The following is a 114,488-nucleotide window of genomic DNA, read 5'->3' as shown; positions in this document are numbered from 1 at the left end:
TACATAACCAAACTCCAATACTCCATCTATATAAACATAATCATAATGTTATAAAGAGAAATAACACATGTTTGATTTGAATAAAATTAATAACACATGTTTGATTTGAATAAAATAAAAAAATAATTCGGTTTTTCGGTTCGGTTTTTCGGTTCAGCTAAGTGAACCGAATACCGAACCGACATTTCGATTTTTTTTACAAACGGTATATTCGGTTTTTTAAAAAAATAAAAACCGAACCGAATTAGAAAAAACCGTCGGTTTGGTTCGGTTTTTTTAACACTACGGTTTTTTTACCCACCCCTATTTGTGTAATTGTTGGATGCAAAAGAAATTAGTTTAATACAAAGTTAAAAGAAGGTAATATTTAGCACTTTGTTTATTTAAAAAAATTTCCATTATCTATTTATTTTATAGCAAAAATTTCAAATTTGTTAATAATTAGAAATTTTTTTAAAAAGAACCAAACCGATCTAAGGAGAACCGAACTAAACCGCAACATCGTTTTATCCGGTCCATTTCAAAACCTGACCCATCGGTCTCCATCTTCTCATAAACCTCTCTAAAACTCTCTTCATTTCTGCAAGCTTTTGCTCTGAGTTTGAAGCTTGAGCCATCCTCTTAAAAAACCTTCTCCAAAATTCCAAAATGACCCCTCGCATTCTCCTCACATTTTCACCCACACTCCTCGCTTAATTCCACCCATGGACGCCATTTCCATTTCTTCTTCACTAACCACCCCATTCACTTCCCAATTCCCTTCCCCATACAAACTCCCCACATTTTTCCGATTTACGAAAACACCCCACACCAAAATCCGAATATTATCTTCAAGATCACCTTCCAAATTCCTCCCACTATCACGTCATCTCTTCAATTTCAGCTCCCCAGCAGCCTCTACAGCCTCACAATGTCGTTCGGAAGAAAAGAATTCACTTCCAGAAGTTTCTGGAACCTTGAAAGGAAAAACAGAATCAGCTATTTCAGTTACGAAGACTTTAGTGTATGCTGTCTTTTGTATTGCTGTTAGTTTCTCTCCATTTAAAGTGCCCGCAATTGCAGCGACGGTGGCAAGTGAAGTAAAATTAGACAACAAAGGGAGAGAAATTAAAACTGAGGTGGTATTTAAAGAAAAAGATCACGAGTATGCTGATTATACACGAAGGTTATTAGAGACAGTGTCTAATTTGTTGAAGATCGTTGAGGAGGTTAGGGGAGGAAATGGTGACGTGAAAAGGGCAAAATTGGCCCTGAAGGAGGTGAAAATGAGGAAAGAGGAGTTACAAGATGAGATAATGAGTGGGATGTATACAGAATTGAGGGAATTGAGGCTCGAGAAAGAGAAGTTAGTGAAGCGAGTGGGGAAGATAATCGATGAGGTATTGATGGTTCAAACAGAGATTGAGAGTCTGAAAGGGGAGAAGGTGGGGGTAGAGGAGCTGTTAGATATGATCGGGACAATGGAGAGGGAGTATGATGAATTGTGGGAGAGAGTTGGGGAGATAGATGATAAGATGTTGAGGAGAGAGACAGTGGCGATGAGTATTGGGGTGAGGGAGCTTTGTTTTATAGAGAGAGAATGTGAGGAGTTGGTCAAGAGGTTTAGTCGTGAAATGAGAAGGAGAAGCATTGAAAGGTGAATGATTTGATGATATTTAGTTGCTTGCATTGCATTGATGTGTTTTTGCTTTTGATTAAAAAGTAACTGGTTTGGATTGTGCCAGTCAAATTCAAATGGAATATGCATTATGGTATTGAGATGTTCAATAAGGTTTCTATTCTTATGATAGTTATATTTTTATCTATGCCATGTTGTGGAAGAGGGACTAGGAGGTGTAAATTCAACCAGCACTTGTTCTTTCAGTTGACACAGTTTCATGTGCCCTGTACCTTTGCATTTATGGCATGCTTTATGGTGCATCTTGCATCAACAATTTTATGGATTTTTTTTCTGTAGAGTCAGAGTAGGATACTGGAAATGATGGCATGCGTGTTATGTAGCTGATGCAAGTTATTTTTTACCCGATTGTTTGGCTTTGACAATTTTGAGTTGGTATGAATATAGAAGTCCTTGTTCAGTGTAATTCATTGATTAATTCTATGAATGTACAAGTATTCAAGTGATTTATTTCTCGGAATAAAATTACTTTATGTGGTTGCAGTTCACAGGAAAACTCGGTTACAAAGCTTTCAAGGTCCGATATTCGGGAAGAATTGGAGTCTGCTCAAAGAAAACATTTGGAACAGATGATTTTGCCTAGCATTGTGGAAGTTGAAGATCTTGGTCCTCTGTTTTATCAAGACTCTTTGGATTTTGCTCTTCGTATAAAACAATGCCTTAAAGATTCAAGGGAATTGCAGCGGAATCTGGAAGCTCGTATAAGAAAAAACATGAAGAAATTAGGCAATGAAAAGCGTTTTGTTGTAAGAACACCAGAAGATGAGGTTGTGAAGGGATTTCCAGAAGTTGAGCTGAAGTGGATGTTTGGAGATAAGGAGGTTGTGGTTCCTAAAGCTATTGGTCTTCATTTGTACCATGGTTGGAAGGCGTGGCGTGAAGAGGCTAAGGCATACCTAAAAAGGAGGTTGATAGAAGATGTTGACTTTGGTAAACAGTATGTCGCCCAAAGACAGGTAGGGTTTCCATTACCCATCTGTTATTTATAATATGAGCTATTATCAAACTTCACTTCTATTTATTCAAAGATTATGTTCCATTGTTCCATGCTTTTTGGGTACCACGTAGGCCAATGTCATGTTAAGGAAATAATAAGTTTTCATATGATACATGACCATAGGGAAGAGATGACATACAATTGAACAGACAACTAAACCCATGTTTATGTTTCGTGTTCACAGTTCTATTTATATATATATATTTTTGAGAAGAGTTGTTCACGGTTCTATTAGCTATTCTGTGTAGAATATTATAAGATATGTAACTGCCTCGGCTTCTTTGGATGCAATTAGTTAGGGATGTTGTTCTTCTTATAGTTTCGAGCTGGTTATCGTTGTAATAGCTTATTGTACTTCCTATTTTATAGACCTATTTAAGTTTCTTTCTATTCATTATATCTTATATTTGTATTTATATAATTTCTCATCAACAAGTAGTAACATATGTACATTTCTATGTGTGCATTCTTTTTTGTTTGTTACTCCTTCTTAATTACCTGTATCTGGTGTTCATCAATTGTGTGCAGTAAATAATCAGCTCTCCAGTGATATCACTGTTGAGAAGCTTGTGGATTTTTGAAAGTGCAATGGCTGCAGTTGGCCTGTGCTTTCACTTTGACTTTATTAAGAATGTTTTCTAATTATTGATTCTTCGTCGCAGGAATGTATTCTTCTGGATCGAGATAGAGTGGTCTCAAAGACATGGTACAATGAAGATAAAAGTAGGTGGGAAATGGATCCAGTGGCTGTACCTTATGCCGTGTCCAATAAGATAGTAGAGAGTGCTCGAATCAGGCATGATTGGGGTGCCATGTATCTCTCTCTTAAGGGGGATGACAAGGAATTTTATGTTGACATCAAGGTTATATATCTTCTTCATATCTCTTTAGGTTCTATCATTGCCATGATTCTAATCTTGAGGTTCTTGCTTCAGGAATTTGAAGTGCTATTCGAGGATTTTGGGGGTTTCGATGAGCTGTACATGAAAATGCTTGCCTGTGGTATTCCAACCGCTGTTCATGTAATGCGGATTCCTTTCTCGGAGTTGGATTTTTATCAACAGTTCTTGTTGATTGTAAGGCTGGCATATCTATCCTTGAATGGACTGTGGAAAACAGGAACTGTATCATTTTGGAGAGATTTGATTCTTGAGAACGTTAGAAATACAAATGATGACATTATGATGATGATTGTATTTCCTCTCCTTGACTGTATTATTCCTTACTCGGTATTAATTCTTTCTGTTCATGATCCTTCACTTGCTCATTTAGATGCTTGCTTCCGGTCTTTTTTGTTTTTTGTTTTACTTTTTTCTGATTGTAATTATCATTAAAGTACAGGTGAGGATGAAGTTGGGGATGGCATGGCCACAGTATATGGATCAAAGTGTTGGCTCAACATGGTACTTGGGCTGGCAATCTGAAGTGGAAATGAGTTTTAACTCTAGAAAGACGGATGATTTAAACTGGTCTATATGGTTCCTTATCAGAACAGCAGTGTATGGATATGTTTTATTTCATATTCTTCGATTCATGAAGAGAAAAATTCCAAGGCTTCTTGGTTTTGGACCAATGCGCAGAGATCCAAACTTTCGGAAATTGCGTAGAGTGGTAATAGTTTGATTCTTTTAATATTCTTTTATTCTCTAAAAACCATATCTATTGTTGACTCGTTAATCTGTTACTTATGCCAGTGTCAACGTGATCCATAAGCCATTAAGATTGAACCGTCAGTTCTTCCCAAATTTCATCTTGATTTTCATTGTTAGCTTATTTCACCATAGTGCATTTGCTATTGATTAGTCTCTTCTTGGTTCGGCTGACTGTATAAGATCTCATTTCTATGCTGCAGAAAGCCTATTTTAATTATAGGGTGCGGAGAATTAAACGCAAGAAAAAGGCTGGCATTGATCCCATAAAAAATGCTTTTGAACGAATGAAGGTTCGTAATTAACACTTAAACGTTCTTCTGGATGTTATATTAATCATTTGTTGAAGCAAATTTATGATCTGTTTCTCATATGCAGAGGGTGAAGAATCCACCGATTCCGCTTAAGGACTTTGCTAGTGTTGAGTCTATGAGAGAGGAAATCAATGAAGTTGTGGCATTTCTACAGAATCCTAGTGCATTCCAAGAAATGGGAGCACGAGCACCTCGGGTATGCTGTTCTGAAGATAATATGTTGACATATATGTTTGTATTTGGTTTACCTTATCATATATAGGAATAACTTGTTTTCTTAATTTATAATTTCTGTCCTAGCAACTTGTATATTTTCCGTTGCTCATTAACATGCCGAACAGGATTTTAATCTGTGTAGTCTAATGCAATTGATTTGCACAATTTTTGTTCTAGTGCCAGTTCAGCATACAGCTTCAGTTGTACACATCATGCATGTTTTGGAATAATTTATGGTACCGAGCATTAGATACTTGTATCTTTTGTGGTACTGTTATTTTTAAGGTAGCGTTTTCTATATTGCAGGGAGTTCTTATTGTAGGTGAGAGAGGAACTGGAAAGACATCTCTAGCACTGGCAATAGCTGCAGAAGCTCGAGTGCCTGTTGTCAATGTGGAAGCCCAAGAGTTGGAAGCTGGATTATGGGTTGGCCAAAGTGCATCGAATGTTAGGGAACTGTTTCAAACGGCAAGGGATTTGGTATGTATCAGCTTTACTCTTTATTTGCATTGATATTCTATTCCAGCTGAATTTCAAAATTGAAAATTAAAACATTTACATTATCTCTTCTGCTTAAAACCAAGATATCTGGCACCAAACTGATTTGTTCTTTAAAAGATAAATGAAATAGGTAAAATTATGTGTGTGTATAAATAAAAATTTGAATCTACGTGGATAAGTTTCTTGAAATAGCAAGGAAATACAAATTTGCTGACCTTTGTAAGGCTATTCACAGGCACCTGTAATTATATTCGTCGAGGATTTTGATCTCTTTGCTGGTGTCCGCGGTCAATTTATTCACACTAAACAGCAGGATCATGAATCCTTTATTAATCAGCTTCTTGTGGAGCTTGATGGGTAATCCTCGTATTCCAATTTGTTTGCTGACCTACACAAGAACCCCTTTACAAAATCGTTTAGCATGCTCTGATGTTATATATTAATGGAGATTAAGACCCTTCAACAAATTACTGAAATATTTTTAGGTTTTCAGATTTCATGCTGTTGTCTATGTTTTTACTTTCTTACGAGTGCACTCACACTTAGGTCATGCTTTTGTGCATATTAGGTGCTGATCTTCTTTCATTTGATATGATAAATAAATGTTTATTTTTGTCTAATTCCACACTGTTAGCTGACCTGAATCGAACACTATGAATTCGGAATTGTGATTATAACTTGTTTATTGTTAGTGGTCACCAGTAACAACTAACAAGTTTGTTATTACTAATAACTGCATCATGCAGTGACTGTATCTTAAACAGTTATTCTGTTTTCCTCGCATCCAAGGTTGTGTGCCAATCTGCCTCTGCACATTTCTTGTAGATGTTTCCAACATGCTCCTTGTTTTTCTTCCCCCACAAGTTTTAGGAACTGATTACACATATGTTGTTTTATTTCTCCATATTAATGGAATCCACTCTTGTCGTTCCTTCCAGTTACTGTAATTTTCACTAAATACTTATTGCTATGACTGTGATTCCTACATATTAATGAAGTTCCGAAATTGTTACTTATGTTTCCCAATGTTTTTGGCACTTTCAAGCTGTGAGTGACTTTGAAAACTTTTTGCATATTGAGGTGATGACAGCGGAGTTGGTTATTTCTTGGATTTAACAACTTTTTCTTAAACTTGGGTTTAACTTTCACCTTGTGCAAAATGGATATTGAATGCATAGCTTTTCCATTAGTTATATAATTTATCTATTAATGCTTTACTTCACCTTTTACAGCTGATATCTCTTCTTCTGATCTTGAATGCTGGCCTTATTTAACCAATTTCATAACTAAGCATTAAATATGTATTAATAATGGTGAAGTAATCACTATCCTATTCCCTCCAAATTCATAGTAGGCTGTTTGCAGGTTTGAGAAACAAGATGGGGTTGTTTTGATGGCTACTACCAGAAATATCAAGCAAATTGATGAGGCATTGCAGCGGCCTGGTCGAATGGATAGAATATTTAATCTTCAAAAGCCAACACAATCTGAAAGGGAGAAGATATTGCGGATTGCTGCTCAAGAAACCATGGATGAGGAGCTCATTGATTTGGTGGACTGGAGAAAGGTAATTCCTCCTCAGTTTGTAATAGAAACTTTTGGCCCCAGTGGTTGTCCTCTTGAGCTACTGTGAAATATTTTTACATAACTACAATGCTTTTTCCTATAACTGACAAAAGAAAATTTTTATTTGCTTGTTGATCGTTTGATTGTCCGTTTAATCATGTTTCTCAAATGGCCGGTCATGGAGGGTTTAAACACTATGTGTCATTGATCCCTTTTCTATGCATGTGGTTTTTTGATTGCCTTGAACCATAGAAGCCATGTTCATTACTAGTTATCATTCTGTTACTCATTTAGAACAATATGTAAGTTTACCACCGCAATTCCTTTTACTAATCCTATAAAGCAGTTTATTTTATATCATATTCCTTATTATTATTGTACACCAGCCTACTCCTGCTCATCGTTCTCTCTCTCTCGTTTTCTTTTTTACTTTTAAATTACTTCGTAGTTTAATTTCAGTGGGTACTAATATTGTCTTGGTGCATTGACCTCCTGTGCCTTCAGGTTGCAGAGAAGACTGCACTTTTACGGCCCATAGAACTAAAACTTGTTCCTGTGGCTTTGGAAGGCAGTGCTTTCAGGAGCAAATTTCTTGATACGGATGAACTTATGAGTTATTGTGGTTGGTTTGCGGTAAGAAAGTGGAGAAACCAATGTTTTATGGTCATTTAATACCAAGGTTCACTATTTGGTTGAACGTACTGGTGTAAACCAGGTATAGGAAATGAAGTGTGAATTTAAACCAGGTATAGGAAATGAAGTGTGAATTTAAAGAATTTTAGTAATAACAAAGAGAGAGCAAATAGGCTGGCACTAAGTTTCATAGGAGTCATTGTGATTTTAGGATTCTAATCCTAGAGTTTGATGCATTGGACATTTAAACATTATGGCATCCGACTAGTCAAATATAAATCTGAATCAACTCTCATACAAATGTAATGTGATAAATATACATAGCCCACCTTGTGAGGTTATTTGTTTTCCTAATAATTTTTGGTGCTCTTAACTTTGCTTTTGTCATTGAATGCCAGTGCCAGAAGTTATATTATATAAAATAATTAAGATTTTCGCATTTTTCTCATTTAGCATTTATTATTTATCTGTAGACATTCAGTGGTGTTGTCCCCAAATGGTTTCGGAAAACCAAAATTGTTAAGAAGATAAGCAGAATGCTAGTGGATCATCTTGGATTGACATTGACTAAAGAGGATCTGCAAAATGTGGTTGACCTGATGGAACCATATGGTCAGATAAGCAATGGAATAGAGCTTCTAACTCCTCCACTTGATGTAAGATGCTATTTTTTATGGCAGAGTTATAAATAGATGGCTATATTGTTGCTAAAATGCTTCTTTAATCTGGTCCCATTAAGTTTCTGTTTAATTTTTCCTTTTTCCTTTTTCCTTTTCTTGATTTGTAAACTTCATTGCTATTGTAAATTTTTAACGAACCTATATTCTGATAATTACTACTAGACTTTTGGACAAATTTTTTGAGACATCAACTTGTGGTCCATCAATTCTTTGCTGTATTTTCGTTTTCCTTCTTAATAGAAACTTTTGAGACCTACCTTTTCAATTTCATATGTAAGTGAGAAGAGATTTATATTTTTGTTTGCGCCAGTAACTTTTCTGTTAGTATGAAAATGCTGCCATTTCCATACAAAATAATAACTGTGTTGCTACAGAAATCTGACTTGATAGAAGTTCTGTTTTCCAGTGGACAAGGGAGACAAAATTACCACATGCTGTTTGGGCAGCTGGTCGTGGGCTTATTGCACTTCTCTTGCCAAATTTTGATACAGTAGATAATCTATGGCTTGAGCCATGTGCTTGGGAGGTTAGTCATCTTCATATCTTGGGATCATATTTCTCCAACACATCTTTTGTCTATTATTTTCAAAAATATTTATAGAGGTATTCAAACAACTCTGACAGAGCAAGTTGCTACTCCAATGCTTTTGCTTAGTTTAATGGTTAGTGTAGGCCTTTTTCTGGTCTGGGAAGGACTGGTGGGGTTGGGTGTACGGTATTTAGCAGACATGGGCTGGGAATGCTTGTAGTGGTAATATTTTTGACATACTACCCTTCTCTTTTTGGACATTAAACTAAAACAATATCTTTAGACCGGTTTGAAACCTTGATGGCACGATTTGTTGTATCATTTTACAATACAATCGTTCAGATTTACTGCATACCTAACTTTTATGTTATTGACTAAATACTTCATATCTGTCACTTGGCTTTTTCGCAAGTATTGTCATTGACTCATTGCTATGGTTAGTAATAAAAGATAGCAGAGGGGAGACCCAAATTACATTAGGTGTACAGGTGTCCATATAAGCCAGATGATAAGTAGCCTTAGATTTAAGTTGATTGTGAGGAGTAAAATCTCATATCAATTTCTTGTTACGAAAATGTTTTCTAATGAAGGCCATAGCATTGATAATATGCTACATAGAGATTTGTAAACCAGTGAAATTCCAAGGCAGAGGCCTTAGCTTGCTGGATTGCGTCTCTTTTATTTAATTTTTTGTTGACAACGCTGTTCAAATTACTGCCTAGCAAAATGGCACCAAGGCTTATACTAAATGTATTCAGGGTCATTGGACAACGGCACTCAAATACATGCCAGTTACTTTGATTTTGCTCCTAGGAAATAATGATACTCATAAAAACTTTCCAATTATTGGTTTCATGGAGACATAGGTCAATCAAATTACTTTGGAAGTTTTTACACAGGTGAAAAAATTAATGAACTTTCCCCCTTTACAGGGAATTGGATGCACTAAAATTACGAAGGTCGAAAAGGAAGGTTCGATGAGTGGGAATCCAGAATCAAGATCATATCTTGAGAAGAAGCTTGTATTTTGCTTTGGTTCATATGTGGCAGCCCAACTGCTGCTTCCTTTTGGTGAAGAAAATCTTCTTTCTTCTTCAGAAATAAAGCAGGCTCAGGAGGTTGGTATTACCCCGCTCACTGCGAAGGAGACTTCTAAATTTTGATTTGAGCGGATTGCATTATTACTAATTTACAAGTCATTGCAGATAGCCACAAGGATGGTGCTTCAATATGGGTGGGGGCCTGATGACAGTCCTGCAATTTACTATAGCAGTAATGCGGTATTGCTCTATTTTTTTTTTTTTATGAAACCATTGGACAAACAGTTGGAGTCATTTGCCTAGACTAAAATTTCTCGGCGACTAAATGCACACGTGTATTTGTTCTTTTGTTTGAATGATTATTTACACTTATTGTTAACTATTTGTACAAGCTGTTAAATACAATCACTTTCTCTCTACTAAGCTTAAAAGTTTCTAAGAAAAAGTTTCCCATCTCATGCAAAGGCTTAAACATGACTGGTTATGTTAAATCTTTTTGTTCTTTGACATAGGCTGCAGCTATGAGCATGGGGAATAACCATGAGTATGAGATGGCCACTAAAGTTGAAAAGGTATGTCTATTGTTGACACAGTATATGTGTATTGCAGTTCCTTAAATAACTCGTAGCTCTGGTAAATGAACTAAATACTAGTGATTGGATGATCATAACTTATTATCAATTTGGCATGGGATTGGCTCATGAATATTTTGTAATTGGTGCTTTTATTTTTGTAGGTGTATGATTTAGCTTATTATAAAGCAAAGGAAATGCTTCAGAAAAATCGTAAAGTTCTTGAAAAGGTTGTTGAGGAATTACTGGAGTATGAAATCTTGACGGGGAAGGTAACAGCTCCGACCTTAGAACTATTTAGCTTATTGGTGTATTAACGACACTAAGATGGACCGTCGTTGTAAATCATCAGTATCTTATGATCTGCCATGTATGTTTTCTTGACTGGTGAATTTATGTAATATGGAGGTGTATCCGGATGGCTTGTTTAGTGTGTTTCTTTTGATAGATTGACTGACTGTTACTTGGTAGGCATCATTATTGATTGATTCATTCTCTGCCTTGCCAGGATTTGGAAAGGTTAATGGACAGTAATGGTGGTATTCGGGAGAAAGAACCATTTTTTCTTTCAAAAGTTGATTACCAAGAGGTATTTTCTTGCCACTTATGTATTTTCATTTAGTACCCTAGATTTAAATTCTTTAATCAAAATTAAAGTAAAAGATGAATAGTGATTTATGACTAGAATGCTTCATGGTCTCAATGGTTGTTTTTCTTGGCCACGTCCTTCTTGGGGTGTATGCTTGCCTTATGCCTTTGACTTGATTAGCTCTAACAAAAAGGATCAAAAAAGAAGAGAGCATATATTTTTAGAGTAAATTGTCTTAATTAGCACATAGATGATAGAGGTTGCAAAAACTAAAATCTTGCTCTGGTTCATTCATTCCCTTTTCAAGAGCAGCTAAATCCAAAGAACAAGAAAAAATTTTAAAAAATTAGGAAAGAATTGTTGATGGTTATTATGAAAAGCAAAGCATTTTAGTTTGCTATTGATTCTGTAGTTGGCACTCAGAAGGATTTTGTATGTTTGCACTACTCTAAATATACTCCGTATTTGTAAATAAGCTGTTAATTTCAGATAATAAACACACCTAAGTTAGAAATTAAGTTTAAATATTCTTTCCATATCACTATGCTGTTTACATGTGCAAAAATAAAATGATTACTTGTTTAAAATTGGTCATCCTTTTCATTTATTAGCTAGTTGTAAACTTTTACAAATAAATCAAATTTATTGACTGGCCTCTTTCTCTACAAATGAATTTTTCAGCCATTCTCAAGTAGCTTTCTCGATAATGGGAGCACTTCTGGAACTCCTTTTCTAAATGCAGCAACTTAGGATCAAAGGCACATGCAGCTCAGACTCTAAGACCCTTTGTCAGAGTAGAAGACGAAGCCCTTGCTACTCCTATGTTGCAACCAATTACAGTTTTAAGAGTTCTCTCCTTCTGAGCATAGCAAAATCAAATGCAATGTTGTAAACTAGTTGTACAGGGAGTGGTTCTGGCTTTAGAAGAGGCTTGATTTTTTCCTTCTCAAGTCTTAACCATTATTTATAAATCTTTCTAGGGTTAGTAGACATCATCAAATTAATGAAACATGCTGTAAACTTCTGTTCTTTTGTCCATGTACTTCCACAGATTGAATTAATAATACGAGCGAAAGTGTATCAGAAGCTTGTGCCTCCAATAACTTTGCTTTTAGTTTAAATTTATATATATATTTTTAACCATCCGATATATATAGAGATGTTGCAGGAAAAAACAACAAACAATCTCTGATATCTAACTCTTGCAGGGCTCCATAAGGAACTAATGTCATAGCTCAGATAGTCAATAGCTTGTTTGGAAGCTAGAGAAGCAACAGCTCAGATTCAAAATGACAACAGCCACGATTCTAACTGGGTTAAATTACAAATGTGATGAAAACAGAAACTATAGCTTTATGTTCTGACGAATCAATATCTATACGAACAACTATTCCCTTGAAATCTGCAACTGAACCAACGGTGCAAGCTAGTTGCAGGAAAAGATTTACAAAAACCGTACAGCAGCCTTGAGAAATCGTTCTTACAGAAGTCCTAGAACAGGTGAGTTGCCAAAGATTGGCCTCTCTTTGCTAAGATTATGTCCTTCATTTTGACAGATGCTTTTCCTTCTCGGCTTAGCCTCTCCAAGCATTGTAATTACATCCCTCATAGTCGGTCTACCCTTGGGGAGTTTTGCAGTGCAAAGAACAGCAATTCGAAGGACAAGAAGCATCTCTTCTTGTACATGTTTGCATTGACCTGCTATGCTTGGATCTAGTGCTTCGTCTTGAGCTTTGTTGCTCTTGATCATGCTCAGTACCCATTCAACAATATCTTTAGATCCTCCAAATGCAGGATCTAGAGGCATTTTCCCAGTCAGAAGCTCCAAAAGTACAACACCAAAGCTATATATATCACTCTTCTCATCAACCTTTAGAGTGTATCCATATTCTGTCAAAATAGATTCATGATTAGAATAAGATTATTTGTTTCACATTAATGCAGCTAAAACAAACCATCATTCTGACAAAAGTTTGTTTGTGGCTTACCAGGTGCAATATATCCATAAGATCCGGCCACCATTGAAACGGTCTCATTCTTATGAAGCATCATTCTTGCCAACCCGAAATCTGCTATCCTTGCCTCCAGATTTGCATCAAGCAGAATGTTGTTAGACTTGATATCACGGTGGATGACAGGCGGTTGACAGTCGTGGTGGAGGTAATTCAGACCTTGTGCAATGCCAACCGCTATGTTATACCGTGAAACCCAGTCAACCAACAACTTTCCGGCTTCTTTACCATGCAAGGCTTCTCCTAGACTGCCATTTGGCATGTAGTCATATACCATAATTACATTGGTTTCGTTGTGAAGATATCCTAGTAGCCGGACAATATTTCTATGTCGAAGCCTCCCCAGCAGACTCACCTCTCTGAACAAATCATCACCACTTTCGATGTCGTTGTCTGATCTCCATAGCTTTTTGACTGCAACAACCATATGTGGCCGATGAAATTCAGCCTTGTAAACAATCCCATTTCCACCCATGCCAATAATGTTGGACTCCTTGACACAAGCAAGAATTTCACTACTAGTGAAATTCAGCCTCTGGAATGCAATCAGCCTCCAAGGCCATTCTTTGCAGCTCTTCTTGAACAAATCATCAAAGAAACTGTTATACAAGTACCATCTTCTATATGCCCATTTTCCGGCAAAAAACACAATACCAAGAGATACTATTACCAAAGTTCCAATGATAAATCCAAAAATGATATGATTGATATGCATTTTCCTCGTCTGCCCAGGTTTTGCTGTCAAATTTTGAGAACATGGCGGGAGAACGCTGCCACAAAGACCAGCATTGCCAATGAGTTCATTAGGATTTATATTCATCAGTATACCATTTGAGGGAACTGGACCCTCAAGCTTGTTGTAAGACAAATTAAGCATTTCCAGCGCGGGAGAGGCTCCAAAATTCTCCGGGATCCTACCAAAAAGGGAATTGTTTGACATGTCAAGAATTGCTAGTGTAGGCATTGTTGCAACTGCTTTTGGGATTTCGCCACTGAACCGGTTGTTTCTAAGGTTTAGAGACACCAACTTCTCACATGAAGCAATGCTCGCCGGGATTTCTCCGGAGAGACTGTTGCTAGAAAGATCAAGCACTGAGAGTGACGGGCAGGCCTGAAGCTCATTTGGGATCTTTGCTTGCAAGTTGTTGTGGGAAGCCATGAAGGTTTGAAGACTTGGAATGGACAGAATGCTGGATGGGAGATATGATTCAAGATGGTTCCAAGAAATATCAACGAAAGAAAGTGAGGTAGACAAAGAAATATCATCAGGAATTTGGCCTGTAAGATTGTTGTTTGCCATTTCCAGCCTTTGAAGTGATGGCAGATTTCCCAAACCAACTGGAATTGTCCCAGAAATAAGATTATTTTGGACTCGAACCCGGACTAATGACTTACATGTTGATAAACTCACTGGAAATGTACCAGAGAAGGAATTGTTGAAGAGAATGAGCTTGGTAAGATTGCCAGAATCACACAAACCTGTTGGAATCTCACCCGACAACAAGTTAGACGATGCATCTAACCGTCGCAAGGGTGAGCTCTGCCCAAGTCTCATCGGCAAAGAACCTATCAAAGAGTTCTTCCAGAGTTCAAGCACCTCTAATTTAGTCAGCTCACCAAGCTTGTCAGGAATGAGTCCAGTCAGTTGATTGCACATCAAATTCAAAAGCTGCAAGTTCTTGAGTTCAGCTAACTTCACCGGTATTTCCCCTGATATCTGATTATCAGAAAGATCCAAAAACGCTAGAGACGTAATGCTGCCAAGTTCTGGTGGAATCTTTCCTGTAAAATTGTTCTTATACAAGTAAACTGTTGTTAGTTTCTTTAGCCTACCCAATGCGGGAGGAATCTGACCGCTGAGGCTGCCAACCGCCAGGTCAAGATACCGAAGGTTGGTGAGATTGCCAAATTCTGCTGGGATTTCACCTTCAAATGCATTATATCCGAGAATTATAGTTTCTAAAGAAGAAAGCTGGCCAAGCTCTGGTGGGATCTTTCCAGTCAGATTATTTCCTGAGAGGCCAAGAAACTTCAGTTTCTGCAAATTCCTGAAAGAGGTAGGCACCGAACCTTCAAAAAAGCTCCCTCTAAAATCCAGGCTCTCCAGTGACGTTGCATTGCCAAGATCCTCGGGGAGAAATCCTGAGAAGTTGTTGCTTGACGCGTTAACTGAAGTCAATCCTGAGACCTTTCCAAGCCCGGTTGGGAAGCTGCCAATGAAGTTGTTTTGACTCAGATCAATGCTCTTCAGTGCAGTAAGGTTAGCCAATGATTTTGGCAATGATGATGCAAACTCATTACAGCAAATGTTGAGAGAAGAGAGACTCCGCAACCCACGAATGTTCTCCGATACACTGCCATTGAGACTCATGTTGGAGAGATCAAGCTTCTCAACGAATCCTCTGGAGTTGCACCAAACTCCAGTCCAGTTACAATGCAATAGCCCGTTCTCCGCCGCATTGCTTGGCATTTTCCAATCTTCAAGCATGTTCAGTGGATCAATAAGACCAGCTTTTATCGACAGCAAGGTTGATAATTCGTCATCTGCATTGCTTTCAACTCCTTCACCAAAAGCAACAATAGAGAGACCAATGTAACAGTAGAGGAACAGCAAGTGGGTTTGCATTTTGCTATTCTAAGATTGTTAGTTTCTTCCTCAGTTGAATCTCATTTTTTGGTTCTGTGGAACAAAGGAACTTGAATGTGACAACAAACTTAATAAATGAAAGAAATTGGAGAAGTAATAGCAATTAGGATTTGTTTAAGATAAAAAGAGTTCGTGGCATCTTGGAATCTGCACCAGCTAATGATCTGCACTTAATGACTGTCAAGCCTTGGACTTGTTATAAATCTCCCAGACACTGAAACATGGAGAGAATGTGTTTTAATTGATTGCTGATTGTGCTTTGTCCATATAAATTATTAATCATAGTCAACCCAAACGAGTGATATGGACAAATAATTCCTATTACTTTATTATTTGTGTCTCCTATTACTCTTTCTAATTTCAAAGCATTACAAGGAAACAGAAGTTTTACATATTCTGATTTTTTTTTAATTCGAAATTATATACATGCTGTGTGTTAAGATCAAAATAATGACTTTCTTCTTCCAGTTTGATCTGACAGATATTATTGTTACAATTAACATTGTAAAAAACTTACCCTTCAGTTATTTGATTTGCTGTGGATTTTAAATTAAAACTGTTTCTTTTTGTGCATAACCTCTAAAAGTAATTAATGGTAGCCTTGCAGATAAAGCATCATTTGGTAATATCATTATTATCATCATTCACTCAATTATGGAAGCTTAATAATGCACAAAAAGAACCCATTTGTAGCATAACATGCGCAATCAAATAATAATTAACAAGATGGCATGCATAAATTAGATTCCTATGGTCATCTTGGAGTAGTGCGATCATGAATTAGTGTTGGAATGAACTATTGTGAACTATAATAAGTAAGGATTACATCACACTAAGTACTAAAAAATTTTCTATGTAATTTTGTTGGAACTGTTATTTTGAACGATTAATTATAGGCTGAATATAAATTTTATGGGTCAAATAATTCCACATCCATCTCAATTATGAGATATATCAACTTAAAATTTTAAATCAGATGGATCGGTAAGAATTCTAGTTTTATTCTCATGGCATTCATCAATCAAACATAAACTTAATTCCAAAACAGTGAAAAGCTTGTAATTTTAAATCTGAAATGTTCACATAAGAACATGATTGATTTGGCAGAACAGAATCTCTGCATGTTACGGGGATGAGCAAAGATAAAAGAAAAATAATAGACAACTTGGAACTTTCTATGCATGAAATAAGCAGGGCCCCATTGATGAAACATATAATGCTAATGATAACTTCAATTAATCATTTGTCTGTGCCCACCAAACTCCAATTAATTCCCATAAAAATAATATATAAAAGATTAGCAGCATATTTACAAGTACCCACATGCAAACACATCTGGCTTCTTGCAATTATTTAATTCTTAGTTTAAATAACAAAACACAAGAAAGGAGGAAAAAAAAAGAAGAAAAAAGAAGCCCCCAATACAAATATGCAAGAAGATATAACTCTTTTAAGATTATGAAAATGTAATAATTGAATCCATAAATGGAGGTGGAGGGGCTGGAGGCCATGTGCATAAGAGCTAGCTTATTATTCTTCGAAATAAATAAAGAACTCAAAAGTTTTGATAATTGGCAGCATGCTGCAGCTGAGAAATTTTCACATTAATTAGGAAGTTGCTCAAGTACATGAATATCTTTTGCCATATATTTTGTGGTTACCCCACATGGCTGTAGGCCAAAGCCAGCACCTTCATCAATCATTTCATCATTAGTAAAAGAAAGAATTGGAGAGATCGAAGTGTGGGAGCCATATGAAAGAAAATTAAACCATTTTAATTAGGCTGTGGTTCTAATGTGGGTTCACTTTTTTTCTTTTTTCTTGTTTTTTTTTTTTCTATCGAATATCACTTTTGTTAAAAATAAGCTGTGGTGTTGTCATTGGATAAATTATAATGAAAAAGGAAATTAATGAATCCTTTGTAGAGTTTTATCCAAAGTCAGTTCAATTATCCAAATTAATTGACATGTGACATGGGTATACCATATAGAATATAGTTTTTTTCTTTTAATTTTCTCCAAAAATACAAATTTTAGTTAGTACTTTTTATTTTAATTTCATGGTTTACTTTCTCCAAAATTGATTGGGATTGAAATCAGAAATGCCATTGAATTAACTGATATGCAACTACTGATGCATATTTTACCAATAACATTGCCAAGAAACTACTTTGCTCCAAAATGAAATTAAGTAAGCCATATCGAGTATTTATTTATCTATTTCATTTTCTCTTTCTTATTTTAAGGAACCATAATCGTAGTTTAACAGATAATACACAACTTTTGTTTAATTTCATGGTTTAGAAGTTAATGTTAATGATTAAGTACTAAAATCGAATAATCGTTTAGAGTAGATTTTCACATTTAAATTTGATTAGTTATTTCTTAAAAATCAACAAAATATTATATGATACAGAAATAAGCGACTACATTCTATTCATAATTTTCATGAGATTTTACAAATGAACAACATTAATTCTTTAACATTTCGGTGGTCTTTTTTTTTTTGGGATCTGAAATATGAATAGGCGTGAATTAGTATGAATTATAAATAGAGTCGAATGTCTGAATATGAATTATATGTTTGTTTTTTTTTGTCTGAATCACTGAAAATAAATATTAAATTTTAAAAAAAAACTTAAAAAGTCTAAAAACTAATATTTTTACATTTATATCCTTACAAATTATAAATGTTAAATAAATAATAAACATCTCAAAGAATATAAATAAGATAATATATTATCATAACATAAATCATATTCGATTGAATACAACTCTTTAATATTCTATATTATATTTGTTAATCAATTTTATTATAGTTTATGATGTTTTTAAATGAAAAATATTCATAAAAAATTATAAAGATAAATAATGCCAATTTGAAGAAAATAAAAAGATAAAAAAAAAAGTCTGCCACTATATATTATCACAACTTATATAGAGATGAGTAATAATGCTAATTATTAAATTTTATTTAGGTAATGATGAAAATTAATTAATTAGATTAGAATATTTTGGAGAATATCTTTTAATGATATCATTCAGACTTTTTAGATTAAGTAAAAAGTTAAAAAAAATTAGCTTAATAACTTAATGGCTGAAAATTTTTATTAAGTTAAAAAAAAAGATTTAATGATTTAATTGATTAAAATTAAGTCAATTAAGTCATTAAAAAAAATGCCCCATATTTATAATCAAATGGAAAACATGATGAGCCATTCCTTAATTATAGAAATTAACTTGAACTAAATCCAAAGAGATTATTATTATTACCGATTATATATTAAGATAACAAGAAATTAATAATATAAATTATTTATTTTAGTTATCAATTATTATATATACACAATAAAAAATATTTTATATACATGTTTTTAAATGTGTAAATAATTTTTATTCAACATTATGTCCAATTTAATTATTTACATTCTTATATCAGTTTAACAGTAAGATTTATTAAATATATATGATTATTTTTTAAAGTCAGTACTTTTAGAAATAAAAATTTACCAAACATTTGACTGACTCTCTTCATGATTAATTATTTTTATAACATAGTTAACAATAATTATTTTAAAAACTACAACATTACTAAATTGGCCCTTAGACTATATAGTAGAGCCTATATAAATTAATAGGGTTGGGACCATATAAAATCTATTAATTAAAAGAGAAATTAAATAATCGATAAAATAATAATTTATTAATTTATAGAATTATTTATAATTCAATTAACATACATCAATAATACTTCATCATTTCTTATTTTAATTTGAGAAGTCAATCCCACAGGTTTTAGATGCAATAAGAAAAATAAGAGATGTGATCTAACTATATTTAAATTTTAATAAAAAAGTAATAATAAAGTCATATTTTATGTAAATAAATAACAATAAAGTCATATTTCATGTATTTAAAATATTATAGTTAACTACATTTGTAATTTTAGCAAATTATTAATTTATCATTTGAATGGGACTACAAAGTTATGTAAGATTTTTTTTAGAAAAAATAGTATCTTATTATTTTATCAAAATTATTAATATAGTCCGTTAGCCCAAGTCGGGACCGTAAAAATTTATTATATAATAGAGATTATTAATTTATCAAGTATTAATTTATAAAGATTCTACTGTTTATATTTATGTATTATTTGAAAGTTAAAAAAATACTAGCTTTTGATAATAGACAATTACTTCATAATTCAACTAATAACAATAAGAAAAATTCTATAATGCCATGACTAAAATTACGACATCAATGTTGTGATAAATAAAAATTTTATAAATTACACATAAAACTAGTAAATAGAAGGTAAAACAAGTAAATTAATATAAAATGGTAAATTACTGTTTTAGAATTGCAAACAAAACAAACACTTGTAGAAAGAATATAAAACCTATAAATCAATATCAAACTTTCATTAAAAAAAAAAAAGCTTTATCTAATGTTAAAAGTTTGCTTTTCACTTGTATTCAAAGATCATTTGAGATTATTGCCGAGGAGGTTTAAAGTGATATAAATTAACTTATCTACAAACAACTTTTAACAACTTTGAAAACATAAAAGGAATAGTTTTTCAAAATCTTATTATGAGAATAAGTTATTATTATTATAGGAGTAGTAAAGCTATCATCACTATTATAATTAGTTTTTTAATTTTATATTTGTAAGTTTTTACTTTTTTCAATAATTCTTATATTAATTTACTGCATTTATTTTCTATTAATGAGTTTTATGTTTCATTTACATAATTATATTTTATTTTACACTTAATGATGCTTTACAATTTTTATGTTATATTTATAAGTTTTTATTTTATTTACTAATAATACTCCAGTTTACCACTCTTATGTTAATTTACTTATTTTACCTTATATTTATAAGTCTTATGTTTCATTTACTTAATTGATGTTTTATTTTTCACTTATTGTTAATTTACAAGTTTTATATTATATTTGTAAGTTTTTGTTTTGTTTGCTAATAATACACCAATTTACCACTTTTATATTAACTTACTATTTTACATTTTATTTACAAGTCTTATATTTCATTTACATAATTTATATTTTATTTTATACTTAATGTTTATTTCAAGCTTTATGTTATATTTGATTTTTTTTTGTTTACAAATAATACACTATTTTATCACTTTTATGTTAATTTATTTTTTTAATCTTTCATTTACAAGTCTTATATTCCAATTACACAATTTATGCTTTATATTTACACTTAATGTTGATTTACGAGTTTTATATTATTTTTGTAATATTTTGTTTTATTTACTAATAATACACCAATTTACCACTCCTATGTCAATTTACTTTACCCTCCAATTTACAAATATTATGTTTCCTTTACATAATTTATTTTTTATTTTACACTTAACATTGATATACAAGTTTTATATTTCATTTATAAGTTTTTGTTTTGTTTTCTAGTAATATACTAATTTATCATTCTTATGTTAATTTATATGTTTTACCTCTTATTGATAAGTCCTATGCTTCGTTTACTTAATTTATGTTTTATTTGACATTTATTTTTTACTTATAAGTTTACATTATATTTATAAGTTTTTGTTTTGTTTATCGTTGATACACCAATTTAAGAATCCTATGTTAATTTACTTATTTTACTTTCTATTCATAAGTTTTATACTTCATCTACTTAATATATTTTTTATTTTATACATATTATTGATATATAAGTATACATCTTATATTTCATTTACATTATTTATGTTTAAATATAATATTAAAATCATGGCATCATAAAATGACCCATTAGAAACAACTTATATTCCAACCAAGTATAAGTGCCGTAAAAATCTAAGAGTCATCAACATGAGTACAGTTAATTTCATTATATATTAAAAAGGTTGAGATTCTTAAACTGATTGAATCCCTCTTGAATAGGAACTTGGGAATAATAACATGCGAATATATAACCTTTTTTTTTAATTCTCAATTTCAGACATTATTTATTGTCATTCATTTTAAGTTTAGAACTCAGATCGATAAAAAAAATAATAATAAATAAAACATGTTATTGATTGTGCAACTCTGTGTGTATAAAAGTTGAGCAAACTTCAATCTACAAAATTTTAGGTCCAAACAAGAAAAGTAACAACTATATTCATGCATGTTCTAATCTACAGAGGATTAAGAGAATTGTATAAATGAATTTAATAATGAAAATAACATCAATTAATCCTCAATTTCTAGTAAATCATTAAAGAAATTTGCCAAGAGACTATGATCTATAATCAATTCATCGAGGTTTGGTATTAGTCCCAGAATCTAAAAATTCTTCAACCAAGATGATTAACAATTTTTTAACAACAATGGTGATGAAGATGTAGTAGATTTCTCACGATCTCTTTGTTTAGTTCTTCTTTTCTTATAATGCCAATGTGCCAAAACTTCAGCAGCTACTTCAAAACCTAAGAGATGTTTAGGATTATGTTTTATAATAAGTGTTTGCAGGTTCTTAGTTTTTGACTCATTCTTTGGTGCTCTTCCTCGACCACATTAATTGTTATCGCAACTTTGCTTGACATGATCTAAGAAACAAATTTTTTTTAAAAAAAAAAATTATAGAATAAAGAGCACCAAAGTTATCGAAATACTTCTTGGTTTCCAATTTTTCTCAAACATAAGTTATAAGAAAGAGTTTTGAGTTTATATTATGTAGTTTGATAATTAATCCTATATATGAGCTTATAATAATGACAATTCCACTCCCACTTGATTTGGTTTTCTTTAAGAATATAAATAAATAAAAGAATATATTGTATATTCTTAGTGCTATAAGGAAAACCATTATGTTTTGGATAAATAATTTCTTGATTTTTAGAAACTTATGTTCATTAAGAGGAGTTAAGATTACTAATTTTCCGAAAGAAAATCAAAAGTATATATAATGTTTTTCCTTTCAATATTTGGATTTAGAAATTTGAATTAGAATTCTCTCGCTCTCCTCAACTCAAGTTTGAACTTGTAAAATGATAGTAGCTAATTTATCATTATAAATAAAATACTTAAATTTTTCTACAACTAGTTTTAGTTATTTAATATTCTGCACCTATTAACTTATTAATTCTTCCTAATGTAAGCAAAAAAAAATATATATAGTAATTTATTTAAATAACGGAATGAGTTTTAGTAAAAATTCTTAAATTCTACACGAATTCAATAGCCTCTAAAAAGTAAACAGTTTAATTAATTTTGTTATTGCTTACTTACAATCCAATGGTACAACACTGTATGTTAAGCTTGCTGGCAAAACTGAAATAGGTATTGACTCTACAAATATGTATGCACTGAAAGAGAAAGTAAAAAATTACACGAGTAAAATCAATTAATAAATTGATTATGGAGTTTGCCAGGTTGAGGCTAATCTTGCTCTTCTCCCTTGCCACCTCCATTCACGGCCTTTGGCGAATATCATTGATTTTGATGATGTGTGGTGGCAGCGAGCTGAAGAAGCCATAAACACCACCATTCAGGCCTATGATCTTATTCCTAAAGCTATCATCAATGTTCTAATTTGTATCAGCAGTAAGCTGGATATCATTCTAATCTATCAACATTACACGGTAACAAAACAATACCAAAGTTCACAAATTTCTTAGAAAATGAGATGTTTTTAATTTTTTATTCTTTTACCTCTATTAGTTATCAATTAGCACAACATTACCCATATGTTTGTCTTTTCTCAAAACTGAATCTTAAAGTAAAAGTTTTGACACCTTGACCCATCTTAGTTTATATTTATGACAATATAGCTCTTATATTAAAGAGCCTAGTTTGTTTTGGAGCGCCATACATGGTGCCGAAAAGACTCAGCCACTGCTGACTTAAAAGAAAATTGAATTTATTTTTGTTTTATTTATCTACTTATCGGTAAGAATCATTATTAACGTTAAATGTGAGCCACGTGTTTGAATGAAATTTTATAATTTTGATACTTTTAAAAAAAAATAAATTAAATTAAATTTCTATGTTTATATTGCAATTGTTAAATGAACTTGGTTCTCCTTTTTCTACGCAGCAATTAAAACTTAGAGCCATAATTTTTTTTTTGAAAACCAGTATATAAACACACGATCAACATCTCATCAAATCACAAGCAAAAGGTTCAATCCTACAGATCTTGAACTTTTGTACATTAGAATAAAACATTTGAAAAGAAAATAAAAATGGAGCTAGCTGGGCTAAGATTAATCTTTCTCTTCTCCTTTGCCACTTTAATGCCCTGCTTATCAGCTCATATCGCTGAGGTCAACGAGGTATGGAGGCGACGAGCTGAAGAAGCCATGCAGACCACCGAGCAATATTATGATCCAAACCCCGTAGCTGTTGCCAACCACCTAAACATGAAAGTTCAAGAGTACGTGAATAACACTACTAATACTAAAAGCTCTTACCTATAGGCATTAGCACGTTTCAAAATATAGATTTTAGACTAAATTGTTCCATTTAATTTTAATTCAAAAATGTGACAGATTATATTAATATTTTAACATTAGATAAATATGGATACGAAGTTGATATAAATTTTTTATGGGTTGCAGTTTGTCAAAGCAAGCTATTGCCAAGCGGGGCTTGTTGAATGCAGAATCAGGGCAATGCGAGGCAACAAACCCAATTGACAAATGCTGGCGTTGTAAAGAGAACTGGGCAGAAGATCGACAGGCGCTAGCAGGTTGTGCACTTGGTTTCGGCAGCAAAGCCACCGGAGGAAAAGGTGGAAAAATTTATGAGGTGACTGATCCTTCTGATAATGATATGGAGAACCCTAAGGTTGGGACTCTACGCCATGCAGTGATCCAAAAAGAACCTTTGTGGATCATCTTTGCCAAAGATATGAACATCAAGTTGCAACAAGAATTGATTGTCCAGGGTAGCAAGACTATAGATGGGCGTGGAGCCAAAGTGCACATTGCCAATGGAGCTGGAATTATGCTACAGTTTGTGAAAAATGTGATTATTCATGGGATTCATATTCATAACATTTCTCCTTGTAGTGGTGGTATGATTAGGGATTCTGTGGATCATGTAGGAAAGAGGGGTCAAAGTGATGGGGATGCTGTTTCAATATTTGGTTCGTCAAATATTTGGCTTGATCATCTTACATTATCTCAAGCCCATGATGGGCTCATCGATGCCATTCAAGCATCCACGGCCATCACTATTTCAAATTGCCATTTGTCCAACCATGATAAGGTGACTATAATTTAATTAAATTTTAACTCGGGACGTATGCTACATGCTCTTTAATATATCATGATAGCTCAGGTCAGCATCAAATCCAAATTCAAACTTTTGATTGTTGAAAAGATTATTCTAAATTGTTGTGTGCTATATAATTTTATAGGCAATTCTGTTAGGTGCAAGCGATACTTTCACAGAAGATAAAAAGATGCAAGTGACTGTAGCATTCAACCGTTTTGACAAAGGACTCGTTCAGAGAATGCCATGCGTTAGATTTGGTTTCGCACATGTTGTGAATAATGATTACAATCAATGGGAAATGTATGCAATTGGTGGTCTCCAAGGCCCCACCATTCTTAGCCAGGGTAATAGATTCTTTGCCTCGAATAACCAGAATACTAAAGAGGTAATGTATTTTCTACAGAGAACAATATCCTCTATTGTTCAGAGTTCACTTAAACAATTTTTTTGCCATGCAAGTAAAAAAGACCTAAAATTCATATCATAAGAGAATTTAGGTCATACGTGTAATGAATTAATCCTAATTATCTATTTACATGTAGGTGACCAAGAGAATGAATTGCAGCCCTGAAGAAGGAAAGAGTTGGATATGGAGATCGGAGGGAGATGTATTCTTGAATGGAGCTTACTTTAATTCATCTGGTGACCCAAAAAAGCAAATCCAATACCAAATGGATAATGTAATTAAACCAGAGTCAGGAACAGAAGTTGAGAGGATCACAAAATTTGCCGGGGCACTTGTCTGCAAGCCAGGCCAGGAATGTTAATTTGCAAGATTTTTTTGGATTGATAGAGAAACAATGGCTTAGTCAAAGGATAAGGCTAGCTCATTGGTGTTGGTTAAAATAATGGCCAAAATATTAGAGAGAATACCATGATGGAAAATGAGAAGAGGACCTCTCATTTAGTCCAAATTTTTTCATTGATTTTGTTGGTTTCTATAACTAGATCCAACATTAAGTTTTTTTTTTCTAATTGAATGCAATCAATCAACATGATTGATGTGTTTATTTGTAATTGTAACGGTGTTTCTTTATTAGAAATATCAAATCAATAACAATTTTCATTATTTAATAGTTAATCATGAGCATTGATACTTGATTTGTTTGTTTAATTAATTATTTTGTAGGTGTTACTTCTTTTCATTAGGTTAAATTTTATGAAGCCGTGATTAAAATTATGGCATAAATATCGTGATAAATATAAATTTTGTAAATTACACATAATACTAGTAAATAGAAGATAAAATAAGTAAATTAATATAAAAGTAGTAAACTGACATTTTAAAATGACAAACAAAACAAATACTTGTAAAAAATAATGTAAAACTTGTAAGTCAATATTAACTTTCATTAAATAAAAAATAGTTTATTCATTTAATTTGATTAAACAAGGGAAAAAGTCATTCATCAATTAAAAACAAAAAAATTGTATTGAAAACAATTAGAATAAATTTTATTGAATTTATTTAACCATGAATTTTGTATTCATTTTAGACATTCATAATTTTTTTTTCATTTTATATGATATTATTGTTTACTACAAAGGTTAATTAAGTAAAATTATTTTTCTTAATGTGGATCAAGCTAAAACAAAAAAAAAGAAGATATTCTTATATCACTAGAAATATGTGATATATTAATAAAATTTGATCTAATTTTATATTTTGTACATGCTTCAAGTAATTTTAAACTTTTCTTTTTACATACACTTAAAAATTATTTGGGATTACTATCGAGCACGTTTAGAAAGAAATAAAATACCTTATCTTACAAACAACTTTTTTTTTTAAAACTTATCTTACAAGCAACTTTGAAAACATAAAAAGAATCATTTTCCAAGATCCTATTTTGAGAATGCTGGATGGGTAGGTCGCCCATGAAGGGCCGACTCGACCCGACCTATACTTGGTAACTACAAAGCAATTACCATGTGTGGTTTGGAAGTTAAGAAGAAAGTTGATATAATATCAACTTCCCACTTTAGCAATAACTTCCAGTAAAAACTAATAACGTAGTAAAAGTGTGTGCGGCGAGAGAATCTTCATCTTTTTTTCTTCTTCATCAAAATTAAATAACAACATTGAACAACTCATTAAATAAAGAGGGCATTTATATTGTGATTAGATGATGATTTTCAATTGTGATTTCTTTCCGACCATTGACGTGATCTAACAATTAATTATTTTGCTCATTAGAAAAAGGTATGGCTTCTTAAATCCCTTTTATTTTTTTCATCAATGGTATCAAAGCCATCTATTGTGTTGGATTCATGCGAATGATTGAGTTTATTTCATAAAAAAGCATGAATTTCATATGTAATTATTTTTCATGAAATATAGAATTTGATGGCTGTTATATTTTCTGGAGTACTAGAATCACTGTAAAAATTTTGGAATTGAAAGACATAAAAATGGCCTAGGGTTTAGGTTGCATTAGCCCTAAGAAATCATAAAACCCGAAACTTCATTTTCTTATATATTTTAATCTAGGCATCCTGACATTATGTATAATATATCACTGCAAAGATTTTTTTGAAAGCTTTCCAATGATATGTGATTTGTTAAAAACAGACTTCAAACAAGAAAGTTATAACCACAATAAGAATCTGGTGGGATAAGGATTACATAAGTTCAGAAAACCCTAATTTTGGAGAAGATGATGAATTGTACCAGAATGGGTTTCTCAACGATTTCTGCTTATTCTGACCTCCGACTGAAAATTCAAGGCCACCGTTGGATTCAGGACAAAAAATTGAGTTGGATGGAGCTGGAACCAATGTCATTGGAGCCAAGAAAGGCAGCGCGTGGGTCCCAATCTCCGACTATGCGTGTAGGGGCGCGCACGATACTATAGCGCACTATAGTGAAACTGTAGCGCATACTGTAGTGTACTGTAGCGCACGTGAATAGAACATGCCTACCTTTGCACGTGGGGAAGTGAATCCAAATTACAGTTTTCTAAGTATCTTGTTATCCAAGACTCCAATTTGAGCGTCGCTTACGCCATTTTATCCAAAATTTAATTTTCTATTTAGTTTTAACATAAAATTGGAATTTTTAGTTATTTTTTAATAAAAGTTTAGATCGAATATATATAGTCTCATGGATGAGCATTATATGTTAATAAATATTTCGCTAAAAAAGGAGCTCGAAAAATTTTTTTCATGGAAATTGGCTGAAATTGGATTGTTTCTGATGTTTAGTCATTTATTAACGATCACTAATATGAACTTTATGCTATTTGTCCTAGATGTTTCCCGTTAGAAAATTATAAAATAAGGAAGGCAGATTAACTACAGATAGAGCTTCGGTTGCACCTATTAATTTACTTCAGATTAATGATAATTTATCTCATGAAGAACTTATGAAGCAAATGGAGAACTATACAATAGACTTAGACCGTTCTATGTGTATAACTATAGAAGATATATATGCGTCTTTAGCAGACTAAAATATGAAAAATCAAACTCCAAGTATGCAGACTGGGATTACTATCAACGAGTTCTCATAAATTCTTACCCAATGATGATAATTTGCTTGTCTTTGAGGCTCACACATTAGAGCAAGTTCAGAACACTACATATTATATGCTAATAACTCTATGAAATGAGAGTTATTATGACAATTCTAGACTTAAATCAAGATCACTTAGAGAGTAAATGATGTGTTTTTATTGCATTTTTGTTACATTTTGCATAAACATTCATTTTAGTTTAGTCTTAATAAGTTTTGCTTGATTTAAAGTAATTCATGCTCAAATCAAGTGCATAATTGTAGGTTTCCAGAAGCTTATAATTCATGGAAGGGATACTGATGCAGTATGCTGGCAAAAAGGAGGAAGAATATGGCCACAAAAGAAGTGAAACAAAATCTGGAGCAGTGTAGTGCTATAGCTGTTGCTGGAGCAACCATTGCTGTAGTAATCCTAGAACAACTATAGAGAAAACTTAGAGTGGGATATCTGCAGAATTGTGATATGCAAAATTGTGATATGCAGTTTCCTAATTTGACTCATGCGTGCTCTATGCTTTTGTTTATCCTAGTTTTCATATATAAAAAAAGCACGCATCACATGAAAAGTGGCGGAAAAAATTAACATTGGAGAGATCGAGAGGAAAAGAAGGGGAGAATCAGAATTCAAAGGAAACAAGTCTGCACCAGTGAAGAATTCAGCAGAATTACTTGGATTCAATTTGTCCTCATTCTTTACTTGTTCCCTTTCTTACTCTTTAATTGAATCGATGTATTTCATGATCAATAGTTTGCTGTTTGTTTTTCTTTTTCAAAGTATGAATTAAATTTGATTGTAGTTGAGTGACAAACAATCAAAATATATTTTTGACTGTTCTTATGAGTTGCTATATGATTGTTGTAGCATTTTACTCTAGTAGCTATTATTATAATCGTTATTTCGGTTGACCATTATTTAATGATTCAAGTTAAGATAGAGCCGCAAAAAGTCCTGTCTTAGTGGATATTATTAGAGTAATACTTGATCTGAATTTAAGTTTCCTGGATTAAGTTTTTCTTGAGTCCCAAAAGGGTCATACTTTAAGCTAAGATTTGTGAAGAACTAGACATAGAAATTCACCTTGTAGGGTAGAAAGAGTAGATGTTCATATTGTCATACCTTAGGTAGAATAGCAACTGGTCATTGTTAGGGTACTTAAGGGTATGAGAAATCCAACACGCGACAGCTGAGGATGTAAAATAATTTTGCCCAGTGCTGTAGGAATTGTTGTAGCAATTGGTGTTAATTTGATGAAAAACAGTCAACCCATGAAGATAGTTTGATCATTCAGCTACTGCATTCTCATTTGATTCTTTTACGCAACTTATCTAATTTATTTCATTACTGCAATTATTTTTTTTTATTTTCTTACAGTTTCGGTGGTAATCAACTTTAACTAGGTTTATCTTGAAATAAATGTAGACTGCACTATTGTGATTGTTGTAGTATTTCTAGTAACATCAGTCCCTGTGGAGACGATCTAGAATATTCATCACTTTATTACTTGTTGTGTACACTTGCACATTGGCATCAATAGCAATTGAGTAAAAATTAACCAAACACATTTTTGGCGCCGTTGGCGGGAACTGATTGTTTATTTTCGAAGTGTGAAGTAAATCTTGATAGTGCCAACTTGATCTAATTTGTTCTATTTATTGACAGATCAACACTTGCATGTGCAAAGACAGATATGTTGTATTTCAATTTGATCTTGAGATTGAAAGGACTATAAGGAGACTGCGAAGAGAACAAATAAATTTAAAAACTGTTCAGACATGGATAATCTGCAGGATGTGGGAAACTTGGATCCTCACGGGCCATTACAACCTGTCAATGTTCAAGAGGGACAAAATGAGCACATTAATCAGAGACAACCAGGCAACAACAATATCATTTACATGTCAGATGACAGAGATAGGGCTATCAGAAATTATACTGTGTTAACTCCTCAAGTTGTACATCTTAGAATAGTTAGACCTGAAGTGGAAGCCGCTAATTTTGAACTTAAATCAGTGATGTTTCAAATGCTGCAAACAGTGGGCCAATTTAATGGACTGTCATATGAAGATCCTTATCTCCATCTTAAGTTATTTTTGAAAGTAAGTGGTGCTTTTAAAATTACTGGAGCTATACAAGATGCTTTAAGACTAAGACTTTTTCCTTATTCCTTAAGAGATCGAGCTAGAGCATGGTTGAATTCATTACCATCTGATTCCATTACTACATGGAATGACTTGACTGATAAATTCTTAATGAAATATTTTCCACCAACCAAGAATGCAAAATTACGGAATGAGATCACTTCTTTTCATCAACTTGAAGATGAAAGTTTGTATGAAGTTTGAGAGATATTTAAAGAGTTGCTCAAAAGGTGTCCTCATCATGGCATTCCTTGTTGCATACAGTTGGAAACCTTCTACAATGCATTGAATCTAAGTACGAGATTGATGGTTGATGTTTAAATCTTACACTGAAGCTTATGAAATTTTGGAGAGAATTGCCAACAATAATTATCAGTGGCCATCAACTAGACAGACGGCAACAAGAGGAGCAACAAGGGTACATAATATACATGCAATTAAGGTATTATCAGCACAAGTAACCTCGTTGACTAACATGGTGAAAGCCATGACTTCTGCTCCAGCAACAGTAAAGCAAGTTGCTAAACTGTCTTGCGTGTATTGTGGTGACGAACATGTATTTGACAACTGTCCTGGAAATCCAACATCAGTAAACTATGTGGGTAATTTCAACCGACAACCTCAAAACAACCCGTACTTAAATACTTACAACCTTGGATGGAAGCAACACCCAAATTTCTTATGGAGCAATCAGAGTCAAAATACTCCAGCACTGAGTGGACAAAATAGAAATACTCAACCACTTGGTTTTTATCAGCAAAATCAAAGGAAAAAACATACTAGTCATGATCCACTTACTTAATTAGAAACACTGATTAAGGAATACATTGCGAAGAATGAAGCAATCGTACAAAGTCAAGCTGTATCTCTAAGAAACTTGAAAAACTAAATTGGACAGCTTGCCACAGCAATGAGTAACAGATCTCAGGGAAGCTTACTCAGCAACACAGAAGATCCAAGAAGAGAGAGAAATGAACACTGTAAAGTAATCAACTTAAGATCTGGAAAGAATGTTGATATCCTTGTCGATGTGACTAAAAAAATGTTGGAACTTAACTCCTCACAAGAACCACCTCAAGATGAGAGCATGTTACAGTAACCCAGCCATCAAGATACTGATGTTAGTGGTCAAGCTACAGCAACTATGGAAGGGAATCAACCAATAAATACTGAAGAAGAAGTTGCAACACCAGTGGTAACAACTTACAATAAATCAAATGAGTAGAGATTGGTACCTCCTGAGGCTGCCCAGTAATTTAGGCATCCACCTCTTTTCCCACAGAGATTCCAGAAATAAAAACAAAACAAGCAGTTTAGTAAATTCTTGGAAGTGCTGAAACAATTACACATCAATATACCTTTTGTGGAAGCATTGGAGCAAATGCCTAATTATGTGAAATTTCTAAAAGACATCTTGGCAAGAAAAAGAAGGTTGGGAGAATTTAAAATTGTTGCTTTAACACAGGAAAACAGTCACATGCTCCAAAGTAAGATCCCTCAAAAACTGAAGAATCAAATAAGCTTCACAATACCATGTTCCATTGGAACTAGGTACAATGGCAGAGCACTCTGTGATTTGGGAGTCAGTATTAATCTGATGCCATTATCTGTATTTAAGTAGTTGGGAGTAGGAGAATGCAAGTCAACAACGGTCACTCTACAATTAGCTAACATATCTCATGTATATCCTGAAGGAAAGATTGAGGATGTACTAGTGAAGGTTGACAAATTTCATTGTATTAGACTTTGAGGCTGATAAAGAGGTACCCATTATACTTGGAAGACCTTTCCTAGCACCGAGAAGACTCTGATAGATGTGCAAAAAGGAGAGCTAACAATGAGGGTGAATGACCAACAAGTCACATTAAATGTATTAGAGGCTATGAAGAATCATGATGAGGCAGAAGATTGCAATTTCCTAACTGTTGTAGATTTTATTGTAGCAGACAAAGTCAACAGATGTTGCAGTAATGAGATCATCAAAGTTGCCACCTTTGAGAGCTTTGAAGAAGAAGATGTTACAGCAAACCAGATAGATTGGATGGGATGAAGGTGTTGTGTAAATTTTATTGAACTCGCAAGTGCACGAATCTATTGTAGAATAAATCAATGGTGACGAGTGTCGATCCCACGAGGAGGTGGATTTTAATTGTGTGTAGAATTAATTTTCTAAATGGGTGGTTGGATTTGTGGTGAAAGTGACTTTAGATTATCCTAAAATTGGATTTTATATACCGAGAATAAATTAAATAGAAATTTATTAAATTGACGTACTTGGGTATCTGGATCCGTATCATAATTGAACTAGGGGTAAAATGAGAATTTATTAAAATATATAGAAAATACAAGATGGAGAAGGAATTACAGAAAATGGAGCCCAAAAATAGATTCAGAGCTATCAAATTAGGCGGGGAAGGCCCCCTTTTTATAGATACATTGAGTAAATCGTAGCCATCGAATTAAAAACAGTTTGGACGCTCAGGATTGCGCCACGTCATCAGTCAACAGTACGCGGTTTGACCACGCATGTGAACAATAGCACGGTTTGACCCGGGTTAAACAGTGACGTGGTTTGGTTGAAAATAATCCTGTGTAATGGATGTACCGTACACCAGATTTTTAATCCACTGATATGCTGCCACGTCATCGATCAACAATGCATAAGAATTTTGGTCCAACATGATCGTGACAGCTCATCAGTCAATGCCACATCATCGGTCAATGCCACATCATCGGTCAATGCCACATCATCGATCCGTCTATGTGAACAGTGTCGTGAACAGTAACGTAGACAGTACCGTACATGTGAACAGTACCGTAAATGTGAACAATGCCATTTTTTCTTTTATGCTCCTCCTAAGGTTTACGACCGTCCTGAGTTCAAAAGTGATGTTCGTTTTTTCGTATGATCTCTCGTTCATTGTGAAATGACTATGATGCCCCTAAAATATATAAAATACTTAATTAAAATAAAATACACATAATTAAATTACAAGAAGCTTAAATACATAAAAGTAAGGGTTGTTAGTAAGGCTTGAAACGTAAAATGACAATTTTCTCCTTTATAAATATACATTTTCTAACACTCAACACACCCCCCAACCAGCTTATTGCTAGTCCCTAACAAATAAAGCGAAAACAAAATTCAAACACAAAACATATATATATATATATATATATATATATATATATATATTATAGCTCTTCTTCCGGGAAGACTAGTGAGTCAAAGCATGTTGTGAGTTAAGAAGAATTCGTTATTGAGAACTTTGATAGCAATTGATTGTTGGGAACTTCCAAAAATTTCCAAAGAAAAGATTTACAAAACAAAAATGATTGATCTTCTAAAGCATGATTATATTATAAAGATTGAAGAACGTGATATAACTCTTTCAGAGCCTTTTGAAACAATTTATTTGTTTTCGGAAAAATCTTTAAAGAAATTAAAAGAAAAGAATTTCAAATATATTCACATTGGTTTAATCCAAGTAGGAATAAAACCTTTGACCAAAGAAGGCTTGGATACTTCTATCCTTGCTGTCCTTAGAGATGGACGATTAATCTCTTTTGATGATTCTTTACTAAGTAGTATCGAATCTAGTCTATGTAAAGGTCCCATATCTTTTGATTATTATCCAAATATAACAATTTCTCTTAAAGACAAAAATATTTTAAAAAGCATGATTTTACAAATCAAAACCCATAATTATCATATGATTAAGGGATCCATCCCAGTTGCATTAATTTTTAAAATTTCTTACAAAGCTATGATTTCTGCATTTAGCACACAGCATAAGTACCAGTCGAAAAGAGATGAGACCCTTCTCTTGCAGACTGATTTGTCCAAAGCAAACACGGTCATTCCTAAACCAATCCAATGGAAGGATGTAAATCTTCCAGAGGAATGGATCCTTGAAGGAGCCGCTCCACCAGCGATTCCGAAACAACTTGAGCCCAATACAGAGTTGCAAAATGTGACTCAGTATTCCGATGGTAAGGTCAAACTGTCATTCAGGAGATCTACCTCATCCAGATTTTCTGATAGAGCATCGTGCTCAAGCATTCCTTCATTGGAAAGGAAATTTACAAAAGTACCCTCTGTTATAAATCTCCCTTTTCAGTCGATAAAAAGTCAACCTAGGTTTTCTACTTCAGATATACCTAGTACCTCCATTCGATCAGTTGATTACACCACTAGTGTTCCTCATCCGATCTACACTAGTAATCAACATGTACAAAGTCAGGAAGAGAAGGAACCTTCTCCTCCAACATCTGCTACGTTTTCTGCTGTTACAGAAAATATTATTAATGTCATTGAAAAAGAATTTGAATTAGATAAAACTTTTCTGCATAATGATTTTTATTCTGATTTAAACAAAGAAAAAAGACTTTGGTTTTTCAAACATTTTTTAAACCAAAGAAAAGAAGTCCAACAAACTTATTATGAATTTGTGAATCTTCATAAAGTTCATATATTGTTTTTTGATTGGTTCGAAATATATTCTTCTGATAACAACGTCTCTTATCCTTTTAAAGAGTCAAACCCTATTACTATTACAAAGAAAGTTTCTGAATGGAAGCTTCTTGATAGTGATAGAACTATAGAATCTGAACACCCACCTCTTCGGAGTGTAACCGTTGATCACGGTGAACCTCCTGTCCAAATTCGAGCTTCACCTTACAAAATTCCAAAACCAAATGATTCTGAAGTAAATTTAAGTAGTATTATCCAACATAATAATTTCTGTAATACTAACTTAAATACAATCGGAAAGCAGTTGACTAGGATAGAAAACCAAATCCAGAAGTCAACCATTACTGTTCCATCAATTTCACCTATTCCAACAAAATCGGATTCTGACAAAAAGCTATATGTCATAAATCGTGCCATATCAGAAATCTTCACTTTGTGTAGCATCGATCTGGTTTAACAACGCCACGTACCAATTAGTTATTAAAAATTTGACCAACCTCGTTCAAATTTGTTTGATCACTGTATGATCCAAAGAACTCCATAACCAAACTCGGTAAAACTTATTTAAAATAAACCAACCACGATCCAATTATTTTATCAAAAGTAAACAATAAAGAGTTTTTACGATAACACATCCATCCTTCGATCCTATTTTCTTCTGGTATCAGAGCCAGGGAGAGGAAAGTGTTTTATTGTTTAGAGTTTCGTGTTTAAAGATCTTGTGTTTTATTTTGAAGTTTTGTTTTGTGGTGAATTTTTACTGGTTGTAAGTCCCGTTTTAGGATAAGGATTCCGCTGAGGGCTGTAAATCCATACATGTAGCTATATTGACCAAACCAAAAATTGACCATAAGGTCTTGACCATGGATCCTCCAATCTGTAGAACATCGTCCTTTTCTAGCTCTTCTTCCGGGAAGACTAGTGAGTCAAAGCATGTTGTGAGTTCAGAAGAATTCGTTATTGAGAACTTTGATAAAGCAATTGATTGTTGGGAACTTCCAAAAATTTCCAAAGAAAAGATTTACAAAACAAAAATGCTTGATCTTCTAAAGCATGATTATATTATAAAGACTGAAGAACGTGATATAACTCTTTCAGAGCCTTTTGAAACAATTTATTTGTTTTCGGAAAAATCTTTAAAGAAATTAAAAGAAAAGAATTTCAAATATATTCACATTGGTTTAATCCAAGTAGGAATAAAACCTTTGACCAAAGAAGGCTTGGATACTTCTATCCTTGCCGTCCTTAGAGATGGGCGATTAATCTCTTTTGATGATTCTTTACTAAGTAGTATCGAATCTAGTCTATGTAAAGGTCCCATATCTTTTGATTGTTATCCAAATATAACAATTTCTCTTAAAGACAAAAATATTTTAAAAAGCATGATTTTACAAATCAAAACCCATAATTATCATATGATTAAGGGATCCATCCCAGTTGCATTAATTTTTAAAATTTCTTACAAAGCTATGATTTCTGCATTTAGCACACAGCATAAGTACCAGTCGAAAAGAGATGAGACCCTTCTCTTGCAGACTGATTTGTCCAAAGCAAACACGGTCATTCCTAAACCAATCCAATGGAAGGATGTAAATCTTCCAGAGGAATGGATCCTTGAAGGAGCCGCTCCACCAGCGATTCCGAAACAACTTGAGCCCAATACAGAGTTGCAAAATGTGACTCAGTATTCCGATGGTAAGGTCAAACTGTCATTCAGGAGATCTACCTCATCCAGATTTTCTGATAGAGCATCGTGCTCAAGCATTCCTTCATTGGAAAGGAAATTTACAAAAGTACCCTCTGTTATAAATCTCCCTTTTCAGTCGATAAAAAGTCAACCTAGGTTTTCTACTTCAGATATACCTAGTACCTCCATTCGATCAGTTGATTACACCACTAGTGTTCCTCATCCGATCTACACTAGTAATCAACATGTACAAAGTCAGGAAGAGAAGGAACCTTCTCCTCCAACATCTGCTACGTTTTCTGCTGTTACAGAAAATATTATTAATGTCATTGAAAAAGAATTTGAATTAGATAAAACTTTTCTGCATGATGATTTTTATTCTGATTTAAACAAAGAAAAAAGACTTTGGTTTTTCAAACATTTTTTAAACCAAAGAAAAGAAGTCCAACAAACTTATTATGAATTTGTGAATCTTCATAAAGTTCATATATTGTTTTTTGATTGGTTCGAAATATATTCTTCTGATAACAACGTTTCTTATCCTTTTAAAGAGTCAAACCATATTACTATTACAAAGAAAGTTTCTGAATGGAAGCTTCTTGATAGTGATAGAACTATAGAATCTGAACACCCACCTCTTCGGAGTGTAACCGTTGATCAGATCATGACCAACTTTCTTACACGAGCAGTCGCCTCAGTTGCTCTAGGAGCAAGCTGAGATGAGACAAGTAGAATAATGAAACAATATGTCTATTTAAGAGCCAAATAAAAGAGGTTATTATACAAATTTTATTGTCTTAATTAGAATCAAGATAAGGTCTTAAACAATATTTCTCGTAAATTAATTATGATGTACCCACCATCATAGAGACCTGATAGCAGCCAAATATGAGATCTTTTTTTGGCGCTAAATGAGAGTGTTCATTTTAAGAATTCAAGTCAGACGTAGTAGAAGTGCTACTGGACTAAAATCTGTACAGTGAATTGAATTAATGAGACATACCCCCTAAAATAGAAGATTCATTGTAACGTGTGTATCATACCACGCGTGCTTGGTGACCAAAATAGAAAATGAAAGAATATCTCTTCTTCCTCATTGTGTAAGTTCTACACGACTTTCTATAAGTGGACCTTGGTATCCTTATAACTATCAACTATATTTTTTAGATCTAAATTAATGTTTGCTACTTTATCATGTTATCTATAACCTTAACATGATTCGGTCTATAAAACTTGATTAGGAAAGCGATTATTCTGGATTGATGAACATGAGTGTGATAAGAAGATTTAATTTTTTTTTTCCTTTTATGTGATTCAGTGGTCAACTAATTGTATAATACATGTGGTATATTATAATTGTGAATACATAAAAAGATTGCGCAATTTTGACATATCGAAGAGATTTAGTATGCTTGAATATTAAAATAAATTAAATATGAGATACAATAAACATATATTAAAATTCTCTTGCATACGATTGCAATTGAGACATCTCTTGCCTAAGTTAGCAATTGAGATATGTTTTTGGCTCCCCGGATGGGTCCTTAGATATGTTCATGGTCACATGGTATATCTGCCTATATGATTTAAGATATGTGGTTGTTCATTACTTCTTTATTCATTGTTTTGCTACTTCAACGTCGTTTCATCATATGAGCGAGTGAGAGATGTTAAATGGGTGGGTCGCCCATGATGGGCCGACCTAACCCAACCCGTTCTTGGTAACTGCTTTGTAGTTTGGAAGTTAAGCTTCCCACTTTGGCAATAAGTTCCAGGAAAAGAAAAATAACGCAGAAAAAGTGTGTGGCGAGAGAATCTTTATCTTATTCTCTTCTTCATCAAAATCAAATAAGAACATTGAAAACTCATTAAATAAATAGGGCATTTAAACTGTGATTAGCGGAAGATTTCTAATTGTGATTTCTTTCCAACCATTGACATGATCCAACACTTAATTATTTTGCTCATTAGAAAAAGGTATGGTTCTTGAATTCCTTTTATTTTTTCTATCTGAGAATAAGTTTTATCCTTAATAAAACTTCATATATATCATCACATGCTTTTTATAAACCCAAAACTATCATTATTCAATTTAGAAATGATATCAGAAAATTTATAAGGTAATCATTATTATAATGAGTGTTTATTTTATATTTGTAAGTTTTTATTTTTTTAATAATTCTTATATTAATTTACTTATTTTACTTTCCATTTACAAGTTTTATATTCTATTTACATAATTTATATTTTATTTTACACCTAATGATGATTTACAAACTTTATATTGCATTTATAAGTTTTTATTTTGTTTACCAATAATACTCTAATTTATCATTACTATATTAATTTACTTATTTTACCTTCCATTTACAAGTCTTATGTTTTATTTAATGAATTGATATTTTGTTTTACACTTATTTTGTTGATTTACAAGTTTATATTATATTTATAAGTTTTTGTTTTATTTACCAATGATACACCAATTTACCACTCTTATGTTAATTTACTTATTTTTACCTTCTATTTAAAAGTCTTATGTTTTATTTTATTATTAATATTGATTACAAATTTTATGTTATACATGTAAGTTTTTGCTTTGTTTACAAATAATACACCATTTTACAACTCTTATATTAATTTACTTCTTTTACCTTCCATTTATAAGTCTTATGTTCCAATTACATAAATTATATTTTATTTTACATCTATTGTTGATTTGCAAGTTTTATGTTACATTAAAAAGTTTTTATTTTGTTTACCAATAATACACTAATTTACCACTCCTATGTCAATTTACTTATTTTACTCTCCATTTACAAGTATTATATTTCATTTGTATAATTTATATTTTATTTTACACTTAATGTATGCAAGTTTAATATTACATTCATAAGTTTTTATTTTTTTTTCGTTTACTTAATTTATGTTTTATCTAACACTTATTGTTAATTTATAAGTTTTATACTATAGTTATAAATTTTTATTTTATTTACTATTGATACACTAGTTTATCACTCCTATGTAAATTTATTTATTTCACATTCTATTTATAAGTTTTATAATTAAGTCGGTCTTGATAACTTGTCAACATTTAGCGGTTCGGCCCATAGTTTCTAGGTACAACCGGCCGCAGGAGATTCAAAAGATTTGAATCAAAACTCAAAACGGCGACTAACGAAAGGTAGTCAAAATGCAAAAACGCTAACGAAGTTTGAACAAGAAAGAGAAAATTCAAAAGCTTCAAATGCTTTTCAACTCTATAAATTGAATTTTTTTAAAAAATAAATAAAATATATCAATCCCAGTCTCTTGATAATTTCTCGAGAAACTTTTATTCATTTTCTCGGGAAAATCGTTTTTTAAAATGAAATTGATTCCGAAGCTTCTCACTTTCGTGCTCATCGCATTGCTTTCGATTCAATCTCGAGCTGCAATTGGATCGCAATCGACGGACCAGGCTTACGTCACGCTCTTGTACGGCGATGAGTTTCTATTGGGAGTTAGGGTTTTGGGCAAATCGATACGCGATACTGGATCCAATAAAGACATGGTCGTTTTGGTCTCTGATGGCGTCTCTGATTACTCCAAAAAGCTTCTCAAGGTAACAAGCACGTATAAGAATTTAGTGTTTTTCGCTTTTTGCAGGGAATTGAATTGGAAGTTTAATCTTATTCCCTTTTTGTATGGAATTGGATTGGAAGTTTGACTTTTTAAATTTGTAAAAAAAGTCACCGCTAATAAGGAAAGTTATTGAGTTCATTCTTTAGTTTATTGGAATTCTTTTGGTTGCTTTTCTTTTTTTTTTTTAATTTTTCTCCTCTTTCTATCTTTTATAATTCTATTAATTGAATTTCTTGATGGTGGCAATCTTGTATTCTTTTATCCCCATTTGAAAGTTTTATTGGGTTTCTCATGGTGTTTTGTTATGAGTGACAGCATTGAATGTTTGTGCAAAGCTTTTGGCCGACTAAAAGTTGAAACATTTGTTATGAGAAACATTTCAATTTGTTTTTATACTCTTTGTTTCCTTTTTTTTTTAATTTTTTTGGTGGCTGAGAATTGTGCAGGCAGATGGGTGGATAGTGGAGAAGATAAGCTTATTGGCAAATCCAAATCAAGTGCGTCCAAAGAGGTTTTGGGGTGTCTACACCAAGCTGAAGATTTTCAATATGACTAACTATAAGAAAGGTATTGTTGTTTATAGAGGTTCTTATGGTCTTTATTATGCATTTGATTGCTCACAAGTCTGTTTGATAAATTTAATAATGAGTATCAAGTTGCAGCATTTACAATTATTCAGCAGCAAAATTGAGGTTTATAACTTAAGCAATTTGTGTATTAGATAGTTCTCTCTCTTCCTCTCAGAATAAATAATATTTGTGTCTAATGCAGTTGTATATCTTGATGCGGACACTATTGTGATCAAGAACATTGAGGATCTTTTCAAATGTAGAAAATTCTGTGCTAACTTGAAGCATTCGGAGAGGCTAAATTCAGGAGTCATGGTGGTGGAACCATCAGCTGCAGTCTTCAATGACATGATGACCAAAGTGAATACGTTGGGTTCTTACACTGGAGGTAAAGCATTCATTGTGCTTGACTGTAGTTAGAATATGGTGTCTATTATTTCCGCACTCAATTGTGATGTATGGAAAACCATGAAGTCCGAATCCAATTAATAATAAATGAAAATCTGAGTCAACCGTATGTAGTGACAGCATCAATGGAGCTGGTGCCAGATAGTTTTCTGCCTAGATTGTCTTATAACATACCTGTGTCAATATGCTTGCTTGACAAACTGATGTTAGTTTTGAATACCCTTTGCTATTTGAGGATGACTAGCTCTCTTTTAAGTAGGTCACAAAAAGGCTTAGAATTTTGCAGTCAGAATTTCAACTGCCATCTGAAGATTCAAAGTTTGCATTTCCCTTCATCATGCTTCCTACAACTGGAAGATAGCTTATGTTTTAAATAATTTTAAATTCAACAATCCTCTGTGTGTGCATGTGTCTGCCTTTCTTCCTGATTTTTCTTTTATTTTGCAGGAGATCAGGGTTTTTTAAATTCATATTACTCTGACTTTCCCAATGCACACGTTTTTGAGCCAAATTTACCATTGGAGGTGGTGAATACTAGACCTGTTCCCAATATGGAGCGTCTATCTACCCTGTATAATGCAGATGTTGGTCTTTATATGCTCGCAAATAAGGTACCAGAATTAAAATTAATGAGATAATTTCTTTTTTGACAATAATTGAGGTTTTTTAACGCCGCCAACAAATTATTCTAATCTCTCATACTTCCCTATTCATTTGTAAAAGCAATTTAAGAGGTAAATTACAATATCAGAAATGTTGACAAGTTGTTATCTTGTAGTTTCCTTCAACAATATGTGCTTCTGCTGCATGTCTTGGTTCTAAATAATAAGTAAAGGTGCAAGGTTTAGGATGGCAAGACTACACTTTTGTCTTTGTGGAAGGCTACATACACTTATGTTATCCATAATTGAGGACCAAAATAATGAAATAATTCCTGTTTAAATGATGACTCAGCCCACTGATCTCTGTTGCAAATGAAGTTTCCAATTTTCAGATTGTGAAGGCTTTCACTATCTTCATTTTCTAGGTTGTGATTGCCTTCTGTTATATCCAACAGAGCATAGATCAAGAAATATTTTGCAAATTCGTTCTGTATATTTACATTATTTTCTGCATGTACTCTTGTGGAAGGTTCTTATCTTTCTATGCCTTGTATTTGTAGTGGATGGTAGATGAGAGTGAGCTACATGTTATTCACTATACGCTTGGCCCCCTTAAGCCTTGGGACTGGTGGACATCTTGGCTATTAAAACCTGTTGATGTCTGGCAGGTACTGTCTATTCCTTAAAATTTATGCATGCAATCTTCTGAGATTCATCTTCCCTGAGTAACTTGATCCTTTTTATTTTTTATTTTTTTCCGTTTCTTTTCTTTATGTGTGTATTGTACAGTTGATTTCTCCTGTGATAGAGAGTGGTTAGTCAAAGCATTCTTGTCCAATTATAAGATTTCACATTTTTTTCTTGATGTTGTAGGACATTAGAGTAAAGCTTGAGGAATCTCTTCCTGGAACTGGAGGGGGCACAAATCCTAAAGATGAATTTGCAGTCAAAGTCCTTTTCCTATTACCACTCTGTGCTCTGCTCTTTTGTTGCTACCATTCTTTTCTTCAGGTTAGCACTGACTGTCTTTTTCGCTGCTCAGACATGCTAGGCTAAGCAAGTATAGATAATTGCCATTTGGATCTTAAAGCATATTGTTTGTGTTTGCATACTAAAGGGTTTTTTCTTTTCCAGTTATTAAATCATGTAATTTTCGATGCAGACACGGGATCACTTTGGCTCATTTTGCAGAACCTCTTTAGGTGATCATATCAGACACCTTTACTTCAAAGTTAGATCTGTTGGATCGGTTGCTTATACCGGTGTTTCTTCATCATCCACCATCAATTCCAACCACCAAGTTAGTTACTATTCCTTAAGTGATTTTATCCTTCTCGGTGCTCCAAGGTTAAATTCTTTCATTTTTTATTAGACGATTGTTATCCTCTTGAAATATCCAGTTTCTGCACTGGAGTCCTATATGCTTGAGCCCTACTTCTATATGGTTGCTGATAATCTTGTGGTGATTCTTAATTCTTATTCAAAAATGTCTTTGTTGTGATGTACAGTTTTCTAACAGTGCACAGTTGAAGGTTCCTGCCTATCTTGGGGGAAGTTCGATTGTTGTTTGTTTCATGGTGGCTTTGGTTGCCTTTGGGATTTCTTTTTCAATTGTTCCTCGACAAGTGATGCCATGGACCGGTTTGCTCTTGGTGTATGAGTGGACTTTCACAATGTTCTTTCTTTTATTTGGAGGTTTCCTCCATTTGATTTATAAATGGGGAAAGGCAACAGCATTTCAAGCAGGATCCTTCTCTTCTGATGTGGAATCTTCAGATTATGACTCTGGAAAAGGTGAGTTGACTTGATTTATATCAGTTTATTGTGCTTAACGTGCTTTCCATGCATGAGATGTTTAGTATGCTTGATTTTAGGTTATAATTAAAATATGCTGATAGTTCTTGTATTTCTTTCAGGTCATCAGCGACAGGCTTCAGCTTGTGATTTTGTTACATGGTATTATGGAATGGGGATGGCACTTTTGGCTGTCATTGCCCCATCGCTGCCAGCTATGTTTGGGGTCACAGCTCTGTTTTTGAGGTAATTTTGCTTTGATGATTGTAATGTGATGTTATCTCTGTTTCTTCATAGCTTTCTTTCTTACCCTATCATAGTTGAACCAATATCTGTTGCTTCCGTTCAATAACAATGATATGCTTTTGTATGCTTCGGCAGTTGTGCAAAATTTCTTCATCCTAACGAGCTGTACATTTCAGGGTGTTTTGCAAAAAATTACGTGAATGCCATTTGTTATTCTAAGATGTGTAAATGTAAAATAGAGCGAGACATATACCTTAGTTCCACAGTTGACTGCATGTCATGTAATTTATTCCTCCAATTTGCTTTTTAATTAGCTGTAAGATAATTAACAATTCGTATTGGAAGAGATTATTTGTTTTCACATAGTTGCATGAAAGTAGATCATATCATAAAATGGTTTGTTGTCTTTTTTCCAATAACTCCTCTCCCCGCTCATGCTCTATTTGAAGGCACATCTAGAACCCTGTCAATTTTTTGAGTATGTTGTGTTATTGTTTTGGTCATGAAACTGAGTGTGTGTAATTGAACAGGCTAGGGTTGATGGTTGCGGGAGGTATTGTTTTGGCTTCTTTCATGACGTACGCTTCTGAGCACCTTGCGATTAGATCATACTTGAGAGGCCTTGAAGACAGGGACACCACCACACGGCTCAGAAGTGCATGTTTCTTATGTTGATAGAGAGCTTCAAGTAATCACGTAGGTTACATGCAAATGTATCTTTCTTTGTAATTTGTTTAATACTTAAATCTGATATCACATACTTGTAAATTTCCAATCTTTCATCAGCTTAGTAATGCTTTTCTATCCGAGAATGTTTGTTGTAATATTCTTTTTAGATGAAAAATTTTGCCAATTTCAATGTTGCCACACGCAATTTAACAATTTTGAATATCCTAATCAATGAAATGTAGCTGAAATTATATTATCCTGTGAAAAATTATCTACTATCGATGTTCCTCGATTATTCCAAATTCAAAGTTCTATAGAAGCAAACAATACATGAAATCATTTGAGTTCTATGTGCGGCCTGATCTCGTAAAAGTTCTATGTGAGCGAACATGGCCATCGTAGTCAGATGCTGGATGCTCACTCCTTGAGATGCCCAATAAATGATCCAATCTTTGGGGGCTGCTTTTAAGCTAATAAGGTATTTCTTTTAACTATAAGTGGTAAAATTATAAAAAATATAGTTAATCCACAATCTTTTCTGTGAGTTTCTAGTTTCCACCGTCACTGTGCCTTTGCATAATATATTATCCAACATTAGCTATTGGGCTAGATTTGCTGAATTTGCCTAGTATCCAGCCCGGAAGTTGCCAACAAGCAACTTAGGAATATGTAGCCCAGTACTTCTCATGTCGCCGAAAAGTCATTATATAAAAAAAAATTTATTTGAGCAAATTTTATTAATATGATTGGTAGTTAATAAATTAAAAAAAATAGTTAAATCGTAATCATCTACTAATACTAAAACGTAGATAGCACAAAATCTGTAAAAAATTAAGAATGCTTAGATCATGTAGCACAAAATCTCTAACAGTCAAATGTCATCTTTGCATCAAAAGGAGTTTCTTTTGGATTTTTCTTAAACACGTCCTTTTTTTCTTTATCTCTCTCTTCATCTTCCAATTTTTTTTCCCCCTTAATGCCGCAACGCAAGTAGACTATGTAGAGACAGAACTGAAAAAAATTACTTCGAATGCTGCTGTGTTGCTGCCTTGCTGGTGATAATTATTAAACGTTTCCCCAAAATCAGCAATAAGACCAGGCAAGCATCACCTGCAGTACCGGTGGCGTTTAAAGTGTAAATGAAATACCCCACGTTCAAATGTGGTCTTGTATCCTTATGAGAACGCTCCCATTACCCGTTAACAATTCAGAATGCCTGTCATTTGAAAGACAAGCGTGTGAGTAATTAAACCCGATACAAAATACATACCAAAGTACTCTTCCGGATCAAGTCAACGTACTACGTCCTCATAGGGAGGCTCAGCATGAAACTTAATGATGCATTTCTCTCCATTGATTCTATCCGGGACAACATCGTATCTCGGAGTTTGTATCTTGTCAACAAGGTGTGTGTAAAAGATATTAAATTTATATCCTTGCACAAACTTTGGAGGCGGGTTGTCGTGGTCATAAGTGAGTCTGATTATATCTGTTCCACTCGTATCCAGTGTGCACACAGTTGAAGTACTACGGTCCTTGGACAATATTTATCTTGCCAACAATACACCCGAGTCCCACAAGATGGTTTAGGAGAGATTATAAAAAACTTTAAGATTGACTTATAAAGTATTTAGGTTGGATTTTTCTGAAAAGTACAGAAGTATAGTCAACCACAATCTACTCAAAACTTATTGTTGTCGAGCTGACCACGTAAGTACAATCTGGAGCCTATGTTGGCGACCTGATTTATAAGTACGACCTGAGATTTATGTGAATGACTTGATTTAAGAATACAACTTTAAACCTATATGAGTGACCAGGAAATTCACCGGTCCAACCTGGAAGTGAAGAAATCCGACCTCGAAATTTATTTGTCTGACCCGAGAATTAGTTTAACATAGAAAGCTATTGGTTAAGATAATGTAGCCTAATTTCTAGAAAAGTTGTGTGCCACGATCTATTTAAACCTTCTCCAACTGATGACCACGTGCAACTGCCGAAGAAAGTGGACAAAAGTTAAAGGTGGTAACCACCCACGACCAAGGGCCTATTTAAGCCGAAAATAGCAACTGAGGAAGGGGTTAGCAAAAATCAACCAAAAACTCTACAAGTGACCTATATAAGAGTCTTAACATTCTCGACTAGATTTTTAGTTTCTCTATCGGAAAATTCATTTATTTTAACTCATTTACAATTCTTCCCTCTCATTTTTATCTCTTTATACACAATTTCTGACTTAAGCATCGGAGGGTCTGCGCTGGAACCCCACCGGTGTAACCTAATTGTGCTTTCTGGTTGACAGATACAAAAAATTGCGGTCATATTAGCGTTTGAGCTTGGGTTTGCGCTGTAATTTCCCAAAAAAAAAAAAAAATTCAGCTATTGAGGTCAGTTTTCAGCATCAACACAAAGGATATGGGGAAAATGGTTTCATTAGATGGACACGAAAAAGAACCTGTCAGTCTAGGTTCACTTCTGCACCAGAACCAAATACTGCAACTCCTCCTCCCATGGCTCCCACAGCTTTCATGGCTTTCAGTTCAAAGTTATCTTCTGATGAACTTGCCTTTGGTGCTTCTTGTCCTTGCCTCTCTTCTGACACTGCTATTCGTTTATGCTCCTGTTAAATGATAGGGTCAAATAAGAAAACAGCCTTCTAACTCGTCAGTTACTCAAATAGACAAAGAAGTAAAAAATTAAAATCATAACAAACAAATTACCGGCAAAATCCTGTCTTGTTCAGGGTCAATCGATCCATAATTTTCATGACTGTAATGTAGTACTGGTGAAAATGATCCAGCCTCCTCTTCTCTGTTTAGTCTCTACCTTTAATACAGGTTATCGAGAAGATTTCCAACAGCTACATGTCAAATAAATATCAGCCAATAGCTATAGAGGCAATATAAAAAAGAGAATCCAGACGTTTTCCACAAATCACAAAGGTACAAATACCATTGTCATCATACTCAATATCCTGTTCTTCAGGCCTAAGTCCGCAATTATTTTCGAATTCTTCGCCCTCCAAATATTGTCCAAGTTGTTGAAGATGCTTACGTAACATTTCAGCTTGCATTTCATTCAAATACGCCAATAATTGCAAAAACTAACTAGTGAACTCCAGAACAAGTAAGACATTACATTAAAGACATTGAAGAAATGTTGAGAGATAAGCATCATTGTTCTGTAAATGTGAAGTCCTTTAAGAACAGCTTCCTAAAACTCAATCACTCTTGCGGTGCCACAAGCATTATTGACTCAATATTGGTTTGTAATGCCTCAAGCTCCTTCTGAGTCTTCCCTTGAAAAAGGTTCTTAACATCTGCTTCAACACAATGCAGCCCTCTTTCGAATGCCAGCAACTCAGCAAGAGATTCATCCCCATGCAGTCGAGCTTGATCTAGTGCATTCTTCTTTCGTGCTTCAGCTAGCTCCCAATCAAAAAACCGCCATAAGTGTCTGTTGAATTACGCGTCAACGCCCTGTCCGGTGGACAACTGGACATTCAACTCTTAATATAACAATAACAACGCTTACTTTTTAGCCAACACCATAACCTGATAAATAGAGTTTCTTTGCTCATAAACTTCTGACAGAAACCATGAGAGCTAGTTTACTAGCAATCATTTGAACAAGAATTGCAGTTTTTATGAGATACCAACCTTCTAAACGAAGAAAATACATACATTCATAAAACAGAACACACACACACATTGCCAAGAGATTGAGAAGGAGAGCAAAAGGCAAAAGTATGATATTTCGGAAGGATGGTCCAAACCTTATTTGAAGTGATTATGGGGTCAACAACACATATCCAATTCTATTGTTTCCTCATTGTAGAGATAACACTCTATTTAATAAGGCTTAGGCAGACTGTGAAGAGGTAACAGAAATGCCATAGTGCAATTCCTAGATGTATGGGTCAGAATATACAACTCTCAATAAAGGATAACTTAACATCTGTGTTTCCAAATTACAAATAAATATTTGTTAATTTAACAGATCATGAGTGTTATAGACAGTGTAATAAAATATTCAAAAAATAAAATAAAATAAAATATTAGTTTTCATACTTTTTTATATTTAGAAGAAAACACACACAAATTCAGGTATTTGGATTAATAAACATATTACTGATTTGTCTTTAAAAAGAAAAAGGGGAAGATAGAAAGAAAGAAGGTTAAGGAGAAATTCAAATCATTTAACATTTAAATGCATTTAATTTTGTCTTTCAAAAAAAAAAGAAAAGAATTTAATTTTGAGAAAAAATGAAAAAAAAATTCTTAAATTTTATTTTCTCTCATTGAAAACATGGGCCACAACGTCGGGCATAACAGTAACGGCCTGCACTTGCAGAGATTCTCTCTTGGGCAATGCTTTCTACACCCTCTAGTATCCTTATAAAACCCCATCCTACATCACGGTCACATAATTAGAGAAAATTGCATAGAATGGCAATTATGAACTTAATTGAACTTTAGTTTCTTTACAAATCATGAACCCTAACAATTTAAGTCCTAATATATGATGTAATTGATTTTTTTAATATAAAATCAAAATAATTTTGAATTAATTAATAAATAAGCTGCTTAGTGATTAATAATAAGAATTTTGTTTAAAACATAATTTTTGTGATTTAGTTAATTTACTCTAGATGATAGTGAAATTAATTAAAACTGTATTATAATATTTTTATCCTTTTCTGTAATTTCATAAAAAAGAGTTAATAAATATGAAAATGGGGTTTCACAAGAGTTTTTAAGTGGTGTTCGAAACTCAACTCTTTTATTTTCTTTGCCCCAATACTTTGTAACCTATTTGGGTCTTCAGACATAAATATCATCCAAAGTCCCAACCTATGTCCATCGTGGCATAATCCTCAAATGAAAAATGTTGATGTGGACTAGTGCTAGTAGTAAATAAATTTTAATTTTTAGGGTTCCTAGTCCATCCCTCACATTATTAGTTTCTTAATAATCTATTGCACCACATCATTTTGTAAATTGATATCTTATTGTTTTTAATCTACTTTTCTTTAATAATCATTTTCAAAACATTAATTATGTCGACATACTCTAATAGCGAATTCTATGACTACGAATTGAAAACTTATCAAAAAAGTGTTGTTCCTACTTCTACATCTTTTTTTTTTTTGTTATTCAAGATGATAAAAGGACTAAAGTAGATCAATTGAACTTTTTGAAATTCTTTGTGGTCCTAACTTTTCAAGAAGGCTTATCTTCAATAGTATGATTGATTTAGGCATTCATATTCTAGTGAATGATGATAAGATTATCTTACAGTCGTTGTATTAGTATATTGTGATATCTCTATAGTTAGTAATTTAAAACGTATACGTAAAATTTGCAAATGTCATCTCACGATATACAATTATTATAAGAATTTGAATCAACTGTTGAACTGAGTTGTGCTCATCTTTTCATAATTTTCTTATACATATGCATTCATAATAATTTAAAATTAAAATTTCACTATTTATATATTCTTATCTAATAATTATCAACTAGATTCTTTTGAAAGGTCACACAATTTAATGCAACACTGAATCTTTTCGTTACTATAAGGTTATGTATCTTCACATAGCCGCCGCACTAGTTTATAGTCAATAGATTATGGATATAGATGTTTGTTGTTAACAAATAGAAAACTGGGGCAGGTGCTTCTGCCATTTTGCATCACAAATCAATAGAGAGAGAAAAAAAAAAAAAAGCAAAAAAGAGCAGCCCTTCTCCAACACTTTTAAACAAGACCGCATACTATTAGATTTCAAGTGTGGTCATAAATATGAAAATAATTCAAAAAATCAAAAGGCAAAAGGTATAATCAACCTTACCACTTGTACTAAGTTGCCAAGTCATTAAAAAAAAAAAAATTGTTAGTGGAGCAACAAACAAAATCTTAATTCATATTGGAAGGTGTGGTATCTCCCATTTCTTATTATTATTAGCTAGTATTATTTATTATTATTATTGCTTTTGTATAATATATATCTGAATCTTCTTCTCCATTAGTGAACTGTCAATGAACTAATCCACCATCTTACTTTTAAAAATAAAAGTAATAATTATATAAACTTAATTGTCTTTGATGAGTCAGGAACCAATAGAATAATGATAATTGATGCTGGCTCTTTTCTTTATATAATTAAAACTTTTTTTTTCCCCCAATAAACAAAGACACATGTCAACTAACTAAAATTCAATAGTGAAAGAAAAGGAGATGGTGAAAGGTGGACTTTAATAATTTAGTGAATCATCATCCTTATCCTAAGGCCGTATAAGTTTGATGACAAATAACTATTGAGTTGCCCTGAGTTTCCATAAAGCTTTGCAGAAAGCTACAAAATTTTTTCCTGTATTTTTGGCTTTTCAATTTTGAAAAAAGAAAAGAGATTCCATTTATCGAATGGGAGAGGGACATGGGTATCTCCCTGGTATATTTAGCTGGCCAAGACTGTATTAATATTTTCAATTTTATATAGTCACTTAAAAAAAAAACCTAAACCATAGAACTAATACAGAAATTACCCATTAAAAAAAGAAAATTATTAATGATGTTGGTCATAAATATTTTAATTTCTTGGTTCTTTATCGGCGAGATTTGAGATGGAAAATCATCAGTGGATGATAAATTTGAGTACCCTTTTTGAAGATGGATAAGATAATGAGCTTATTCCACGAGTGCTGCCGCAGTAAGCCTAATTAAAGATTCGAACTATGATAAAGGATTGGTGGTACATTATCCACAAGATTTTCTTTCCCAACTCTTTGGAATCTGGGCATTTTTATGTTGCTTTGAGAGCAAGATTCTTGAATCTTAAGCTGATGTAATTCCGATCAGGATCAAACTACATAGATCTCTGATTTTGATGTGTGAACATGCACAATGTTTGCCGTCACGTTAATTAACAAGCGTTAAGAAGAATTAAACTAAACTAAATTATAACTTTTAAAATAAATGGAGAGTTTTTGGCTTTAGAAGCTTGAAATGGAAATTACAGAACCTTAAAAAGAGTCGGAATTGATTTCAGAACCTGCATTTTTCACTGTTCTTATTCTTCAAATATGAATTAACAGAAAGCCTAAGCACCTTGCATTTGTTGTTAATTAAAGTCTATGCAATTCTTTTGTGTGTGTGTGTGTGTGTGTGTATATATATATATGTGAGACTTATATAAAGAAATGAAGCTGCAGATATATATCTCTTGAATAATAAAGAATCCATACTATCTTTTGAAAATTCTACAGATTCAATCATAATGAATATTAAATGAACAAGGAAGGAATTAAAAACACGAGCTAATTTGTGTTTTACAGAGATATTCTGTGGTTGCAATATATGAGAAGCAATCACAAGAACAAAAACAGACAAAAAGAAAATTAATTTGTTTAATTATGCATGGTTATTGCTGCCCACAAAAGACAGTAATATGGCAACAATTAAAGAAAGAGAAACCCTGAAAATCTTTTGATAAAAGATTAATTCAAGATTTCCTATACGTTATTCATATTATCCTCCATTTTCTTGTTGGCACACAAACAAACTAGAAAATTAAATCTAAGAAACAAAAGGAAAGAGAAAAATAGGAAACAAAGAAAATGGAGGATAATTTAAAAAAAAAGCCAAGCATTAGACTTGCCTAGAGGTTAACCCTTCCTCATAGTTATGGTTGCAACATCAAATAATATTGTTTAGGCCATGGATCCCAAGACAAATTCTTGATTAAAACTTGTACTTGGCCTTCAGTTCTTCCTCCAGTTTCTGAATTTGCCATCATCATCTCCTCTCCCTTCAACTTCAAGAATTTGCGAAAACACCCATAAAACAAAGGGAAGAGTTAAGAATTCGAAACCAGAAGAAAAAGAAGAAGAGAGGAAGAAGGTGAGAAATGAATAATGAGTTGCTGGTCACATATAGATTTATATAAATAACGTAATGAGCTTTTACATTTGCTTAGTTCTTGTGGTTTTGTTAGCGGATGATACAAAGGGGTTATATAAAAAATAATTATTATTATATAGTGTACGTACAAGCATTAAGGGCCTACTTCACATGTTTTTTTTTAATGTTATGTGTTATATGTTAGTGAAAGAATTAATATCTAATGAAGAAAATATAGTGGGAATCTAAGATGAACCATCTTATAGTAGGGACCATTTAGCAAATAAATTAATTAATGAAATAAATAAATTGTATTAATGAAAAGAAAAGTGATGATCGTAGGTTATTAATTTAGAGTATGTGATTTATTAACACGACACGTGGTTGAAGATCGTGAGTGAGTACTGACGCAACCTTACTCCGTCTTGATGACTTATCTGTTATATGTAGATGATCGATTAGGTTTGCTGTTAACTTTTTTTCTTCGTTTTTGATCTGTGATTTAACGAGTTAATTACGTAATATCTGACGCATAATTTAACGCGTATTAACTCGTTTGTTCATATGTAGTTATCAATTACGTCGATTTCCTAAATTTTCTTTTCAATTTGTAATTTAACTGGTTGGTTATATAATTTCGAGTGAAAACGTAAGATTAGAATCAAACTTTGAAAAGGTATAACCGAATAAAAGAAAAAGATAGGGACAAGAAAAAGAAGAAGAAAGCTCTACATATGAACTTTCCAAGGACATTGAATAATGAATGCTAGATTGCTTCAGTTGATGGGAAAAAGAGATTACTGTCACTTGTAGTTAAGCAGTTGAAATAAATTATGAGAATTACGCTTGAATTTAATTTTGATTAATTGTTGTCGCTTGTCATCATGTTGTAATTTTAACAAGTTGTTATCACGTTGTAGTTTTACCAAGTGTTACATTTTTATGAATCTAATATCAAAAGGCCAGTATTCCAACCATAAATCTTTTGTATCACTTCAAAATCCACCAATTGAACTAGTCATTATTAATTCAATATAAATATAATTTTGACATCAAAATAGTGAAGGAATATTACAAAAAAGCTTTTGAAGGTGAATGATAAAATTAAAAAATATAGGGAAAAAAGTGTCAACCTCCCAATTGTAGTCCAAAATGGGAGGCTTATTGCAAATAAAATAAACCCACACGTGAATTCCCAATTAAAAGAAAAGAAAGTAAAGATAAAGCTTTTGCACTTACAATTAAAAAAAAAAAAAAGAGATTAATTAGTCAGAAAGCCCAAAATCTGATGAATTACTTTTGGGTTTTTTTTTTTAATTATAACATGGCAACATGGGAAAACAAACAATTAAAAAAAATGTTATTGCAAGAAACAGAAAGTGGGGAAGGTCTAGTGGATGAAGATAGTGAGTTCGAATCAAGCTTGCAAGTCAATATTACACTGATTGGATGGCTAATTTAGATTGATTTAAATTTTTGTAATTAAGTGCAGATTCTTTTTATAATTTAGGTTTGATTCGCATGTCCCACAGTCCCAGTGCTAATCTGACTAGTTAAGTTTACCAATGTGTCAAGGTCATCATTCAATTTTCCCCGTCCCAAATCAATTTTGTGAAAAAAAAAATAAAAAAAAACATAGTGGTCGGTTTTTCTTGGACATTTAAGCATAAATTAAAATTAATTACTTTAGAGTTTCGATTTTTTTTTTTTAATTTTTAAGGCTGAAGTATGTTGTGTTGTTAAATTGTCAACAAAATAAAACGTTTCTTGTACTAATCTCAAGTATGTTTTTAGTTGACTGATATTTTTGATCATACCAAAGTAATTTCAACTGTATTTTTATTATTTTTGATGATTAAATCCCATTCAAAATTGTTATATTGCCAATTCACACATTGTAGAGAGTGAATTGAGATAATCATTAGATCAACCAAATGTACAAACAGCATTACTGCTAGGAGTCAATATTAATGAATGTATCATCTAACTCATGATGCCTTTGGGTACAAAAATTAAAGGATTTCTTAATTCTGAATTCTAGTCCTGCTATAATTTATACACTGGCTGTTTAGTGTGACGCGTGTGCAAACATATTGACATCAAAAAGCAAAACCCCATTTGCAAAAATTAAAAAAAAAATACAAAAAAGAAAAAAAATTATCTGAGTGCTCATAATTATTTGAATAATCAATCACATCATTGATTGTAATAATAATTTACTCCAAAAAAAGAAAAAAAAAAAAAGAAACTATTGAAAAACACGATTCTCATACAAGTCGACATAGGTCCCCCACCAGATCATGGCTACCACCAAACAAGATTTTCCTAGACACCTAACACTTAGAAAAAAAAAAATTAATTTTATATCTAATTTTGTTGGAAGCCAAAAATCCAAAAGTGCTTTTTCCCTCCAGCTAAGCATCATAATCATAAAAGTTTCAAGAAAGCAGAAAACGGTTGTTGTTATTATTATTTAGGGATGGCAAAAATCCCCACGGGGATGGGTACCCTCGGGGATTTTCCCCATTCGGGGAGGGTACGAGGATAATTTTATACCCAATTTTTTTTTTGGGGAGGGGACGGGGAAAATTTTTTACCCAACTTTTTATTCGGGGAGGGGACGGGGATGAGGTAGAATCCCCATCCCCTACCCATTTCCCCATTTTAATTTTTAATTTTATTTTTATTTTTAAAATTACTAATAAATAAATAACAAAATTATAAATATTGTTAAAAATAATAAATATCAAAATAGTTGTATGTTGGGAAAGTGGTCACCCTTTGCCGGGAATTAGTTGAAGAGTATTAATTGAAGTTTTCACCAACTGTTTATTGCTTTAATTATACTGGTAGTAGTTCTTCTACTAGATCTACAGGGGATTCTTATAAGAAAGCAACCAAATGGATGACAGGTTTTGATGATTATGTAAACAATGGAGATTGTGCAGTTGTTGCAGATGAATTAGATTCATATTTGGATGAGAAAGTTATATCTCGGATGGAAGATTTTAATATTTTGAGTTGGTGGAAGACAAATGCTAATAGGTATCCTACATTAGCTCGAATTGCTAGAGATATTTTGGCAATTTCAATTACAACGGTTGCTTCTGAATCAGCTTTTAACACTAGTGGTAGAGTTGTGAGCTCATACCATAACAAACTTCATCCAAGCACATTGGAGGCCTTAATGTGCTGTCAAAGTTGGTTACGAGCTTACAATAGCGGTATGAGTTTATTTTAATATGATTAATTTAAAATCGAAAATAAAAAAATGTATTAAACTATTAATTATTCGGGGACCGGGGACCCTCGGGGATCCCCTGTTATTATTCGGGGAGGGGATGGGGATTCTCTCAAGCAATTTTGACGGGGACGGGGAGGGGACGGGGACATATGCAAAACATCGGGGATGGGTATGGGGAGATTGGTCCCCTCCCCTCCCCTCCCCATTGCCATCCCTATTATTATTATTACTATTATTGATTTTAAAAAAAAAAATTATACACACACACACACACTTATAATAATGACATAATGTGGGAAAGACAGTGAAGGTTTTCTTTGTTTGAGTAGTCAAATTTGGCTTCTCATTTTCAGCATTCATTAAAAGTTTTCCAATTCGAGTTCAAGTACGATGGACAATAAACAAATGTTGAAAATACTTTTACGAATGGATTTTATAAGGTATTATCAAATTTGATACACGCTTCAATCTTCATTCTTTAGGCGGATGTTACATTTTGTTAAGCTATTTTGTTTATATGTGATTTTTAATCCACAGCTATCAAGTAAGAACGGGACATAAAAGGTACAATATAACTTTACCAAGCTCTTTAACTACCATAATTTTAAGTTTAAGATAAGAAAATAAAGGATAAAAATCTACTCTCCTGAAGTTTTGAACCTTTTATCTACTATGACTTTTAAGTTTGAAAATAAGCAATAGAAGATAAATATCTTCTCTATTGAACTTTTGAACTTCTAAAAATCTTGTATCTTTATGTACAATGCTGTCCGGATTTATTCGCTTGTACTTCCCGCCAAGTTTTGCCCTGTCAAATCTCAGTCTTCGGACTGATTCAGATTACTGAACTGAATAATTTTAGATGCATGCATAGGTGGGTATTAGGTAGATCCTCAATCTTAATACAAAAACAAACATGAATAAATACACTTGGCATATTTAGTGGAAAGGGATTGGCGGCAAATTTATAGAATAATCAAATCAATCATTGGAAAAAAGGGTGAATCCAATTTATCCATTACAGGGAGCTGCCTGATCAAACATTATAGCCGGCAGCAGCCTAGAGCTTTCATGGATCCAACTAAAGATCCATTTCTTTTTTTCTTTTTTCTTCTCAAAATTGCAATTCCAGCCAAGTATCAAACATCAATAGCCTATTAAAAGTACAAATACATCACTTGATCTGACAATTATATGGACAGATTTAATAGAACTCCCTCTTACAATTCATAGCTGCTTGAAACCGCTAAAGAATCCTGGAAAAAAAAAGTTGGGGAAAAAAACAAAGTATACTTCTGTCAGAACAACGGTAAGCAGAAAGCGTATGATTAATGAGAATCAATGGAGATAACTACCTGTTTTCAGCATTGTCCTGATAACAGTGCAATATTACGCCTCTGAAAGTAAAGACCCTGTAGAAAAAACAGAGAGGGAAGACAGCAGATGTGGCCACTAATAAAATCAGCCACCAACTTGTATCTTTGTGATCCATTATATAATATTAATGCTTCCTTCATTTGTCCTAACTAACATGAAGATGATGGAACGAGGAAAAATAATAATAAAATAATAATTCTACCACCCCAAGATAAAGGCATGTACTTCAGCCCAACTTGAGACTGTGTAAAGTATGCCAGATTTCTCCTTCCAGTTAGAAGAGCTTCCTTCAGTGTACTCCTTCTGTTTCTTAACCAAGCCAGGGTACAACGGGATAAATGTAACACCAAATTGAGATCCCACTCTCCTTAAGCTTGAGCTAGACCCGATTACAATGCCTATATCAGCCTCAAGCAGACAAAGCAAGTCACCCACAGAGTCTCCAATGTAAACACTCAAGTTCTTTCTGTCAGTTCCGTATTTCTCTAAAGTATTGTTGAAAGCTTGAACTTTGTCAATGGGGGACTCCACTTTCTCAATAATTTCACCCGTTGAAATAGATTCTTTGAATGAGAACTCATTCGCATGTACATTCAGTGCATTTAAACCTGCTGCTCAGTGAAAACAAAGATATTGTAGACAAGTTAATAAAGAAAATGAAGTGTGTTTTATCAGCCTTTGACAGCAATAGTCATGATGTTATGTTAACTTCTTTTTAAAAAGAGAGATATATGTTGTTAATTCAAAAGAAAAACCTTCAAGATACACCTGATTTAATAAGGGAAAAGAAAAAGAGAAGAGAAAATGACGACGACCCAGATAAACAGAAAGAAATTAATCAATAAGCTGCAGAATTCAACTTAGAAAGAGCAGACAGACTCAGCTAACAACAAAAGAAGTTGACTAATTAACACTGGCATCATTACATGGGAAAGATATTTTGCAAATACTTTGACCAGGAAAATGGAACATGGACAAAATGACAAATGATGTTGAATCCTACAAATGGACTGCTAACCCGGACAGTTTACTTTTGAGGCTAAAAAATTTATCAAGCTGCTTTTAACCAAAGAAAGAAATAAGTAAAGAGTTTCTCCAATAAGATTGCATAGTTTTTGTGTGAGTAGGATATGTGTGCACGTATGCAACATGTGTGTGTCTATAACCAGAGGAAGTATCAAACTATAGGTTTATTGCACATAAGGGAGGAAAAAAATTCCCACATAGAAGACTAAAGAAACAAAATAATGGGCCAAAAAACAAGAGGGAGCATGCGTCTATAACCAGGGAAAGTATCAGACCATAGCTTTTTTGCATGTAATAGGAAAAAAAATTCCCACATGGAAGAGTAAAGAAATAAAATATTGGGCTAAAAAAACAATACGGTACAACCAAACCCCAAACCCACAGCCCCCACCATCCCCCCCCCCCCAAAAAAAAAAACCCAAAAGCAAAGTCAGTATGTTTATATCTACCAAACAAATAAAGCTATTAATAAACTAGGACAACTAAAACAAGGATATTTCAGCAGGAATGAGTAAGGTTCAAAAGGAAAAGCAAGTTAATCAATTATCATGCTAATATATCGAAATAATGGGTCATTGTATGTTTCATGACCTCAGTTTTCCACAATTGAATATGGATACCTGAAGAAAAAGATGCTCTGATGAGATCACCACACCAACAGTATGAAAGCACATGGACATTAGCATTCAAATTTTCATTCTTTACAACTTTCTGAAAGAAGGTAGTGCAACCATCTTGAAGACTCAGGCGTTCACCAGCTTTTTTAATATCTTCAAGATTTATACCCTTGAGAACTCCAGATTCGATCACTCTAGAATTTGCCCTCTTCTCAAAGTGTGAGAGTTGCTCAAGTGCTTTATGCAAAGTTTCATAGTTGAAATTCTCCACTGAAAACCCAGAAAGTTGAAGCCAAATATATTAAAGCCATTAACATCATCCAATTTCTTCCACAAAGACTTTCCAATAAATTATCAAGCAAGATACCTTTCTCAGAGGGCATGAAGCTTTCAATGCATTGTTCGTACTCCTCTGTGTACTGTTTGGAAAGAAGACCCCATGTGTTCCTCAGCTCACCTGATGACATCCGACCAAGTTGATTTTCAGGTTGATTCTGGTCAGATTTTGGTGCTGTCACTATTGCGATCTCTGCCAAAATGGCAGAGGAATCAACAATGGTGCAAGTCAAATCGAAATCAGAAAATATAATTAGACGGTCTCCTGCAGGATTATGCCCTTTAATCAGAGGAACTACAGTGGGCTGAGCAAGTGGCTGAGCACAGAAGAACTCTACTTCAAGTTTCATGGCTTGGTGATAGAGCTTTTCTATTATGTCTAGTTCTTCGCCTGTCAAAGAGACACTAAGTTTATCCAGCAAGTCCTCATTTTGCAGAGCTGAGGCCTAAATTGAAAGAATACAATAGTTGAGCAGACAAAGTAGAAAAGGCCATTTATGTAAAGAATCTTCCCCAAAAACTGCAATTAACAAAGTAAAATCAAATTTACCATTCAAGAAAAATGAGTTTACCACTCAAATAAACATGTACCTGAAAACTTTCAGAAGAATAATTGTCAATCCACTTCTTGTAAGGATGATTGCCTTCATTAGCATTTAGGAGGCCATGGAATTCCTTTCCAAGGAAAGCATAGAGCCTCATACAAGGTGACATGGCACCCAATGTGTAAGCGGCAACTTTAGTTTTCTCAAATGGGGTTGCAAGTTTTCCAGGACCTTTAACACCTTCGACCTTCCCGGAAGCTGTTGCCAACAAGAACTCTGTATACTTTACAGTTGCAGAGTTAACAGTAGCCATTTTAGCAAGATCTGTACCCCACTCCTGCATGACTCAAACATTCAGGCCATGAGAATACTCTGTTACATGATAGGACTGAAATTTATTTGCATATAAGTATACAACTTGTTAGAAACCACGAGTATACGGAGCAAGATTGTGATCTACTTAGCATGTGAAGATTCCATCTTCAAATAGAAAATCCAAATCTCTTCTTTAATAAATAACTAAACAAAAATAAAAGGCTCCCATTGGGTCAGCTAAACTGCCACAAAAATCAGAATAGCCCATTTCTTTTGAAGTAAACTATAACGGTTAAAAGATTAGCAATCCAATATAAGCAACATCCTGTGCTCTGATCATGGTTTTAGAATCTGCAATCAACATGCAAATGGCATCACTTTCTGAGAAGACGTTGAACATTATAACTATTTATTAAAGCCAACCTACTCTATAACTTTAACTATGTGGCTATTTAAAATTCATAGATTCACAAGCAAAAGCCAGGAAAAGTATAATCTAGTAGATTCAACTCTATTAATCACCAAAATTTTCCTTATTATTTGTTTATATGTGTTATTTCATATTACCTTCACAAAGGAATCATGCATTTTTAACTCCTCAAGTACACCCTTCCTCAATTCAGAGATAGATAACTTTGCATCATCATCATCAGCACATTCTTCCGCCAGTTCATACCTAAAAATAACAACAAAACAGAGAATATATAACACCAGTACAGGGTGAGAAAAACAAATATTTCTCTTGATACTTATGTATATCCTAATTTACGCTTTAGAAACCGAAACTCATCCAAATAAATCAACTAAGTGGATTATGCCCCACAAAAGTTCAGTTTAGCTTTCATAGTCCCAAGTAATGAGAAATTTTGAAAAAATTTTTCCTCTTACCAACTTTCTTTGAGTATAAGGGACAAAAAATTTTTATATGTTGATCCTACCATGGCAAAAAAATCCTAACAAACAACCATGTAAAAAGTAGAACGCCCATAAAACATATTAACAACCTTGCTTTCCTATCATTTTACCAAAAGTTTGTTGGAAACCCCTCAGACTTCCAAGAGCAAACTTATTTCCGTAATCCTTCTTGGATGGACAAGCATCATTTCCTAGGACAGCCGGTTCAGCATCTCACAAAATTTTTTCCTTCAATATATTCACAGTTCATTTTCTCACGAATCATTTATATTAAAATCAGTGTGCTATAAAAAGTGCAAAGCAATAAAAATCCAAGTATCAAGCACAAAAACCCTCTAATAATAAGTATCTAGCATGATATTTTTTCACAATTTTATAGTCCTTCACTAGAATTTATCAGCTACACATTCTCAATCTTAAACTCATAATTTTTACTTGTTTTACTAATAAAATAATCCTTACTAATAATAAAATCTCCAGTAAAAATCATATTTTATTTGGTATTTGCTACATTTTCTCAGCTATGGAAAAATCTCTTATAAAATATATATATATATATATATATCATGATGCCTAATTTATTTCTTTTAATAGAACTTCCAAGCTCCCAAACCCGCAATCTAAACAGAAAATTCTCAAAATTTTCCCGCACTTTCCCGCATTTTCTCAGCAACCAAACAAGCCTTGAACCAAACAAAACCAAGGAATTCCAAGAACCCACTTACGCTTGGGCGAAAGCTTTGAGAAAATGAAAATCTTGGGCGATGTAATGCCTGAAGGTTTCAAGCTTTAGGTTCCCAGAAGCCAAACAAACCGTAAACGGGGAGTACATGGCAAACACAGATTCTCTCTTAAACTTGATCCACAACCTCCTCGCGAGTCCCTCCTCCTCAGGGCTCGGCGATTTTGGGGGAATCGCCGCCATCGAAAGTGACGATCTTTGAGTTGTCAAAGAAGAAGGTGAGTTGACTCGGACTGAGTCAAGAAGGCCGAGTCGGGGCGAGTTGGGACAATGGAAAAGAATAGAAGAGAGTAATGGGGTTTTGATTGGGTTTGTGAAAAGGAAGCGCATCAAAAGAGATGGGGGGAAGAAAAGAAAGCGCTGTCGAGTTTGTGCGTGCGTAATGCGTTTGTGTAATTGGGAAGTATTTTCCTTTGTTTTCTTTATTTGTATTATTATTATTTTTATTTAATTTTTTTTTTGTTTTTCTTGTTTCTGTTTCTAGGTTATCGTTGGTAGGGATGGCAATGGGCACCGCCCGCAGTGGGTTTGCCATTACCAAATCCAAACCCGCTCAAAATTTAAATTACCAAACCCACTCGCAACCCGCAGCAAGTTTTAATTTTTTTACAAAAACCCACCCGCAGCGGGTTTTAACAATTACCAAACCCGCAATGGTATCCGGCGGATTTTTTGTGGGTTTCCGTATTTAAAATCACAAATGTTTAATATATAAATTTATAATAATAACCTCAAATTTCATATAATATACTCAATTTTATATTTAAATAATGTAAATGAAAAATTAAAATTTCCACATCAATTCAACACAAATTCTCAAATTTAAGTATAAATTACACAAATCCATTTAAAAACACACAAACTAGTATATAAAAATAATAATTACATTTCATATTATCATTTAAAACAAGCTCCAAGAGAAGATATTCATTTCATTCACCACCATAAGCACCCATCCAACACAATACCCATAATAATAATTAAGATTAATATTTTCAAATACTAATTCGAAGGAAAATGCCTTTAGTTTTCTTTAGATTATGACTTTAGAATAGGATATAGGCCACATACACACATACACAACTTTGAGCCTTTGGCTATTTGGTAATTTAATTAATGATATTATTTTCTTTATACATTTTTAGATTAAAATTAAATTAAAAATATTTGAAAAAAATATTGCGGGTTTGGTGGATATCCATGCGGGTATCCACCGGATATAAGGTTAATACCAAACCCACCCGCATCCATGTGCGGGTTTTAATTTATAATATTAAACCCGCCCGCAACGAGTAAAATTATCCACAATGGACGGATTTTGACGGATGGATTTGGGCGGTTTTGCGGGTTTGCGGGTACAATTGCCATCCCTAGTCGTTGGATGTGAAAATGCGAGGGAAGGTTTCATCAAGTGGGCTTTTTGCCTTTTTATGGGTTCTACATCTGGGTCTTACTTTTGGGCTTAGCTTCATTATCTATAGACACAAATGTTCACTCTTATAAAATCCCAGTTTATGCATTTACCATTTTATCCTTACTAGAATAGAAATCAGTTCACAAATAGAAAATATGTACTGTATACTTGTGTTCTACCTATAACCTATGTAATGTTTGAACGATGAAAGAATGTAAAACCTATAAAGCAAACTCACGAGTCACGAAGGTGGCCAAATTGATACATTTGGTTTTGAAGGCACAAGCAAATTCACTAAACCCAGAACAGAATCACTTTTTTTTAATCAAAATAACATGAAATCAATATCTTGAACCGAACAATTGATTGCTAGAAGATACGAATTAAGAAACAGTATAGTGGAGGTGGGATTTAAAACTTTCTTTTTGTCTCTTTTTCTTCTTAAAGAGAAAATGGTACGTAGATGCATTCATAATGAATGTGTAATATATTACGTTAATGAGTACTTTATTAATAAATTCGAATATCTACTAATTAATATATTAATTGATTAACAAGATCTAAATAAAATTAATATCTTCTGAAAACACAGAGCTGCAGCATGGTTCCATCTCGAAGAGCATTCTCGGCGTTGCCCACAACTCCTTTACGCCAAGTTTCAATGAGATTATAAGTACAACAAGCCCTGGTCATACGCCACATCTTCAGTCTCACATAGGCCACCTTACTTGCCCATGGCTAAATCAACTTAACATTCTCCATTAGCTGGCTTCTATCAAGACAAATCTCATCCTCCTCCGGAGAATCGATTGCGTCAATTATTTCTGAATGGCTAGCTTGCACAATATTTGAATCACCCATCTCCTCGATCTTGTTAAGCTTTCCGGCATCTCCTTTACCACCGCTTGTGCTGCCACCATCGTCATTGACGACATAGAGCCAGGAAAATCAAACCGAAATATTAATTTGCAGGAAAGCTACTGTTTGTAAATTGTGATTAGAGAATAATGCAGTTGTTGTGTAGCAATCTTTTTTGTGGCTGCTGTTTATACGTATAAAATTATAATCCTAGTCCTGAGCGAATTCGGTTTATACTTGAAAACTTAATTTATCAACTAGCTTTCTAAATTCTAATTCTAAGGAGAATCTAAAGATTTTAGGAAACCTTTTTTAACACAATCAAGGCGTTATATTTTAACAATGACTTCTCACGGCACTCAACCCACAAAACTTGCCAACAAGCAAGGTTTAATTTCATTCAACTTAGCCGGATGATATTATTTGCTGTTGAATATGGATTCAGATGTGTTGAATTTATTGTTATATGGAGCACTAGATTTCATCAATCAGTCATAGATTTTACCGACTAAAAATAAAACCATTATCGAGGATAATGGTGCATTTAGGTACTCGTAATCATAATGACTTGCAATCAGATTGGATTATAATGGAATGGTGAATCTGAACAGCATAAACAATCAATTTTAAATTAAAAAAAAAGTAATAGTTTTAATTTTAATTGGCGAAAACTTATAATAGTAAACTTACAAGGTGGCCTAATTTGAGATATTAAAAAAAAAGATTATTCTTTCTAAAACAAATAAAACCGAACACTATTAATTTTGTGAAAAAGTGAAAACTATATACATATATAATTTTTCCCTTTCTTTTTCACCGAAGCTCGGAGTTACTATTCACGGCTAAAACTACAAGCAGCACACTGGGGGCAGTTGCCTAGTTCTGAGACAGAAAAAATCCATAACCCTATCTCAAGCATTTTATCAAACATCTCGTGTTCATTGCCGCCTGTAGCTACTGCTAACAATGGCGGGGCTCCCGACGGATATAAACATTGACATACTAAGCCGGCTATCTGTTAAGTGTCTGCTGCGTTTCAAGTGGGTGTCGAAGTCGTTTTGTAGCTTGATCGACAGCCAAGAATTCATAAAGATCCATCTCAAACGCTCTATTGAAACTAATTCCAATCTCAGCCTCATTCTTTCAGGTACACCAGCTCCTATTTCAGCCTCATCACGTTACTGGGGCGGCAAAATCTTCTCTGCAGGCTTGGATTCTTTGAATCTTGGTGTAGAACTTGATCACCCTTTTAAGAATTGCAAAGGGAGGACTCCAATTGTCGATTCTTGCAATGGATTGATTGCTCTAAAAAATGATGAAAATGACATAGCTTTGTGGAATCCATCAACCGAGGAACATCTAATACTACCCAAGTATTGGGGTGATTTGAAAGATTTTACGGTCGTTGATGGGTTTGGTTATGATGCTGTTAATGATGACTACAAAGTTGTCAGACTTGTACAATTGGTTATAGGAAATGTTGGATATACTGAAATTGCTGTTTATAGTTTGAGAACTAATTCTTGGAGACGGATCAGAGTCGACTTCCCTTACTATATTCTTCACGGTTGGGATGGTACATTTGCGGATGGTCATGTACACTGGTTGGTAACGAACAATCCTGAAGATTATATTGAAAATCTGATCGTCGCATTTAATCTAAAAAGTGAGGAATTTCACGAAGTGCCACTGCCTCATCTAGAGAATAGAAACGACGTACTTGTTATGTTTGTGGGCAATTTCAGTGGATGTCTCTATTTCAGTTGCCTTTGTAATTATCCACAGCCTGTCGATATATGGGTATTGAAGGGGTGCTGGACTAAAGCTTTTTCTTTTCCCCGAAGTGTTGGTGACTATGTGAAAGCATTGGCTTATTCACAGAGCGGAGGCAAAGTTTTAGTGGATAAGTTTGAGTATGGTGAAGATGAAGATATAAATAGATGGGAACTTTTTTGGTATGACCTACAAAACCAGGGAGCTGCTGCGGATCAAGTGACGATTCATGGTGTGCCGCAAGGTTGTCGTGATACAATTGTTTGTGTAGATAGTCTTGTTTCACTAGCTGCTTGTGCAGGAAGAGGTGTGGCAGGCAGAGAAGGAAGAATGAGTTAGAAAAGGTAAAACAGCGTGAAGTTATGATATTTTTGCTCGAGCAAGTACAATACTTAATCGCTTGAATGCTAGTCCCTTTAGTTTTCATAATTATGGATTCACTCTATCTCGCAGCATAATCTAGGCTAAGGTTGTTTACTTTTGTTTTTATCACTATTGAAGCAGGATAGATAAATGACTTTCTCATGTGGTCTCTACTATAGAGCCCTTCTGAATCCTAGAGAGATAAGTATTGTCTTGACTAGGCTGATTATGATTTGTCCCCGTGCATTCTTCACAGCACTTACGTATAGCCTGATGGTTAATATTGCTTCAAATTGGAATAAGAGACCATGAAACAGAGTGAATGATTGTTCAATCTTAACTCACGTAGGACATTTTGGGGAGTTAAAATAATCTGATTTTTTTTTTATATATTCTGAGATTATATGTATTTGTCTGGTGTTTTTCGTTTTTTTCAGGTTTAGGATGGCTATTGGATTGGGAAGCTTGTGGTTATGATGGACAATGCAAAGGTTTCATTAACACTTTTTTGTGGCACACATCAAAGTTATGCTCGTTGAAAGCCAGATTCTGTCGTATTATCTCTTTGCTGCGTAGATAGTTTTAGAAGCTTTTACTTGCAAACAGAGTTGTGAAAGTACTTTTGAAAAACGCTTGTTATTTTCTTAGATTGACATGCTTGTATGACTCTTTATTTCTTTCTGTCCACTGTGGATTACTACTGATTCACTGAAGGATTTAAAAAGGAAGGTTACCTTTCAGGTTAAATTTTGCTCAACCCCCTTTTAAATCAACATTCGTCAAATTTCTCTCAGAATTTTGGAAACTCATTACGGAATCCCATTCCGTTAGTTTGACTTATAAGTTGATGGTTGACCATAGTTAACGGATGAATATTCCTGATTGCAGTACCTAAAAGGCAAAAGTGCCTTAAGGTTATATATATATATATATATATAGAATTTGAAGCTGGTGAATCAAAACCACACTAGTGAAATCAAATAACTTGAGAGAATTTCATTCATGAAAAGGTAATAATTTATATATAATAGAATGAAACTTAATTAGTTAATCTGAATATCCACTAATTAAGATCTAAATTAACAAGAACAAAACAAAGCTGACTATTATTGTTCTGAATAATTTATTATTGCGCCATGGTTCCATCTTGAAGAGCATTCTCAGCGTCGCCTACAACTTGTTTATGCCAAGTACCAGTGAGATTGTAAGTTGCCACTTCTTCAATGTCACATTCGTCAGTCACCTTACTCACACATGGGTGGATCAATCTGACATTATGCATTGGTTGGTTTGTATCAACAAGTAACTCCGCCTCCGCCTCAAGAAAATCACTCATTATTTGTCCTTCTGGTATGGAGATTCGATGTATTGGCCTCTTGTATCACTTTTGGTCAATCGTTTCTGAATGACTAGCACAACGTTTGAACAACCCATCTCCTCAATCCTGTTCTTGAAACTAGCTGGCATCTCCGGAATCACTACTTGTGCTGCTACTGCTGCGGCACCGTTTTGATTGTCGACCATCGTCATTGTATGATTAATAGACAAGCGATACGAAAGAAATCAAACAAAGATGTTCACGAAAGCTTTACGGTTAATGCTGTGGCTATCCCGCTTATGAAGTGTATATAGAATAAATTAATCGAAATATTGTCCTGATACAATTAGAACTTGGCAACTGTACTTACTCCACTAAATACTTCGTAACAAAAGAAAATAATAATAGTAGTAATAATTTAAGGTAAAATAACTATATTATAAACGCTAAAATCGTTAGGTGAAGGGCTCGTATTTTTCCAACATTCTTTGGGTGACAAAGTGAACAGATTTCCGAATAATTAATGTGAGAACTAATTAGACTGATTACTTGGCGGCTAAAACGTTATTTCATGATCAAGGGCGTTTTAGAATAATTAGGAAACAAATTTCAAGTGCCCTTAGCCTAGCCTTGCCTTATAGTTCTCTTAGTTAAACAGGAATTAATTCATTTAATTTCCTCAAGTTTCTTGGATACCCACTTCACTTAGGATTAAGAAGAATCAAAGAGTTACACATTTGTTTGTGGAAATTGGTCATTTTTAAGGAATGTTAAAAATAAAAAACAAAAAATCGTGCAATTACGAACGAGGGAATAAAAATCGTGCAAGCACTTGTGTTGCTGCCATCATCACTGACGACACAGAAGGAAATCATACTAACATGATTGCTGTAAAGCTACAATTTATATTGTGATCAAAGAATAATGCTTCATGACTCGCCCTAACTTATATGTTGGATCCGAGACGAATCACGCGGTCTAGTAACAAAACTCGTGGCACAAACTTAATTTATATGTATATATATGGGGCTTTTATTGTAGACACATAATAATCTCCGTGCCTCCTTTGAAAATATATATGCATTCAAAACTTGCACAATTCACGTCTCATTATACATACTTCCATTACAATTATATATACATAAAAATAACATAAGCAACATGAAAATGTTCAAAATGCAAGACATGCAGCAACGCGTCTCGTGACCCAACCTCAATTGAATAAAACTGATCTGCACAAAATCCTGCAGAATCTTGGGAAAATAAGAGATAAATAGGAAAATAATGAACTTGCGGCTCAGTGAGTGGATATAATTTTTATATAGAAAAATAAAGTAGCGTATGAGGGTATATACATAATCATGTGACATAACTCCATACTAAATGTAATGCATAAGTAAATATGAAAATCATACATACATGACAAAACTGCACCAAGTAGTACCTAGGGGGGTCAAGATCATTATCGCACGAGTAGAACGGGGGAAAACCTCTCAATACTCAGCGGAATTTAATTACATCGCACATGTAGAGTAACCTAACTCCCAATATGCATGTGCATAACTTATGGAAATGGTACACATATGGTGATTGACAATCACATCTCATAACTCAATCAAACATGTAATATCTGTACATGTAATCATAACATGATATTAAATAATACTATAAAAAATAAATGCTTCATGGAATATATAATAGTAATAATAGTATCTACTCACAGATCATGTTTTACTCCGAGGTTCGTTGGGGCTCTTATGAGTTATGGATTCTCGAATTCCTCCTAAAATACGAGATTCAAAAATTAACTATTAAAACTTATATAAAAATTTATACGTATCATGAAAACTGTAACATAACTGTTCAAATTTCACACATCTATTACCCACTAATTCATTGGATATTAATCTAACTGTTCAATTTCATTTCTTGCAACATTCCCTCTCAATTCATCTTTTAAACTTCTTTTCCCACTCTCAGCTTCCTCCTTTCTTTTATTTCTTTTCTTCTTTTTCTTTTATTTCCGCTTCTCTTTTTCTCTCGGGTTTTATTCTTTTTTTTTTCTCTGTCTCAATTCGAAAATTGATGCAAAATGAGAGCTGCTTTCAATTCCTTCAAATTATATATGGCCACCGACTCAAGCACGCCAGTAAAGCATGCAAGTGAAGCAAGCACGTGCCTTGCATGAAGGTGGTAGCTTGTTGTTGCTTTGATAATTAACCACGTTTGGCTTATAAAGAAGCAGGTGAAGCATGCACGTGCATTGCAAATGCAGTTGTCGTGTATCCATTTTTGGCAGAGGCGGAGCCAGCATCGGACTAGGTGGGGCACATGCCCCAGCTGGCTTTCAAAATTTTTTTTGATGGTTTTCTTAAAAAAATATATTTTATTTATTATTTATCAAAATGCCCCACGTAAATTTTAAAACTCTGAAAGTGCCCACACAATTTTAAAAATATTTCACGTTGCCCCTAACTTAAATGTCTAATTCTAAATAATTTGATTAACTATTATAATATCATAAAAATCAATAAAGACAAATGAGAGAACCTTTATCAAATGAAATTCATTAAAAAATTAATTAAAATAAGTAAAATCTTAGCTTTCCGCTTTCTCTCGTCTCTTCCATAGTTCCATGAAATAAAGTGTGGTGGGTGGACTCCATAGCAGATTAGGCGATTTGCAGTGCTCCCTGATCGTCACCATGCGCGTGATGTTTTTTAATTCTAATTTTTTATTTCATTATTTTTTCTATTTTAAAATTGCTAATTTTATTATATAGCTTAAATTTGAAGTTCATGCAAACATTTGATTTTGTGTTTACTTTATACTTGATGAAAAATATTCTTGGTTTTGCAAATGATTTGTCACAAGCATTACAAAGGAAAGATCAAGATTTTGTGAATTCCATGAAATTAGTTAGTATTTGCAAACTAGGTCTACAAAGGATGAGGGAACATGGATGGAATTCTTTGCTTAGTCAAGTTTCTTCATTTTGTGAGAAGCATTTTATTATTGTTCCTGTCATGGAAAATATGTTTCTAACCCCTGGAAGATCAAGGCATAGAGCACAAGAGATCACAAATATGCATCATTATCGCATTGACCTATTTTGTACTATTTTGGATATGCAACTTCAAGAGTTAAACAGTCGTTTTAATGAGGTAAACACTAAATTACTTATGTGCTTGGCTTGTTTATGTCCAAAAGATTTATTTGCAGCTTTCAATAAAGAAACGTTATTGCGCCTTGCTCAATTTTATCTAAAAGATTTTTCTCCAATTGATCTCATGGCACTAGATACTTAACTTGATGTTTACATAATGGATATGCAGTCTAGTGTTGAGTTTTCAGGATTAAATAGGATTTGTGATCTTGCACAAAAAATGGTTGAGACTAATAAGCACAAGGTGTTTTCATTGGTCTATTTATTAGTCACATTAGCATTAGTTTTACCAGTTGCCACTACCACTGTTGAAAGAGTTTTTTCAGCTATGAATTATGTGAAGAATCGACTACGAAGTTGAATGGAAGATGAATGGTTGAATGATAATCTGGTTGTGTACATTGAAAAAGATGTATTTGATTGTATTGATAATGAAATTATTTTACAGCATTTTCAACTCATGAAATCTCGTTGGGGAATTCTTGATTAGAACAATTGTAATAAGTAAATTTATTATTAATTTATATTATAGTTGCAATTCTATGTATTGTTATCTAAATTTTCAAAATTTATTATCAATTTATATTATATTGCGATTCTATGTGTTGTAATATAAATTTTCAAAATTATACTACATTTTTAGTGCGCCCCAGATCAATTTAATTCCTGGCTACGTCCCTGATTTTTGGGCGAATATGTTTTGTTAACTTGGGATTTGTTAGAACAGCATCTACTGTATGTGCAATTAATTATTAGTATGACCATAAAACCTTGTAAAGTTGTTTTGCAATTATCACGTACTAAATTGCTTGAAGCTTTCGCAGCTCGAAGCTTTGTTATATTGAAATCATTTTAGCCTCGAGGCCTGACTTAAAAACGTTGATTGATAAATGGGACACATGATCCGCATAGATAACTTCTCGAGCCGCTTAAAACTTGCCAACAAGCAAGATTTGATTTCTCCCAATTTTGCCCGAATGATAATATTTGCAATTGTTCTGAATTTAGAAGATGTGTTGAGTTTTATGCTACATAAAGCATAATATTTGTCAGTTACGTAATTGTAGTCAGAATATTTTGTTAACGAAATGATGAATGAGGATAAATAATAATAATAATAATAATTCTCAGAAAGTTTTTAAATCTTGTTAATTTAAAATAAAAAATTTAAGTAAATGATTTTATTTTTAATTATAATTATTGAAAACTTATGATAGAAACTTATGGAAAGGCCCTGATTTGAGATATAAATGAAAAAAAAAAGGTTAATTTTCTTGATGCAAATATAAAACCAAACACTATTAATAACTGAAAAAAAAAACTATATATATTATAAGATATATGGAAAAAGAAGAGGAAACACAATTTCACGGAAGCTGAAAGTTCATCTCATTCACGGCTAATTCTGAGAGAGCGAAAAGCCAAAAACCCACAACCCTTTGTTAAGCATTTTATCAAACATCTTGTGTTCATTGCTGCCTGTAACTACGGCTAACAATGGCGAGGCTCCCGACGGATATAAACATTGACATACTAAGCCGGCTACCTGTTAAGTCTCTGCTGCGTTTCAAGTGCGTGTCGAAGTCGTTTTGTAGCTTAATCGACAGCCAAGAATTCATAAAGATCCATCTCAAACGCTCCATTGAAACCAACTCCAATCTCAGCCTCATTCTTTCAGGTACACCAGCTCCTATCTTAGACTCATCACGCTACTGGAACGGTAAAATCTTCTCCGCAAGCTTGGATTCTTTGAATCTTGGTGTAGAACTTGATCACCCTTTTAAGAATTGCAAAGGGAGGACTCCAATTATTGATTCTTGCAATGGATTGATTGCTCTCAAAAATGATGAAAATGGCATAGCTTTTTGGAATCTATCAACCAAGGAACATCTAATACTACCCAAGTTTTGGGGTGATTTGAAAGATAAGGTTTACATGGTTGTTGATGGGTTTGGTTATGATGCTGTTAATGATGACTACAAAGTTGTCAGACTTGTACACTTTGTTAGAGAAAATGTCGAGTATACTGAAGTTTCTGTTTATAGTTTGAGAACTAATTCTTGGAGACGGATCAGAGTCGACTTCCCTTACTCTATTCTTCACGGTTGGGATGGTAAATTTGCGGATGGTCATGTACATTGGTTGGTAACGAAAAATCCTGAAGATTATATTGAAAATCTGATCATCGCATTTAATCTAAAAAGTGAGGAATTTCACGAGGTGCCACTGCCTCATCTAGGGAATAAAAACGACGTCCTTGTTATGTTTGTGGGCAATTTCAGTGGATGTCTCTATTTCAGTTGCCTTTGTAATTATCCACAACCTGTCGATATATGGGTATTGAAGGGGTGTTGGACTAAGGCTTTTTCTTTTCACCGAAGTGTTGGTGATTATGTGAAAGCATTGGCTTATTCAAAGAGTGAAGACAAAGTTCTAGTGGATAAGTTTAAGTATGGTGAAGATGAAGATATAAATAGATGGGAACTTTGTTGGTATGACCCACAAAATCAGAGAGCTGCTGATCAAGTGACGATTCATGGTGGTGTCCCGCAAGGTTGTCGTGATACAATTGTTTGTATGGATAGTCTTGTTTCACTAGCTGCTTATGCAGGAAGTGGCGTGGCAGGCAGAGAAGGAAGAATGAGTTACAAGAGGTAAAGTAACATGAAGTTATAACATTTTTGCGCAAGCAATTACAATACTTGATCACTTGAATACTAATCACTTTAGTGTTCATGATAATGGATTTACTCTATCTCGCAACATAATCTAGGCTAGCTTTTATTTTTCTCTCGATTGAAGCAGATGAATGACTTTCTCAAATGATCTATACTATAGAGCCCTTCTGATTCCTAGAGAGATAAATATTGTCTTGAGAAGACTGATTATGATTTGTCCCTATCCATCACTAACATGTTGCCAGATGGTTAATATTGCTTCAAACTGGAATAAGACCACTAAACAGTGTGGATAATTGCTCAATCTAATGCACATAGAACATCTTGAGGGGTTAAAATAATCTGATTTTTTTTTTTTTTGCTAATTAATCTTTTCTATATTCTGAAATTATTTGTATTTGTCCAATTTTTTTCGTCTTTTTTAGGTTTAGGGCGACTATTGGACTGGGGAAGCTTGGTTAGTCATTGAAAGTCTGGTGGTTATGATGGACATCAAAAGGTCTGACCATGAATACTTTTTGTAGCACACATCAGAGTTGTGCTTGTTGAAGGCCAGATTCTGTCATATTATCTCTTTGATGTGTAGATAGTTTAAGAAGCTTTTTACTTGCAAATAGATTTGTGAAAATACTTTTGACCGATGCTTGAATTGACTACAGTGAAGCCGTTGTTTCAGTCCACTTATTCTGATTTGAGGTGAATTAAGTAACCTTTTTTATTTTTTATTTTTAAAGGGATTGGCAGTAATTTTGATTCTCAAGATACTGAGTTGTTTGACATTTTTGTCTGAAAGTAATCTACTTGCTATTGGTTAAAAGATATTTCAGAAATTCACTTCCTCAACAGTCTACATTTTTCAGAACCATAACCATGGCAAAGAGTTGTAATCTGGGTTCCCCATAGCATCTGTCACATTATGAAGGTTGGTAAGCTGTATCAAAATCCCTGGTCTCTGGGCTCATAAGATCTTAAGATTTATGTAGGGTTGGGTAGGCTTGACACAACCAATTATTTGTGTTGTGATCAAATAATAGGGCAGTTGTCTTTTTTTTTTTTTCTTTTTCTAGATAGTTTTTACAAGTGTAGAATTACAATCCTAGTCCTGAGTGAATTGGATTGATTACTTCAAATTAATGAACTAACGAGCCTCCTAATTCTACGGAGGATCTAAATATTTTAGCGCACAAAATTGATGGGTGCCTAGATTATTAAGGCTATTCCAAGTAATCTAATTAATACTGAGAATATTAAGAAACCTTGTCATGATACAATTAGGACGTTGGTTCAAATTACTTGGGAAATTTACAAAAATAGCCATAAAAATTTTGGCTTTTTCCATCTTAACCCCCCAAACAAACTTCTATCAACATTAGCCATAAAAAAGCCTTTGAGACTAAAATACCCCTCTCTCTCATCTCTCCCCCAACACTCCTTCCCGTAGCCGGCCGATATCATGCAGTCGGCGATGGCTTTTAAATCAGCCATGGCAGCAGTAGAAACACGCTCCATTTCGGAGTTATATGCTGAATGTCTTTAACATTTATGTTGAGAAAGAAGAAAAGAAGATAGAATGAGAAGAAAATATACACACAGCATTCAAGCATAATTCTCTAATCTGAGTTATTACAATAATCGGTCGGAATCCACACTGAATGGATAGAGGTCAGCTCCAGACGTGGAAGAACGTGTAGGTGGCCCATAAATTTACGACGTGCTAATATCTCCTCATTGCTTCTGACTTGGTTTCATCAACTTATGAGATACTTGAATCTGGAACTAAATCTGGAACATCAACACCGCATTCGAGCATGCTTAAGACCGAAGACATTGAAGGCCTATTTGTAGGAGAAGCACTGGCACACAGCAGGGCTACATTGATCATCACCATCAATTGTTCTTTGTCAAAATTTGAACCAAGATCTATATCAACTAGCTCCATTAAATTTCCTTGCTCTTTCAATACAAGCGCCTGATTGAAAAGAAGTTGAAACAACATATATTTGGTTGGTGATAAATTCAAGATCAAACAATGCAAAACAAGAGATTGTAGGACCCTAAATGTTACCCAATCTAGAAGATAAATTTTATCCTCCTTTGTCCTGGAAAAAACGTTGCTTCTACCGCTGACAATTTCTAAGGCAACAATTCCGAAACTATAGACATCCGCTTTCTCTGTTAAATGGCCCCGTGTTGCATATTCTGGTGCCATATATCCACTACAAGGTCGTGAATTTGAATATTAAATTCATATATAATGTATGAGAAGGAAAGTGGAAAACATTGATGAGAAATTAGTATGCAGCGACTCACATTGTTCCGGCAACTCGGGTGCTTATGTGGGTGTCATCTTCTTCATCCAGCTTGGCTTGGCACTTGGTGCGACAGGTGCCTGTCGCACCAAGTTTTGGTGTGACAGACGCCTGTCGCACCAAGCAAGGCTTGGTACTTGGTGCGATAGGTGCCTGTCGCACCAAGTTTTGACGAAAGTTGTTTTGGTTTGTAAAGAAGGGTAATTTGGGAAGAAAAGCGTGTGTTTGGCTAATGTTGATAGAAAAAAGTTGAGAGGGTTAATTGTGAAAATAACAAAAATTTTATGGTTATTTTTGTAAATTTCCCAAATTACTTTGGTTTTATCTTGAGCACACATATACAGTGAGTCATGGTCAGTTGCGGCACAAAATTTTGTGCAGATGCATACAAAATATTTTACAGCACTTTAAAATATATTTTAAGAGACTGTCAACGTGAACATAGGCAAGAATAAAATCTATCTTTCTGCCGGGCAATTGTCTATATCTTGATATGGTAACTACTCTATGTGCAGTTACCAGTATCACCATGAATACTTGACAAGTTGTTTTGCAATTACAGTAAAACTTTGATAAATAAATGTTCAATAAATTAATAACCTTAATTAAATTTAAAAAAAAAAATCTTTTGGTCTCACTAAATAAATAAATAATAACTTAAGTTGAACTATTAGACCCTTTCAAAATCCTCTTAGAAGCCTTTTTTTCATTATATTCCACCTAATGTCGGAAATACATTTTTTTTTCTATGGCATTCAATCTTATATTATGAGTATAAAAGACTTTGAGAACAAACTATCTATCTGTTGACAAATTTTTTTCCGAGTTGAAATAAGTATCTATCAGGTGACAAAATTCCCAAATGATGAAAAGAAAATATGTAACTTTGCAATGCTTGTGCAACAGCCAGATTTTTTTTTTCTTATTGAATCCTCGAATTGATTTCACTAATTTGAGTAGTTGGGACTGTTGTATGACTTGTTCTTAAATAAAAATTATTTTCATTGTTAAATTTTTTATATCTTTCAATTTTCAATGACTTTATCACTCTTATAATTCTTCTACAATCTCCATATCGAAAGCAATTTAGATTTATTGCAAATAGATGTAGACAGTTAAAACCCTAAAATTAACAATTTAATTAATTTTTAAAAATACTGTTTACTAAAATTGTTCAGAGTTACTACTCACGCTCACTGTTTGCAGTTACTGTTCACTATTATTGTTCATCCGCATTAAAAATATTATTTTTTCAAAATAAAATAAATTGTAGAAATTAAACAACACGGATATTTTTACATGGTTTGGACTAATCCATCCTACATTTATGAGGTCACGCCCCGATATAAAGCAATTCACTAAGTTGAGATGTTACAACCTATGAATTTACCAAACTTAAGACTCTCACTTACAATTTATCACCATACAGCTTACTCAACTATAGTCTAAATCTGTTTTTCTTGAATAATTGCTACTTCTCTTGATCCACGATCCTCAAGGCACTTCGCAAAGTGATTAATAACAATTTTTTAATTCTTTAATGTCTAGTGATCTAAGATCCACATAGATGAAAAGAAATAGTTTCATTACAAGACTTTGAATGAAGAAGATAGGAAAACAAATCAACACAACGTTATGCACTAAATCCGGATTCTCTAAGGAGGAGGCCGAATTTTGCTTCCCTGCTTTATGCTTTGTGTTGTACTCGTTCAATTATTAAATACCTCTCTTTATATAAGCACTAGAGTTTCACAAAAATTGCAAGTCTTAAAAAACTTGGATTCTTTCCAAATAAGAGTTTATTTTCTCTTATAATTCCTATGAATCTGAATAGGAATAAATATGATATTCTTGCCTTGCTTGTCTCCCAAGAAATATCTAGAGCATTTAATAAACTTATTGTTTGAACCAGCTTCTTACTTTAAATAAATCTTAAACGCTAATTATAGAATTCCGTTATTAATTGACTTGCTAAATTTGACATCTAATAAAACTAGGAAACAAATAATCATAATAAATTAGAATATCATTTAATTAGGGAATTAATTTAATTAATTGCTATTACAAGATATGCAATAAATAAAATCCTAATTTAACTAGACTTGCTATAAGATACCAATTCCATAAATAATGGACTTAATGCATATCTCTATCATTCTCTTCAAACTTTGTTACTCCACGAAACTCAAGAACACTAGCTAGCGTCCCAAAAATAACAATAATCAATAATGTGAAAAAAAGTTAGATTTAGGAATGAAAAACTTTAAAGTTAAATATATTTATGATTAAAATTTTTATGTTATTTTTTTGATTAAAATAAAAAATATAAATAATTAAAATAGAGAATGTGGGTTGGTGGATACCCGCGCTGGTACCCAACAAATTTTTTCTTAATACCAAATCAATCCGTAACCCGCAGTGGATTTAAGTTGAAATACCAAACTTATCCGCAACCCACAAAATTACCTGCAGCGGGAGGGTTTTTGCTGGTGGGTTTGGGTAGGTTTGTGGGTAATTTTGCTATCCCTAAACAAGGTAGAGATTTTATGAAATTAATAAATGGGCGTCAACAGTCTGACTCTTATGATATTCTTTTGAATCCTTGAGGACCCAATGAAAATATAAATTAATAAGTACTCAAATATAAAATTATTAATTTATTTAATATATAAAATTCATATTATTAAGAAGTTTTTTTATTGACAACCTCAATTTTTTTAATTAAACTATTTTCCAAAGTATGCATCTAATGATTTGATACTAAAAATCGATGTATTAATGGGTTTATGTTCAATAACTTTATACAGCTGAAATATTTTATCTTCTAGGCTATTGAATTTTAAAAGTATGTGCGTCAATTTTATGTCTACATATAATGTACTTACGTTAATTTTTTAGGTTACTATGTAGATGTTCTAACATTTATTAATATCTTTTGGATATACATGACAACTTTTGAAATTCATACATAAATCTTGGTTAAAGGAGCAGTACACATACTAAGATGACACAAGTAATTTAAATATAAAACTCTTCATAAATTAGCAAACATTTATTTTCTGATAAATTAATAAATTATTTATTTATGGATAAACAAATATTCTCGCTAAGATAATCTTTTTTCTTTTACATTCCAACAATTTTATTTTATAGAGGTTTTCTGTATCATGCGTTTAATTGCTTAACGGTTCGAAAACTTGATAATGTTGAAACTCATTTTACCTAGAGGCCTGATTTAAACATTTATTTCTCATAGAACTCAACCGACATGATAATTTCTGTGACACACGATCCATTTCGATAATTCCTCAAGTTGCGGCACTCAACCCGCAGCTTGCTAACAAGCAAGGTTTGATTTCTCTCAAGTTAGCTCACATGATGATATTTGCTGTTGAATCTGAGTTCAGAAGACGTGTTGAATTGCTCGTTATATCAAGCGCTAGATTTCAGTTATCAGTCTAACAATGGCGAAGCTTCCGACGGATATAAACATGGACATATTAAGCCGACTATCTGTTAAGTGTCTGCTGCGCTTCAAGTGCGTGTCGAAGTCATTCTGTAGCTTAATCGACAGCCAGGAGTTCATTAAGATCCATCTCAAACGCTCCATTGAAACCAACTCCAATCTCAGCCTCATTCTTTCAGGTACACCAGCTTCTATCTTACCCTCATCATGTTACTGGGACGGTAAAATCTTCTCCGCAAGCTTGGATTGTTTGAATCTTGGTCTAGAACTTGATCACCCTTTTAAGAATTGCAAAGGAGAGACTCTAATGATTGATTCTTGCAATGGATTAATTGCTCTGCAAAATGATGAAAATGACATAGCTTTGTGGAATCCAGCAACCAAGGAACATGTAATGTTACCCGAGTTTTGGAGTGATTTGAAAGATAATGTTTATGTGGTTTTTGATGGGTTTGGTTATGATGCTGTTAATGATGACTACAAAGTTGTTAGACTTATACAATTTGGTAGAGAATGTTAGGAAATTGGTGGGTGAAGCAGACACGCAGCTAAAATAAAATTGGAAGAAAATAAAGAACAAGCACACTAGAGGATACCAGAAATTACGTGGTTTGGCTTTTAGCCTACATCCACGGGCGAAGACAGAAGGAAAATATTTTACTAGTGAAAAGGAGTTACAAGTATTGTAGTATTTTAGCTCACTTCCCAAAAACCCCAATACACCCAAACTCTCTCAATCACTATAACAAGAGCTTATAAATGCAAGCTCTTGAACTCTCCCTCAACTCCCTAAATTGCTCTCTAAAAATGGAATGAATAAGCTCTTCATTTGCACTTGTATTTATAGCAAAATGATGGCCAAGAAAGTCAAAGCCGTGGGTATCAAAATCTTCTTCAAAACCGTGTTCATCAAAGCTTGGTGGGTGAAAACCGTGTTCCATCTTCAAAGCCATGTGCCACCATTCTTTGTTTATGTAAAGCTTCTAGATGCAGCTTCTAGATGCAACCGATATTGACATTCTCCCACTTGGAGATTAGATTGAGAATCAATCAATCTCCACACCATCCTTTCTGCTTCGCCATAATCATGTTGCTTACGTTTCTGCTAGGCCACAAAAGAATCTACTCCAGACAAACTTATCAGTATTTATCAGCTTGGTCAAAACATCTGCTAAGTTCTCTTTGGTATGGATTTTCTGCAAATCCACACTTCCATCTTCCATTACTTCACGAACGAAGTGATACTGAACTCCTATGTGCTTTGTCTTGGAATGAAAAGCTGGATTCCTTGCAATGTGCAAGGCACTCTGACTGTCACAAAATACAGGAATTTTCTGTTGTTTGTGCCCGAGCTCCTCCAATAATCTTTGTATCCAAATAGCTTCCTTGCAAGCTTGTGTAGCTGCCATGTATTCTGCTTCTGTTGTAGATAATGCCACAACGGTCTGCAGTTTCGAAACCCAGCTTACAGCTGCTCCCGCAAGTGCAAACACATAACCAGTAGTTGATTTCCTTTTATCAAGGTCTCCTGCAAAATCTAAATCCACATAGTCCCTGACAGTAAACTCTGATCCTCCATAACATAATGCAACATCTGAGGTTCCTCTGATGTATCTCAGAATCCTCTTCACAGCTATCCAATACTCTCCACCAGGATTCACCGTGTATCGACTGACTGTTCCCACTGCTTGTGCAATGTCCGGTCTTGTACATATCATAGCGAACATTAAACTTCCCACTGCTGATGCATACGGTACTCGAGACATCTCCTTCCTCTCCGCTTCATTGCTAGGACACATACTTGAGGATAATTTGAAATTAACAGGAAGTGGGGTAGAAATTGACTTACAATCTTGCATGTTGAAGCGTCGCAAGATTTTCTTCAAGTAATTCTTCTGCGAAAGCCAAATCTTCTTATTATTCTGTCTCGGTGAATTTGCATCCCTAGAATCTTATTTGCTGGTCCCAAGCCCTTTATTTCAAACTCCCTAGCCAATTGTGCTTTCAATTCTTGGATTCGATCTTTGTTGGGACCTGCTACCAACATGTCATCCACATACAACAGCAAAATGATGAAATCATTATCTTCAAACTTCTTGTAATATGCACAATGGTCTGAACTGAGCCTATTGTATCCAAGGCTCATAATGAAAGAATCAAATCTCTTATACCAACACCTCGGCGCCTGTTTGAAATCGTATAGAGATTTGTTCAACTTGCAAACCAAGTTCTCCTTTTCTGTTTCTGCAAAACCTTCTAGTTGGAGCATATATATTTTTTCTTCAAGTTTTCCATGAAGAAATGTGGTTTTCACATCTAACTGCTCTAGATGTAGGTCAAATGTAGCACACATTGTCAAGACTATTCTGACTGTTGTGAGTCGAACCACGGGCGAAAATATCTCGTTGAAGTCAATGCTTTCTTTCTGAGCATATCCTTTCACCACCAATCTTGCATGATACCGCTTCACTTGGTCATTGCCATCACGCTTGATCTTGTAGACCCATTTGTTTCCAATGGCTTTTCTTCTACGTGGTAGTGGTACAAGTTCCCATGTCTTGTTCTTGTGTAGAGCTTCAATTTCTTCCTGCATTGCTGTCATCCACAAAGCAATATCTGAGCTTTCTAAAGCTTCATGGAAAGTTAATGGCTCTCCATCCTCCATTAGAAGATAGTATGCAACGTTGATCTTTGTGACATACTCTGAGTGCCATGTTGGTGGCCGTCTCTTACGAGTTGACCGACGAACTTCTGTAGCCTCGGACTTGATTGGTTCTTGTTCCTCGTTCTCTGGTGTTGCTTCAGAAGAATCTGAATCTTCTAGATTATTTTCCACATATACTGGCACGATCTCTGACTTTTCTTTTGTAGTGCCATCATCCTCATCTCTCCTTTGCAGTTGATCTTCTACAAAGATAACATCCCTGTTGATGACGATCTTATGGGCAGTGGGGTCCCACAGACGATACCCCTTTACTCCATCAGCATACCCCAAGAAGATACATCTTCTAGATTTTGGATCCAGCTTTGTTCTTTCTTGGGCATTGTACATCATGTACACAGGACATCCAAATGCATGTAGGTAGGAATAATCAGCTGGCATTCCAGTCAACATCTCTGCTGGTGACAATCTTGTGGGCAGTGGGGTCCCACAGACGATACCTCTTTACTCTATCAGCATACCCCAAGAAGATACGTTTTCTAGATTTTGGATCCATTTTTGTTCTTTCTTGGGCATTGTACATCACGTACACAGGACATCCAAATGCATGTAGGTAGGAATAATCAGCTGGCATTCCAGTCCACATCTTCATTGCTGTCTTTAGCCCAATAGCTGTAGATGGCGATCGATTTACTATATAACAGGCAGTTTTGACTGCTTCTGCCCAGAATGAATTGGGTAGGCCAGCAGTTCTCAACATAGCTCTTATTCTTTCTGTAAGAGTTCTGTTCATCCGCTCTGCCACTCTATTTTATTGAGGAGTGTATGCCACCGTGAACTGCCTCTGAATACCTTCTTGTTTACAGAAAGCAAGAAACTTACTGTTTGTATATTCTCCACCATTGTCTGTCCTCAAGCACTTGATCTTTTTACCAGATTCAAGTTCCACTTGCGCTTTGTATTCTTTAAACACAAGAAATACATCTGACTTTTTCTTAATTGGATACACCCAACATTTTCTGGAATAATCATCAATGAAAGTCATCGTGTACTTTGCACCTCCCATGGATATATCCGGCGATTCCCAAACATCAGAATGAATCAAGTCTAGAATGCATTTACTTCTATCAATAAATCTACTGAATTTTAATCTATGCTGCTTACTTGTAACACAATGCTCGCAAAATGGTAAACTTACCGATTTGAGCCCCGGAAACAATTTTCGTTCAGAGAGAATCTTCAAACCTTGTTCTGACATGTGACCAAGTTTGAGATGCCACATCATCCTTAACTCTTCTCCATTTGATACGACACACGCATCAGCCTCTTGTAGTGTTTCTCTTTTAAGCATGTATAAATTAGCACTGATCTTTTTTGCCTTCATCAATACAAGCGTGCCTTTAACAATCTTCATAATTCCATTCTCCACAGGAGTTTTGTACCCATGACTATCCATTTGTCCCAAAGACAATAGATTTTTCTTCAGGCCGTTGACATGTCGTACTTCCCCAATTGTGCGAATTGTACCATCAAACATTTTTATTTTGATAGTACCAATACCAGCGATCTCTAAGGCATGATCATTACCCATATATACATATCCTCCTGAGATAGGTTCATATGTGTGGAACCATTCTCTTCGAGAGGTCATGTGCCATGTAGCTCCTGAGTCTATAAGCCAGACATCAGACAATCGTTTTCTGCCTTCTGAAACAGTTGTTGCCTCGCTGTAGAGTATTTCGCCATCATCCGAGGTACTTGCTACACATCCCTGAGCATTTGATGACTCAGGTTCTTTGCCCTCTCTTTTCTTTTGGTTACTCCAACACTCTTTCTTGACGTGCCATTTCTTGCCACAGTTGTAGCATTTAACATTCTTCTTACTTCTGGATTTTGATCTACTATGATTTTGACTCCCACTGGGGCCACGTTCCATTGATCTCCCTCTTGTCACCGATAGCGCTTCTGCTTGCTGCGAACTTGCTTGTCTGTTTTCCTTATTTTTCCGCCTGCTCTCCTCATTTAATACGGAGGCTGCAACATCGTTGAAAACTAGACTCTCCACTGGATTGTTGTTCGTCAGGTTGATGATGAGTTGATCATACGAATCTGGTAGACTTTGAAGTAGAAGCTCTGCACGTTCATTTTCCCCTATATTATGACCCAACGTTGTGAGTTGTGAAAATAGAGTCTTCAATGTGTTGATGTGGTCGGTCACCATTGTAGATTCCGCCATTCGAAGAGTATAGAGTTTTCTCTTCAATAAGATTTTGTTGTGTAGTGACTTGGCCTCATACAATTTTGTGAGAGTATCTCATATTTCCTTCGCCGTATTTTTCTCTGCCACACTAGATAATACTCCATCCGCAAGTGCCAAGTGTAGATCAGAAACGGCGTTGCCGTCTACCTTGTTCCATTTGTCATCAGTTATCTCCATGGGCCTTTCTCCAATTGCTGCCAAACAATTATTTTTCCTCAATATAGCTTTCATCTTCATTTTCCACAATGAAAAATTATTTCCGTTAAACTTCTCAATTTCATACTTTGCCGCCATTTTGTTGATAAATACTGCACACAAGCTAGTATATCACCTTGAATAGTTGTGAGTATGTGTGAGAATGCACACCAGGAAAGTTCCCATGAAAGATTGGAGGGGTCACAATGGTCTCACTTAAAACCCAGACTCTTTAAGCTCTTATCGCCTTTGTGACAGAACTTTCCTAGACATGTACAAAACTACAGTTGCTTTATTCACACCACTATTCCCTGTTTTGCACCGCCAAATTCTTGGATCGCTTCCACCGTTTCACGTGAATAGTACCGTATACGTGAATAGTACCGTATATGTGAATAATACCGTATATGTGAATAATACCGTATACGTGAATAGTACCGTCTATGTGATCAAAATCGTATACGTGAACAGTACCGTATACGTGAATAGTACCCCTTACGTGAACAATTCAAATTATTTCCGTTAAACTTCTCAATTTCATACTTTGCCGCCATTTTGTTGATAAATACTGCACACAAGCTAGTATACCACCTTGAATAGTTGTGAGTATGTGTGAGAATGCACACTAGGAAAGTTCCTAGGAAAGACTGGAGGGGTCACAATGGTCCCACTTAAAACCCAGACTCCTTAAGCTCTTATCGCCTTTGTGACAGAACTTTCCTAGACATGTACAAAACCACAGTTGCTTTACTCACACCATTATTCCCTGCTTTGCACCGCCAAATTCTTGGATCGCTTCCACCGTTTCACGTGAATAGTACCGTATACGTGAATAGTACCATATATGGGAATAATATCGTATACGTGAATAGTACCGTCTATGTGATTAAAACTATATACGTGAACAGTACCGTATACGTGAATAGTATCGTATACGTGTACAGTGCCGTATACGTGAATAGTACCCCTTACGTGAACAGTTCCTGACTCTAAAAAATACAACCAATAGCTCTGATACCACTGTTAGGAAATTGGTGGGTGAAGCAGACATGCAGCTAAAATAAAATTGGAAGAAAATAAAGAACAAGCACACTAGAGGACACCAGAAATTACGTGGTTCGGCTTTTAGCCTACATCCACGGGCGAAGACAGAAGGAAAATATTTTACTAGTGAAAAGAAGTTACAAGTATTGTAGTATTTTAGCTCACTTTCTAAAAATCCCAATACACCCAAACTCTCTCAATCACTATAACAAGAGCTTATAAATGCAAGCTCTTGAACTCTCCCTCAACTCCCTAAATTGCTCTCTAAAAATGGAATGAATAAGCTCTTCATTTGCACTAGTATTTATAGCAAAATGATGGCCAAGAAAGTCAAAGCCGTGGGTATCAAAATCTTCTTCAAAACCGTGTTCATCAAAGCTTGGTGGGTGAAAACCGTGTTCCATCTTCAAAGCCATGTGCCACCATTCTTTGTTTATGTAAAGCTTCTAGATGCAGCTTCTAGATGCAGCCGATATTGACAGAGAAAGTGTCGAATATACTGAAGTTGATGTTTATAGTTTGAGATCTAATTCTTCGAGACGGATCAGAGTCGACGCCCTTGGAATGGTACATTTGCGGATGGTCATGTGCATTGGTTGGTCACGAACAATCCTGAAGATGATATTGCAAATCTGATTGTCGCGTTTGATCTAAAAAGTGAGGAATTTCACGAAGTGCCACTGCCTCATCTAGAGAATAGAAACGAAGTACTTGTTATGTTTGTGGGTACTCTTAGTGGACGTCTCTATTTCTGTTGCTTGTATGATCATTCACGACCTGTCAATGTGTGGGTAATGAAGGAATCTTGGACAGAAGCTTTTTCTGTTCCCCGGAGAGTTGGCGATTATGTGAAACCATTGGCTTATTCAAAGAGCGGAGGCAAAATTTTAATGGATAATTGTGAATATGCTGAAGATGAAGATGATATAGATATATGGGAACTTTTTTGGTATGACCTACAAAATCAGAGAGCTGCTGCGGATCAAGTGACGATTCACGGTGTGCCGCAAGGTTGTCGTGATACAATTGTTTGTGTAGATAGTCCTGTTTCACTAGCTGCTTATGCAGGAAGCGGCGTGGCAGGCAGAGAAGGAAGAATGAGTTAGAAGAGGTAAAACAACGTGAAGCTATAATATTTTTGTTGAAGCAAGTACAATACTTAATCGCTTGAATGCTAGTCCCTTTAGTTTTCATGATTATGGCTTCACTCTATCTCGCAACATAATCTAGGCTAAGGTTGTTTAACTTTTATTTTTCTCACTATTGAAGCGGATACTTAAATGACTTTCTCATATGGTCTATACTATTGAGCCCTTCTGAAATCATAGAGAGATAAGTATTGTCTTGAGTAGACTGATTATGATTTGTCCCTGTACATACTACATTCTTTGCAGCGCTTACTTATAGACTGATGGTTAATATTGCTTCAAAATGGAATAAGACCATAAAACATAGTGAATAATTGTTCAATCTAACACACGTAGGACATCTTGTGGAGTTAAAATAATCTGATTTTTTTTCTAATACTTTTATATATTCTGAGGTTATATGTATTTGTCTGACGTTTTTCGGTTTTTCAGGTTTAGGATGGCTATTGGATTGGGAAACTTGGCTAGTCGTTGGAAAGTCTGGTGGTTATGATGGCCATTGAAAATGTTTCATCAATACTTTTTGTGGCACACATCAAAGTTATGCTCGTTGAAAGCTAGATTCTGTCATATCATCTCTTCGTTGCGTAGATAGTTTTAAAAGCTTTTGCTTGCAAACAGAGTTGTGAAAGTACTATTGAAAGACGCTTGTTATTTTCTTGGATTGACATGCTTGTATGATTCACTGTGGACTACTACTGATTCAGTGATGAATTTAAAAAGGTTATCTTTCAGGTAAAATTTTGCTCAACCCCCATTTAAATCGTCGTTCATCAAATTCCCCTCAGAATTTTGGGAAGTCATTATGGAACCCCATTCGGTTAGTTTGACCTTCAAGTTGATGGTTGACCATAGTTAACTGATGAATATTCCTGTTTGCTTCTGATGTAATCTAACAGTACTTAAAAGGCAAAAGTGCCTTCAACTTCTGTGTGTGTGTGCATATATGTGCATAGCTATATATATATATTTATAGGATTTGAAGCTGGTGAACCGAAACCACACTAGTGAAATCAAATAACTTGAGAGAATTTCATTCATGAAAAGGTAATAATGTATATATAATAGAATAAAACTTCATTAATTAATCTGAACTTCTACTAATTGAAAAGATCTAAATTAACAAGAGCAAAACAAAGCTCATTAATATTTTTGTGACGTCTTCTGAAAGCATAGAGTTGCACCATGGTTCCATCTTGAAGAGCATTCTCAGAGTCGCCCACAACTTGTTTATGCCAAGTTCCACGCCATGTTCCACTGAGATTATAAGTGGAGGCGTTGTTCATGTGCCCCTTCCTTAATGTCACATTCGTCACCTTACTCACGCATGGGTGGATCAATCTAACCTTGTGTATCGGTTGGTTCCTATCAACAAGTAACTCCTCCTCCTCCGCCTCAAGAAAATCATTCATTATCTGTCCTTCTGGCATAGAGAATCGATCGTATTGGCTTCCTGTATCACTTTGTGTCAATTTTTTCTGAATGACCAGCACAACGTTTGACCCACCCATTCCCCTTATCCTGTTCCTGAAACTTGCCGGCAATTCAGGAACCACTATTTGTGCTGCTGCTGAGGCACCGTTTTGATTGTCGACCATCACCATTCTATGATTAATAGACACAAACGATTCGAGGAAATCAAACAAAGATATTCAAGAAAGCTTTACCGTTAATGTTATGGCCATCCCTTTTTTGAAGTATATATAGAGTTAGTTAATCCTAGGCCTTATGAGAAAAGGATTAACTAATATCGTAGTCCTTGTAGGATATTAGTTAATCCTCGTATTTCCGATAGTGTAGAGATTTCCGAGCAATTAATCCGAGAATTAGTTTGATTGATTAGCTGGCCGCCTAAAACTTTAGTTCCTGTAGGGCTTTTTAGAATAATTAGGAAACTAATTTGAAGTACCCACGTAAAACAAGAATTAATTAATTAATTTATTTATTTATTTATTTAGTTTTCTCAAGTTTTTGGATGCCCACCTCACTTAGGATTAAGAAGAATCAAAGAATTATGCGTAAACTTGTTGAAATTGGTCATTTTTAAGGAATATTAAAAATAAAAATAAAAATAAAACTCCTACAAGAACGAGAGAATAAAAATCAGTGAGAAACGTGTTAACTTATTAAAGAACGAGAGAATAAAATTCCTACAAGAGCGAGAGAATAAATGTCAGTGAGAAAGACGTTAGCTTACTAAAGATCGTTATCCGTAATACATTGGTCTGTTATCTTTTATAATCTCTTGTTCTGCTTCTCTTCTTGGTCTACGTTAGCTCCTTTTCAGATACTAATGAAGTGAAGTTGGGTCTGTACTACGAGTCTTTGCTTCGATTTAGTGCAATTCCATTATCAATTACTTGGTTAAAATCTTTGAAGATGAAGCTCTATAACTTATTTATTATCCACCGTTGAACTTCATCTTTCCCCCTGGGGTACAAGCAGAGAATTCTATGCAACGCCGTAAAGACGGTATAGAGTTAATCAGATCCTCACAAATAGTAACAATGTGCTGCACACAGACAGATAACGTAGCTAGTAAGGTTCTACGAACTTAATTATAGGCGAAGTTGCAAGGATCTGTAAAATCATATACAACGCGTCGTGAATGATCATAGACGACAAACGACCGGTCATCCTATCTATTATTGTAACTGGCATGAGTAAATAGTATGCAATGGCGCATACCATTTACGGCTCATCGTTTATATGTTGAGGGAAAATGACGCATTGTTGGCCAAAGGCCAACTAGATGCAAGATTTGGCCAACTAGATGCAAGAGGACGTGACGTCCTATTGGTTTCTTGCCAAACAAAGCGTCATTCGCAGCATTGAATCCAAATGATTTTAGTGAATGTAAGCGATTGTTTGTTTCTTTAGCAGTTACGTGGAACAATAATCATTACAATTGTAATTGTTTAAAAAGACAAAGAAAAGTACACGCACACACAAAAAAAGGGGAGTCATCATGATGTTTGTGTTCCAATTTGAGTCCTGACTATTGTGGGAAGATGATCTATTAGGTTACTAGTTATATAACTATTAAAATCATTTATTTGCCATCCAATAGATGATTTACACAATTGCAATTATAATAACAATTCAAATTACAACTATAGCTGGTAATTACACAATAACTATGTTTATATGTTTACAGTAAAATAACAAGATAACAAACTTCAATGATAGAAATACATCATTGCACCATAAAAAAACTTTTTCTTCTTCATATTCGTTGCGAATGAAAGGTTGTGTTGCCATTAGTGTACTTACTTTGTTTAGGAACTAACACGGGCTGTTACAAATTGCCAAAATGACATTAGTTATTTATCATCCTTAGTATTATTATTATCCGTTATAATAGTAACAATAAAAATGAAAAAAATAATAATTATTATTATAATAAAATAAAAATAATCATAACAACAAGAGTTATACTGATGCTTATGAAAATAACAATAGTAGTGATAATCAATATTGAAAATATTTTAAGCGGCATAAACATGTTGGACGATTTCTCGTTTATGGTTTCATACTAAAACGACCTATCACGAAGAAGCGGAGTAAAAACATGACCGGTCATCCTGTATATTATTGCAACCGACATGTGTAAATAGTATGCATTGGTGCATACTATTTACAACTCGTCGTTTATGTTTTTGAAGTGAAACAACCAATCATTTCACTTACTAGATGAAGACGACACGACATCATCTCGGTTTATTTTTCAGACGATGCATCATCTGCAGTGTTGAATTCCCACTTCACTTAGTGAAAACAAGAATTAATTTATTTATTTAGTTTTGTCAAGTTTTTTGGACACCCAATTTACCTAGGATTAAGAAGAATCAAAGACTTATGCGTAACTTAGTCGAAATGGTCCATTTTCAAAAGAAAAATGAATATGTTTCTCGAAATTGGTCATTTTAAGGAGTATTAAAAATAATAATAAAATTAAAACCCCTACAAGAACGATAGAATAAAAATCAATGAGAAAGATATTAACTTCTTATTGACTAATAATATGAATTTCTACTTATTAATTAGGGAAATTATCATTCATATACCCTATAGATACTCTGTTATCAAAAATACTACAACACTTTAAAGGTATATCAATTGTCTACCCTAAGTTAAGAAAATGTATCTGCCGTCCACCAAACCGTTACTTGCCATTTAAATAGGATAACGCCAGAGGGGTAATTTGATTTTTTCATAAGATACAAGTGATAATAAAAGAATTTAAGGGTATACAAGTGATAATTTTTAAGGGTAAAATCATCAATTCACTATCATTCCGTTAACTTTCAAACGGCAGTTAACGGTTTGGTGGTCGACATATAACTTTTGTCAATTTAGGGTGGACGATTGATACACCCTCAAAGTATTGTAGTATTTTTGATAACATAGCATCTATAGGGTATAAGAATGATAATATCCCTATTAATTAACAAAATCTATATTGATGAGAGGAAAACAAAGCTCAATATATATTATTATTCTGAAGTCTTCTAAAGGCATAGAGCTGCACCATGGTTCCATATTGAAGAGCATTTTCAGGGTCCTCCACTACTTAATTATGTCGCGTTTTAATGAGATTAAGATTTTATTTGAGATTGAGATTTTATTTGAGATTGAGGTGTTGTACCTCTTAAGATATAGCTATTGAAAAGTCAGTCCACCAAAGCTGATTTTTCCATACAATTTGGCTTGACAAATTGGAGGTTGGTGCACAAATATTTGACAAATTGAAGCCATGCATGCATGAAGATTTTGGTGCCCACCAAAGTTGATTTTTCATTCTAAATTCAATTTGTCAAACTAGCAAATTGTAGCCAAATTGGAAAGCTATAGGTAAGCATTGCTTCCCTATAAATAGAGAGGAGAGGAAGAGCTTTAAATCCATCCCAGAATTGTGAGAGTTGAGACTTGAGAGCAATTGTAAGTAAAGCAATTTGAGAGATTTAAGAGAACTTTTACTTGAGTGCTCTAGTGAGGATCTATTTTGGTGTATTGGGTATTGGGTTTCAATTTTGTAAATTTTCATTTATTAGTAAAATTATCTTCTAGTATTTGCCCGTAGATGTACGCTATAGTCGAGCCACGTAAATTATTGTGTCCTATTTTTTCTTTATATTTATTTGTCACATTTATATTTTTCTAGAAGTAGCAGTCACCATAATATTAGTAATTGCTCAACTTGCGCTTACGCAACAACAGCTGTTGTCGAAAAAAGGTATAACTATGAAACAAATGTAAATAGTATGTAGTAAATGTAATTTTTAAATAATTATTTTGATAAAACTATTAAAGATATAATATATTTTTCATCATACAAGTAAAAAATTATATCAACATAACTTTTTAGCTGCAGCTACCCAACCTCAATCCCAAACAAAGCCTAAAAATATAGGTGTTGTCTATGTTTCATGATATGGTCCCAATCAGATGCTTGCTAACAATTGCAAGTAATATAGTTGTTCTGCTTTTGGTGAGAACGACCACAAACAAATATTTAAGATAATTTCTGCATGACTTTTATTTCAGTACTAGAGCTTATTTATAACAGTAAGCATAACAATACTTTGCTTTGTAACCGAGATTTTTGGCTCAAATCTAGTAAATAAAATTAAGGATAATATCGCCTAGCTATAAACTCGCAGCAGAATTCAAATCAAATGTAACAACCAAGATTTGATTCCCTGCTAAATCTGCAATGATCACTTGACGTGGTAATCCAACTGTTATTGCTCCGGTAAGCATCCACACACAAACTTCACGTGATACATGTCTTGAATGTGCCATGCAAGGCTTGCATGGGTTACGTAGCTCAAGCATAACCCTTATACTTGTAGTTAGGCTTGGGTACTTTCATTGATCTTTTTGGTTCTTTATCATTTCATTTCTTCAATGTCATGTTCGTCACCTTATTCTTCTATGGCTAAATCAATTTACTATTTTCTATTGGTTCCTTTCTATCAACAAATATCTCCTCCTATTCAGCCTCTAGAAAAATATCTACTGAGTGAATGCAGTTTATTACTTGAATTAATTAACTACTTTTCAAATTCTAAGGAGGATTAAAGGTTTTAGCTTGCAATGAAGAGTACGTAGACATTATTAACATGTTCCAATGAGATTAATCAATCTAATTAATATTGAGATAAATCTTGTCCTGATACAATAAGGCGTTGTTCTGAGCGAAAATGGTTTATTAACTTGGATTTGTTAGTACAGCATCTACCGTATGCGAAATTAATTATTAGTATGACCATAAAACCTTGTAAAGTTGCTTTGCAATTATCACGTACTTAAGTGCTCGAAGGTTGGTTATATTGAAATTATTTTAACCTCGAGGCCTGACTTAGAAACATTGATTGATAAATGGGACACATGATCCGCATAGATAACTTCTGGAGCCGCTTAAAACTTGCCAACAAGCAAGATTTGATTTGTCTCAATTTATCCCGAATGATAATATTTGCGATTGTTCTGAATTTAGAAGATGTGTTGAGTTTGTCGGTGTGTCAAGCACTAGCTTTCATTTAATCATTTGTCAGTTACGTAATTGTAGTCAGAATAGTTTGTTAGCGAAATGATGAATGAGGATAAAAAATAATAATAATAATTCTCTGAAAGTTTTTAAATTTTGTTAATTTAAAATAAAAAATTTAAGTAAATGATTTTATTTTTAATTATAATTATTGAAAACTTATGATAGAAACTTATGGAAAGGCCCTGATTTGAGATATAAATGAAAAAAAAAAACTATATATATTATAAGATATATGGAAAAAAAAAAAAAAAAAAGAGGAAACATAATTTCACGGAAGCTGAAAGTTCATCTCATTCACGGCTAAATTTGAGAGAGCGAAAAGCCAAAAGCCCACAACCCTTTCTCAAGCATTTTATCAAACATCTCGTGTTCATAACTGCCTGTAACTACGGCTGACAATGGCGGGGCTCCCGACGGATATAAACATTGACATACTAAGCCGGCTATCCATTAAGTGTCTGCTGCGTTTCAAGTGCGCGTCGAAGTCGTTTTGTAGCTTAATCGACAGTCAAGAATTCATAAAGATCCATCTCAAACGCTCCATTGAAACCAACACCAATCTCAGCCTCATTCTTTCAGGTACACCAGCTCCTATCTTAGACTCATCACGCTACTGGAACGGTAAAATCTTCTCCGCAAGCTTGGATTCTTTGAATCTTGGTGTAGAACTTGATCACCCTTTTAAGAATTGCAAAGGGAGGACTCCAATTATTGATTCTTGCAATGGATTGATTGCTCTCAAAAATGATGAAAATGGCATAGCTTTTTGGAATCCATCAACCAAGGAACATCTAATACTACCCAAGTTTTGGGGTGATTTGAAAGATAAGGTTCACAGGGTTGTTGATGGGTTTGGTTATGATGCTGTTAATGATGACTACAAAGTTTTCAGACTTGTACAATTTGTTAGAGAAAATGTCGAGTATACTGAAGTTTCTGTTTATAGTTTGAGAAGTAATTCTTGGAGACGGATCAGAGTCGACTTCCCTTACTATATTCTTCACGGTTGGGATGGTACATTTGCGGATGGTCATGTACATTGGTTGGTAACGAACAATCCTAAAGATGATATTGAAAATCTGATTGTCGCATTTAATCTAGAAAGTGAGGAATTTCAAGAAGTGCCACTGCCTCATCTAGAGGATAAAAAGAATGTACTTGTTATGTTTGTGGGCAATTTCAGTGGATGTCTCTATTTCAGTTGCCTTTGTAATTACCCACAACCTGTCGATATATGGGTATTGAAGGGGTGTTGGACTAAAGCGTTTTCTTTTCACCGAAGTGTTGGCGATTATGTGAAAGCATTGGCTTATTCAAAGAGTGAAGACAAAGTTCTAGTGGATAAGTTTAAGTATGGTGAAGAAGATGATGATATAAATAGATGGGAACTTTATTGGTATGACCCACAAAGTCAGAAAGCTGCTGATCAGGTGACGATTCATGGTGTCCCGCAAGGTTGTCGTGATACACTTGTTTGTGTAGATAGTCTTGTTTCACTAGCTGCTTATGCAGGAAGAGGTGTGGCAGGCAGAGAAGGAAGAATGAGTTAGAAAAGGTAAAATAACATGAAGTTATAATATTTTTGCTCGAGCAAGTACAATACTTCATTACTTGAATACTAGTCACTTTAGTTTTAGTGATAACGGATTTACTCTTATCTCGCAACATAATCTAGGTTAAGGTTGTTTAAGGTTTATTTTTCTCACTATTGAGGCAGGATAGATAAATGACTTTCTCATATGGTCTATAGTATAGAGCCCTTGTGAATCACAGAGAGATAAATATTTGTCCTGAGTAGACTGATTATGATTTGTCCCCGTGCATTCTTCGCAGCACTTACGTATGGCCTGATGGTGAATATTGCTTCAAATTGGAATAAGACCATGAAACAGAGTGAATAATTATTCAATCTAATGCACATCGGACATCTTTGGGAGTTAAAATAATCTGATTTTTTTTATCCTATTCTTTTCTATATTCTGAGATTATATTTGTTCGTCTGATGTTTTTCATTTTTTCAGGTTTAGGGTGGCTATTCGATTGGGAAGCTTGGCTAGTCTTTGGAAAGTCTGGTGGTTACAATGGCCATTACAAAGGTTTCATTAATACTTTTTGTAGCACACATCAAAGTTATGCTTGTTGAAAGTCAGGTTCTGTCATATTATCTCTTTATTGCGCGGATAGTTTTAGAAGCTTTTACATGCAAACAGAGTTGTGAAAGCACTTTTGACAGACGCTTGTTATTCCTTAGATTGACATGCTTGTATGATTCACTGCGGAACTACTAATTCAGTGATGAATTTAAAATGATTGTCTTTCAGGTTAAATTTTGCTTAGCCCCCACTTAAATCAACATTCATCAAATTTCCCTCAGAATTTTGGAAAGTCATTCCGTTAGTTTGACTTTTAAGTTGATGGTTGACCATTGTTAACTGATCAATATTCATGTTTGCTCCTACTGTAATCTAACAGTACCTAAAAGGCAAAAGTGCCTGAAAACTTTTTGTGTGTGTGTGTGTATATATATAGTCCTATTTTAGTGCGGATGCCCTCATTTTTTCTTTTTTTATGCAGACATTCTTTTAAGTCATGGGATTTAAGAGAGTGTCCGCATTAAAAAAAATGAGTGCCCTGAACCTAAGAATGATTATATATATATATATATATAGAATTTGAAGCTAATGAACCAAAACCACAATATGAAATCAAATAATTTGAGAGAATTTCATTCATGAAAAGATAATAATGTATATATAATAGAATAAAACTTAATTAGTTTATCTGGATATCTACTAATTGAGAAGATCTAAATTAACAAGAGCAAAACAAAGCTCATTATTATTATCCTGAAGTCTTCTGAAAGCATAGAGTTGCACCATGGTTCCATCCTGAAGAGCATTCTCAGCGTCGCCCACAACTTGTTCATGCCAAGATCCTCTGAGATTATAATTACAGGCATTGGTCATGTGCCACTTCTTTAATGTCACATTCGTCACCTTACTCACACATGGGTGGATCAATCTTACATTATGCATTGGTTGGTTTCTATCAACAAGTAACTCTTCCTCCTCCGCCTCAAGAAAATCATTCATTATCTGTCCTTCTGGTATGGAGAATCGAGGATTGGCTTCTTGTATCACTTTGTGTCAACTTTTTGCTGAATGACCAGCACAACTTTTGAACCGCCCATCTCCTCAATCTTGTTCTTGCAGCTTGCCGGCATCTCCGGTACCACCGCTTGTGCTGCTGCTGCAGCACCGTTTTGATTGTCGACCATCATCATTGTATGATTAACAGACACAAACGATACAAAAGAAATTGAACACAGATATTCAAGAAAGCTTTACAGTTAATGTTGTGGCCATCCTATTTATGAAGTATATGTAGAATTAAGTAATCCTAGTCCGTATGAACAAAGGATTTTAGCGCCAAATCTAATTCTCAGATTATTCGAAATATTTGTGTCCTGATACAATTAGAACTTGGCAACATCATCAAATTATCACCGCTAGGGGGTCTTGGCGCCAAAATTGGTCTTTAGGGTGAAGGGCTCTTTCCGACAGTGTAGAGATTTCCGAATAATTAATCTGAGAATTAATTAGTTTGATTACTTGGCCGCCTAAAACTTTGGTTCATGAAGGGCGTTTTGGAATAATTAGGAAACTCATTTTAAGTGCCCCCAAGACTAGCCTAGCCTAGTATTAGTTCTCTTAGTTAATTTATGTAGTTTTCTCAAGTTTTTTGGATGCCCACTTCAGTTAAGATTAAGAAGAATCAAAGACTACCAAATGGTTGTGGATCAGTTGGCAGCGCAGGCTGAGTTTGTGGGAAGAGCTCTCGGGTTCGATCCCCACTAAACACGTCATTTGTGAGGGGTAAAGAGCCTTAACTGTGAATGGTATAACAATTAATGATGCGGATTTAAACCATATACCATTCAGTTAATATCTCACCTCTTTGCATGAGCCAAGTATTTGTGGCATCAATTTAACCTAAAAATTAAAGTCAGGAATTAAAAGTAATTTAAGTACCACATCAAAAAGCAAAATGAAGGTCCTGTATAATATGATATCGATCCCTCACATTACCCTACACACACACACACACACACACACACACACACACCCACACACACCCGGCCTATTCTCTTGTAATACTTTGTTTGATATTAGTAAAATTTCCATGACACCTTCACAAGTGCATATAGTTTTTGCCAAGAAAATTTCATTACCTTGGTTGCAAGAAAAGCCCCAGGCTAGCTTCATTCCGTTAACAAACTCAAATTCGTTCTCCCCATTTTCCTCATCCTGCAACAATTTTGACGGCGATCAAAATTTTCGTATGTGGTTAGATATTTGAACAACTCAAAATCTTTATGAAGTTCAAAGAATAAATCTAAGGGATATTTCATAAGCATTAGTGCATGTTTATGGTTGCAGTAGATTTTCAAGTAATCACAAATCAGAAAATATATCGAGGTTTCAAGGCAATGAAATTAGGAGTGGATATTGCGGATATAATAGAGGGTGTTGATGCTGCTTTTCATATAGTTGCGGACTACTGGAGTGACTTAACCCGACCAGTCAAGTCATATGATCAAATTTCCAGATTTAATTACCTTTAGAAGTTTGCTCAGGTTGACAGTCTAGGATCCTGAACTTTACCAAAATTTAAAAATGGTGTAATAGTTGTTTGGTAACGGAAAAAGGAGAAAGAAATGGAGAGTGGAGGCGTGACTTTGACCTAATCCTTAACGTATGAGAGTGGGGAGAGAATAAAGGGGGAAAGAGGGGAGTGGGGAGTTACCTAAGGGAGATTATTTATTTATTTTTTCTCTCTTCTCCTAGGGATCTTTTTCTCTCTTCCTCTCATGGAAAATTCTTTCTTTTACATTCTACTTTACTTTTTGTAAATTACTCGAAAAGCTTTGGGTTTTAAGGCAATGTTTATTAAGCCACATGAGTGGTGGCACAAATTTTTCCGAAAGGCCTAGAAACTAACTTGAGCGTCGGAGGGTTCACGCCGGAAAAACTTCCGGCGCCTCTGACCGTCTTCTGTGATTTTAGGTATTTGCAGGTTAATCGTCAGTGGTCACAGGACATCTTGACAATTACCCAACCGATTCTCCACCAAATAAATTTAATGCTGATGCGGAAGTCTGGTATCAAATCGCTAACCGACTCAATTGGATTTTGGCATCAACATTTGGCGCCGTCTGTGGGGAAACGGTACGAAAAGCCAAACTTTTATCTCTATCATAGCGAAGGCAGGATATTATCATGCACGAATCAGAGCAAGTTCTATTTTAGTTTCGAATCCACCAAAGAAAATCCAATTAATCGGTAATAAGTAACACAATTCTGATGTTTGCAAGCTTCAAATCGGTAATTGCCTTCAATTTACTTATCTATATGCGTGATTTATTGTATTGAATGATCAATTTCGTATCTTACAATCTTGGTATTGCTTAAATTTATTTCTCCATGAGTCTAATGATGATTAATTTTATTTTAATTCTCGGATTCAATTGTGCCATTCCAAGAGCTGTTTGTTTAAATCGTAAATTTGGTCAATTTAAGCATGTTGACCGATTAAACAAGCATGCATGCATTTAGTCAATGCACTTAGTCAATGAAAGTCATGCAATCGCCTTGGTTTTCTTGATTGGTGGGACTGAATTACAGTTGATCTATTCCACAGTAGAAAATCAAATGGAACAATTAGCTTGAGTTTGCTTAATTTATATGCATGAATATAGTAAAATCTGTGGATTAACATGATACTAATCGGAGAAGTTCGGTGTGCTTCTCACCGTTCCAATTTATCATTTCATTTACGTGAGCATGAGAAATTGATTACAGAGCACAAGTTTAAAATAAACATATATTGAATATATGAAATCATATCACAAACTAGTGCCCACATGCTTATTGCTGTATAGGCAACTTTTGGTCATGTGCTTGCCATTAAAGTTTTGCATAAGTTCCAAGTTTAGATGCTAAGATCTCATCCACTTTTACAATCGGATTATGCCATGGTTTCAGCATAATTGTGATGGATTAAAACATTTGGAATGAGGATTTAATTACTGATTGGATGCAGAGATGTGGAGTTTGTAATTTTTGAAACAGGTGATTAGAGAGGATTTTTAGAAGTAGTGATGCAAAATAACACACAGAAGACGTTCGACAAAATGACCGCAAGATATGAAACAAATCCGTTGCCTTAAATTGTTGTCAGTGCCATGTCCAAAGGCACCTCGGGATTCAGAAAGAGCTCAGGAGTCTACCGAAAAATACTCGGAATTAGATCAGTACACTCACTTAGCTCGTAATCAAGCTTCAATTTGGTCGTCAAGTCATACATTTATCTAGAATTTCTGATTCTTTTGCATGATTATTCATGAAATCTCACATGCAACGGTATGAGGTCCATATTCTTATTATTAGTATTATACAATAAGTCATTTACTTGCTTTGACAAGAGTGTACATTTATTGACTGTTAAGCATGATAACGGTATCATATATGGACATAAATCCAGATCCCTGATTAATTCTTTGATTGGGCATGCTTCCTCGAAAAATCAGTCTATGAATCGATAACATACACATCACAGTTCGAGTTTTGCTTCAATCTTTCTTGATTGAATTGGATTATATATGACTTTAAATAGAATAGATGCAATTGAAAAAAAAATATCATTCATTCTTTTTCTTTTCTTGTTTAAAATTGTTTAAGTTAGTAAAAGATTAAAAGCCTTAAAATATGTTCAAGGTAAGACATAAAACCTTAAATTGACAATAGTTGTTTAAAGTTGCTTAAGTCGGTACAAGGTTAGAAGCCTTAAAACCTATTCTAGGTAAGGCATAAGACCTGAAGCAAGTGCAAGGTTAGAAGCCTTAAAGCCTATTCTAGGTAAGGCATAAGACTTTAAGCAAGTGCAAGGTTAGAAGCCTTAAAGCCTATTCTAGGTAAGGCATAAGATCTTAAACCGATAAGAGTAGCTTAAAATTGCTTAAGTCAGTTAAAGGTTAAAAGCCTTGAAACATGCTCTAGATAAGTCATAAAACCTTAAATTGATGATACCTGCTCACCCATGGCGCGGTCAGCAGAGGAAGGAAAATAAGTTGCTTAAGGCTTTAAGTTTGTAAAAAATTATAAACTTTCTAGTTTCCAGTCTTAATTCATTTCACTCTCAATACTAGAAACTGGGGGACTGATGTTTGGTAACGGAAAAAGGAGAAAGAAATGGAGAGTGGAGGCGTGACTTTGACCTCATCCTTAACGTATGAGAGTGGGGAGAGAATAAAGGGGGAAAGAGGGGACTGGGGACTGGGGAGTTACCTAAGGGAGATTATTTATTTATTTTTTCTCTCTTCTCCTGGGGATCTTTTTCTCTCTTCCTCTCATGGAAAATTCTTTCTTTTACGTTCTACTTTACTTTTTGTAAATTACTCGAAAAGCTTTGGGTTTTAAGGCAATGTTTATTAAGCCACATGAGTGGTGGCACAAATTTTTCCGAAAGGCCTAGAAACTAACTTGAGCGTCGGAGGGTTCACGCCGGAAAAACTTCCGGCGCCTCTGACCGTCTTCTGTGATTTTAGGTATTTGCAGGTTAATCGCCAGTGGTCACAGGACATCTTGACAATTACCCAACCGATTCTCCACCAAATAAATTTAATGCTGATGCGGAAGTCTGGTATCAAATCGCTAACCGACTCAATCGGATTTCGGCATCAACAATAATTCTTTTTGAAAACTTGGCACGAATATTTTGTGGCTGATGAGTCTATATGTTGGACACTTTATTTTCTTTTACAAATTCTTTTTTTATTTAGATGTTACAAAATTTATGTGAGAACAAAAAAATGATAGAAATAAAACATGATGCTATTTCCTAGCTCCTGAGCAAATGGGTTTCATAAACACATTAGGACACTGTACGCTAAAAAATGAAAGAAAGAATTAACAATAGGAATGTTTTAGGTTATTTCTTAAAGAGTAATAATACGGCCACAAACTCTTGTACAAACTTATGTGACATCAATTCATTGGTTAAATTAAATATCTATTGGTCCACATGATTTATTTTCATTATTTTGTATTTTCATTCAACCAATGAATTGATACTACATTAGTTTGTGGCTGTATTATTACTCATTCTCAAAAGCATTAGGACTAATTAAATATTAATTAGATGAAACCTTAGCTAGAAGTAAAGGGAAACCCGAAATGAAACTTTGAATTTAATCACAATTACCTTTCTTGTAATTAATAACATCACAAATTAATTTACAAGATCAATTTTTCTGAATTGGCTAGAAATTAAGCTTTCACAAGATTTTGATCTTACAGAGAATTGAAAAAAAAAATTCTGCTGAAAAAATCCAAACAATATTGCATCCGGCGCCAAAATCTTTATTAATTAGTTCATAGAGGGCTTCCCAGAACGCTTTTTAGAATAATTAGGAAACTAATTTCAAGTACCCGTAAGCCTAGCCTAGTTCTCTTAAACAACAATTAGTTTATCTAGTTTCCTCAAGTATTTGGGATACCCAATTCACTTAGGTTTACTGTCCTTATAAATATACTGCCTCAACCGAGAACTGCCCTAGCTAGCTTTAGTTTCTTGAAGATAATATAATTCAGTTTGATTATTAAGTTCTTTCATTTTAACGATGATGGTTTCTGCTGATCATCATCCTGATGGTGGGTCTTTTGAGCGCCTTATGAGAGAGGCAGAACAAGCGGCAAAAGGTGATGAGGACTTGAAACAGAGACTCTTAACGGAGAGAGTCGTCACAGATTTTGTTAAGAGGTTAGTTCGAGAACAGGAGGCGGCGGTTAATTACGAGATTAGCGTCTTGGGCTTTCATGTGCCTAAAAGATATAGAACCAAGCCGCCGCCGCCGCCGCATGCTGCAGATGATCATCATGATCATCACCAAAAAAAAAAGAGACACTTTGAACAGATAATTAATAAAAAGTCAAGCAGCAGTAGTATTGTAGCACAAGAGCCAAAGAAGCAGCAGCGGCAGAAAAAGAGGAGAAAGATGACTAATCGAACCCGTGCAGCAGCGGCGGCACAAGTAATAGAAGTGGTACCAGAGATGCCGGAAAGATTCAAGAACGAGATTGAGGAGATGGGTGGTTCAAAAGTTGTGCTAGTCATTCAGAAAAAATTGATGATGTGTGACACAACCGAGCGACACAACCGATTCTCAATACCTATAGGAAAAATAAAGAATGATTTTCTTGAGGCGGAGGAGAAAGAGAGGCTAATTGATAGAGGGGAAGCAATAGAGGATGTGAAATTAATTCAGCCATGTGTAAGTACGGTGAATGTGAGGTTGAAGAAGTGGGACATGGACAGTAGCTATACTTTGAATCTCACTAGAACTTGGTATAAAGAGGCTGTGTGCAACACTGCCAATCAACTTGAAATTGGATCGAGGATGCAGCTCTATGCTTTTAGACTTGAGCATAACAATAATGAGCTTTGTTTTGCTCTTGTTAATTTAGATCTTGTAAATAATTAATTAATTAGTAGATTGTTGGATTATGTAATCTATATATTACATTTTTTTGAATGAAATTCTCAAGTTATTTGATGGAACAATCTTTGATTTATATCTATTAAGCAACAAAACAAACCACATCCCAAGTTATTTCTTCCCACGCATGCGATTATTGGATTTATGTCTAAGCAGAAATTAACTTTAGTCTTTCCAATGTTTAAGATGCTGATTAACAACTATTAACAACCACTTGCTATCGTCCATCATCGCCATGCCTTGCATGCAGCCATGCAGTACTGTTCTTAAGTGAAAGGTTTTTGTCAAAGTCCTTATTCTTTGTCGAAAAGAATTCGCTGTCCAAAGTTTTCATAAATATGTCTCATGTAAAGCCTTAAAGTCTTTCCTAAATCCTAATAACTTATATCGCTCAAATCGTTGACCACTTTTGACCAAACAAATTATGCCGTTAATATATGTCTAAAATAATTATATATTCTCCTAAATGTTGTTAACCGTACTAAAGTACTAGTATATTTCTCTTGTTTCCATACTCGATCGTTTTCTAACCCAAAATTTTTTTAGTGTTCTCGCCTTTCGCAACTCTTTACTTTTATAATTTATTTCATTTTTAGGCTTCGTTGAAAATTGTTGTTTAGTAGCTGTGGCTTCTAAGGCAAAGTATTTAGTAAAAGTTATAATTATAGTTTAGAAGTTAATGGTTCCCTCTCATTCTGTATATAATGTTGATATATTGTATGTTGTTGGAATATACCAATGTCATAGACTAGCTTCTCAAATATTAATGTAAGTAGAGTTTTAGTAAACCAATTTATAAAAATACTTGTGAGGTGTATTTATTTAGTACTTGTTTGTGGGCGAAATGTGGGTGCAAATGTGGACCAATAACACAGAGACACGTGGCAAGAGGAGTCAATAAAGTAAAGCCATTTCGTTTGTCCAGAACGTCAAGATAGTTCAAAGGAAAGGAAAATGCTACTTTCCCCGGGTCAAATCCCGAATTATTTCAAAACGGCGTCGTTTTGGTTTTTTTTTTTTTTTTTTTTTTTTTACTTGCATGAAACGTAGTCATTTGAGCTAGTAAAAACAAAACATACTAAGGCAGAAAAAATTCAAGTGCTTCTCTGCCCCTTTCATTATGACAAAATCCCAAAATCATAGAGTTGCAAATAATCACATCCAATGAAGATGACTCCTTGAAAACCCGTATTGCATACTCAAGACAACAACATTTAGTGTACACATCAACTAAAGCTCCTCTGCATACAACATTTATCTTGTAACAATTTATCATGAAACAATGAATTTGTTTGCCTTGCTCAAGAGAAGAAATGTTTGCACATGCTGCCAAAAAGAGTTTCAAATGTAAATTTACAAGGTCTTGTCTCCCATTGCATCTCTGAGAAAGATGTCATAGCTTCTTCACTCTGAACACGACGAGCATAGCCAGTCAACACAGCATTCCAAGAAACCTTGTCCCGCCGTTGAGTGAACGCTGTATTTTTTGCAGACCAAATCAGCTCAAATTCCAGACCAAATCAGCACAATTTCCAGACCAAATCAAGCACAAATTGCGGACCAACTCAAGCACAAATTCCAGACAAATTCAAGCACAAATTGCAGACCAAATCAGCACAAATTCTAGACCAATTCAAGCACAAATTGCAGACGAAAACGAAGACGAGAAAACAAAGAGGGGAAGACGAAAACGAAGAGGAGGGGAACAAGGAAGAAGGGCTGCTTGACTCTAGATTGAATGCGACTGGAGATTTTGTTTTCCCAGCTCTAAAAGGATTTTCCTCAACAAAGGGCAACAAGAAAGTCATGAAAGAGAGAAGATGAGACTATTAGCTAGCGGACAAAGGATTTAGCTCTAGAACTGGCTAGGAACCCGAAAAAGAAAGGAGAATGTGAAAAGTGGATTCCCCTTCTCGTTATCCAATCCGCGGTTGAACAGTTCGAATCTCGACTAAGAATCTATGCTTTTGCAGTCGATTGATGATACAGAGAGCTTGTTTTTATTTTTTGTTTTAAAGCTCCGAGAGGTCTCTCTCTCCTCTCCGATTTTTTTTGTTGCTATGCTTTGCTTTTTTAGGAGACACAGAGCAAGAGAGAGAGAGAGAGACGAAAACGAAGAGAGGAACGTTTGCTTTTGCTATGGTGAAACGGTAGCGTTTCATGAAGAAGAGAAAACGACGTCGTTTTGTTTTAATTTTCGGGGTTTGACCCAGGATTTGACCCGGGGTAAATAGCAGAACTCCAAAGGAAATTAAAAAATAAGCTCCTCGAAGAAAAAGGCCAGTTTTGGTAACATGCAACAATCAAAGGTCGTTATCAAAAGTCAGATTTTGGTGGTTGGAGCCCGTGCATGAACAGTGCACGCCACTATGTGAGAAATCGAAAACATCTACCTTTTGGCTAAGGATGAGGGGCCAATGAGAATGAAGACTCCTTGGTTGGGCAATGGAAAAATGCCATGTCGGCTATCCTCTCCAGCTTGACAGCTTCCCAAAAAGTAGCAAGACCATAAGCTAGAGAGGTTGCCACGTGTACAATAATAAAAGCAAAAAGGTCACTGGTGGTTTCTTTTGACAAAGTGGAATTTAAAAAAGATAGAGAAAATAAGTTTTTGAATAAAAATTTATAGAATAATTGAGTCTAAAAAAGTTCTTAAGTTGACTTAAAAAGGGAGACTAAATCACAATTATAATAGAAACAAAATATATTTTCCCTAAATTAACTTAAAAATGAGAAACTAAATCATAATTATAATAAAAATAAAAAGTACTTTCCTAAGTTAACTAAATCTCATACTTAATTGACTCTAATGAAAATATAAAGTCATAAAATAATAGAATACCATAATTGACTCTAATTAAAATGGAAGGTCTTAAAATAATTAAAGTTTAGAATTTTAAAATTCCTAAATAATGTCGTGATCATCTTTGCCTCCTAAACCTAAGCATGTCATCATCTTAGGACCACCCGGCAAATCACACAAGTATCCTCACCTGAGAGAAGACAACCATTAATTAAGCGCCGTGTGGCCAAAATTACCAAAGAGATCCTTAGGTACACTTAACAAAAGCTCAAGAATTTCTCCCCGTAACCAACTTCCATTCACTGAAAAGTTACTCACTCATTTCTTCCTGAGGGAATAGATAAATTGCTTTCCCGTATGGTATATCGCCCTTCTGAATCGTCGAAAGAAAAATATTTTCTTAAGTAGATTGATTATGATTTGTCCCCATCCATTCTTTCCAGTACCAAGCCTGATAGTTATTATTGCTTCAAAGGGTTCTCAATTAGTTTAATTAGCATGTAGAAGAGGGATTGGAATAAGAGAAATCAACAGAGTAAAGTAAATTTGTGAAATGCCTCAATATTGTTCAATCTAATGCACATACAAAAAGGACACCTTGGAGTTTTAAATAATCATAAGCTTGGTTGGTCGTTGGAAAGTCTAGTGATTATGATGAACACTGAAGGGTTTGCTGAATACTTTATATAGCGCTCATCATCAATTAATGATATGCTTGTTGAAGGCCAGAGTTTTCTTGTTGGAGGCCAAATTTTGTCATATTACCTCTTTGATGTATAAATGGTAGGAAAATGCTTAACATCGGGAAGACTGAGAGAAACAGCAGCTTGTGCTGCCGCTTCGTGCGTGTTCTCTTGGCCCCACTCCCACTTTACTTTAAGCATTTTCTCTTTTGTTTTTATATTATTTTATCTCTCTTTTGTTTTTATATTATTTTTTCTTCTTCTTCTTCACTTTTTTCTTTCTCTCTCTTCTGCAATTTCTTCGTTACTTCTCTCCATCGTCAATTTCATCTTCTTCATCAAAAACATCATCATAACAATTATCTTCTTCTTCCTCCTGTCAATTTTGTTTCTTCTTCTTCATCAACATCAAAATTTGGTTTCGTCTTCTATCTTGTATAATTAAAAGCCAAGCACCCCTTTGACTTGGAATCAAAAAATCAAAATCAATACAAGTGTTGTTCTTCATTTGTTTGGGTTTTTCAGAACAAAAAAATAGGGGAAACGCACTTGGAATAATGGAGAGATCCAGACGAAGTGACGAACCGGACTTATGGTGTCTATCGTGACGAGCTGAAGAGAAAGAGGTGGTTGTTGGTAACGATGCCGTTGACGAGAGAGAGTGCCGATGATGCCGATGCAATTGAGGGGAGGGAGAAGATACGGTAGTTTCTGGTGCTAGAGAGATGAGTTGACTGCAATAAACGTTAAGTTAAAAAGAAAAGAGAAAGTAAAGTGGGGGTGGGGCCACGAGAACACGCGCGAAACGACAGCACAAGCTGCCGTTTCTCTCAGGGTTCTCTCAGCCTTCCCAACGTTTAGCACCACTCTAAATGGTATAAGAAGCTCTTGTTTGAATTGACCGAAGTGAAGAGGCAGTTTCAGTCTACTTGGATAGAGAATAACCTACTCTTCAAGGTCCCTTATACATTAAAATTTCTTCTTGTTTGAAAAGCAGTCTTAACTTCTAAGGTTAAGAGGAATTTTAATTTGAGCATTCACACAACAGTAATAAAAGGATACTCATTATAGTGATAAAGGATCATCTATATTTAGTCAAAATCAAAATACTAAATAATTATAAAATGCAAAGTAAACATGAAAACAGCTTCGAGGAGGCCAACAACAACGAGATCAGGTTCCAGCTATATTAATTCCTAAGGCCAACACGATAGGGATGGGCATATTTTAACCGTACCGATCCAAACCGACCATTTGGATCGGTTTGGATCAGTTTCATTAGTAAAAACATTGGTTTCGGTTTATTGGATTGCAAACCGACATCACTCGGTTTGGATTTTGGTTTGGAAGAATTCCAAATGGATTCAAACCGATCCAATCCAAAATTTAAAAAGTTTTAAGATATATGATGTGTCAATTTAGTATTGGATTATTAACAAAGGAAATGTACACTTTCATACACAATAGCATACCTCTTACTATAAAAACAAAAACACAAACCTAATTTTCCAACACTCACAGTTGCCTCCACCTCCACCTCCAGTGCTTCTTAATTCCTATCATTCTCAACTCTCTTAATCTCAATCGCTCATTCTCAAGTGTCGTGAGGTATGTTTTGATTTTATTTTTCTTGCTACGATTTTATTTCATTTTAGTCAAAAGTTAAAATGGATTTTGGTATAATTGATGATAATTTATTTGATTAATTAATTCCATAACTAATTTTTTAATCTTTATTAATTATAGAAGCTCTCACCTCATGTCGTTCCCAACTCTCTCAATCTCAATCGCTCATTCTCAAGTCTCATTGTAATAATTTCACAAATCGAAACCTGAGCCCTGATGTATGTTTTGGTTTTATTTTTCTTGCTACGGTTTTATTTCATTTTAGTCAAAGCTAAAATGGATTTTGGTATAATTGATGATAATTTGTTTGATTATTTTTCTAACTAATTATATTTGTCATTTTATGCAGATTTTGACAAATGAAAAGCAATTGAGCCATAAGTTTTGACGACAAGATGCACAATATTTTGATTGTCAAATGTTGTTCAAGTTTATTTTAATTTTGTGAGTTTGTTTTGATTGAACATGGGGAGAACTTCTTTATTAGAATGTATTCTGTTGTGAATGAATTTTGTGAGTTCGTTTTGATTGAACATGGGGAGAATTTCTTTATTAGAATGTATTATATTGTGAACAAATATAAAAGCAGTATCAATTTGGATGACAGAAACAAAAAATAACAAATAATTTAAATGCAATAATATAAAAGAAGTAGACATTTTGCTAATAAGCTCAAACCGAAGATTTAAACCGATCCAGTCGGTTTGGATCGGTTCGGTTTACAAAAAATTTATGTCGATATCGGTTTGAAAATATTTCAAACCGATAAGTTTGGATCGATTTGATAATATGTCTCAAACCAATCCAAACCGAATTTGCCCGCCCCTACAACACGAGACTCGAAACCAGGTTTTATAGGAGCAACCGATGGTGCGGATCTCGCATCCGAGAAACAAGAGACGATTCTCCTTTGAAAGCATAGTGTTAGAACTTTTGCACCTATGCAAATAACATATTCATCGGCATATCGCCGCAGTAATCTTCCAAAGTCTTTGACCAATCTTTGCTGTGCATCAAGGATCCAGTCGTTTCCGCTTCAGCAAGCAAGAATGCCATGACATGGTCCGCCTGCCGATGCATGGCCTTGCAGTGATCCCTGCAACTGACTCGAACAGTTTTCTTTGGTCCTTCACGAAGAACTTGTGGAAGTCTGATGATAAGAGTACCCCTCCGCCTATCTCCTTCGACAGCGAGTTTAGGATTATTCTCTCGGGAGAATGTTAAAGACCCCGCTAAGAAGATCCTCATACTCATAATCATTATCAGAGACTGTTGAAGTTTCAGCGTTCTCGACCAGTTTGTCCACAGAAACAGGATCATCTTCTTGTATTATTACAACCTCCTCCTCCTTCTTCCTCTTCTACTATTTTCTAGTAGAATCGAAAGGGGCAAGTCCTGCCACCCCCTCCTTCATGTCAACTTGATTTTCTTCCGCCATTAATATATTAGAATTGGGACTACGGATCAGATCTTCTTGGTTGCTGTTGCTGCCTGCTGCCAGCTGCTGCTGCTAAAGGGATTGCTTGAGTACACGCCTAGCATTGTTGTTATATCGCTTCTTTGCTTCTCTTTCGGTTTCATAGGAAACGGTTTAAAAACCTTCCTTGCCGCTTTCTTTCATTCAAGTCCTTTACTTGCGCTTCACGGTACCACGTCCCTCCCTATTTCTCTTGAAACTAACGACAATTTCTTGATGTTTTATTCGCACTAGGATCATTATTTTATGCTTTATAAAATTAATGCAATTAGGGCAATGGAGAGAAAATACAGTGCAATTGCAATACACTGTTTGTTATTGTATAAATTCAAATTAATTTAAATTCCAATTAATTTACATAACCTGGCGCCAAAATTAGTTAACGGCCTCCATCATTCCAAACCATCATGATATAAAAGTTCAGGTAATTTAAAGTAAACCCGCTTGCATCAGGAGAATATTTCCGAATAATCTTAGTATAATTAGATTTAATACTCTCCACTTTATTTTAGTAGGAAGCATAGCTAGTTAAGTAATTTCATGGACTTTTCCTGAAACCCAATTTGCGCAGAACTAGGATTACTGATTTTGTACCTAATTATAAGTAGCCACCAATATACCAAAAAACTCCAGGATTATCATTATTGATAAACAAACCCTAGCTTTCAATTATGATGATTCCCGTTGATGATGGAGGGTCCTTTGAGCGTCTTGCTAGAGAGGCAGATGAAGCTGCTAAAGGCAATGAGGAACTGAAAGAGAGACTGCTGACTGAGAGAATCGTCAGAGAATTTGCTCACCGATTAGTTGAAGTAAGAGCAGCAGCTGCTGCAAGGGCAAGTAATAAGACCAAGAATGATCCCAGCTGCTGCCTCTGGGGCTTTGACCATGTGCCTAAAAGAAGTAGAAGCGGGTCATGCAGCCACAGCAAGCCCCCTCAACCCCAAGCTGATCACGATCATGATCATCGAAATAAGAAGAGATGCTTTGATCAAATTCATACCAGCAGCAGCAGCAAAAATAATAATATTATTGTGCAAGAGCAGAAACAAAGGAGAAAGATCACTACTAAGGCTAATATTAATAAAAATAAGAACAGAACTGCCGCATCAGCATCACAAGTAATAGCGGCAAGACCCGAGATGCCGGAAAGATTCAAGAACAAGATTGAAGAGATGGGTGGTTCAAAAGTTGTGCGAGTCATTCAGAAACAATTGTTTTCGTGTGACACAACTAACCAAAACAACCGATTATCAATTCCCTTTAAACAAATAGAGAATAATTTTCTTGAGCCAGAGGAGAAGCAGTGGGTTGTTGATAGAGAAAAACCTATGGAGAATGTTAAACTGATTGAGCCATGTCTAAACAAGGTGACGGAAGTGACGTTGAAGAAGTGGAAAATGAGCTCTACTACTTTAAATCTCATTACGACTTGGCATAAAGAAGTTCTGTGCAACGCCGCCAATCAACTCCAAATTGGATCAACTGTGCAGCTCTATGCTTTTAGACTTGCGCATAATAATAATGAGCTCTGTTTTGCTCTTGTTAATTTAGATCTTGTTAATTGATTAATTAGTATATTTAAAATAATATGTTGTATGGTGGTTTACTAGTCATAGTGCAAACAAAGATTAAGAAAACTTGATGAAATTATCTTTTTTTTTTCCAAAAAAAGATAGAAAAGATAGCTATATGTATTGAATTCTAGTAGCGTGTCATACTGTAACTTTCCACTGAGTTGTTATTATTAGATAAAACCTAATTAAACTTCAACTTGCTTGAATAATGAAGATGTTAACTCATAATGTCATTATTTAGGTCACATAACAGTACCGCACACATACTTGTCAACCCAAGCCAATCTCACGCACATATTCCACACACTTTCATGTCGCCATTTCTCTCGTTTTGAATCACATTGATCAACTTTTCTCGTCAATAAATCAATACCCAACTCAAAATCATGACATTACTCAACACTATTGAAGGTCATGGGAGCCTGGGAGGTTAGTAGGTCCTGTTCATACACATGCCACACATGGCCATCCTCATTGCTCTGCTTTTGCATTAGCTGATGCTTCTGGTTCTGGAAATTCTGATCGCAATTGCCATGACTCGATCTTTTATAACTTCCCCTGTTTTCCACTGTTTCTTACCCTGCATTTCTATTGACTCTGGTATTGGCATTTGTTGGAAAAATGGGACTGTTATGTTTTGGTTTGTCATATAATGGACATTTGAAGGCGTGGGAGGTCTTGGGGATGGCAGCTTCCAGACTCGGGCAAAGTTCAAGTCAAAAGCCATGGCAACGATGGTTTACTTTTCTTTTTCTTTTCCCAATGGGATTCCCAAAGGTTTACAAAGAGAATAGCCCAACAGGTCTTCTTCTTATTATTATTAAAGGAATTTTCAATTCTGCATCAGATTGGATCTTGATTTAAATAGGGAAAAGGAAAAATAAACTCCAACGTTTAAACAAAGAAATAAAAACTCCTCTAATATTTTGAAAAAGATATTTATATCTTCATTTACTAACGAAAACAGTTACTTTTAACGTAAATAGTAATTTTAATATATAATTACCGTTGTACCCTTTTAGCACATAAAAAAATAATTGTTAATTGTCCAATTTATCCATATATTGTTAATAAAATTATAAATATACTCTCATTGTCCAATTCCTCTATTTAAATTTTTATCAAATTCTCTCTTCAAGCCAAATAAATTTAATCAATTACTAAAAAATAAAAATAAAATTAGTTATTAATGCCATAAGAATAACAATTCTCTACATGTCAATCATTTAAACTTGTATAATCAACAAAATAAAAAAGGCTGGTTATAATAATAATCACAAAAATCGTATCTTAATTGTATTAAATAACATATCCAATAAGCATAAAAATTGATAATGGATTAAATTTATTTGGCTTGAAGAGAGAATTTGATAAAAAATTAAATAGAGAAATTGGGTAATGAGGGTATATTTGTAATTTTATTAACAATATATGGATATATTGGACAATTAACAATTATTTTTTTATGTGCTATAAGGATATAACAGTAATTATATGTTAAAATTACTATTTTCATTAAAAGTAAATGTTTCCGTTAGTGAATGAGAATGTAAATATCTTTTTTAAAACGTTAGGGAAGTTTTTGTCCATTTGTCTAAACGTTGGAGGTGTAATTATCCTTTTTCCATTTATATATTACAAGGGGCTTAATTTTACGAGTCCTAAATTGCAAAACCAATTTCAAGTTGCAGCTTGGAGCCAATTTTTCACAAGAAGCCAAAATAATAAACACAAAGGGGCAAAAAAGAATCATATGAAAAAGAGCAGAAATTTGGTAACTTTCGCTGAAGATTAAGCAACATTAATGAAATGGCAACAGTGTGATGTAACCCACTACCAAAAAGGGCCCAGGCCCAGCTCCGTCTCAGTATTCTTTTGCCTAAAGCATTTTGTTATGGAATCTTCAAGTCCAAGCATCTTTCCTTTTGTCTCTTCTTGAAAGAGCATTTATTTTGACTGTTTAACTGTGCATTTTCTAATTTTGGAGTTAAACAGTACAAATATGGCCTAATTTATTGTATCTTCCTGTAGTCAAAGTGATTATCACATTCACATGAGCTTTTCAGAGCAGCTAATCATTTCCTCATAGTACTACATGGAATGGCAACTTCAAAGTCAAAAATGTTCACCACAAAGTAATTTTTTAAAAAGTAGCTTTTACCCACTCTTACATAATTCATATCTGAACTCGTTGCCAAAAGACACAAGCTCAGGAAATTCTTCTTAGCATGTGTGCAGTATTAAATCTGTTTTAGATGTTTCCTGATCTTATTACGAATCACAAAACTGATAGTTACTCCAGTAAGTGCTCACAATCTAAAGATAATAACATTGATCAAGATCTCCTGCAAAATTTAATTTTTTCCTCAGTAAATACATGTGAATGATTAGTAGTTAATAGACAAGAATAAGTAGAATAAGTGCTCACAATCTAAGTTATAGCCTCAGGTAGGTCACATATAAATTCTTTGTGTAGAAATAATTGACAGCAAATCAAAATACAATTAGAAGTTACACAATACCACTCCTCTTCATGAAATTTAGATAAGAAGGGCAGGGAAAAGAATTAAGAACAAAGAATCTCCATCACATAGAAGAAACTCCCAGCCATGGGGAGTCACATTTTAAAAAAAAAAGAGGGAAAAAGAAAGACCCTTAAAAGAAAACTAAACATAATACAAGCCTTTCCATTTTAAACCTATTCTGAAAATCAGATGCAAAAAAACAATAAAGCAAACACAATAAGTTGCAAGATAGTATCCAATATACCTGCCTGCTAGTCAGGCTAAGTCAGGCCATAAAGTGATTTTCTTCCTCTACTTGGGGGTGGTAGCCTGCTTCTTCTTCAGTAAGCTTCCAAACTTTCGGATGAAAGGTTTCTTCTTCTTCTGCTGCAGCTGCTGTTGCTTTGACGGTGAGCTTCCACCATCGTCGATGTTCTCTGAAGAAGATAGCCCATTAATCTGACCAAAGTTTTCACTGCCCTCCACCTTTGAGTTTGTTTCCTCTTCGAAGGATTCTGGTTCTGGCTCTCTGTCTGGTGAAAGCTCCTTCTCAATCTTGCAGCTCTCCCACATCTTGAATTCAACTTCTACTGAATCATCTTCTTTCTCTTTGCTTTCATCTTCCTTCAGCTTTCCATTGACATTATCAATCTTGGCAGCAGCTAGTTCAACAGTCTCATCAGTCATGCCATTTGTCTCTTCTTTGGAATTTTCCAAATTCTGTTCCTTGCATTCTTGCACTGGAAGCTCCATTTTGGGCTTCTCTTCTCCTCTTGCATGTCCATTCTCTTCAGAGAATTCAACAACCTTGGGAAGGAGATCATAGTCTTTTTCGCTGTCTGTAAGCTCACCATTTTCCGCAGTTTGCTTCTTGGCCATAGCTTCTTCAAGCAAACCAGACAACTCTTCAACCTTTTTAACAGAATCCGCTTCTCTAGCTCGGAGCTCCTCATTTTCTTGAATGACACTTTGCAACTCGGTTTCTTTGTCCAACAAACTCTCCTTCAGTTTCATGCTCTCAGCCCTTGCTTGCCCAAGAGTTTCCTGCATATAAATCACCTCAGCTTCAACCTCCTTTAGGCTATCCCTCAGCTGAGCTTCTTCCTCTTTTGTGGCACAAGCATCCTCCTCAGTTTCTTTTAACAGGTTGACCAGCCTATTTATTTCTTTTTCCAGTGAAGAGTTTTCTTCTTCAGATTTCTTTACACAATCCACCAAATGAAGTTCCTTTTGCTCCCACTCAGCCTTGGATATCTTGGATTCATCTTTGGCTTCTTTAATGGTATTTGTAAGAAGACCAATCTCATGTTTTGTATCATCAAGCATGCTTTCATACTTCTCATTTGTTGCTTTCAGGACTATCCTTATATCTTCTATCTGCGCCTCATAAGTTTCATGCTCGGTTTGACTGGATAAAAGCTTTTCTTTGGCTTCCCTTGCTTCAACAGAAAC

The 114,488-nt window shown here is 34.3% G+C and overlaps 8 protein-coding genes, 1 non-coding gene and 2 pseudogenes across 18 annotated transcripts in view; 5 read left to right on the top strand and 6 right to left on the bottom strand.

Annotated features, from left to right (window-relative positions):
- The first annotated feature begins 544 nt into the window (after positions 1–544).
- On the top strand, positions 545–12,050 carry LOC102609218 (probable inactive ATP-dependent zinc metalloprotease FTSHI 5, chloroplastic). Its single transcript, XM_025100887.2, has 19 exons — positions 545–1,636; positions 2,163–2,634; positions 3,338–3,538; positions 3,611–3,904; positions 4,017–4,286; positions 4,528–4,617; positions 4,703–4,834; positions 5,161–5,334; positions 5,591–5,712; positions 6,721–6,922; positions 7,426–7,554; positions 8,028–8,210; positions 8,641–8,760; positions 9,696–9,881; positions 9,969–10,043; positions 10,316–10,375; positions 10,540–10,647; positions 10,884–10,964; positions 11,646–12,050. Exons 1-19 carry the CDS (start codon positions 705–707, stop codon positions 11,712–11,714), a joined length of 3,900 nt encoding a protein of 1,299 aa, XP_024956655.1. The 5' UTR covers positions 545–704; the 3' UTR covers positions 11,715–12,050.
- Positions 12,051–12,385: 335 nt separating this feature from the next.
- Positions 12,386–15,856, bottom strand: LOC102608933 (leucine-rich repeat receptor-like protein kinase PXL1). Its single transcript, XM_006484553.3, has 2 exons — positions 12,953–15,856; positions 12,386–12,854 (listed from the first exon to the last, which is right to left on the bottom strand). The coding sequence occupies exons 1-2, from the start codon at positions 15,600–15,602 to the stop codon at positions 12,445–12,447; spliced, it is 3,060 nt and encodes a 1,019-aa protein (XP_006484616.1). The 5' UTR covers positions 15,603–15,856; the 3' UTR covers positions 12,386–12,444.
- Positions 15,857–23,825: 7,969 nt separating this feature from the next.
- Positions 23,826–25,628, top strand: LOC102624520 (probable pectate lyase 19). Its single transcript, XM_006484610.2, has 4 exons — positions 23,826–24,016; positions 24,201–24,852; positions 25,004–25,246; positions 25,404–25,628. The coding sequence occupies exons 1-4, from the start codon at positions 23,826–23,828 to the stop codon at positions 25,626–25,628; spliced, it is 1,311 nt and encodes a 436-aa protein (XP_006484673.1).
- Positions 25,629–30,654: 5,026 nt separating this feature from the next.
- On the bottom strand, positions 30,655–30,762 carry LOC112499140 (small nucleolar RNA R71). Its single transcript, XR_003066663.1, has one exon. It is a non-coding gene; the product is annotated as a small nucleolar RNA R71 (small nucleolar RNA).
- Positions 30,763–39,853: 9,091 nt separating this feature from the next.
- On the top strand, positions 39,854–44,774 carry LOC102608647 (inositol phosphorylceramide glucuronosyltransferase 1). The gene is made up of 10 exons (XM_006484552.4): positions 39,854–40,276; positions 40,743–40,863; positions 41,068–41,253; positions 41,721–41,884; positions 42,436–42,543; positions 42,749–42,886; positions 43,038–43,175; positions 43,384–43,669; positions 43,792–43,915; positions 44,446–44,774. The coding sequence occupies exons 1-10, from the start codon at positions 40,040–40,042 to the stop codon at positions 44,588–44,590; spliced, it is 1,647 nt and encodes a 548-aa protein (XP_006484615.1). The 5' UTR covers positions 39,854–40,039; the 3' UTR covers positions 44,591–44,774.
- Positions 44,775–45,690: 916 nt separating this feature from the next.
- LOC107177738 (cactin-like) lies at positions 45,691–48,135 on the bottom strand (annotated as a pseudogene).
- An 8,556-nt stretch (positions 48,136–56,691) lies between these two features.
- LOC102608151 (bifunctional TH2 protein, mitochondrial) lies at positions 56,692–62,006 on the bottom strand. 5 transcript variants are annotated; one of them, XM_025101056.2, is made up of 8 exons: positions 61,584–62,005; positions 60,511–60,619; positions 59,675–59,965; positions 59,115–59,529; positions 58,751–59,017; positions 57,083–57,715; positions 56,952–56,983; positions 56,692–56,881 (listed from the first exon to the last, which is right to left on the bottom strand). In XM_025101056.2, exons 1-6 carry the CDS (start codon positions 61,928–61,930, stop codon positions 57,303–57,305), a joined length of 1,842 nt encoding a protein of 613 aa, XP_024956824.1. In that variant the 5' UTR covers positions 61,931–62,005; the 3' UTR covers positions 56,692–56,881; positions 56,952–56,983; positions 57,083–57,302. The 5 variants fall into 5 exon arrangements, with proteins under 5 accessions (XP_024956824.1, XP_052295746.1, XP_006484613.1 ...); XM_052439786.1 differs by having other exon boundaries at positions 56,692–56,983; positions 57,083–57,712; positions 61,584–62,006; XM_006484550.4 differs by having other exon boundaries at positions 56,692–56,983.
- A 2,533-nt stretch (positions 62,007–64,539) lies between these two features.
- LOC102607467 (F-box protein CPR1-like) lies at positions 64,540–94,363 on the top strand. Of its 6 annotated transcripts, XM_052439994.1 has the most exons (4): positions 64,542–65,019; positions 72,171–73,146; positions 86,175–86,217; positions 86,687–87,117. In XM_052439994.1, the coding sequence occupies exons 1-4, from the start codon at positions 64,839–64,841 to the stop codon at positions 86,690–86,692; spliced, it is 1,206 nt and encodes a 401-aa protein (XP_052295954.1). In that variant the 5' UTR covers positions 64,542–64,838; the 3' UTR covers positions 86,693–87,117. The 6 variants fall into 6 exon arrangements, 4 of the variants coding, with proteins under 4 accessions (XP_052295956.1, XP_006484610.1, XP_052295954.1 ...); XR_371242.4 differs by lacking the exon at positions 64,542–65,019 and having other exon boundaries at positions 71,787–73,407; positions 86,118–86,217; positions 86,687–87,065; XM_052439996.1 differs by lacking the exons at positions 72,171–73,146; positions 86,175–86,217 and having other exon boundaries at positions 64,540–65,989; positions 86,687–87,137.
- Positions 78,694–95,136, top strand: LOC102607858 (F-box protein CPR1). Its single transcript, XM_006484549.4, has 3 exons — positions 78,694–79,124; positions 93,390–94,365; positions 94,832–95,136. Exons 1-2 carry the CDS (start codon positions 78,944–78,946, stop codon positions 94,358–94,360), a joined length of 1,152 nt encoding a protein of 383 aa, XP_006484612.2. The 5' UTR covers positions 78,694–78,943; the 3' UTR covers positions 94,361–94,365; positions 94,832–95,136.
- A 13,099-nt stretch (positions 95,137–108,235) lies between these two features.
- LOC102623954 (eukaryotic translation initiation factor 2 subunit beta-like) lies at positions 108,236–108,916 on the bottom strand (annotated as a pseudogene).
- A 4,127-nt stretch (positions 108,917–113,043) lies between these two features.
- LOC102606891 (WEB family protein At3g02930, chloroplastic-like) overlaps positions 113,044–114,488 on the bottom strand; it is a 4,365-nt gene continuing 2,920 nt past the window's right edge. Inside the window, exon 3 of the mRNA XM_006484546.4 lies at positions 113,044–114,488. This exon is cut by the window's right edge and continues 1,182 nt beyond it. Coding sequence (XP_006484609.1) covers positions 113,349–114,488 — 1,140 coding nt within the window. The 3' untranslated portion in view covers positions 113,044–113,348.

This window comes from Citrus sinensis, chromosome 4 (genome assembly GCF_022201045.2).
Source record: "Citrus sinensis cultivar Valencia sweet orange chromosome 4, DVS_A1.0, whole genome shotgun sequence".
Taxonomy (NCBI): Eukaryota; Viridiplantae; Streptophyta; class Magnoliopsida; order Sapindales; family Rutaceae; genus Citrus; species Citrus sinensis.
The sequence above is the reverse complement of the archived record's forward strand: the minus strand, read 5'-3'. Positions and strand labels throughout refer to the sequence as shown.

What these genes read in the sequence shown, in the direction of transcription:
- LOC102608933 (XM_006484553.3), bottom strand. Translation starts at nt 15,602, where the DNA reads ATGCAAACCCACTTGCTGTTCCTCTACTGTTACATTGGTCTCTCTATT. An exon ending in TTATGGATATATTGCACCTG is followed by an intron (nt 12,855 to 12,952) that starts GTAAGCCACAAA and finishes CTATTTTGACAG; the next exon opens with AATATGGATACACTCTAAAG.
- LOC102608647 (XM_006484552.4), top strand. Translation starts at nt 40,040, where the DNA reads ATGAAATTGATTCCGAAGCTTCTCACTTTCGTGCTCATCGCATTGCTT. An exon ending in ACTCCAAAAAGCTTCTCAAG is followed by an intron (nt 40,277 to 40,742) that starts GTAACAAGCACG and finishes AGAATTGTGCAG; the next exon opens with GCAGATGGGTGGATAGTGGA. An exon ending in GTCACAGCTCTGTTTTTGAG is followed by an intron (nt 43,916 to 44,445) that starts GTAATTTTGCTT and finishes GTAATTGAACAG; the next exon opens with GCTAGGGTTGATGGTTGCGG.
- LOC102624520 (XM_006484610.2), top strand. Translation starts at nt 23,826, where the DNA reads ATGGAGCTAGCTGGGCTAAGATTAATCTTTCTCTTCTCCTTTGCCACT. An exon ending in ATTTGTCCAACCATGATAAG is followed by an intron (nt 24,853 to 25,003) that starts GTGACTATAATT and finishes ATAATTTTATAG; the next exon opens with GCAATTCTGTTAGGTGCAAG. An exon ending in ATAACCAGAATACTAAAGAG is followed by an intron (nt 25,247 to 25,403) that starts GTAATGTATTTT and finishes ATTTACATGTAG; the next exon opens with GTGACCAAGAGAATGAATTG.
- LOC102607858 (XM_006484549.4), top strand. Translation starts at nt 78,944, where the DNA reads ATGGCGAAGCTTCCGACGGATATAAACATGGACATATTAAGCCGACTA. An exon ending in TCTCAGCCTCATTCTTTCAG is followed by an intron (nt 79,125 to 93,389) that starts GTACACCAGCTT and finishes TCATTCTTTCAG; the next exon opens with GTACACCAGCTCCTATCTTA.
- LOC102609218 (XM_025100887.2), top strand. Translation starts at nt 705, where the DNA reads ATGGACGCCATTTCCATTTCTTCTTCACTAACCACCCCATTCACTTCC. An exon ending in TTCAAACGGCAAGGGATTTG is followed by an intron (nt 5,335 to 5,590) that starts GTATGTATCAGC and finishes GGCTATTCACAG; the next exon opens with GCACCTGTAATTATATTCGT. An exon ending in TTCTAACTCCTCCACTTGAT is followed by an intron (nt 8,211 to 8,640) that starts GTAAGATGCTAT and finishes TCTGTTTTCCAG; the next exon opens with TGGACAAGGGAGACAAAATT.
- LOC102607467 (XM_052439994.1), top strand. Translation starts at nt 64,839, where the DNA reads ATGGCGGGGCTCCCGACGGATATAAACATTGACATACTAAGCCGGCTA. An exon ending in TCTCAGCCTCATTCTTTCAG is followed by an intron (nt 65,020 to 72,170) that starts GTACACCAGCTC and finishes TCATTCTTTCAG; the next exon opens with GTACACCAGCTCCTATCTTA. An exon ending in GGAAGAATGAGTTACAAGAG is followed by an intron (nt 73,147 to 86,174) that starts GTAAAGTAACAT and finishes CTGCTTATGCAG; the next exon opens with GAAGCGGCGTGGCAGGCAGA.
- LOC102608151 (XM_006484550.4), bottom strand. Translation starts at nt 61,930, where the DNA reads ATGCGCTTCCTTTTCACAAACCCAATCAAAACCCCATTACTCTCTTCT. An exon ending in ATTCTTCTGAAAGTTTTCAG is followed by an intron (nt 59,530 to 59,674) that starts GTACATGTTTAT and finishes CTTTCAATTTAG; the next exon opens with GCCTCAGCTCTGCAAAATGA. An exon ending in CTTCATGCCCTCTGAGAAAG is followed by an intron (nt 59,018 to 59,114) that starts GTATCTTGCTTG and finishes CTGGGTTTTCAG; the next exon opens with TGGAGAATTTCAACTATGAA.